The 142,985-nt window shown below is 37.7% G+C and overlaps 3 protein-coding genes across 6 annotated transcripts in view; 1 reads left to right on the top strand and 2 right to left on the bottom strand.

The window, feature by feature from the left end:
* Positions 1 to 22,812, top strand: part of NECAB1 (N-terminal EF-hand calcium binding protein 1) — a 184,409-nt gene extending 161,597 nt beyond the window's left edge. Inside the window, exons 10-14 of one of the 3 annotated variants that reach the window (XM_039240593.1) lie at positions 3,023 to 3,135; positions 17,066 to 17,143; positions 18,601 to 18,692; positions 22,072 to 22,120; positions 22,612 to 22,812. In XM_039240593.1, the coding sequence (XP_039096524.1) occupies positions 3,023 to 3,135; positions 17,066 to 17,143; positions 18,601 to 18,692; positions 22,072 to 22,094 (306 nt within the window). In that variant the 3' untranslated portion in view covers positions 22,095 to 22,120; positions 22,612 to 22,812. Of the gene's footprint in view, positions 1 to 3,022; positions 3,136 to 17,065; positions 17,144 to 18,600; positions 18,693 to 22,071 lie in introns of all 3 variants that reach the window. The other 2 variants (XM_039240592.1, XM_039240591.1) reach the window with 2 other exon arrangements.
* A 2,317-nt stretch (positions 22,813 to 25,129) lies between these two features.
* CUNH8orf88 (chromosome unknown C8orf88 homolog) lies at positions 25,130 to 61,358 on the bottom strand. Of its 2 annotated transcripts, XM_039240562.1 has the most exons (7): positions 61,253 to 61,358; positions 55,615 to 55,707; positions 54,478 to 54,576; positions 52,470 to 52,543; positions 40,471 to 40,546; positions 27,233 to 27,339; positions 25,130 to 25,540 (listed from the first exon to the last, which is right to left on the bottom strand). In XM_039240562.1, exons 3-7 carry the CDS (start codon positions 54,548 to 54,550, stop codon positions 25,517 to 25,519), a joined length of 354 nt encoding a protein of 117 aa, XP_039096493.1. In that variant the 5' UTR covers positions 54,551 to 54,576; positions 55,615 to 55,707; positions 61,253 to 61,358; the 3' UTR covers positions 25,130 to 25,516. The 2 variants fall into 2 exon arrangements, with proteins under 2 accessions (XP_039096493.1, XP_039096492.1); XM_039240561.1 differs by lacking the exon at positions 55,615 to 55,707.
* Positions 61,359 to 72,010: 10,652 nt separating this feature from the next.
* Positions 72,011 to 123,164, bottom strand: PIP4P2 (phosphatidylinositol-4,5-bisphosphate 4-phosphatase 2). The gene is made up of 7 exons (XM_039240581.1): positions 123,033 to 123,164; positions 100,405 to 100,553; positions 96,083 to 96,189; positions 94,556 to 94,679; positions 85,890 to 85,942; positions 73,596 to 73,686; positions 72,011 to 72,774 (listed from the first exon to the last, which is right to left on the bottom strand). The coding sequence occupies exons 1-7, from the start codon at positions 123,136 to 123,138 to the stop codon at positions 72,631 to 72,633; spliced, it is 774 nt and encodes a 257-aa protein (XP_039096512.1). The 5' UTR covers positions 123,139 to 123,164; the 3' UTR covers positions 72,011 to 72,630.
* Between the last annotated feature and the right edge of the window lie 19,821 nt (positions 123,165 to 142,985).

The raw sequence follows: 142,985 nt of genomic DNA, 5'->3' as shown, positions 1-142,985 counted from the left end.
CTAATAGGCAACCGACGGAATGGGAAAAGATAGTTGCAAATGACATATCAGATAAAGGGTTAATATCCAGAATCTTTAAGGAACTCACCAAACTCCACACCTGAAAAACAACCCAGTGAAGAAATGGGCAGAAGATATGAACAGACACTTCTCCAAAATTCACATTTCAAAGGGCATGCATTGCTCATGGTTCTGCTCATGGTTACAATTTAGATCACATAAGAGTTGCTTTCAGACTAAAAGGATTATGGTGGAATAGGTAGATATATTTATATATCTCATTAGAAAAACCCATGAGAGTCATCTGAGTCATTGTTGATCACAAATATGTGATCAAAAAGTTCCTACGGATTTGTGTCAAAAGAACATGCCCACAGTTATTTTGGCAGAGATTAACTTAAACTCTTAGTTATTGATATTAAAAAGGTCCTGAGAGAGTCATGCAGGGGGCTGATTTTTCATTACATAACCTGAGGAAACAGTTCTAGGACTGTATCTACCAATTCTTGATCTCTAACCCTGAAGGGAAACAAAGCTTAGTTAAAATTACTGAACTCATTAAGGTAGCTGGGCTATGAAAACAAATAGACCCAAATGGAGAATGATTCCAATATAATGAAAGTTTTTTCCTTGCCCAATAAACAGCTTCCACAATGAGTCAGGGACACAAACCCCTCCTCTCACATGTGGCTCTGCCATTCCCAAGGCAGGTCGTTCTATCAGCAGAAAAGGGGAAGAGGATGTGGAAGGGGCTCACATCCTTCTGGAATGTCCTGTCCCAAAAGCAATACACAGCACTCTTGCTCATATTCTATTGGTGAAAACTCATCAGTTGGTTATACCTTACTGCAAAGGATGATGGGACATGTGCTCTAACTGTACCTAGAAAGAAGAGGAAATGGATTTTGGTGAATAGCTTGGAGTCTTTGCCACAGTGAGCCTTCTAGTTATTAAATATTCATTCTTTTCACATACATAGAACACATAGACCCCTTCCCAAGGGAGACTACCCAAAGTCTTCTCCAGTTACTGCTTTTGGCTCAAAGTCTAGGATCCCTGCATGATGATCAGTCCTCTGTAAGATCAAGATGTAGTCCCATGCAGTCTGACATACTTATGAATCAAAAAGTAAACTATTTCCCCTTACCACTCCCCAAACACACAGGTAAAATATACAATGATAAAACCAGGCCAGGAGAAATGTCATCAAAAGCACAATTCAGGAAAGGCATGAGAAGGAAGCATACAGCATTCAGTAGTTCATTGCAACAATGAACTCATGCTGGGAAGGTATTTGTCAGTGAAGGAAGTTCTGTGATTGGACACTGGATCTCCATTCTGGGAGGAACGCTGTTGTCCATTGTTGTTTTGAGAGTCTCTTCTTGTTTCTTCATCCTCCCTGACCATGTCAGAAACAGCTCACTGAAGAGTACTGTCCTTTGTAGGAGTTATGTGGTACACAGGATAGCCTGTGTCCTGCTTGTGTGAGTTTGGGTGCCCAAATATTACTTTAAGGCTTACTCAAAGGACTTTGAGACTGGAATCAAGATTCATTTGACAGTACAGTTCTGTCAAAAATTTACTAGACTTCTGGTCAATTTACATGTAGTCAGTTTTATGTGCTAGTATCGATACCTTAAATTATTCCATACACATTGTTTACAAACCTTGTTGATTTCTTTACTAAACCTTATAAAGGCAAGGATTCTATCTTGATTTGTCACTGTATACCCAGAATCCAGCACCCAGCATTTGTCTGTAGGAAAACAAAGTAGGAACAATTATTGAATACATAAAGTACCTAACATAATACCTGTGATATTGGTGTTAGGGTCTTCAACAATGGTAGCGATTAACAATGAAGCAAGAAACTCATTGGATAGGAGACAGCAACCTAGGTGCTTAATTCTGGCTCTGCTGCTATACAGTGCAAGTTATTTTCCTCATATTCTGAATCATCCTTACATTGTTGCTATTGTTTTTTACTTAAATTTTTATTTTATTTTATTTTTATTTTTTAGTGCACAAGTGGGGGAGAGGGGCAGAGGAGAGAATCTTAAGTAGTCTCAATCCTACGACCCTAGGATCATGACTTGAGCCAAAATCAAGAGTTGAATGCTCAACCAACTGAGCCATCCAGGCGCCTCTGATTTGCACTTTTATAATTCACTCCCAATCCTTACTTTTTTTTTTTTTTTTGCACTTCTGTGATTCATTCCCAACTCTTGATGATGGAGGGAAAGCTTTATCTTGAGATCAAATTGCCATGAGAAGCTCATTGGCAGATCTGTAGAAAAGTCTTCAAAACTACAAGTGCTATAAAGGTAATAGAATTTGTTACAAGAAGCAATTGGCATCCAGCCCAGTGTGATCCATTAAACACAGGCTCCACCAGATACCATGAGATTTTGGGCAAGGCCTCTAGTATAGCTTAGGTGGTTAATGTTTGAGAACCCTGTGATGGTTCATGTACCTTTGGAAATGCAACTTTGGATACACTTTTCCTGAAATTGGATTGTTTGTAATGATGTGGCAACATGTCTAATATCACAGAATACTTAAGGTGAAGGTGGACTGTCCAGTGTGTGGTGTGGGACTACTCTTTAAAACTGACTATAGGCCGGAGATCCTAGCCCTGGCTGCACATTACAGTCACCTGGGGAGGTTTTTTATCAATACCAGTACTTGGACACCCCCCCCACTTCCAGAGACCCTGACAGAAGTGCCATTTTAAACCCCCCCCCCCCCCAGTGCTTCTACTTGAGAACCACTGCTTTTAAAAGGGAAGTATGTCATTGGGAAGACATTCTGTTTGCAGCTGCTTCTAGAGGTGAGAAGAGTATCCTGCCTCCATTACAGTTTTTATCCAGTGTTATGTCTCGGATTAGTCAGGATCTTCCTTTTGGTCACCTGCTTAGATGAGAATCATTTGCTTTATGAGGGGGGTGGGACGGGCTGCAGGGGTCAGCATCAGCAAGGCTCCATGACACCAGGACGGTGACACTTACCCCTTCCTCTGCAGCACATCATGCTCGTGCAGCGTCAGATGTCTGTGATCGAGGAGGACCTGGAGGAATTCCAGCTTGCTCTGAAACACTATGTAGAGAGTGCTTCCTCCCAAAGAGGCTGTCTACGGTAAGTGCCCCCGCAGGCGGAAGGGGGGGTGGTGGGAAGACACACGTTTGAGAATACTCTTGTGGTTATGGTGATTATTCCAGCCTCCTGGGTGATGCATTTTGCAGACTTTAACTGGATGTTGCTCTTTTCTTCTTGTACTCTGTGTGGATTTGATCACTGGGGGCACCAAGGGAGATACCATCAAGAGAACAATTTGGAAAGGAGAATTTCACATCGCCTGAAACCTCCTCTTTCACATCCAGGCAGGCCCACACTGATTTAAAATCACCTCTGGTAGATGAGGCCCCAACTCCAGTGCATCTAGCCCTGATTGCTCCCTTGGCATCGTGCCCTATAGCCTGATAATCATTTCAGCCATGATGAAACTGCACAATTTCTGAAGTCTTGATTGCAGACCTTGGTCTTTAAAAAAAAAACAAAAAACAACAAAAAAAGCCTCTTTCCATAGCCACCCCTGCTCAGGCTGCTACTAAAATGTATGAACTATTCCTCATTTTCAGTTTCTCCACTCCAAGGGGTCCAATAAACAGTCACTAGAATTATTTTACAGAAACAGTTATTATAGAATCCCCTTAATCAGGAACTGCAGTAACTCTCTGAGTGCCTTAACCAAGTGCTAGATGCTTCTCTGAGGCTACGTTTATCCGACTCAAGAATCCATAGTGTTGCTACCATTGGTTCTTCCTCACCTGAGCTTCCCCAGCTGCCCATCCCTTTTCAGCATGATCTGTGCCTTTGACCTGGCCACTCTCCTTCCCAGAAGTATAGGGCCAGCTGGTAGGTTTTGGCCAAGCCCATGTTCTGCCTCAAGTTCGAAGTCCAGCCCCAAATTCAACTGCATCTGGAAAACTACCACAACCAAAACCACCCCTGCCTTGGGGGTTTGTTTCAACTTCATAATGCTTTTTAAACATTGCTTTGGTAAAGCTTTTAAATACATGCGTGCATAAGTGAGTATGTACATATGTACACACATACTTTACATCTCTGAGTACTTTGGTGTTACTCCCAGTAATTATATTTTATTCATAGTCCAACAGAATACCTCCCCAGTTCAGAAGTCTGGCTCTGGAGTTACACATGGGATTGTATTAGTTTCGTGCTGTAGGGAAAGATCCTTACTGGCTCTAAGCCTCAGCTCCTCATCAAGAACTTCCTAAGATGATTGCGAGGATTAACTGAGTGCTCAGCACAGTGAGGCCCAGAAATCGTGAGCTGGGATCTCTATCATTTCGTCATCTGGCTGGCTGACCTCTGGCCCACTCTGTAGAGTTTAAGAGGACATGCTCAGTGCTCTTTATGTCAGATGCTCACAATCTTCCAGTCATGCCATTGTGATAGAAACACAGGAAATGCTGTTTGTTTTATTGCTGTTGTTCTACTTCACAGCAAACTCAGAAGGGCTCGTATTGAAACCATTTTCATCCTTTTATTTAGTTCAGTGATGTAGGGATTTGCCAAAGTGAGAGTATATATGGTTTTAAAAGCCTACTCATTTAAAACTGAAGTTTAGGGGCACCTGGATGGCTCAGTCGGTTAAGCGTCCGACTTCGGTTCAGATCATGATCTCGTGGTTCGTGAGTCTAGGCCCTGCATCGGGCTTTGTGCTGACAGCTCAGGGCCTGGAGCCCGTTTCGGATTCTGTGTCTCCCTCTCTCTCTCTCTGTCCCCCCTCCAATCATGCTTTGTCTCTCTCTGTCTCAAAAATAAATCAACTATAAAAATTTTTTTAAAAAACTGAAGTTGAATGTTTGGAAAAAGCAAGAAGGCTGTGAGGTGTGTGTGTGTGTGTGTGTGTGTGTGTGTGTGCATGCATGTCTGCATGTGCACGCACCTGCACACATCCAGTACAGAAAGTAGAGCATGGTACTAGCCAAAGAAATGGAAACATAAAGAAGATAAAGTCTGGTTTGTTTATCACAATCTCCAGGATGGTTTAGCCTTTTTACATTTATAAATATGGCACAAAGTTTGATTATTTTTTTAGGGATCAGAGATCATGCTTTAATGTGTGTCAGGAAAAGGGCCGAAGCCACACCGATGGCCCCAGGATGGGGGGAGCAGCTGTGGGAGAGCAGCTGACTAGGTAGATCTGTGCCGCCTGCCACGATTCTGTTCTCTCAGCAGCAATGGAAAATTGCTCCCTCGGCTCCAGCTGTGATGAACAGGGAGGGGGAGAATCCTCTTCCAGTGAAATAAATTGAGACTCAGCCTCTCCTCTTCCTTTGCACGACTGGTTTGTTTTTTAAGGACTCTTCACTCACTTATTGCTGATTTTTTCAACTGATTTCCTTCTTTTACTGGAAGTCTCAAAAAGTGGACTTCATCAGATGGATGAGCATCAGAGAATCACTCCACATGGGTGCAAACCGTGTGGAATACACGTTATGCTGGCACGCCCTGTCTAAATTCAGTTGTGCCCATTAATCACGTTCAGTGTCCTGTCTGTATCAATTGATGAGCGAATGTCACTGTCACTCACACTGTCAGTTGCATGCTCCAATATGCCCTGCACTGTTGCCTTGTGCTTGGCTGATAAAATAAAACTCTTGAGAATTACCACTTTTGCAGCTTATTCTCCCATAATGTTAGGCTCAGCTTCACCATGGCTAGCTAGGAATTGCTGCTGTAACATAAAGGAGAAATTATGGATTTATTACTAGTTTAGGGAGTTTGTATCCACATCCTTATTTACTCTTCACTGCAGTCATCTGATGTATCACCTCCAGTTAAGGAGGAAATAGGCTCAGATGCATTAACCATCTTGCCCAAATATGTCTGACTCCAAAACCCACATTTATTCCTTCTTGCCAGTATTTGGTCATCCTTGAATTAAAGTTTCTTCAACTTTCTGTGGCTAACCAGGGGTAGAATGGACAGGATCTCTCCTGTTCCAATTACAGGGCCTTACTTTCTTAAATTCAGGCAACTGAATTAGAGAGGCTTTGGCCCTAAAGGTATTTGACTGTGAGACTTCGATGTTTAGGGGCTGACAGAGCCCTTGTCAGAGTAGTGGTCAATTGAGTTTTAAAATGAGTTATTAGTGGAAAAGCCAAGCAAATCAGTCGTGTGACCCATCTATCACACATGTGCACACATGTGCATGTGTGCACTGTTTGATGATCTTTTTGCTTATTTTGCAATCACTAAGGCTTATTAATGCCTGTGGGGGAGGTACCAACTGAATATATGCAATGTACACAGTGTATTCCTAGAACCATGCTTGACACCAGAAAAAGTGAGATTCTGCTTTCAAGGGTCTTAGAATCCAGTTAGGAAAATAGGATACTTACTCATGGCCTAAAATTTCACTGCTGTTAAGTAGTAGAATAAAATGTTTTCTGAAGTCACTGTCAAATGTCAATTCTAGAATTTGTATGTGTTCTAAACTCTATGTCACGAGCCCAGGAAACATGAATGTGGAATTGTATTAGAATTGACCCTGAACTTTACCATGGCCAAAGAATCATCTATAAGAACTAATGACACCCTGTGGCATATTGACCATGAATCATTTTTCAGCATTTTTACGTAGGTGAAGTATATTGGTGCCTGGATCTTGGTATGGAGAAATGGGGACTGTCCCTTCTGTGGGCCTTTTCTCCAGTGGTTAGGTTCTGTGAGTTAACGTAGGACATATGGGGAAAGGAGGAAAGCCAAGAGGAAGAGTCTTCCATGACGATCCAGTTGCCTTGGGTAACTTATGTTCAACCCCAATTGTTCCTGACCACGTCCTTTCCCCTAGAAGCTGTTTCACTGCCATTTTCCAGCTGCTAGGAATATTCAAGGTCTCCTGAAGCTCAGGGCTGAAGCTCTTAGTGACTGTATCCAGGGACAGCTTAGCCAAAGAACTCTTGCTTCAGCCAGTGAGTGGTTAAGTATCACAGGATGTCTGAACACATTGAGGAGCAAGACTGAAACACATAACAGCAGCTCAGAAATATGCTGTGTAATTCTAAGTTTGCAAATAATTGAAAGCTAATCATTCAAGCCCTAAGCTTTTTCAATGGAAATACTGCTGAGAGAAATGTTTCTAAAGATTATTTCATAATGAACCTTTTCTCGGTGGCATTATTGCACATTGCATATGTTATCTGTATTGAACAGTCTCAAGTAGCAATGCCCTTAAACATCATTGCTATGTACTGGTCAGTTTCACTCTTACCTGAAAGCACCCAGTCAGTAGAACAATTTGGATTAGCATTTTCTTTTTTTTTTTTTTTTTTTTTAGCTGAGGCAAATTTTTATTTATATTTTTATTTTTATTTTTTTTTTACAAATAGTTTATTGTCAAATTAGTTTTTACATAACACTCAGTGCTCATCCCCAAAGTGCCCTCCTTCATGCCCATCCCCCCCTCCCCCCCACATCCATCAGTCCTCAGTTTTTGTCAGCATTCAAGAGTCTCTCATGGTTTGCCTCTCTCCCTTTCCCCCACCATTTCCGCCCTTCTTCTCCCCCTTGGTCCTCCGTCAAGTTCCTCCTAATCCTCCTATACGTGCAAACATATGGTATTTGTCCTTCTCTGCCTGACTTATTTCGCTCAGCATAACACCCTCAAGGTCCATCCATGTTGCTACACATGGCCAGATTTCATTGTTTCTCATTGCCATGTAGTATTCCATGGTATAGATAAACCACATCTTCTTGATCCATTCGTCTGTTGATGGACACTTAGGCTCTTTCCATGTTTTGGCTATTGTGGAGAGTGCTGCTTTGAACATTGGGGTACATGAGGATTAGCATTTTCACCCGTGTCCCTTTGAGCCAAAATTTGCACTGGTCTTTTAGCTCTGCCATCTGGCTGTTTACCAGATGACCTGTATTCAGGAAGAAATAGAAGGGTGCAGTACCAACAAGCCTTCCTGCCAGGTCTGATCCTCAGGATGCAAGCATTTCCCAGAAGCCCTTGCTTCCCCAGCATACATTTTTTGCCATCTCATTGGCCCAGCTTAAGTCACATGGGCATTTCTGACTCCTGGGGAAGTGAGGAAACCAGTTATCCAACAGAAAGGAGTGAGATCATGGTAACTGTCTCAGTTTAGTGCTTATTGGCTCATTGGCTATATTGCAAACTCAACAATGGCAAGGTTCTGTTAAGAAAGAGGGGAGTAATAGTTGGGGTAGTAGACAGTCTTTGGTATATCATCCCCAGAGTCACTTCGAAGGTAAAATGACTTAATTCATGTAAAATGCGTAGACCAGGGTCTGGAACAGAGCGATATACATGTTAGCAGTTATCACCATTGCTATTAGTGTGTATAATAATATAATGATTATAATTATTATTATTGGCTTGCTGCTTCTCATTTTCACAAATGTGTCTTTTTCCTGCAGTTTTTTTCCTGGCCTTGTTTTCTCTCCAGTTTCTTTTGCTTTTGTCATACTTCTCAGCTTTAGCTCCACGGCAGATTTAACCTTTGTTACTGCTCTTCCAGTGAAAGTGCTACTTTCTTCTTGGCTATTGAGCTAACAGCTGATACACACAAAATTTGCCAAGGACTGGGCTAAATATTCTACATGCAACACTTTAATCCTCATAGTTCTGTTATTATCACCATTTTACAGATGAGGAAACTGAGGTTAAGTAATAGGCCCAAAGTGATAAAGCTAACAAGTTGTAGAGAAAGGTAGGCCTGCTGGGTTGTACTTCACACCACTACCTCATTACACTGTGATGCTTTCTTCAGTCTTTTAAGAGCTTGAGAATTATGCTAAAAAAGTTTTGAATTCCTTATAGTCTTATGGATGTCTAGAAAAATGGAAAGTCCAAATAGCAGGATTAGTGGCTTTTTAATGTAATAAGTAATATAAATTAATTAGTTTATAGCAGGCAGTTCATGAAGAGACTAAAATGCTAGGCTGAGTATTTTAAACTTTATCCTAAAAAAAAAAAAAAAAAAAAAAAAAGGAATGGGTTGTAATTTGTCCATTACATTGCCAAATTATATTTGGAGATTATAGACTCTTTGAAACCATTATGGAAGCTATGGATTTTCTTCCCAGAAAAAAAATAGACCTGTAAATCAATTTGCAGCTCATTTCTGGAATTTCCAGGAACAGCCCCTTACACCCACCAGGAGCTTATTTATTCAGGAACTCCTAGAATTAGAAAATCTTCAATTTCACATTCCATCCAATTCCTTTGATTCTATTATAAACCATTTTCTAGAAAATTTGGAATTTAGCTAACAACGTTTGCTACATCATACCTTAATTAAGCAAGCTAGATAAACTGCTTTTCAAAAGGACATTATAAACTATTTACCAGCAGAGCTAAAGGAAAATATTAAAATTTCTGTGTGTTGTTACCACCACCTGCTGGTCATACTTAGATAAATCCTAAACTACATTTAGCCTGACTTTTACACTGATACATTCTTTATTATCTTTTAAGTCAATGTCCTTAAAACAATGTGGAGGTTCCTCAGAAAAATAAAAATAGATCTACCCTAAGACCCAGGAATAGCCCTGCTGGGACTTTATCCAAAGGATACAGGAGGGCTGATTCACAGGGGTACGTGTACCCCAGTGTTTATAAGCAGTGCTTACAACAATAGCCAAATTGTGGGAAGAGCCCAAATGTCCATCAACTGATGAATGGATCAAGAAGATGTGGTTTATACATACAATGGAATACTACTTGGCAAGGAGAAAGAATGAAATCATGGCATTTGCAGCAACATGGATGGAACTGGAGGGTTATTATGCTAAGTGAAATAAGTCAGTCAGAGAAGGACAGATCTCATATGTTTTCACTCCTATGTGGAACTTGAGAAACTTAGCAGAAGGCCGTGGGGGGAGGGAAGGGGAAAAATTAGTTACAAACAGAGGGAGGGAGGCAAATCATGAGACTCTTAAATACAGAGAACAAACTGAGGGTTGATGGGGGGGTGGCAGGGGAGAGGGGAAAATGGGCGATGGGCATTAAGGAGGACACTTGTTGGGATGAGCACTAGGTGTTGTATGTACGCGATGAATCATGGCAATCTACTCCCAAAACCAAGCGCACACTGTATACACTATATGTTAGCCAACTTGACAATAAAAAATAATAAATAAATATCCTTGCTGTTGGTCTATACTTTCATTTTGATTTCTAATCTGAATATAATGTAAAACATAAGATTGAACAAGCTGGACTTGTGGAATTTTTTATTTTACTTTACTTTTAAATTCTAGAATAGTTAAAACACAGTGTTACATTAGCTTCAGATGTACAGTATAGTAATTCCACGATTCTATGCATTACTCAGTGTTCAGCATGATAAGTGTGCTCTTAAACCCCGTTGCCTGTTTCACCCATCTCCCCACCCACCTCCCCTCTGATAACCATCAGTCTGTTCTCTGTAGTTAAGAGTTTGTTTCTTTCTTTGTCTTTTTTCCCTTCATTTCTTTTGTTTCGTAAATTCTACATATGAACATAATCGTGGTATTTGTCTTTCTCTGACTTATTTTGCTTAGCATTATATTCACTAGATCCATCCATGTTGTTGCAAATGGAAAGAGTCCATTCTTTTTTATGGCTAAGTAATATCCCGTTGTGTGTGTGTGGATAAGGGTGTGGCGTGTATACACACATACACAAACACACACATATATATGTACACACCACATCTTCTTTATCCATCGTCTCTCGAAGGACTGTTGGGCTGCTTCTATATTTTGGCTATTGTAAATAATGCTGCTATAAACAGAAGGGAGCATATATCATTCTGACTTAGTGTTTTTGTATTCTTTGGGTAAATAGTAGTGGAATTACTGGATCACTTGGTAATTCTATTTTTAATTTCTGGCAGAACCTCCATACTGTTTTCCACAGTGGCTGCACCAGTTTGCATTCCTACCAACAGTGCATGAAGGTTCTTTTTTATCCACATCCTGGCAAACACTGATTTCTTGTGTTTTTGATTTTAGCCATACTCACAGGTGTGAGGTGATACCTCATTGTGGTTTTGATTTGCATTTCCCTGAGGATTAGTGATGTTGACCAACTTTTCATGTGTCTCTTGGCCATCTGGATGTCTTCTTTCGAGAAATGTCTGTTCATGTCTTCTCATTTTTAATTGGATTATGTGTTGGGTTTTTGTGTTGAGTTGTGTAAGTTTTTTATGTATTTTGGATACTAACCTTTTATCAGATATTTCATTTGCAAATATCATCTCCCATTCAGTAAGCTGTCTTTTTGTTGACTGTTTGCTATGCGGAAGCTTTTTATTTTAATGCCTAACATTTGTTTTTGTTTCCCTTGCCTTATGAGACATATCTAGAAAAATGTTGCTACAGGCAATGTCAGACAAGTTACTGCCTGTGTTCTCTTCTAGGATCTTTATGGTTTCAGGTCTCACATTTAGGTCCTTGATCCATTTTGAGTTTATTTTTGTATATGGTGTAAGAAAGTGGTCCAGTTTGATTCCTTTGCTTGTAGCTGTCCAGTTTTCCCAACACCATTTGTTGAAGAGACCGTCTTTTTCCCACTGCATATTTTTTTCCTTCTTTGTAAAAGATTAACTGACAATATAATCATGGTGGGTTTATTTCTGGGTTGTCTTTGCTGTTCCATTGAGCTGAGTTTTTGTGCCAGTATTATCCTGTTTTGATTCCAACAGCTTAGTATCAAAACTTGAAATCTGGAGTTGTGATACTTCCAGCTTGGCCTTGCTTTTCCAAGATTGCTTGGTCTATGCAGTCTTTCATGGTTCTATATAAATTTCAGGATTATTTGTTCTAGTTCTGTGAAAAATGGTGTTGGTATTTTGACAGGAATTGCATTAAATCTGTAGATTGCTTTCGGTAGTATAGCCATTTTAACAATATTAGTTCTCTTATGGATTGGGGTTTTTTAAATGTATTGTTGAATTCAATTTGCTAATATTTTGTTGAGGATTTGAATCTTTGTTCATCAGCGATAGTAGCCTGTACTTCTCTTTTTATGTAGTATCTTCATCTGGTTTTGGTGCCAGGGTAATACTGGCCTTACAGAATGAATCTGGAAGCTTTCCTTGCTCTTGTATTTTTTGGAATAGTTTGAGAAGAGGTATTAACTCTTCTTTAAATGTTTTGTAGAACCCACTTATAAAGCCATCTGGCCCTGGACTTTTGTTTGTGAGGACGGTTTGTTTTTTTGGATTTTTGGGGTTTTTTTTTTACTAATTCAATTTCTTTGCTGGCAATTGGTCTGTTCAAATTTTCTGTTTCTTTCTGCTTCAGTTTTGAGAAGAAAGTTATAGGTTTCTAGGAATTTATCCATTTATCCTAGGTTGTCTAATTTGTTGGCATATAATTGTTCATAATATCGTCTTAATAATTCTTTGTATTTCTGTCATGTTGGTTGTTATTTCTCCTCTTCTGTTTCTCATTTTATTTAGGTCCATCCTCCCCCCACCCCCGATATGTTCTGGCTAAAGGTTTATTAATTTTGTTGATCTTTTCAAAGAAGCAGCTCCTAGTTTCATTGGTATGTTCTATTGCTTTTTTTATGTTTCTATTTTGTTTATTTCTACTTTATTATTTCCTTCTAGTGATTTAGGGTTTTTTAAATTCTTTTTCTTACTCTTTTAGGAGATTTTTCTTTCTTCCTAAGGTAGACCTGTACTGCTATAAACTTCCTTCTTAAATTGCCTTTGCAGCTTCTGAAAGATTTTGGAACTTTGAGTTTTCATTTTTGTTTATCTCAGTGTATTTTTAAATTTCCTCTTTGATTTCATGATTGACCCATTCATTGTTTAGTAGCATGTTATTTAACCTCTCTATATGCTATTTCCAGATTTTTTCTTGATGTTGATTTCTAGTTTCATAGCATGTGGCCAGAAAAGATGCATATGATGTCTTTTTTAATTCCTTGAGGCTTGTTTTGTGGCCTAACATGTGATCCATTCTTGGAGAATGTTTCATGTGTCCTTGAAAACAATGTGTATTCTGCTGTTTTAGGATGGAATGTTCTGAATATATCTGTTAGATCCATCTGGTCCAATGTGTCTTTCAAAGACCCTGTTTCCTTATTGATTTTGTTTGGATGATCTGTCCATTGATGTAAGTAGGATGTTAAAGTACCCTACTATTATTGTATACTCTTGATTACTTTCTGTTTGTCAATAGCTGCTTTATGTATGTGGGTACTTCCATGTTGGCTGTATAAATATTTACAACTATTTATTCCTGTTGGATATTCCCTTTATGATTATCTAGTGTCCTTCTTTTTCTCTTCTATAATATTTGTTTTAAAGTCTCTTGGTTGATGTAAATATTGCTACCTTGGCTTTCTTTTCATGTCCATTTGCATGATAAATATTTTTCCATCCCTTCACTTTCAATCTGCACGTGTCTTTAGGTCTGAAATGAGTCTCTTATAGGCAGCATATCGATGGGTCTTGCTTTTTTTTATCCATTCCACCATTCTGTGTCTTTTGATTGGAATGTTTAGTCCATTTTCATTCAAATTATCGATAGATTTTTGCCATTGTGTTACTTGTTTTATGGTTGATTTTGTTCTTCTCTTACTCCTTTTTCACAATTAGTTGGCTTTCTTTAGTGATATGCTTGGATTCCTTTCCATTTTTTGCATATCTATTATTGGTTTTTGATTTTTGGTTACCATTCAGTTGTATATAACATCATATGCATCTATGCATATGTTTCTATAGAAAAATCAGCTCATAGCCTTATGTGGTTTCCCTTGTATGTAATGCTTTTTTTTTCTTTCTGCTTTTAAATTTTCTATCACTACTTTTTGACATTTTATTTATTATACTTCTTGTGAATTATGTTGATTTCATGAGGGGCTTCCTGTGCTTTTTGGATCTCAATTTCTGTCTCCTTCCTCAGACTTGGGATTTTTTCAGTGTTTTTCAGTTTTTTTCTTCAATTAACTTTTCTGACTCCTTTTTTCTCTTTTCTTCTTATGGGATCCCTATAATGGGAATGTTATTATAGTTGATGATGTCGCTGAGTTCCCTAAATCTATATTCCTTTTGTATTGTTTTCTCTCTACTATTTAGCTTGCTTTCCATTACTCTGTCCTCCAGGTCACTGATGTTTTTCTGCTTCCTCTAGTTTACATCTAGTGTATATTTAGTTTCATTTACTGTTCTTCATCTGACTGGTACTTTTTTATGTTTCTGTCTCATTGTTAAGGGCCTCACTGAGGTCCTCCACTCTTGTCCTGTTCAGTATCTTTATACACATTACATTCTCTGTCAGATGTATTACTTGTTTCAGTTGTCTCTTACTGTCACTTTGTCCTATTCTTTCATTTGGGATATATTTCTCTATCTCTTCATTTTGTCTCTCTGTGTTAGGAAAGTCGTCTCTGTTTTCTGCTCTCGAAAGTAGTGGCCATGAAGAAGAAGTCCTATAGTGCCCTGCAATGCGGTGTCCCGTTTACCAGAAACTGGCACTTCAGGGGTGTCTCCTATGTGTGTTTAATGCACCCTAATGTTTTGAGGGAGCCATTTTTCCCTTCAGTCCAGTCACCTGCAATGGCTCTCTTTGCCTGTTGTCAGCAGTGTTTGGTCCCTGTCCTATTAGTGGGCCAGTCTCATGCTGCCTTGGGCTTGAGTTGGGTCGGAGCATGCATTGCCAGAGATGTAGTAGCACTTTTGCTGTTTTTGCCCTGAAAAGTTTTGTTCGTTGTTGTAATCAGACCAGATATCTGCCCCCCACCCCACTTCTGGGGCTGTAGTTGGACTGTGGTGTATGTGTGGTTATCTTCCCCTCTCCCAGAGGCAGGAGTCACTTTGGAGTGGTGCTGGGCCCCTTGCACACCCCCAAGCTTATGGCTCTGCTTTGGGTGGGCTCTGGCCAAGAGCATATTGGAGGGGGCAGATCCGTTAAAGTGCACAGAGGCAGGATGTGTGATGTCAGCAAGGTTTGTGCTAGTCTGTTGTGCTTGGGGTCCCCAGCTGCCAGAATGGTGGCCAAGTTGGAGAGGGTGGATCTGCAGAAGTGCAGGGATGCACGGGCAGGGAGGGTGGAGGGTGGGCAGGATGTGGAGTATTGGCAAGTTAGGTAGGGATTATCCATGCCTCCCTGGTTCCCACAGGTAGCTTGGGTTTATACTGGGGAGCAGGGGAGAGAAATGGCACCTGCCTGCTCCTTTGTTCCCGGAGAAGTCTGCTAGTGATCCCTGCCTCTCCAGCACATGCCCTGAGATTAGTAAACAGATCTTCCTCTAGTATACCCCATTTTTCAAACTGCTGCTCCTATGCTGGCTCTCAGTGGGGCTGTTTGTTGTGTTCTTTAAGGGTGGGGATTCAGTTTGCTTTGGCCTTTCAGGCACACCCAGAGCCACGCCTGCTGATTTTTAAAGTTCCAGACTTTAAGTCCTGCTGGTTTTAAAAATTCATGAAATTTGGCCCTTCTGGTTTTCAAAGACAGGTGTCATGGGGATTTATCTTCCCTGTGCACGTCTCCCATTGTGAGGGTCTGTTTCTCTCCCCTCTGCACCACCACGGGCCCCTTCCTTCTGTCAACAGTCCAAAGGTCCATTTAGCCCTCAACAGTATTCCTACCTTGAGGAATACATTTAGCTGTAGAGGCTGTGTTGCCAGTCTATGGGTCATTTTCTGAGTTTCCACTGGTGTGGATATCATCTAGTTCTAGCTATGGGAGAAGGTGAACTTAGGGCCCTCCTACTCCACCATCTTCCCCAGAAGGCCCTCGAATTAATTTTTTAAAGGCGTCTTTATATTTGTCTCGTACTCTCCCTTAAATTTATGAATCTGTTCCCACCTTTCTACCTTGATTTGGATCTTTGTCATGAATCACCTAATTAATTTCACCACCTTTCTAGCTTTATTCCTGTTCTGTATTGACTGTTCTCCATCGGGTACCCACCATAGAAAGATCTTTTAAAACCCAGCTCTGGGGTACCTGGGTGGTTCAGTCGATTAAGTGTCTCTCTCACTTCAGCTCAGGTAGTGATCTCAGTCAGGTTCAGTGGTTCAAGCCCTGTGCCTGGCTCTGTGCTGACAGCTCAGAGTTGGAGCCTGCTTCGGTCTGTATCCCACCCTCTCTCTTTCTCTCCTTCTCTCTGTCCCTCCCCCTCATGCTCTGTCTCACTCGGTCTCTCAAAAATAAATGTTAAAAAAATGTTTTAAATAAATAAAACCCAACTCTAATCATGCCACTTCCTTGCTTGATATCCTTCGGTGGCTGTTCATTGCTCCAGGATTAAATCTAGCCTTTACCTCAACATGTCTTTTTAACACATCCCCACCCAACTTCTCCAAAACATACTATATAGGCTTTTAGCCACTCTCTGATTGGTCAAAGAACTTCAAGGAACAAATTTTTCTTGCCTAAATTGGGAAAGCAAACAACAAAAAACTACAATCATGTCTAGTGGCTAGAATGTAGTCTCTCAGAGTTGAACAGAGAAAATTGAGAGATGTGTCTGTGGGAGAGAGGGAGGGGTGGGGAGAGGGGGATGACCACTAGGCCCTAGCAAACCAGAAGCCTTGCTGTATAGCAGGAGCGTGGACTCAAATGGCTAACAGCAGGACCCCAAACAAAAGCCATCAATCCAAGGGAGGGGTAAGGCCAGGAATTTGGAAAGAGCTATAGTGACAGGATGGATTCAAAGAGCTTCACTTTTGAGGGCAAGGGCAGTGGCACACATTTTTCTGAACCCTGACACAAAGATAATCTTATAAAGGAATGAAATTTTACAGAAGTTCTATGTGTGATGTCTATAATATACTGAGTTTTCATGATACTAAACCAGAAAATTAAAAAATTATGTCAAACAAAACAGACATACTGAAAATAATTTTCCACGAAACTTTATTTTTCATGCAGGCACCATGGGTGTTTTCCTGTACGAGTAGATAAGATTGTTTCATACCCCTACAGAGATGACTAGAAAAAGTAGTTTGCTGCTTGTCTTTAATTTCCTGTGGCTACTTATGCCTTTTCTTTTCCCTTTCAGCATTTCCATACAGAAGCTTTCCAATGAATCTCGCTACATGATTTACGAGTTTTGGGAGAACAGTAGTGTGTGGAATAGGTAAGTAATAAACAGGCTTGGGGGAGGGCAGAGTAGGAGGGGGAAATATTCATATTTTAGGACTTGTAGAAAAAACTGCATTTCCTTTCCATACCTTAAAATGTTTCATTTGCTCTTTTTTCTAAATCCAAATTTTTAGGAATTTATTTCATGGATTAGAAAACACTTTCCTCTTGAAACAAATACCTTTGGTAATTATCCTCTTTTAAGTATAACAATTTTACTGATGTTTTCAAGTAAGAGATATGGTTCATGGGTATCTAAAGTGTCAGGGGGGCAGGTGAACAAAGGACACAGAAAAGGATGAGAAAGTAATTTTACTTTCTATTTTTTCATAAATTCTGTGCTGTTTTATAATAAAAATATATAATGGTTAAGATCATCATAGCTTAACTTTTCTAAATGTCTTTAAGCACTGCAAAAAGGTGTGGGGGGATAGAAATTGATTGGAAAAGATTAAAAACAAATCAACTTCTCTGGGTAACCATTCTACAATGTATATGTAGGATATCAAATCATTTTGTAAATGTTGAATGTACGTATTTGTCAATTCCACAAAGTTAAACAAATCTACCTCTTTGTAATTAATTACAAATAAGTAACATAATTAGGAAAAATGGATAAAGAAAATGTTTGCTATTCTGAGATTAAACAATTCTAGTTTTAAATGGCAGTGAATAGAGGACTGATGGATGTGGGGGGGAGGGGGGATGGGCATGGAGGAGGGCACTTGTGGGGATGAGCACTGGGTGTTATGTGGAAACTAATTTGACAGTAAACTATTTGTAAAAAAAAATAAAGGATGAAAGCTACCATAAAAAAAATAAATAAAAATAAATGGCAGTGAATATAGCCCTCCAGTAAGTCCAGATTTAGGGTTTTTAACTATGGTAATGAAAGTAACAGAATACCTGGAAATTTAGTTGATACATATTTTGCCCAAAATTTCATTTTTGAGACTATTTTAAGACTATACTACAGAATGACACCAGAAGAATCTTAAACACCAAAGGGAGCTTTTAAAGGAAACTTATTCAACTCTGTACCTCAGGCCTACACTTTAAGATGATTTTTATTTCTTTTTTCCTAGAGAGAAAAAAACCTATGGTCTCTCTTCTTAGCTATCCTATTTTTTTTAACCATCCTGACAGCCAATATATTCTTCCTTCTGTTTAAACTTCTGAAATTAAAGTCTTTCTCCTTTTTTTATCTTCTATAGGGAATTAGTGGTATTCTGTTTTTAGAAGTCTTTAAAATATTTTTTCTGATGACAGTTGTTAAATTACACAAGTCTTTATTGTTTTAGGGTAATAGATAATGATAAGAAGTCTATATTCAGACACTTAATCCAAATCATCCAAAACCTTGCCATTTTGAATGAATTTGAACTGTTTTGCACTCTGCTTGGCAAGTTTGTAATAAAAATGCATAGCCTTAATCTATAATTGTTTATACAGCCACCTTCAGACAAATTATAGCAAGACATTCCAAAGAAGTAACGTGGATTTCTTGGAAACTCCAGAACTCACATCTACTATGCTAGTTCCTGGTAATTATACTGGTTTCACTGTGCTTCTATGTGTTTTTGTACAGTCTTTTGCTTTTTAAAAGATAGTATGTTCTTCCTCCCAAACACATTCTCAATCAGTGGTGCTGTCTTCATTATTATTTCTCTGTATATCTTAAAATCTGAAAGTGGGAGGAGGAAATAAGAGATCCATATATTCTATTGTCATTAGTCCTTAGTTGATTCTATTTGTATTCCTGGCTATATTAAACCTAGTATTAGTCATTTTCTGGTCACCTTCAATAATTTAGCAAACTTGAAGTACAAGTCAAATCATGACATTTTGAAAAAAATTATTCAAATGCTTTACTGTAATGTATTAATTTGAAATGTGTGGCCCAGAGGCTGCAGGTTAGAATTAAGCTAGAAATATTTTTATTACAATAGTTGTTAAAATATCTATAATTGGGGGAAAGCAGAATTGAAATCTGAAATGAAATGGTCTAAGAAACCTAGCCTAGCCGAGGTTTAAGATAATTGAGAACCAAAATTCATTCATTCATCTGCCCTAACAAACACCAATTAAATATATTTACTCAGTGTTATATGTGCTAGGTACTGGGGTGCTTATTAGTCTGTTTACTAGTCTTGAGTTCCAACTTTGAATAAACATTATGCTAAGAGCTAGAGAGAGTACAAAGTAAAAATGGAGTCTCTTCCCATGAAATGCTATCTGTCCAGTAGGAAAGACCAATACTTGCAGGAAAGAACCAAGCTCAGGGCATAACATAGTAATTACTAATGGTCATAATATGCATCTGGACTTAGAGAAGGGATTGCTTCTTTAACAGTTTTTTTTTTTAAAGAGAGGACTCTGGAGCTGGCGCTTAAAAGGTGAGAGTTGGACAAATAAATTTACCTCTACTTTGGCAGAGGTAAATTGTACACGTGAACAAATCCAAGAAATGTTAAATGGGCTTGGCTAATTGGTACAAATGTAAGACTTTGGCATAAGGCTCTTATTTGATACACGTGGAGAGAGAAGAGAGTATAGGAAATGAGGTTGAAAATATGAGGTGTGTGAACTTAGTAATATGAAGTCATTAAAGGTTTTTGAGAGGGATAATGAATGCTCTCATCAATAGTATCTGGCAGGATGGAGAAAGGTGGCTGCCACGGAGAGAGAGTGGTCAGATAGGCAATAACATAGGCCAGGAAAAAGGTGGCACCTGACCAGTAGCTACCAGGAGTCCCTTTGCCAGTGAGTTTCAGGAGTTAACCATGGCAAGCTATATGAAGCCCAGGTTTGGGGAGAAAGGGTATACTGTAGGAACAAAATACCTGACAGAAGCCTAGGAAAATGCCTTCATTTACAAGGTTGTGAGGGGAAAAGCCTCCTTTATGAAGGAAATTGAGGGGAACCACTGAAAGGTAGGAGAATCAGAGTAGTTGAGTAGCGAGGAAGCCAAAAGAGGAGTAACATGCAAGGCACGGTGCTCCTCAGGGGCCTGCACAGTGAATGGGACTTCAGAGAATGGGACTGAGAACTGCATTGGACAAGAGGTCACTGTTCAAGAGAATAGTTTTGAATTTGGAAGGAATTTAAAACTTAAGGTAGATTTTGATGGATTAAGGAATAATAGAAAGTGCAAAGATAAATTCTGGAATTAAAGGCAAGAGAGACCAGGTGTGACTGCTTTCCAGTCAGCAGACTTACCATCTCAGCCTGAGCTTTAGCTCTTCACTTACTTTGGATCTAAAGAACAGGTCTGTTGGGCTTAGAGATGGTACACTTGTAGAATTTCCCTTACCGTGTATCTCGGATTTAGTCCTCAAATAAGAAAGCCATGAATATGGCTGAAATTTCTCTTACCACTCTTTCTGAGGGCATTTCCTAAGTTAGAGAGAAAGGCTGGCCTCAAACTGGTTCAGTTCTTGTTCTCAGAGCCCAAATTCAATACAATTTAATGCCTTTTTTTGCTACCCTATTTTGCATTAATTTTCTTATCACCTCTAATTTCAACAGTGACTACTGAAATTTGGAAGAAAAGAAAGATTTGATTTCTAACCCATTTTTTAAATCTCCCTCAAACAAGATTTACCCCTATTCTTTAAATCTGTTTGGGGCATCCTATTATTTTATCATTTATTTTACATCAAAAGGATGGATTTTATTATATGTAAATTATAACCAATAAACTTGATTAAAGATTCATAAGAGCAAATAACTTACATTTAGGGCACAATTACATATTATGTATTCTAGGTACTTGGGGAAAATACCAAGGCAGAAATAGTACCCATCTAACTTAGACAATTCTATAAACTCAGTGAAGTAAGAAATTACAAAGGTAATCAGTATTTCTTATTTTTAATAGGAAAAGTTTTATAAATCGCAGTAGTTGACAAACAGCTGTAATTAGCTTATAAATATTTAGCTTTAATGGCCATATGACTTCTTATATTTTTAATAAACATTTATGAATTTTGTCTGTAATATGAAGACTAAAAATAAAAACAATTACACGTTTAGACCTACAAAAAAATCTGAAAAAACAGCTGTTATACAGAGATTAGGTTTGTATTTTTAACTCCCAAATTATGATTTCTGTAAGATTGCTTTTTTATTAGGTTTCTAAGCTGTTTACCTAAGATACATCTTAATAAATCAGCAAAACCAGACTGTACCCAGCTATGAAAATACAAACCAAAATATATTCCTATGAACTCTCAAATATAAAATTAAAATGAGTCATACTAGAGTATGGCTGAATATGTCCACTAGCCATCATAAAACACCCAAAGTGTGAGAATTCAGTCTGTGGAGCAGAATATCCCTTGGCAAAGGAGAAAGGCCTGTGGTTATGAGGAAAGAAGATACACAAGAAAATAAGATCCTGTTGTCAGCTAGCACATCACTTAAACAGCTTTGAAAACAAGTTTTAATCCTTTCCATTTGTTTCTCACCAGCATTCCATAGATTTGTCTTTGGGACATTTATATTCACTGGGGAAAACATTTTCAATCTTACAATAAAGATTTACTAAAAAACACATCCCCTTGCTTATACCCAATCTTTATGAAATTGTTATGTAGAAGTATCATATATCCCCAAACTTCTGCCAGTACTACGTAGATTAAAACATCAACAACATGACTTCATCTTCAGGACATTTATGATATTAGTGCCCCAGATAAGCTCTATTCATTCATAATGACAATGGCGAAATTAGACTATAACCAAGTTCAAAAAAATCTGGTACAAATATTGCACAGAAAGAGTTCAATCTTGGCTTAGTCGGGAAATAGTGACTTGAAAGATAATTATGCAGAATAAAGGTGGGAGAAAATAGTCTTTTTAAGAATGATTACACCCTGGCAATTATTTCCACTGTTTAAAATTTTGCTTTTCTCTTTTCAGCTTCATGGTGGATCCTGAACTAGATGTTCCGTGTTCCTTATGGTTCCAAGTACAAAACAAGTATTCTTATCTAAAATGTGAATTGGAAAATTCTCTGTGGTTACTAATCTACACTATACTTTTAACATATTTAAGATGTGCACTCTTCTAAAATGTCTTCTAGATCTTTCATGTGAATTTTAGCTAAATTTTTGAAGTCTGCTGTTTTGCTACATTGTAACCTAAAACCCTTTAGTGGCAAAATCCTAATATGTGAAACAAGTGTATACACAAAGAAATAAAATTGTGAAAAAGAAATGTTAAAAAGAATTAAAGTGGGAACTTTCAAAGTATTACTTCATAGGATAGCTTCTGTGGACTTCTCATAAAGGTTAAAAAGCTATAAAGGTTAAATCAATGTCTTGTCATTTTTAAGTAACTGATTTTCTGTGAATGAAGCTTATATTCTTCAGTATGGCTCACTGTATTCCCAACTCATGATCTTATGAGTATTTACTGAAAAAGCTAATACATAATCCAAAATGATGTCCTTATATGCAGAGAGAGCAACGGCAGGGATGCATTTACATAGAGAAAAGGCCACAGGAGGACAGTGTAAGAAGGTGCCAACAGCAAACCGAGGAGAGGCCCCAGAAGAAATCAACCCTGCTAGCACCGTGGTCTTGGACTTCCTGTCTCTACAACTGTGAGAAAAATGCCTTTCTGTTGTTTAAGCTTTAAAAAAAAAAAAAGTTAATACATGAGCATACAACAACAGTCTTGGCTATAATGTACAGACTCTATATACTTGTCAGGTTATAAACTGGTTTTTTGCAAGTGAATAATTCTGTGATAGTTAGGGTACCATTTAGTAATATTAACACCATTGTATCATTTATTAGCATCATAGTTCCCTGTATGTTCAACAAATCAAGAAAAGAGGAGAGTCTTAGTTTGAGAAAATCAGGTTCAAATTTTTGGCATATGATTCAGAGGACTAATTTTCTTATAAAAATAACATTTGCACTTTCAAAATATTTAAAAAAATTTTAACCTAGGTGAACAAGGAAAAATCTAAATTAGGGAAGTAATAAAATGGGTAAGATATTGGACAGAAAACATTTCCCAGTTTCAACACAAGAATGACAGTGATTCTAATTTCTCTAGAACAGTTAACCTTGTAGGTAATAATACTCTTCTGTACAAGCTCATATATACATATTTTTAGTAGAATCCATTCTGATAAATGCTGCTGGTGAAAATCCAGTACATATGGGAGTTTGTTGCCACGTTATTCTCTAATCCAAATTCCTTTGAAACCACAGGTCAAGGAAAAAAAATTTTTTTTTTTTTTAATGTTGGAAAACTCGAAGGTTGAACTAAAATTTTATTTTTTAATATAAAATTTGACCTACAACATTTTCTCAAGCTAATTTATGAAACACTAACTCCTATCAGTACCTTTGTGTACCCTCTGTCCTCATTCACTCTAAATAAAATTATTTTTTTCATAGCTTCTACTAGACAAGAGCAGTAAATTTTGACATATAGACACATACACAGACACAAATGTGTGTGCGCGCACGTGTATATATGTGTGTAGATCTCTAGTCATTTCTACAGATGACAAACACTATGAAACCAGACCTGGCTTAACTCTTTTAATTTATATACAAAGCAGAGAACATTAATGGAGATGATGTACAATGATTATTCAAACAAACTATACATATGTACAAAGGCAAACAGATAACAGCACAGTCTTTGCAGTCTCACTCTGATTATATACAGTGACTTCTGACAAACTCTTCTTGAAAAGGTTGGTTATAAATGGTTTCAAAAAATACAAATTATAGCCAATAAAAAGATAGATAGTATTAGATTCAGGAAGTACCTCAGTCTTCTGTCTTCTGAGTATGAGGCAGTTTTCGAAGTACAATGGTGGTATGACTTCAAAAAGGTTTCTGCCCTTGTAACAGTGCTGAGCAGAATGGCTGTTTAGATTCCAAACTAGAATAGGTTCTATCATAGTTTTTTTTAACTAGAGTCAAAAACAACTTTGAGAATAGGTAAATGATAAAGCAAACCAATTTTATTATATGGCAATCTGACCCCAGCTTTTACACAAATTAATTATATATAAATTTTTATGTTTGTGAGAATGTGAATACAGTGTGTGTGTGTGTGTGTGTGTGTGTGTGTGTGTGTATATGAAAAGGGAAAATAGGACAGAAAATAAATGAAAAACCTGGGCCCTAGGTATAAATGTATCACTTTTAATTAAATTTATGGGCTTTTTCCTATTAAAAAATCTTTTTATGGGGAACAAAAGTAATGAACAGTAGTGTACTAAAAGACCAAGACAGGAAGCCTCCCATGGACTAAAAGTTTAGGTAACAAGCCCAAAGACCGGTGAGGAGAAAGGTACTGGTTTTAGGAGTTCAGAATTCAGTTGAAGATAAATTTCTGCCAAATGATGGTCTTGAATGCCTTGCCAGTAGAACTGGGGATCTGAGATTTACACTTACCTTTACATCAGCAATTTTTTTTTGATACTATGCTGGAAGAAACTTCCTTGTCTTTCATCCAGGTGACAAAATGCAGAAATTTATATAAAATTTTAGGAGCTAAAAGTTTAAACCCCCAAATTCTACATCCATATGTGTTTTTGTTATAAGAAATTATAGAATTGAAACTTAATGTACCTCAATTATTTGCAAATGCCTAAATTTTTCCTCTTTTGGAAATAAAAATATCAGTTTTATTTTGGAATTGCCCAACTTCTGTTCATGTAGTCTGATTAGAGAAAACACAGTAGCAGCTATTTTTCAGTTTCACTGTTTCCAAATTGACAATCTCTGGTAATAATTGTGAATCTAAACAATGTTATCAAAAAACTAGAGACCAAAGAACTGCCTGTTACAACATTGTTTCCTGTCACGGATAACTATGCATTGAATATCCTGAATCACTCTTAGCCTCTGGAGAGACTGTAAAGATTCTTTCAAAGTGCTGGTATGAAATCAGTGGCAAAAAGAACAAAAGCAACTTTAAAAGCAACGAAATTATGTACCATATATACATCATAGCAAATACTTTATATTTGAGAATCTTTACAGCTTACATTTCCAGTCCATTATTACAAGAGATGAAAAACAAAACAAAAAAAAAATTGCAAGTAGCATGCAAATTATAAATAGTCTTCCCACTTTACTAACCAAATTCCTACTTTCCAGTGTTACTTCCCAATTTATGCAGGAAACTGCCTGCAAAGTTGAAACTGATTAGAAAATTCTTTATAGTTTAAAATACCTTTCTCATTTTAGGAGAAACCAAATACCCAACCATCAAAATTATACTGAATTGTCACAGTCCATTACAGTTATTGTTACTATATCCACTTCATTTGCAGGTGTCCAAAATATAAAACAAGTAATTATCTTCAAATTCATCTGTTCTTAAAATGCTACTTAAAACTTTGGTGGTTTTCCTGTAACACAGAAGAAAAAGTTAATTTATCAATTAGATTGAATGAATACAGTTTTTACTAGTTTATCAAACCAACTACTGTGACCCTATTAAGTGTTTACAGATCTTAAATGCATGTTGCTATACAAAGTATTCAAGTAACTGGAATTTGTCAAAACAGTTCTGTGTTTAATAAAACATGTAATTCATTTTTAAATTATACTAGATTGTATTTCAAACTTGTTCTGTTTCTCTGGTACCTAGTTTGTTCAAAATAATGTGTATGTCAAACTTTTATTTACAAAATAAAATGTTACGAGATGAAATAAGTCTGCAAATGAAAACCTGACAGTAATTTATATAGCATGGACATTTGGATTTTCTCATACATACTCCTGAGACCTCTGAACAGGACGGAAAATGTTAACATCATTAAGGACATTTTTCATGATAAAACATTCCTGTGTGCAAGGTATGTTGAAATTTATGCCTAAATTTTGAAAAATTGAGAGTTCTATAAGGTAGAGGACTTTAGGAAACACTAAAATACACTAAGTTGTTTTAGTTAAATAACTAAAATAAACTAGTTATCTAAGTTAAAATTTTAAAAATTCTAAGAGGAAAAAAAGGCTTTGGATTCCCATGGCTTAGAAATCCCAAAAATGGAAAGCACAGGAAGTATGTTATGTCTCACATTTGAGCCATTCTCAGCATATCTATATTCTGAGTTAATCTCCATGACATATTTACCCGCATAAAATAGTTGGTGAAAATTCTAAAGTCAACTTCTTCTAGAAATGGAAATAAAGACCATTTACTAAGAGCATAAGTACTACGAGAGCTAAGTACCATACCAAGCTCTTCCATACATTTCATTTAATCCTAACAACTAGAGATTATCAGCCTTATCTACAATCACAAAACAGATGCAGGTCAAATGACTTAAGTTTCAATGATACATTAGTACACAAGGTGAAGCTACAACTTGAACCCAAGTCTGATACCAAACTCATGCCCTTTCCAATCAATATCCTAAAAGATGTGTGTGTATTGTATTCATTCTGATGAAATTTGATGCAGTGACACAGAAATACAAAGCACTAAGAACAGCAAAGACATACTGAAGAAGAAGGATGACTTGTTTTACCGTATAGAAATACTGAGAAGAGTAGAGAGCCCAAAAACAAATCACAGATATATTGCCACAAAGATGGTAGAGGACTATCCTTTCAACAAATATAGCAAGGATGACTGGATATTCATGTAGAAAAACATAAAACTTGACCCCTACCTCACACCATACAGTAAAATCAACTGCAGATGGACTAAAGAATTTAACTGAAAAACAATAGAACTTTTAGAAGATGATATGAGATGTTCTGTATCTTTCAATGAAAAACTATTTCTTAAAAATACAATTCCAGGCTCTGTGCTGACTGCCAGCTCAGAGCCTGGAGCCTGTTTCAGTCTGTGACTCCCTCTCTCTCTGACCCTCCCCTGCTCACGCTCTCTCTCTCTCTCTCTCTCCTAGAAATAAATAAAACATTTAAAAAAAAAAATACAATTCCATTCTATTATTGGAGTAATTGGTTATAATATACATTTATATGTACTTTTCTGAATTGTATTTCATAATAAGATTAAAAATCTAGTGAGAATCTAGTGAAATATTGAAGACAAATATTTTAGAATATAAAATTAGAACACTACTTACTGGTTTTTTAAGCACAATGGGATGATCAGGCAGAAAGTCTGGTTTTTTTCTGCAGATGGAAACACTTGAGAGCTTCAACAGGAAATCTCTGCTGTATTTAATTCTCTCTATAGAAATTAAACATCATACGCAATGTTACAAAATATATAACTTTTCCAGAGCATCTTTTGGTTCATTTCTTTCTGCATATCCCTTAATAATCCATTATTTTATAAAATGATGACTAGTTTCTATGCAGAAGGCAAAAAATTTGGAAACTGCCCCCAATTTTCCTTTTACATGGAAAGGAAGCCAAATAACCAAGGAAATAGAAGGGGGAGAACTATTTCAGAAAATTGGTTAATGCATGGCTTCTTTCCTCTGGTTACTTATAACTAATGAAGGGATCTTGTATTATAAAATATAACAGCAGTCACACCTGTTGGGCAATTCAGACCCTGGCAAAATGGAACCCTAATAAGCCTATCTGGTCTTCATTAACTTACTTAAAATATATGAAAATTCAAGAAAAATTTATTATACATTTGAGTATAAGAGGTGTGCTAGGTAATGGTGAAAAAGAGCTAAGATAGAGTCCCTCTTTCCTTTCTTTTTTTTTTTTTTTTTTTAAAGACTGAGTAAGCAAGCATGAGTACAAATGGGAGAGGGACAGAGGGAATCTCAAGCAGGCTCCACTCACAGTATGGCTCAATCCCATGACCTGGGTTCATGACCTGAGTGGAAATCAACGTTTGGATGCTCAACCGACCGAGTCACCCTATCTTTAAAGGGGAATAAGAACAATGCTTCAAATATCTGCATATTTCTTATCAGAAACTATCACCACAAAAGACCACTTGCTGAGCCAGCAGAGCAATAGATTTAAAGTACTAACACAAAAGAAATGACAACCTCATATACTGGTCTCTGTCCTTGGTTCCTGGCACAAAGCTACTAAAATCCTTGTAATTTCTTAAGTGATAAGAATACTAGAAGCATCTTTTGTTCAAATGATTTGGTTTCTGACATACAGCTTTTAAAATACTTTTGAATTTCCTGGGTGACAGAAATGTCCTTTGTTCTATGGAGGTGACTTTTGGTGGACCTCTGGACAGGGGGTGGTCAACAGGAAGACCAAGCCATGATCAGAAGCTTGAAACTTTCAGCCCAACCTCCACTCCTCCTAGGAGGGGAGGGACTAGAGACTGAATTAACAACTGATCGTGTTGCATGATGATGCCTTCATAAAAATCCCAAAAGTATGGGGTTTGGAGATCTTCTGGGTTGGTGAACACATCTATCACATCTATGTACCAGGAGGGTGGCCCACCCCAACTCCACAGGGACAGAAGTTCCCACATTTGAGATCCTTCTAGACCTTGCCCCATGTATCATTTCACTTGGCTCTTTATCTGTATCCTTTATTATATCTTTTATTATATAATAAACTGAGATAAATGTTCGTTTACCCTAAGTTCTGTGAGCAGTTCTAGCAAATGATCAAGTCCAAAAAGGGAGATTTTGGAATCTCCAATTTGTAGCCAACTTGGATAGAAGTTATGGGTAATTCAGGGTCCTACCATTTGCAACTGCCATATGAAGTAGAGGGTAGTCTTGTGAGCCTGAGCCCTTAATCTGTGGGGTCTGCACTAATTCCAGTTAGTGAAAATAGAATTAAATTGTAGGATAACCCAGCTGGTGTTGCAGAGAATTGCTTGATTTGTGGAAAAACCACACATCTAATGTCAGAGGTGAAGTGTTATGAATATACACAGTACTGAGAGCAGAGGAAAAACGGTGTTTTTTTTTTTCCCTTACACCTCACCAGTGGAAATATCCTGGAATACTTGTGAAGTTAAAAGACATTTCCAGAAAAGAGAAAAAATTAGAAGAATTTGTCATTATTGGAGTTGATCTATAAGAAATGTACAGGAAGCTTCTCAGGTTGAAGGGAAATGATACTAGACAGAAACTTTACTATTCATAAATGAAGAATAAAAGAAAAAGGGTAAGTAGCTGGACAAATATAATGGCCTCCTTTTTTTCCCCTCTGAGTTTTATGAGTATGACTGTTAAAAGCAAAACTTATGACACTGTCTGGTTGAGAATATGATGCATACAACTGCAACAAAAAGTTCAGTGCAATGGTGTAAAGGAAGGAACACAGGGTTGCAAGGTTCTACCATCACCATTTTGCATGAAGTAGTATATCAACAAGTACACTAAGTTAGATGTTGTAATCCCTAGACCAACAACCTAAAAATACAAGAAAATATAGCTAAAAACCCAACAGATATAATCAAATACCAACAAAAATTAAAAAATATCCAAAAGGAGGCAGAAAAAGGAAAAAAAATGGGACAAAGAATAATTGGCCTAAATCCAACCACATCACCTTAAATATTAATGGTCTAAGTCAGGAATCAACAAACTTTTTCTCTAAAATACATAATAGTAAATATTTGGGACTTTCGGAACACACAGTCTCTGTCACAACTACTCAGTCCAATAATGCAAAAGCAGCCACAGAAAAATAGTATGTGGCTGTGTTCCAATTAATTTTAATTTCCTAAACAAGGATTTGAACTGAGGGACCCAGTTTGCTAACTCAGGTTAAACACTACAATTAAAGGCCATAAACTGACAAAATGGATTTAAAAAAGAAAACCCTATTATTATATGCTGCCTGCAAGACATATACAGATAGGTTGAAAATAAAGGGATATAAAAAGATATATCATGCAAAAAGTAGGAGTAAGGAGGATGGAGTGTCTATCTTAATATCAACTAAAGAGAGAATTACTGATGTACGGTGTCTAATGACAAAGTTTCAAAATACAGGAGAGGAAAAAATGACAGAAATAAAAAATAGTTTCACAAAAATATAAGGTAATATTAAACTTCATCAGTTTATAGAACGAGACAAAAAATTAGAAAATATAGATCTGCAACAATATCAACATTTTGATTTAACACTTATAGAAACTACATCAACAACTGAAAAATTCAAATTATTTTCAAGTAGACCATGTGCTGGACTATAAAACAAGTTTCAATAAAGTTAAGGGGCTTGAAAAAAGAGGATTCAAAAATCACAAATAATAAGGAGACATTATAAAAATACCAGACATATAAAAAATCATATACAGAGACTTCTATTAACAATTATCCATCAAACAAATTTGACAACCTCTAAGAAATGGATAATTCCTAGAAATATGTAAGCTATCAAAACAATCATGAAGAAAAAATCTGAACAAATTATTAGCAAGGAGACTGTTATCAATAATTAAAAACCTCCCAACAAATAAAAATCTTAAGACCAGATGACTTCACTGATGAATTCTAGCAAACACTCAAGGAAGAATTCATGTCAGGGGCACCTGGGTGGCTCAATCAGTTGGACGTGCGACTTGAGCTCAGGTCATGATATCACAGCTTGTGGGTTCGAGCCCTGCGTTGGGCTATGTGCTGACAGCTAGCTCAGAGCCTGGAGCCTGCTTTGGATTCTGTGTCTCCCTCTCTCTCTCTCTGATCCTCCCCTGCTTACGCTGTCTCTGTCTCTCATAAATAAACATTAAAAGAAGAAGAAGAAGAAGAAGAATTCATGTCAATCCTTCTGAACTCTTCTAAGAAACAAGAGGGAATTCTTCTAAGCTCATGTGACTAGCACTACCCTGATACAAAATGAGAAAATGATGTCAAAGCAAAACTCAAGCCTTAATAGATGCAAAAATTCTCAACAACATATTATTGAACAAAATTCAACAATACATTAGATCATAGTGGTGGGTACAGACGAAAAATACTTCAACATAATAAAACCCATGTAGGACAAACCCACAGGTAAAATCATGTTCGATGGTTAAAGTTGAACGCTTTTTGTCTAAGATCAGGAACAAGACAAGGATGTCCACTCCTGTAAGTTTTATTCAATATAGTACTGGAAGTCTTAGCCACAGCAATCACACGAGAAAGTCAGGCATCCAAATTGCAAGAAAGAAGTTAAAACTGGCACTATTTGCAGATGACATGATACTACGTATGAAGAACATTAAAGATTTCATGAAAAACCTATTAGAGTAAGTGATATCAGTAAGGCACAGGATACAAAATTAAAATGCAGAAATCTATTACATTTCTATACGCTAATTACAAATTATCAGAAAGAGAAATTAAGAAAAATTCCATTTACAACTACATCAGAAAAATAAAATACCTAGGAATAAATTCAGTCAAGGAGGTGAAAAACCTACCCTCTAAAAACTGTAAGGCATTCATAAAAGAAACTGGAGATGACACAAGTAAGTGGAAAGATATCCCATCCTCATGGGCTGGAAGATCTGATATTGCTAAAATGTTCATACTACCCAAAGCAATTTACAGATTTAATGCAATCCCTATTAAAATACTAATGGCATTTTTTTACAGAACTAGAACAACAACAAAAAAATTCTTAAACCATGTATGGAACCAAAAAAGACCACGAGCAGCCACATCTATCCTGAGAAAGAACAAAGCTGGAGGTATCACACTCCCATTTCAAACTATACTACAAAGTTATAGCAATCAAAACATTATGGTACTGGCATAAAAGAAATATAGATCAATGAAACAGAACTGGGAGCCCAGAAATAAAACTACCCGTATATGGTCAATTAATCTATGATAAAGAAGAAAGAATACATAAAGGGGAAAACACAGTCTCTTCAATAAATGATGCTGGGAAAACTGGACAACAATATACAAAAGAATGAAACTGGACCATTTTTTTGCACAACACACAAAAATAAAATAGATTAAAGAGCTAGAAGTAAGGGGCGCCTGGGTGGTTTAGTCGGTTAAGCATCCGACTTTCACTTAGGTCATGATCTCGCGGTTTGTGGGTTCGAGCCCCGCGTCGGGCTCTGTGCTGACTGCCAGCTCAGACGCCTGGAGCCTGTTTCAGTCTGTGACTCCCTCTCTCTGGCCCTCCCCTGCTCGCGCGCTCTTTCTCTCTCCTAGAAATAAAAAAACATTTAAGAAAAAAAAAAAAACAGCTAGGTAAGACTTAAAACTATAACACTCCTAAAATAAAATATAAAATATAAGGCAGTAATTTCCTGGACTTCAGTCTCAGGGATGTTTTTCTTGCTCTGTCTCTGAGGGGACACAAAAGGAAAAATAAATAAATTAAAAAGCTTCCGCAAGGCAAAAGAAACCATCAACAAAATGAAAAGGCAACCTATGAATGGGAGAAGGTAAGTGCAAATGATACATCTGGTAAGAGGTTAACATCTAAAATGTATAAAGAACTCAACACCAAAACATCCAATTAAAAATGGGCAGAGAAGCTGAATAAACATCTTTCCAAAAAAAACAAAAACAAAAAAAAAACAAAAACAAAAACAAAGATATGGATGATGGGCACATGAAAATATACTGAACATTTAAATATCAGAGAAATGCAATTCAAAACGACAATTAGCTATCACTTTATACCAAAATTGCTAGCATCAAAAAGATAAGAAATAACAAACACAAATATATGGAGAAAAGGGAACTCATGCACTATTGGTGGGAATGTAAATTGGTATAGCTACATATGTGCACACAAAAACTTCTGTAAGAATGTTCACAGGAGCATCAGTTATGCTTTCCAAAACCGAAAACAAAAATCTCCATCAACTGGTAACCAGATCAATAAAATGTACAGCCATTCAATGAAACACACTTATTCAACAATAAAAAGGAACTAGTGACAAATGTTACAACATACATAGTCCTAAAAAGAAGTTAAGCGAAAGAAGCTACCTGCAAAAGATTATATATTGTATGATTCCATTTATATGAAATGTCTAGAAAAGGCAAATCAATAGAGACAGATAATGATTACTGTTAGTTGCCTGGGGCTGGTTAGTATGGAAATGGGTGTTAACTGGAAACATGGAAAAGATTCTTTTTGTGGTGATAAGTATCTTCTAAAACTGAATTGTGTTAATGGTTGCACAGCTCTGCAAATTTACTAAAAAGACAATAAAGTGTATATTTAAAATGTTGTATTTTAAAGTATGTAAATTATACCTCAATAAAGATCTTTGAAAAAAATGGGAATTGGGGGCTAAGGATTCTGAATTTAGAGAATAAGAAAGGGGATGCCTGGCTGGCTCAGTTAGAGCATGAGACTCTTGACCTCAGGGTTGTGAGTCTGAGTCCACAGTAGAGATGAAATAAACTTAAAAAGAGAGAGAATGAAAAAGGGAGGACTGAGACAGACTGGGCAGCTGTTGCTGCTGTAGAGCCACAGGGAAAAACTGAGTAAGAATTTTCCAGCGATGGGAGTTTCCTGTGGCTTTTAAAAAAGAACTAGGGGCACCTGGGTGGCTTAGTCGGTTAAGCGTCCGACTTTCGCTTAGGTCATGATCTCACAGTTCGTGGGTTCGAGCCCCACGTTGGGCTCTGTGCTGACTGCCAGCTCAGAGCCTAGAGCCTGTTTCAGTCTGTGACTCCCTTTCTCTCTGACCCTCCCCTGCTCATACTGTCTCTCTCTCTCTCTTGCTCTCTCCTAGAAATAAATAAAACAAAACAAAACAAAACAAAAAATAAAAAAATAAATAAATAAATAAAAAAGAACTAATGGCTAATACTCAATTCCAAGTTGTTCTCTGGACTGTGCTGACAGATAAAGAAACTGGGGAAAGCCATTAGGAAATAAAACCAAAAGATGAGATGAAGGAAAATAAGAAAGGATATAAAAAAATTAGAGTCAATCCAAGTAGACTAATATCACTAATATCTGACTATAATCAGCATTTCAAGAAAATAGAAATAATGGAGATGAGAAAAATTATCAAAGAATTATCCACAAAATTCCACATCAGAAGACCCATAGTTTACCAACTACTCAGAAAAAAAAAAAAAAGGTTTTAACCCTCAGTTAAATCCACATTGAGAAGTAAACACTAGAAACCTAACTACATTGGTAAGTTAAAAACTTTTATCAATGAATTTGTGGCTGTAACTCTCCTTTATTCCTATATGATTTGAAAGAGAAAGACACAAAAATTCAGAATTATAACTAGATTGATTACAGAACACATAAAGATGGAATTTGTGACAATGGCAATGTTAAAGGTGGAATAAAACTACAGGAGCAAAATTTTATAGAATAATGAAACTAAATATTAATTCAAACTAGACTGTTGTAAATTAAATTATTCCCCAGTGCAACCATTAGGAAAATAATCTCAAAATATACAGTAAGGGATGGGGTGTTTGCATGGCTCAGTCAGTTGAGCTTCTGACTCTTGATTTCACCTTAGGTATGATCTCACAGTTATGGGTTCAACCCCCGCAAAGGGCTCCACACTGACAGTGCAGAGCCTAATTAGGATTCTCTCTCTTCTCTCACTCCTCTTCTTCTATTTGCCCCTCCCCCACTCAGGCATGTGTGTATCTTTCTCTCTCAAAATAAATAAACTTAAAAAAATATATGGTGAGGGAAATGAAAAGGAAATAAAAATGATACAGTAGAATCTCTTAAACACTAAGGAGAACATTAATGGAAGAAATGAACACAAAAAGGATATAAAACTTATAGAAGACAAATGGCAAAATAAATGTAGTCCTTCCTTACTAGTAATTATAATTAACTGTCAGTAATAAACACTCCAATTAAAAGGCATGGATTGGTTTTCATCATACAGATCTCTTGTACCCTTGGTTAGGTTTACTCCTAGGTACTTTATGGTTTTTTGTGCAATTGTGAATGGGATCAGCTTCTTGATTTCTCTTTCCGTTGCTTCATTGTTGGTGTATAAAAATGCAATGGATTTCTGTATGTTGATTTTGTACCCTGCAACTTTGTTGAATTCTTGGATCAGTTCTAGTAGGCTTCTGGTGGAGTCTGTCGGGTTTTCGATGTAGAGTATCATGTCATCTGCGAAGAGTGAAAGTTTGACTTCTTCTTTGCCCATTCTGATGCCTTTGATTTCCTTTTGTTGTCTGATGGCTGATGCTAGGACTTCCAGAACTATGTTAAACAACAGTGGTGAGGGTGGACATCCCTGCCGTGTTCCTGATCTCAGGAGGAAAGCTCTCCGTTTTTCCCCGTTAAGGATGATGTTAGCAGAAGGCTTCTCATAGATGGCTTTTGTGATGTTTAAGTAGATTCCTTCTATCCCGACTTTCTCTAGTCTTTGTTAAGAAGGGATGCTGTATTTTGTCAAATGCTTATGAAGGAAATTGAAGACGAAACAAAGAAATGGAAAAACATTCCAGGCTCATGGATCGGAAGACTAAATATAGTTAAAATGTCATTACTACCCAAAGCAATCTACACATTCAATGCAATTCCAATCCAAATTGCACCAGCATACTTCTCAAAACTAGAACAAACTATCCTAAAATTTGTATGGAACCACAAAAGACCCTGAATAGCCAAAGTAATACTGAAGAATAAAACTAAAATGGGAGGTATCACCATCCCAGACTTTAGCCTCTACTACAAAGCTGTCATCATCAAGACAGTATGGTATTGGCACAAAAACAGACACATAGACCAATGGAATAGAATTGAGAACTCAGAGCTGGACCCAAAGGTATACAGCCAACTAATCTTTGATGAAGCAGTAAAGAATATCCAGTGGAAAAAAGACAGCCTCTTTAACAGATGGTGTTGGGAAAACTGGACAACATGCAGAAGAATGAAACTAGATCAATTTCTCACACCATACACAAAAATAAACTCAAAATGGATAAAGGACCTGAACGTGAGACAGGAAACAATCAAAATCCTAGAGGAGAAAGCAGGAAACAACCTCCTTGGCCTCCACCTCAGCAACTTCTTACTTGACACATCCCCAAAAGCAAGGGAATCAAGAGCAAAAATAAACGACTGGTACCTCATCAAGATTGAAAGCTTCTGTGCAGCCAAGGAAACAATCCACAAATCTAATAGGCAACCAACGGAATGGGAAAAGATATTTGCAAATGACATATCAGACAAAGGGTTAATATCCAAAATCTATAAGGAACTCACCAAACTCAATACCCGAAAAACAAACAACCCAGTAAAGAAATGGGCAGAAGATAGGAATAGACACTTCTCCAAAGAGGACAACCAGATGGCCAACAGACACATGAAATGATGCTCAGCATCCCTCCTCATCAGGGAAATACAAATCAAAACCACACTGAGATACCACCTCACACCAGTCAGAGTGGCTACAATGAGCAAATCAGAGAACACTAGATGCTGGCGAGGATGTGGAGATACGGGCACCCTCCTACACTGTTGGTGGGAATGTAACCTGGTACAGCCCCTCTGGAAAACAGTGTGGAGTCTCCTCAAAAAATTAACAATAGAACTCCCCTATGACCCAGCAATAGCACTGCTAGGAATTGACCCAAGGGATATAGGAATGCTGATGCATAGGAGCACATGTACCCCAATGTTCATAGCAGCACTCTCCACAATAGCCAAAACATGGAAAGAGCCTAAGTGTCCATCAACAGATGGATGGATCAAGAAGATGTGGCTTATCTATACCATGGAATACTACATGGCAATGAGAAAGAATGAAATCTGGCCATGTGTAGCAAAATGGATGGACCCTGAGGGTGTTATGCTGAGCGAAATAAGTCAGGCAGAGAAGGACAAATACCATATGTTTGCACATATAGGAGGATTAGGAGGAACTTAACGGAGGACCATGGTGGAGAAGAAGGGGGGAAATGGTGGGGGAGAGGGAGAGAGGCAAACCATGAGAGACTCTTGAATGATGAGAACAAACTGAGGACTGATGGGTGTGGGGGGGGAGGGAGGGGAGAGATGGGCATGGAGGAGGGCACTTGTGGGGATGAGCACTGGGTGCTATATGGAAACCAAGTTGACAATAAACTATTTGTAAAAAAAAAAATATATATATATATATATATATATGCAACAAGCTGTAAAAAAAAAGGCATGAATTGGCAAAATGGATTAAAAATATGATCAAATCATATGCTATCTAAAGATTTTTTTTAATTTTTGTTTTTAAGAAAGAGAGAAAAAGACCGCATGAGCAGGGGAGGGATAGAGAGAGAAGGAGACACAGAATCTGAAGACAGGCTCCAGGCTGAGCTAGCTGTCAGCACAGAGCCTGATGTGAGGCTCAAACCCACAAACTGGGAGATGGTGACCTAAGGTGAAGTCAGACGCTTAACCAACTGAGCCACCCAGGTGCCCCATAAAGATACTCACTTTAGATGCAATCACAAAAATAAGCTGAAAATGAATGAATGAAAAAGATATCTGATGCAGACAATAACCAAGAGAGCTGGAGTTGGTATATTAATAACAAATGAAAACAGATAAAAATTGTTATAATACATAAACAGATAATATCATATATATATCATGTTAAAATAGTCAATTCATTACAGTGATAATTATAAATATATAGTACCTAACAACAGAAGAGAAAAACTGACCAAGCTGGAGGAGCACAGAGAGTTTAATAATAACTGGACACTCCAAAACCCCACTTTCAAAAATGAACAGAAAACTAGACAAAAGATCAACAAGGAAATAAATGGAGGATATGAACAACACTGTAAGCCAACTAAACCTAACAAGCATATACAGAATACTTCACTCAAAAACACAGAATGTACATTCTTCTGAAGTACCACATGAAACTTTCTCCAGGATGAACCACATTAGGCTACAGAATAAGTCTTAATAAATTTAAAAAATGGTATCATAAAAATATCCTCTCTCTGACCATAATGCAATGAAATTAGAAATCAGTAACAAGTAAAACTGGAAAATGAACAAAGACACTCAATACCATTAGTCATTAGAAAAAAGCAAATCAAATTACAATGAGATAACTTCACACCCACTGCAATGATTACAGTAATAATAATTAAAAAAAAAAAAAAGATCCTAACAAGGAAGTCAGGAAACTAAAACCCTCACACATTGTTAGGGGGAAAATAAAATGGTGTAGCCACTGTGGAGAATATTTTGAGAGTTCCTCAGAGAAGTTAGACATAGAATTACCATATGACCTGGCAAGTCCACTCCCATGTATATATCCAAGAGAAATGAAAACAGGTGTTCAAATACTTGTACAAAAATATTAATAGATATCCATCATAGCCAAAAAGTTTACAATCCAAATGCCCATCAACTAAGAGATAAATAAAATGTGGTATATCCATACAAGAGAATGTCATTCAGCCATAAACAGGAAGAATGAAGTACTGATACATGCTACATATGGATGACCCTTGAAAACCTTACAGTAAGTGAAAGAAACCAGACACTAAAAGTCACGTATAAGATAATTCCATTAAATGAGACACCCAGAATAAGTATATACATTAAGACCAAAAGTAGATTAGGGTTTATGAATGTCTGGGCAGAGGGGAGAATGGAAAATGACTACTTAAGGGATTTGAGGTTCCTTCTGGGATGATAAACACGTTCTGGAAATAGACAGTGGTAATGATTGTACAATGTTGTACTAAAACTACCAAATTATACATTTTAAAATGGTTTAAACTGTGAACTATACTTCAATTAAAAAAAAAGAAAGAAACCAAAGAATTGCAAAGGGGTATTCCAAAATATTAGTAAAAGTACATTCCAGGACAATAGTACTGAAGAGTAAATAGTCCATACTGGAACAAGATAGTTTAGGATTCTGAAAAAAGTTTCCCAGGAGGAAAATACCAACTGATACATTTGTGTATCAGAAAAATATTACAGGTAAGTGTAACAACATTGTTGGAGCACTTAAGGGGAAAAGTTAACAAGAGTCACACAGAAAAACAATGCAAACATTAGCTCCAAGAAAAAACAATGGATTGTATGCTAACTGGCTAAGCAACTGTATTTAATCTAAAGAGTGATAGCGCTTTCACTAAAACTTGTGAAATAATTATATGGTGGGAAGGGGAGAAAGAAGGATGAAGAAGTGAGGGAAGTTTCATGGAAGACGTAAGTTCTTATTTTCCAAAACAGGCTGCCAATACAGACTATCAAAAAATTTAAAAGTTGGAAACAACTTAGCATTTTTATTTAGAAATAATGGAGTTAAATACCAGAGAAAAAAGGTAATAGACTATTTTCATAACTTTTTTTTTAATATTTTTATTTATTTCCAAGGGGGAGAGAGAGAGAGAGAGAGACAGCATGAGCAGGGGAGGGTCAGAGAGAGAGGGAGTCACAGACTGAAATAGGCTCCAGGCTCTGAGGTGGCAGTCAGCACAGAGCCCGAAGCGTGGCTCGAACCCACGAACCGCGAGATCATGACCTAAGCGAAAGTCGGACGTTTAAACCAACTAAGCCACCCAGGCACCCCTATTTTCATAACTTTTAAATTAAACAAAAGATTTACAAAAATTTGGAAACTAAATTAATAATTTTTATTTCATTAAAAAGTAGCTGGTGGGGGAGATTATTGGTTATCCCCAAGAACAGTTCTTTCCTTCTGCTTTCTTTAGTAACAGAATTAGCAGGCTACACAGCTAAAGATTACATTTTCCAGTCTGCTTTGTACAGCATGACTCAGTACTGGTCAATGATACACTAAGTGAAAGCGATATATGCTACTTTATGGGTCATACTTTTAAGAACTACATCTCCCCTTCCTTCCTGATGGTTAGATAGGGAACATGATGGCTGGAGCAAAGACACTCCTCTTGGGCAATGAGACAGAAGCCACACATTAATGATGGCAAAGCAAGGAGACTGAGTCAAGAAATACTTTACCAGAGCTGAATGAATACACCAGCTCAATTATGAGCTGATACAGAAGATACAGAAATAGGGGCACCTGGGTGACTCAGTCAGTTAAGGGTCGGACTTTAGCTCAAGCCAAATCTCATGGCTCTTGAGTTCTAGCCCCACAATGGGCTCTGTGCTGACAGCTCAGAGCCTGAAGCCTGCTTCAGATTCTGTCTCTCTCTCTCTCTGCCCCTCCCCTGTTCACACACACACACACTCTCTCTCTCTCAAATATAAACAAACATTTTTAAAAAATTTAAATAACAAAAATACTTTAAAAAAAGAAGATACAGAAGTAAACTTCTATCTTGGTTAAGCCTTGTTATTATGGTCTCTCCTCTAAAGCAGTCACACCTATAGCATGGTTAATATAGACAGAAATCAACCAAAAAAATATAAAAACTTCCTGTGCACATAAGGTTTGCAGCTAGGCAAATATTAACTTACCATGATCACTAAGACTCCCTTATGAAATTTAGGAATTACGGTAAAAATTTACCTTTTTTAACTGGAGACTGATGTTGCTGTTGTTCATTATGACCTTGAGAAAAGGCTTGCATTCCATTCGTCTTACACTATTGAAAGAAAAGAAAATATACCTTTTAACTACAGCCTAAAAATTTAATATAACCTTTTTTTTTTAACATCCAAAATGATTTTCCTAAACAACCAAATTGTTAGTCAAGATATGTTTCTGGCCTTAAAGAATAAGCAACCTTGTTAAAAAAGCAAAAAAAAAAAAAATCTTTCAAAATATATTCACATATCTCTTTATTTGTCATGATTTTTAACTAACTCCTCTTCTGATTCCATGCTCACCAAGCAGTACCCCGATTATAATGTAGCTTCCCATAAATCTCCCTAGTGCATATAATACACCAGTGGAAACAATAAGAATGTCAGAGCACAAGACAGTAAGATTTCTCATGATAAAATAATGGGTTTTAGGATTTTATAAATCAGTTTCACAAACTTGGGTCAATATAATCTATCCTTAAGATAGATCATCTCTTGGGGCACCTGGGTGGCTCAGTCAGCTGAGCATCCGACTTTGGCTCAGGTTATAATCTCACAGTTCATGAGTCTAAGCCCTACATCAGGCTCAATGCTCTCAGGACAGAGCCTGCTTTGGATCCTCTGTCTCTGCCCCTTCCCAGCTCATTCTCTCTCTCTCTCTCTCTCTCTCTCTCAAAAATGAACATTAAAAAAATCATCCCTTATGCTGACAAAAATCAGTTTGCAAACAGGAGGCGATACTCTGAACCATGATAATTCATTAAAGTAGGTCTCTCTGAAGACATCTATCCTGAAAAATGAACTTCTCTGCTCTACCAATCCCTGTAGTAGCAAGTTGTAGCCCATTCCTTAAATATTTGCAAATTCTACCAAAGTAACTCAATGAAGTAAGAAAGTTATCTAACACTATGACACAATGAAAAGTAATGAGATAATTCTATGGTACTGAGTCGCCAAAATAAGTTTTCAGAAAAAAAATCAAATTTTAGCAAAATTTTTATTTTTAAGTAGAGGTAGAAAACATATAAAAATGCCAAAGGCTTTCATTCTCCAAAGTTTTTCTTCCTGTTAGACTTAATAAACTATCATATGAATTTTATGGTCCTTTCTAAAAATTAGTTTTTTAAGTTTCAAAATTTCAGCAGAGGGACACTTCACTGACACTAAAATGCAAGCCTAAAATCAAACTGAAAAGTAAATTTTAATCTGAAAAAAAATTTTAAAAACATTTTATAAATAGGGGCGCCTGGGTGGCTTAGTCGGTTAAGCGTCCGACTTTCACTTAGGTCATGATCTCGCGGTTCGTGGGTTCGAGCCCCGCGTCGGGCTCTGTGCTGACTGCCAGCTCAGAGNTGCTAGCATTTCCCTGTCCAGTTAAATTGGACAACTGAGAAAGCATAGTTAGTGGGACAAATATGGAGGACCTGCCCAAATTTTGACCAAGACTCTCCCCTCTACTCTAATCTACTGTGGAGGCAGACAGGTAATTCACATCAGTAAATGCTTTGGGAAGTTAGAAAGGGTTTGCTTAAGAAGGTTCATAAAGTGGGGCGCCTGGGTGGCTTAGTCAGTTGAGCGTCCGACTTTCACTTAGGTCATGATCTCGCTGTTCGTGGGTTCGAGCCCCGCGTCGGGCTCTGTGCTGACTGCCAGCTCAGAGCCTGGAGCCTGTTTCAGAGTCTGTGACTCCCTCTCTCTCTGACCCTCCCCTGCTCACGCTGTCTCTCTCTCTGCTAGAAATAAGAAAAAAAAAAAAAAACATTAAAAAAAATTTTATAAATACTATCTAAAAGAATAAAATATTTAGAAATAAATTTAGCCAAGGTGGTAAAATATTTGTATGTGGAAAACTATAAGGCATTAAAGAAATTAAAGATGACACAAATAAATGGAAAGATATCCTGTGTTCATGGATTGAAAGAATACTGTTAAAAAGTCCTTTCTACCTAAAGTGATCTACAGATTCAGTAAAATCCCTTTCAAAATTCTAGTAACACTCTTTACAGAAGTAGGAAACAGTCTTAAAATTCATATGGAACCACAAAAGACCCTGAGTAGCCAAAGTAATCTTTTTTCATGTTTTGTATGTGTGTTTTTTTTTTTTTTTAAATTTCTGAGAGAGAGAGAGACAGCATGAACAGGGGAGGGTCAGAGACAGAGGGAGATACAGAATCTGAAACAGGCTCCAGGCTCTGAGCTGGCTGTCAGCACAGAGCCTGACACGGGGCTCGAACCCACGAACCATGAGATTATGACCTGAACTGAAGTCAGACGCTTAACCGACTGATCCACCCAGGTGCCACCAAAGTAATCTTGAGTAAAAAGAACAAAGCTGAAGGCATCACACCTCCATACTATATTACAAAGCTATAATAATCAAAACATTACAATAGTGACATAAAAAGACACATAATGGGGTGCCTGGGTAGCTCAGTCAGTAGAACATGCAACTCTTGATCTTGGGGTTATGAGTCCCTTGATGTAGAGATTAAAAATCTTAAAAAATAGATACATAAATCTGTGGAAGAGAATAGACAACTCAAATAAATTCATGCAAATATTCAACTAATCTTTGACAGGGAGCTAGGAATGTGCAAAAAATGAAATTGGACCCTTACACTACACACAAAAAGGAACTCAAAATGGATCAGAAACAAATAAAAGACCTGAAACCATAAAACTCATAGAAGAAAACATCAAAAAAGCTCCTTGACACTGGGCTTGGCAATCATTTTTTGGGTCTGACATCAAAAGCACAAGCAACAAAAGCAAAATTAAGTAAGTGGGACTACATCAAACTAAAAAGCTTCTGTACAACAAAAGGAGCAATCAACGAAATGAAACAGCAACCAACAGAATGGGAGAAAATATCTGCCAACCATATTAGCGATAAGGGATTAATATCCAAAATATATAAAGATCTCACACAACACAGTAGCAAAATAATAATAATAATGATCTGATTTAAAAATATGCCAAAGACCTGAGTAAACATTTTTCCAAAGAGAAAACACAAATGACCACGAAGCACATGAAGAGATGCTCAACACTGCTAAATCGTCAGTGTAATGCAAATCAAAACTAGACTGAGATACCACCTCACACCTGATAGGAAAGCTCTTATCAAGAAGACAAGAAAAAAGTGCTGGCAAGAAAGAGGGGAAAAAGGAATCCTTGTACAATGTTGATGGAAACGTAAGTTGGTTCAGATTTCTTGGAAAACATTTTGAGGAAGTTCCTCAAAAAATTAAATGTAAAACTGCCATATGAACCAGCAACCCCATTTCTGGGTATACATCCGAAGGAAATAAAAATCACTGTCTTGAAGACCACACATTCCCATGTTCATTCACTGCACCATTATTCACAAGTCCATCAACAGATGAATAGGTAAGGAAAATGTGAGAGAGAGATATGAAAAATACATAAGTAGGATACTATTCAGCCATAAAAAGAGAAGAAAATCCTGCCATATGTGACAACATGGATGAAGCTGGAGGACATTATACTAAGTGAAATAAGCCAGACACTGAAAGACAAATACCGTATGATCTCACTTATATGTGAAATTTTAAAAAGTAAAACTCATAGTATTAGAGAATAGAATGGTAGTTGCCAGAAGTGGAGGACAGGGGAAATGGAGTTGCTGGTCAAAGAATACACATTTTCAATTGTAAGATAAATCAGTTCTAGAGATCTAATATACAGCATGGTGATTATCATGATTAATATTGTTTTATATATTTAAAACTTGCTAAGTGTTCCGACCACACAAAAAATTGGTAACTATGTGAGGTGATGAATGTATTAATTAACTTGTTATAATCATACCAAGATGTATACATTCATTAAATCATGTACACCTTTATAAAAAATCATGTTGTATAACCTAAATATATTCAATTTTTGTCAATCATACATCAAAAAAATCTGGAAAAAGATGTACTTTATCGTTTATGCATATATTAACAACTAAAAATAGTGATTATTTCAAATCTTTCATTGCATGTAAGAATGTAGATCTACTAAAATTTTGTTAGCTTATCTCAATTATCATATTACAATAAGGTATACATCTTACAAATTTTATAATCTTACATAACCAAATAAGATTTGAGAATTCTATAATGAAGATATGCAGAAAGTTTGATGGAAGGAATGAGTAGGAGAAAAACCTTTTCTTAAAAATGTCAGCAAAGGTTTTACATAGGGGGTGATGCTCAAACAACACTTGGAGGATTAGGCTGGCTTGATAGTGAAAAGTGAATGTTTATGGAAGAAAAGACCCATATGCTAGAAAATACAAAGAGTGGAAAGATATTCCAACATTGGTAAGTTGTTAATTCTTCCCAAGTTAATCTTTAGACTCAATCAAATTCCAATAGACTTTCTGTAGAAATTGGCAAGCTCACTTAAAACTTATATGAAAATGCAAAAGACCCAGACAGCTGAGACAAATGCAGAAAGAATAAAGTTAGTGAATTTTCACTATCTGAAATGCAGGCTTATCATAAAGTTACAGCAGTCTGTAAAGTGTGATGTTGACAAAAAGATGAACATATAGGAGACCCATGTACAGTGTGTAACTATAGTTAACAATACTGTATTGTATAACTGAAAGCTGCTAAAAGAAATCTTAAATGTTCTCACCATAACAGCACAAAATGATAATTATGTGAAATGAAGGCTGTATTAACTAAATTCATTTTGGTAAACATTCTATAACACAATACATGTGTCAAATGATCATCACACTGTACACCTTAAACTTATACAATGTTATATGTCAATTATACCTCAATAAAGTTGGGGGAAAAAGACATATAAATCAATAAATAATAGGGGCGCCTGGGTGGCTCAGTCAGTTAAGCATCTGACTTCGACTCAGGTCATGATCTCATGAATAGTGGGTTCAAGCCCCACATCGGGCTCTGTGCTGACAGCCAGCTCAGAGCCTGGAGCCTGTTTCAGATTCTGTGTCTCCCTCTCTCTCTGACCCTCCCCTGCTCATGCTGTCTCTCTCTGTGTGTCTCAGAAATGAATAAAACATTAAAAAATATGTATTTTTTTAAATCAGTAAATAATAAGAGTTTAGAAATAAATACACATGTACGATATACTAATTTTCAACACTTTTAAAATTCAATGATAAAGACAACCCAAATGTTAAAAATATGGAAAGTATTTGAACAGATACTTTACCAAAAGGAAAAAAAGAAAAATACAAATGGCAAATAAGCTCATGATAAGATGCTCAATCTCATTAATTATTCAGAAAATGCAAATTTAAAATATAATTAGAGGATGCAAAAATCCTTAACAAGATACTAGCCCACTGGATCCAACATTACATTAAAAGAATTATTCACCATGACCAAGAAGGATTTATATCTGGGATGCAGGGCTGATTCAATATCTGCAAAACAATCAATATGACACATCACATCAATAAAGGACAAGAACCACATGATCCTCTCAATAGATGCAGAGAAAGCATTTAACAAAATACAACATCTTTTGTCGATAAAAACCCTCAAGAAAGTAGGGATAAAAGGATCATACCTCAAGATCATAAAAGCCATATATGAAATACCCACTGCTAATATTATCCTCAATGGGGAAAAAACTGAGAGCTTTCCCCCTAAGGTCAGGGAGTCCACTCTCGCCACTGTTATTCAACACAGTATTGGAAGTCCTAGCCTCAGTATTTAGACAATGCAAAGGAATAAAAGGCATCCAAATTGGAAGGAGGAAGTCAAACTTTCACTCTTCACAGATGACATGATACTCTATAGAAAACCCAAAATATTCCACCAAAAAACTGCTAGAACTGATCCAGGAATTCAACAAAGTGGCAGGATATAAAATCAATGCACAGAAATCGGCTGCATTTCTATACACCAACAATGAAGCAACAGAAAGAGAAATCAAGGAATCAATCCCATTTACAATTGAACCAAAAACCGTAAAATGCCTAGGAATAAATCTAGCCAAAGAGATGAAAAATCTATACACTGAAAACTATAGAAAACTTACGAAAGAAATTGACAAAGACACAAAAAATGGAAAACTATTCCATGTTCCTGGATTGGAAGAACAAATATTTTTAAAATGTCGATACTACCCAAAGAAATCTATATATTTGATGCAATCCCTATCAAAATGACACTAGTATCCTTCACAGAGCTAAAATAAACAATCCCAGAATTTGTATGGAACCAGAAAAAATCCCAAAGAGCTAAAGCAGTCTTGAAAAAGAAAACCAAAGCTGAAGGCATAACAATCCTGGACTTTAAGATGTATTATAAAGCTGTAATCATCAAGACAGTATGATATTGGCACAAAAATAGACCCTTATTAGATCAACAGAACAAAAGAGAGAACCCAGAAATGGACCCACAAACATGTGACCAACTAATCTTTGACAAAGCAGGAAAGAATATCCAATGGAATAAAGATAGTCTCTTCAGCAAGTGGTGCTGGGAAAACTGGACAGCAACATGCAGGGAAAAAAAGGAACCTGTACCACTTTCTTATACCATACACAAAAATAAATTCAAAATGAAAGACCTAAACAGGAAGCCATCAAAATCTTAGAGGAGAAATCAGGCAAAAACCTCTTTGACCTCAGTCACACCAACTTTTTACTTAACATGTCTCCGGAGGCAAGGGAAACAAAAGCAAAAAAATGAACTATTGGGACCTCACTATTGGGACCTCATCAAGATAAAAAGCTTCTGCACAGCAAAGGAAACAATCAGCAAAACTAAAAGGCAACCAATGAAACAGGAAAAGATATTTGCAAATGACATATCAGGTAAAGGGTTAGTATCCAAAATCAATGAAGACCTTATGAAACTCAACACCCAGAAAACAAATAATCCAGTGAAGAAATGGGTAAAAGACATGAATCGACACTTTTCCAAAGAAGACATCCAGAAGTCTAACAGACACAGGAAAAGATGCTCAACATCACTCATCATCAGAGAAATACGAATTAAAATGACAATGAGACACCACCTCACACCAGTGTTGGCGAGGATGTGGAGAAAGAGGGTCTCTTTTGCACGGCTGGTGGGAAGGAAACTGGTGCAGCCACTCTGGAAAACAGTATGGAGGTTCCTCAAAAAAGTTAAAAATACCCTACAGCCCAGCAATTGCACTACTAGGTATATATTCAAGGGATACAGGTGTGCTGTTTTGAAGGGGCACAAGCACCCCAATGTTTATAGCAGCACTACTGACAATAGCCAAAGTATGGAAAGGGACCAAATGTCTATAGACATATGAATGGATAAAGAAGATGTGTACATATATACACAATGGAGTATTACTCGGCAATCAAAAGAATGAAATCTTGCCATTTGCAACAATGTGGACGGAACTAGAGGGTATTGTGCTAAGTGAAATAAGTCAGAGAAAAATATCTTAAGACTTCATTCATATGTGGAATTAAGATACAAAACAGGTGAACATAAGAAAAGGGAAGCAAAAATAATATAAAAACAGGAAGGGGACAAAACCTAAGAATCTCTTAAATACAGAGAATAAACTGAGGGTTGCTGGAGAAGCTATGGGTGGGGAGATGGCCTAAATAGGTGGGGCATTAAGGGAAGACACTTGGGATGAGCACTGGGTGTCATACATAGCGGATGAATCACTGGAATCTACTCCTGAAATCATTATTGCATTATATGCTAACTAACTTGCATGTAAATTAAAAATAAATAAATAAATGAAACATAATTAGACACTAACGCTCACATACTAAAATGGCTAAAAAGTGATGGGTTCTGAAGCAACTGGAGCTGGCACATGCTACTGGTGGGAATGTAAGATAATACAACCACTTCAGAAAACATACTGCCAGTTTCTTAGAAAGCTAAACAAACTTGTCATACAACTCATCAACTCTACCCTTGTGTATTGTATGTATGTCCATACACAGACTTGAACACAATCATCCATAGCACCTTTATTCACATTATCTAAAAGTTGATATAATTCGATGTCCACCAACTGATGAATAAACAAATCGTCTAATATTCATAGAGCAGAATACTATTCAACATTAAAAAGAAATCAACTATAGATCAGTCAGTTAAGCATCTGACTCTTGGTTTCAGCTGAGGTTATGGTCTCACAGTCCATGGGTTTGAGCCCTGCATCTGGCTGCACGCTGTCAATGTGGAGCCTGCTTGGGATTCTCTCTCTCCCTCTTTCTATGCCCTTCATCTGCTCTTTCTCTCAGAAAAGAAAAAAAAAGGGAAAAGAAAAGCCAACTATTGATATATCAACAACATGAAAGAATCTCAACACTATTATGCTGAGCAAAAAAAATTCAAGCACCAAAGGATATATACTTATGATTCCATTTACATGACATTCTAGAATAGTCAAAACTAATTTGCAGTTGAAAGAAGCCAGGTCAGTGGATGCCTGGAGGAGGAGGGAGTGCTAGGGGTTAGGGGAACCAGGGATGGTAAACAACTGCAAAAGGACATAAGGGCACTTTGTGGGGGAAGATAAAAATGTCCTAGATCTTCACTGTGAGGTTGATCACACAGGCTATATATCTGTCAACCCACTGGTTCAATGAGTTTGCTTCACGGGAAATTAAACCTTAATAAAGTTGGTTTAAAAAATACACAAGAGTGTGTGAGTGGCTCAGTTGGTTAAGGGTCTGACTCTTGAATTCGGCTCAGGTCATCATCTCAGTTTGTGAGTTTGAACACCACAACAGGCTCTGTGCTGACAGTGCAGAGCCTGCTTGAGATTCTTCTTCTCTCTCTGCCCCTACCCAGCTTGCACTTTCTCTCTCTCAAAATAATTTTTTTTAAAAATACACAGTAAAAAGTGTCCATCATATATGTGGCATCTCTTACATTGGTTACAATGGCTTTTGCATGATAACTGAAGCAGCAGACAAAGTTTAGGAGTAAATTTAATTACATAATTTGATTTTGCTCTATAAAATTTGCAATAATATATTCCTTTTTACACATGAAGTTTTCTTAAATATTTGTTTTTGAGAGAGAGAGAAAGCACATGAGAGTCAGGGGTGGGCAGAGAGACAGAGGGACAGAAGATGCAAAGTGGGTTCTGCGCTGACAGCAGCGAGTCCGATGTGGGGCTCAAACTCACCAACCATGAGATCATGACCTGAGCCGAAGTCAGACACTTAACCAACTGAGCCATCTAGGTGCCCCGCACATAAAAGTTCCTGGAAGAAGGCCAATAGTTCTGAAAAGAGTTATAAACCTTATTATTGTATTAAGGACATGCCAGCTGCTAGAATAAAATATTACAATAACTTAAAAAAATATAAAGCAAGAGTAAGATATCATAGTACTGATACAAAGACATGCAAATAGATCAATGGAACAGAATAAAGAGCCCAGAAAAAGATCCAATGTATATGAAAACTCTGTACAATAAAGATTTTATAAGTCTATATGGAAATAATAAATATTCAATGAATTATACTTCACAATTGGTTATCTACATGAAAAAATTTTGATTTCTATCTAATACAAAAAAATCAATTTCAGGTAGACTATACCTAAAATACGAAAACAAAAATTTTAAGTTATGGAAGAATATGTAGGAAATATCTTTTGATGTTCGAGTTGGGAAGACTTCACGATGACACAAAAAGTGAAATCATGAAGAAAATACTAATAATATGACTACATTAAGATTTAAAACTTCTGAACAAAAACACCACAAAAAAGAAACAATTCTCTTCTAGACCATATGCCCGGGAAAGAAAATATTTGCTCTGCATAGAAGAAAAACAATAATTAAAATCCAAAACATATTTTAAAGAAATATAATCCAAAAAGAAAAAGACCAATAAAAATGAGCAAATCATATGAACTGGCAATTCAGAAAAGAGAAAATCCTAATGGGCAAAGTAAACATATTAAAAGATGCTCCACCACTTTACAAGTAATAGGAAATTAAAAATGAAAACCAACAAAAAGAAATGATTTCTCATCCATTAAGCAAGACAAAATGTTGAAGTCTAAAGGTAACAAGGTAAGGATGTAGAAAAATCATACTCCTCATGCACTCCTCATACAAATCACTTTGTAGAGTAATTTAGCAGTAAATAAAAACGCTAACCATAGGATTAGCTGCTACCATACTGCTTCTACATCAGTTTTACAATGCAGAGAACCTCTCAAACATGTATAAAATATATGGATGGATGTTCACTGTAGTATTATAAAAGAGAAACAACTGCCAAGCCTTCCAAGAGAAAATGGAACAAAAAATGCAGTATTCATATATATAGATTTTTATGTCAGCACATATAGAAGTGCTTCATTTTAAAAGTTGCCTAATATTCTATTTATTATGATTATACTTATGCATGCATTACTTATTTCTAGAAGTGTCTAGGTAAGAAACTAATAGAATGGTTACTTTTGATCAGAGGAAATCAGTGAGTAGGGGACAGAGATTGCAGGAAAATTCTCCATTAAATGCCATTTTGTATGTTTTCAATTTTGATTATTTTACTTAGTTGAAAAGTTAGATATTTTAAAACATAAGCCTAAAAAAGAATGGCAAAAACACATGTGGGTACGGCACTATTTACATAAAATTACAAAAGAGTTAAAACAATTCTATTTGTTGTAACAAAAGTATGAACACATTCATGGAAATAAGAACAAATTGAGAATAACCTGGAAGAAGGTGAGGAGGAGGAGAAGACAATGGGATGGTGGAAGGGGGCGCGGTCGGCAGACACAGCCGGGAGAACTGATGCACATACGGAGCGAGCGATCACTGCATGCCAGACACAGTGCTCAGACCTTTGGGAGCATTAGCTCACTGCTGCCTCCTCCTTACACCCACCTATTAGCCCCATTTTTAGGTGAGGAAACTGAGGCTCTGAGAAGTGAAAGAAATCATTCATGCAAGGTCATCAAGAAGTGACAGGGCTGGGGCTCAAGCTCATCTTTCTAATGGAACCCTCACATGTGGCTGTTGTGTCCCTCTGGCCAGGCACCCCCTCTCTGGGCCCATCTTCAGAACAAGACCTAATGCACACACTTACTGCAATGCTTGGGGAAGGCAGGAAATAGGATTCCATTGCACAATAACTATTCTCATATACCCACACATGGAGTAAGAAGAGGGTTGTGAAGAAAATAAAATAGTGGGATTCTACTCCTGAAGCCAAGACTACACTCTATGTTAACTAATTTGAGAATAAATTAAAATTAAAATTTTTTTAATTTAAAAATTAAAAAAAGAGGGGCGCCTGGGTGGTTCAGTTGGTTAAATGTCCGACTTCAGCTCAAGTCATGATCTCACAGTTAGTGGGTTCGAGTCCTGCATCAGGTTCTGTGCTGAATGCCTGTTCAGAGCCTAGAGCCTCCTTCGCATTCTGTGTCTCCTTCTCTCTGCCCCTCCCCCACTCATGCTCTGTCTCACTCTCTCAAAAATAAACTTAAAAATAATTTTTTTAATAAAGAAAGAAAGAAAATGGGATATATAGGGTTTGAACATTATTTTATTTAGGTGTTTTCTTTAGCATTTTTCTAAAAACAAATATAGCAAAATGCTTAGATTTGATGCTGGGCAACAGGTATAATTTTCTTTAATATAATTTCAAAAAGTATATAAAGCATGGGGCACCTGTGTGGCTCAGTTGGTTAAGCATCCAACACTTGATTCTGGCTCAGGTATGCTCTCACAATTTGTGAGTTCAACCCCTGCATCAGGCTCCACATTGGCAGTGCAGAGCCTGCTTGGGGCTTTTACCCATCTCTCTCTGCCCCGCCCCACCTCTCTCTCTCTCTCTCTCTCAAAATAAATATATAAACTTAAAAAAATTTTTCAAAAGGAATTCCAAAAAAAAAAAAGTATATAAAGCCCCTAACACAGTACCTGGCACAGAATACCCATCTAACAAATATTACTTTCCAGTCTGCAGTGCTTCATTTTATTATAACTTCTAGAACTTACTCTGCTAACTCCACTTTGTAAGCACTGAGTGTTGCACGGATATTCGTTCTGAAAGTTGAAAGGGAATACTACTCCTGTTAGAAGAGAAAAAAAAACTACATTAAATACCCATTACCACAACCTAAAAACCTTAAGTATCTAACATATTCTAATCATTGTTTTGAAATATTTTCTGATGGTTCATCTACTCAACATAAATTCATTCAACACTACGAAACACTGTGAAATGTCACCCACTATGTTAGGGGATGGGTAAGTAAGTGTGAAAAGAGTTCAGAGATAAAAGAGTTCATGGACTATTTTAAAAAACAAGCTCGTAAACAATTACTACGATTAAAAAAATATTATCTGAGAGGTACAGAGAAGATACAAGGGCTTTGTGATACAGAAGAAAGCTCTGCAAAAGGAAGTAATTCTATGTGGGTCTTAAAGAATTCTGGGGGGATGTGAGCTAGTTAGGGAGTACAGAAGTATATTGAAAAAGACCAAAATTAATTTCTGATTTATTAAACTTTTCTACGCAATAAGCCTACTCCTTTCTGGAAAAGAATATAATTAAATGAGAGATGAGCCCACTACCTTTTACCCTACAACAGCCCTGGAGGGAAAAGATCAACAAAAAACTAAATCTGTACAAATGAGGGAGAGTAAGAGGTGCTGTAAAAAGGCTAGTCACAGAAGGAGCTGCTACCAATGGCTTTCTACCCTTCCCTCTATGAGAAAATCTGAGACTTGATCCTGAACAATAGCTTCTTCAGCACATCAGAAAGAAGGAGATGCACTGGGGCACCTAGGTAGGTAGGTGGGTCCAATTTTTGATTTTGGCTCAGGTCATGATCTCATGAGGTCACGATCTCATGGTCCATGAGATTAAGCCCCATGCCAGGCTCTGTGCTGACAGCGTGGAGACTGCTTGGGATTCTGTCTCCCCCTCTCTCTGCCCCTCCCGTGCTCATGCTCTCTTTCAAAAATAAATAAATATTAAAAAGAAAAGAGAGAGGAGATGGCATAAATACTGCTAAAGCTATGGTCCAGAAGATTCATTAATTTCATTTGTCTGTCTTAAGTCACACAGCTATCTTCAGAAGAAACATGACCAAAGTAGAACAATTTTCCTTGTAAGAATCAAGGATGAGAGAATAAATAGAAGACTGAGGAACTGGTGCCATTTCTATCTTTTCTGCTTTATCTTTGCACCCAATAAAAGGGCTATTTTTTTCCTTTTTCTAAATATCCAGTAACTCAGTTGAACACATGGACTAAAGAGTATTTTAATAGGATGGTGAGATAATCTATATATATTTATGTATTTATTAGTATTTAATTTAATAATTGATTAAAATGCATATATTATTTACACACACATATACACATTCCTAAGTTAGAATTCAGAAGCCATTGAGGTAACAATGAAAAACTAAAAGGTTAATATTCCAATTTAGCAAAATGTATTTCAAGAATTTTTCCAAAATACCAGTTATATGAGCAAAAGGGAAATTTTTAATTTTAGAAATTTTTGTTTAGCTTTTCTGAAAATAAGACTAAATGTTCCAGCTCAAGTATAGCCGTAACCTATAACTGTTCTTCTGCTTGTATTAATGAATTAATTCATCCATTCATTCATTTATATGCAGTTAGGAATTTTTTTTTTAAGGCTAATTCTCTCTCCCTCATGCTGTTCTACAGTGACTATAATCAGAGGGCTCAATTTGTATTGAGAATATCATTCTAAGCAGAAGCCAGTTAACCATGAAAATGAGAAATGAAAAAAAAATCCATAAAGGTTTTCTCAGGCAAGACTCATTCTTCCCACCTTTGTTGGTCTGGTAGGCTATGCAAGAGTCTTTTTCTTTGCTAATACTTTTAAACCCTTCAAACAAAGGAGATCATTAGTTTTCATTCTTCTTTATCCACCATAAACAATTACCTTATATATCAGTAAGCCTTTCAAATACTATCTAGCCATTATCCAAATTATATTTAAAGATGTATACCCGAGCTTACTTACCAGGGGAAGAAGTCAGATGACGAACAGGTCTTGCTGGTTGAAGCGGTTTACCAATCAATTTTTTGGTTTCCATTATCACAAAGACCTTGAGGTTCCATACTTGAAGAGGGAAAAATACATCTTATCTTTTCAACAAGATAATGAAAATGCCTTACCATATACATATAAATAACCACAACATTCATTTGAAGATACCTACTTTATAAGTTAAAGAGTTAACGTGGAAAACAATATCACAAGCCTTTAAAATAGTATGTGACAATCTTTATAGCATCTGTCACAATGGAACAGTCCCTCTTTTAAAACATTTTACTCCTTTAACTTTTGACTTTTCTTTTGGCTTGTTTTCTATTTCTCTGACTACCCTCTTCTAACTTCATTAGCTTATTCCTCTTCCTCTCTCCAATGTAATTTAGGAATTCTTCCAAATTTGGCTTTGATCCTCTTCACTGACCTAATCTACGCTCATGATTTCAACTACCTATCTACATGATAAATATGCCCTAATTTATACATCTAGCATCTAACTCTCTTTTAAATTCCAGTTCTATTTTTCTAAATATCTATAACATTTCTAAACATTTATATCTTATCACTGACACCTCAAATTCAACATATCCAAAATCAAATTCAATACTTCAACTCCAAAGATGTTTCTCCTGCTGTAGTCCATCACCAACTCCCTCAGACCAACTTTGGTCAAATAAGATCTAAATAAGAGCCTCCATACCATTAGTCTCTAATTCCTGTCCATTTTACTTCCAAAACAATTCTCAAATCAATTTTCTTCATTCTCACAACTCCTCTTTTAGTGCCACAATAACTCTGAATTCATCTCCCTGATCACTCAGTCTGATTTAAACACTCCCTTGTCTCCCTATGTTCCTGGGACACAATGAATATGCCCACATCATGGCATTAGAGAACAACATTGTACTCTACTATAATAGACTGAGTTATCTTCTATACTTGAGCAAAACTGAGGAGCAGATTCTAGAAGTGAGGAATAATATTTTCATTCACCCTCTTTCTCTAGCAGCTAACACAGTACCTGGACTGGATGCAAAGTAGGTGCTAAACAAATGGATGAATATAACCTCTTTGTCTCCAAACTATGATCCCTTTACATATACCCACCTGTTTAGGAAACTTCAGTTCCTCATCACCTCCTGGATTATTCATAATAGAAAGAGGCCAACATCCATGTGTCGTGTAGAATAAACCATTTACCTAAGTTATATCATTTAAGAATCAGAACAACTCTATCAATTAGGCACAATTACAAGTTAAAGTCCAGATCTCAGGTCAGCCTACCTGTTGTATTATGGCTCCAGCACCTAGTTATATAAACATGGAAAACACTAGTCACTACCTCCTAGGTTTGATGTGAAGACTAAGTAAGATACATGTAAAAAGTATTAGCACAAACTGTGGCACACAGTAAGAGCTCAATAAATGTTAGCTTTACTATTTTTTGATAATGTTAATTTTACAGATAAGGCTTAGAGAAATTAGGTATCTTGCCAAGGTCCGAGTCTAAGAAGTGATGGTGTGCCCTGCTCATGCTTCAGCCAACAAGAATGAAGAGGCCCAGCCTTTCTCCACCCCATACCTAGGCACAAATGAACAGGTTCTGGGTACGTGTCCCTGCGTGCTCACAAGACACCCCTGGATCTACCCTCTTCCCATGTGGTACTTACTGCACTAGTCACAATTACCTTTTACCTGACCATTAAATTACAGTTCTACCACGCAGGTCTATCTCCAGTGTCTAGTACAGTGTCTAGAACACTGTGAATGTTTAAAAGATTGTTGAATTCATAAATGGTATTTCGTTTTACCATATACTTATACATTCTGGAGTTCCTTCACTCTCCCTGCTGCTATTCTCCCAAAGTGCTATTCATTTTTCAAGACCAAGGTCAAGTTCTTACTTGCTTGGAAAATATCTTCGTGCCTCAACAGTAATGCTAAATAAAATAATTCACATGAGGCTTTCCAGTTCCTAATAGTTGGCTATAAAATAATAAATAACAAAAATAATTTATTTTTCTTCTTCCACTGACCCTTACATTTATTATTATAAAATGCACCACAGTAAATCTATTTCATGCCTGTTTGAGTAGACTGAGTTATCAGACACTAAAAAAACCAGATCTTATTTATCTTTGTATCCTAGTGCTTGCAACACAATTGGTTTTACCTACTAAATAAATCTATAAATGTAAATACCTCCTAAATATAACTAAAACCTTCTGATACCTGAATTGGATATAGCTTTCCAAATCATGATGTCTATTAAGACAAAACCAAAAGGAAAATTCCACCTGACTTTACATCTGCTTATCCAGAGACAAAGTAACCATATGATTTTAAGCAGATTGTTACCCTAAATGACTGTTTCCCTAAATATGTAAGAGGGTTAATAACTCCCTGTTAGCTCCAGGGACCTACTTTTACCTATTTAAAAATGCCTCTGGACATTTTATGCTAAGCAAAATAAGTCAGTCAAAGAAAGACAAATATATGATTTCACTCATATGTGGAATTTTAGAAACAAAACTGATGAACAAAGGGTAAGGGAAGCAAAAAACAGAGAGGGAGACCAACTATAAGAGACTCTTAAATACAGAGAACAAACTGAGGGCTGCTGGAGACGTGCTGGGTAGGGAAATGGGCTAACAGGGTGATGGGCATTAAGGAGGGCATTTGCTGGGATGAGCACTGGGTATTATATGTAAGTGATGAATCATTAAATTCTGTTCCTGAAATGATTTACACTGTATGTTAGCTAAGTTGGATTTCAATTAAACAAATAAGTTAGAAAAATGCCTCTAGACATAACTCAAATGTTAATATCATAAATTTATAAATAAGTGCAAAAATAGTTTTTCCTTAAGTTTGTAGATAAGCCAGCTAGTATTCCAAACTAATACCTAAAGAGCTTTTGCTGTGTATCTCTTAACTGGTATTTCAACATGGCTTTTATCAGTCTTCTAAACAAAACTAATGCTGTCCTTACTTTCCTGGCAATATAATTTTGATATAAGAAGAAACAAAATTTATAAGCATATGTAGCAAAAAACTATTTCAGACAAATAAGTATTTATTGAACATTTTCTATATGGAAGGAAAATTTTAAATAAGGGTCAAAAAGCAATCTAATGCTGTGTTATTTGACGTTTATCCTAGACATTTTAATTAGGACCCTAATACTAGTAACTTTCCATCCTGTTTCCCCCTATGAAACTAATGAATCAGAATACAATAGAGTACTTTGGCACACACGTTCTTGTTTTTCATTGCTCAGCTGAAACTGAGTTGATAGGTTGTAAAGTCTTTTCTAGTTGCTGAGCAATGAAAATCCACAGTATTCAAACTAGGGATTTTCAAGAGTTGGAGAGTTACAGAACTATTATATGATTTTGCAACACAAGTACATAAACAAAAAATAAAAGATCTTTTAGTATCGTCCACCCTTCCAATTTATGGTAGGAAAAATACAGCAAAGGTTCCAGACACATAAATTCACATGAGTTAAGGAAGTGAGAAATGATGATGCCATACAGTACTCTCTTTAATTTTTTAAGTACGCTATGTCTGCATAGAGACACTGACATTATAGGGAGTAAATCTGGAATGCACAGTATACAAGAGCACCATGTATTACACAGTGTTATTAATGGAAAAGACAAGTATTTACAGTAGGTAGTTATTATTGTAAAACTGAATCACAGGATTGTAATCCATGAAGGACAGGACTCCACAAACCAAAGCCTAACTCTCAGTTTAGATTAAAAATAATAAAGATTTAACTATAAAATCATTATATAAAATAACTTCAGTCTTAAACTCTAATGCCTGCTTCACTCAAACAGTATAGAGCTCCAAAAGTTTCCTTTCAAGCTACTAATAAATATTACGTAGGGGAGGCATTTACAGTATCGACTATTACAAAGGACACTTGCAAAAGAAAAAAAAAAATCCTACTGAAAACACTAGATAACAAGAAGTGGGTCAATCATGGAGTTGTCTTCTAAAACTATGAATAATATACAGCTTTGTGATATATTTTTTAAAAAACATTTTGATCCAATGTCTCAAAATTTTCATTCTATTAATACATGCTGAGAACTAGCTACTGAATAGGTTTGGTTTTGTTTTGTTTTTTCAAGCTTACACATAGTTAAATTATCTCAAAGAGCCAACTGCTATGAATACTGGCCTGCATGTCAGGAAGCTTTAGCTGCTATTCTACATCTAGCAATACTACACTATATCTTAGGTTCCTTTCCTGATCAAAAAAAAAAAAAAAAAAAAATCAAACTAAATATAAATCCTAAGGACTCACCAATTCTGAAATTATAAATTAATCTAAAAATACAATATAGTGAGTTAACAGCAGACCAGCAGACCAAGTGGGACATAATCTTACTATGCAATGTATGCTATTCTTTATTTTATTAAAACTCCCATTTTTGAGGTCCTATTACATGCTAAACGCTTTACATATATTATTTCATTTCATTATGAGCCAATCATTAACTGCTGTAGAAAATCACTATTAGTCACCTTACAGATGTAAAACCTTGATGCTCAGAAAAATAAGATTCTCAAGAACACCTAGTATATATTTGGCAAAAATGAGGATTTAACTATAAAGTTCATGCCCATGCATGTTTGGTGAGTAAAAGAAAGACACGTATGACTCTCTAGTATTCCATATGGACACTGCTTATATGGATTTTTTAAATGAATTATGACAAGCGACATTTATATATAAAGACTTGCTGAATAAATTGGCATATATGAATAATTTCCATTTCCTCAATTTATAATTTTTCTTAGAACACTAAATAAATTATAGGATTACTATGCTTTCCTCATTCTGTAGACATGGAACAGTGCCATGCTTATCATGGGTCACAACAGAAGAAACACACTATGTACTGTGTGGTAATAATATCCAACTTAAATTCTAGATCTCTTTAGAAAGTGCTAATGGTTCTGCTGCAATTAATAAGATCAAAGAGATGCCAGGTAAAGAATATGTGATTACATATATATATATATATATATATATATACACAATATATATACAAACACTTGTATATACACATATACACACAATGGAATATTATTCAGCCATAAAAAAGAATGAACTCCCCCCAACTTGCAACAACATGGATGGATCTAGAGTATAATGTTAAGCAAAATATGCCAGTCAGAACAACACAAATACCAAATGATTTCACTCTTGTGGAATTTAAGAAACAAAATAAATGAAGAAAAAGAAAAAAAGAGATACACACATAAAAAAAAAAAGAAAGAAAGAAAAAAGCTCGACCCTTAACTACAGAGAACAAACAAATGGTTCCCAGAGGGGAGGTGAAGGTGGGGCATGAGGGAAATAGGTGAAGGGGATTAAGAGTACACTTGAGTACACTTATCTTGATGAGCACTGAGTAATATATGCAATTGCTAAATCACTGTTATACACCTGAACCTAATATAACACTGTATGTTAACCACACTGGAATTAAAATAAAAAGAAATACAATCATATAAAATTAAATAAATAATCTGAGAAGTGTGAAGACCACGTTTTCATCTACCTCATGTATATTTCCCATATGACAGGATTTAATCTCAATCTTCAACTTCAAAATATTATTTATGCAAAGTTAGGATTCCTTGAAACCAAATGCTCTCTGCAAGTAAACAGCACATACTGATTAACTGATAGCTGAAAATAATATAAAGGAAATGGAAATTAAGAGATAAATCAATTATGATTTAGGTGATAAAAAATATTTTATATTCCACAAATCAGGCTGCCACATGCCAGAAAAATTTAAACTATCAAAAAGTTTTAAGAGGAGAGTGCATTCCATAATATTTTCCATTTCATTCCTTCTCTTTACAACTATAGACTTTTTTTGCGTTGAAGTATCTTTCAATACAAACAAAATTTAACACTTAGGATAAAACTGTCCAGATAGTATGTGCTTGCGGTTATCATAACTGATGTAATTGTCCTTTTCTTTAACTTCGCTTAAAATAGCAGTAATTAAAACCTCTTGATAACACTGAATCATTACGTCGTAAACCTGAAACTGTTAGATGTCAATCATACCTCAGGTTTTTTTAATGGCGTATCTTTACATACAACTTATGTGAACTACCTTCATATACTTTCACGCACCATTTGATTCTGCGAATTAACCGTATGTATGTTTCTTGGCTCTGTTTTTCCTACTGGGTTTTCTTTTTTATGGACTACAGTTTAATCTAATTAATTGTTAACTTACTGTTTACGTTATTAATAAAAAAAACAACTATAATAATTTTCAAAAAGACCTCTGCCTCAAATTAGTAGTGATGGTGCCAGGGTATGGGGGACGAGGAGTCTTCAGACCATCCCGCCACCAAGGACCGGGGCCTGGGACAGAGGGCGCTCCGTACTTAACTTTCTCCTGGCGTTTTTGTTTCTCGTTTTAATTTTGCCCTCAGGGGTTAACGCTCCCTCGCCCCCCGCCAGGTGTTCCCACACCAGTCGCCACCCTGTCCTCGCGACGGGCTCGCCCCCTTAGCACTCTACGACCCACCCAGGGGACCCTGTGGGGGCCTTGCCTGATTTGTCCAGCCCGACCCCCGGGACCTCCTCCCTCACAACTTTCCCGGCGGCCGAGCTCGGAGAGGGCGCCCACCGTCTCCTCACACCCCGGGCCCGACTTCTGCCCCCTAGTTCGGCTCATCCTCTCCAGCCACCTACCGCCTCAAGATCGGGGAGGATTTCGGGGCAGCAGCGTCGCCGCGCTCAACCCAAACGCGGCGGCCCAGCGCCCCGCTGCCCGTCGGGGAACGGCTCCCGCCGCGCGTCCGCTCGAGGCCGGGGGCGGCGGCAGCGGAGGCGGGGCCGACGGCGGCTCCGAGGGGCGCGAGGCGGACGCGGGAGGAGAGCGGGGCGGGGCCTCAGGTGCCGGGTCTGGCGCTCGGCCGCGCGGGGCCAGAACCGTTAAGCCGGCAGCGCGCGCGCTCCCCTCGGCGCGCTGGGCGTGCGGGGAGGGCGCGGGGCTTCGGGCTCCCGCGGCGTGCGGAGGGGGGCGGGGCTCTCCGAGGTGCTGGCAGGCTCGCCCTGGGCTGGGCGCGCGCGCGCGCGCAGCCGCCGGGACCCCGGTCGACGGCCCTGCTTGCCGGAGACCGCGAGACGCGAGGCGAGCCGCCTGCTCCCGGCGGGCGGGCGGGCTCCAGGCAGCGACTGTGAGCGAGGCCGCCTCTGTGAGCGAGGCCGCCCGCGCGCTGACGACTGGACGCCTCCCGCGTCAGAGCTGCCGGCCGGCCCCGACGGCGCGGGCCGCTCTCCCCGCCGCCGCCGCCGCTGCCGCCGCGTCCGGCTAGCATTCGAGCTGTCGGAAACGGTTACTTTAATCTCAGACTGCCGTCCCCAGAGACCAAGATTGGTTGAAGCCCCTCCGTCCGAATCCTTTATTTTCAGTCTTCACCTTTATTTATTTTTTTTTCTTTCGTTCACCCTCCCCTCCCCCGGGGGCATGGGGACGCTACCCGGGGGGACGGGGTAGTTCGGCCGTCGCGGGGCTCCCAGCCCGCCGGCACTTGGGTGGGCCGTGCTAAGTCCAGTGCCGGAGGAACGGAGTTCGGCTGGGGGCGCAGTGCCCGCCTCTTAGGGTTTTCAGAGCAGTGTCCCTGGTGCGTTGTTGCACTTGGGCCGAGGAAAGAAGGCGGGAAAGGAGAGGAGAAAGCGCAGAAGAAGGGTCTAGTGTGGGCTAGCTGGAGTTGGGGAACGGATACTGGGGAAATGAAACGGGGGAAGCGGACCTGAATTAGGTCTTAAATCTTTCATAGTTTGCCCTTTTGAATATTTTGAAAGCTCATTCCGACAGCGTTCTGGAGGAGGGCAGAGCTTGAGGGCAAGGGCATACAGCAAATTTAAATCGGTCACGAGAAGGCTTCGTTGGAAGCATTTGCAACAACTCCAGGAAGAAAGTATGTCACAGAGGTAGCGGAGACCTGAGAGAGGTTGCTGAAGTGAAATCAATGTTTAGTGACAGATTGGATGGAAGGGTAAATAAGGGAATCTAGGTGACCTGAGTGTCTGACTTGGGCAAACAAGTGAATAGGTGGTGGTAACGTAAGGTGGGGAATGGAAGAGGCTGAACAGGTTTGGGGAAGGAAATGATCAAATCAGAGTGGGACTCATAAATATCATAACGGGATATTTAAGTTGAGGTATCCAAACAGCTATTTTATAAATATGGAAAATATATCTCCATGCATACGTATGCCTATATACACACACACCTACGTGTCATAGGGATTTAAGGGACAAAAGGGAACATTAGGAAAGTGATGCGGATTGAAAAACTATGCATACTGGAAGAAGTATTTAGACAACTCAAAAGACAAGTAACATCCAAAGGAGGTTGCGTAAAGGCAAAAGAAAGCTTGTCTAGAATAGGGTAATGCCTCTTGAAAAGGGATCATCGATGTACACATTAAAGCTGATGCAGAACAGGAAAAAAAAAAAGTGTCTAGGTAAGCAGAATTTAGATATTAGTGCCCTGGGGCAAGAAAAACAAAATTTGGCAAAATCCAGAAGCTGATATGAAATCAGTATGGCTGGACAAGAGAAAAAGCAAGAAGAGAATATTGAGGATGAGTTTGGAGAGACGGGAAAAGCCAAAATAATACAAGGTTAGGCTCTGGTAGGGCGGTTTAATTTTATAAGAGCAACGGGAAACACTGAAGGGATCCGGTGGGGCAATAATGTGATAGGATTTACCATTTTAAAAGGTGTGGTTTCAGAAGCACTTTCATGCAAAGTTAAATTTTTGCTATTTAAATGTTTTGTTTTTAGAGAGAGAGAATGAGAGAGCTCTAGCAGGAGAAGGTAGAGAAAGGGGGACAGAAGATCCAAAGCAGGTTCTACACTGACATGCTGACAGCAGGGAGCCTGGTTTGTGGCCTAAACCCACAAACTGTGAGATCGTGACCTGAGCAAAGTCTGATGCTCAACTGACTGAGCCACCCAGGCGCCCCGCATAACCCAAGTTATGGCTATTTAGATGTAGAAATAGCTTCCAGGAACACTCCTACCCCCACTGAGACAACTCACCTGGCATCAGGGCCTAAAAAGAGCAGGGACAGTGACCCAAAGCATCAGTAATCTGTGGACCATGGAGTCAAATCTTTCCAAGCCTCAGATGTAGAAAATTATAAGTGTAGGATTCAATTCTCATAATAGTCAAAATAGAAGTTTTCTTCTTCAAGCATATATTTAACAATATAACATAAATTTATATTATACATCATACACTACAATTAGTTTGTATATATTACTCTATGAAATCAGTAGAAATTATTGTGACCAAGAAGTGAACCAGGAAAAAAAAAAAAAAGTTTAGATCAAACCAAAACCAGTAATCCACTGAGAAGAAGAGATACTTTTGTTTTTGTTTTTGTTTTTTTAGAGACAGTGTGGGAGAGGGAGAGAGGGGCAAAGGGAGAGAGGAATTCCAAGCAGACTCCACACTAAGTGCAGGGCTCAATCCCATGACCCTGGGATCATGACCTGAGCTGAAATCAAGAGACAGACACTCAACGCACTAAGTAACAGAAGTAATTTTAAATAGAAGTAACAGACTCCAAATTTTTTTAGTAACTGAAGGAGAATGATTTATCCAAATACACTGAAACTTTAAAAATTTCTTGGTGATTTGCCAAGAGATACCGGCATTTACAAGGATAATCTAGAATGGATAATACCCTTCTACAACAATAGCTTGGCAACAGGTTAATGAGTAATTTCAGGAAGATTTAAGGTTAATCACACTGGTCAAGAAAAACTTGAAATGCTCTAAAATCGTTGAGCTCACATAAGGAACTTGACAGATTTCCCCAAAATTAGCACTACTAAAAACTGACATTTTGTTACTAAATAAGTTATGACTGAAATCAACTTCTCTGAATTTTTAATAATAAAAAAATAAATTTTGATCAACTATGCAGAAGAAATGACCAAACTATTTACTTTCACGAAGAAAATGTGTTACAAAATTGTTGTCAAATAAAGAGGCAATCAAAATACATAAAAGTGGGGCACCTGGGTGGTTCAGTCCATTGAGCATCCAGATCTTGATTAGGTCTGATCTTACTATCCATGGGATCAAGCCCGGCGTTGGGCCTGCTTAAGATTCTCTCTCTACTTCTTTCTTTGCCCCTCACTGCTCGCTCGCGCTCTCTCTCTCCCCTTCTCCCTCTCCCTCCCTTCCTTCCTCTCTCTCTCTCCCCTTCTCCTTCTCCCTCCCTTCCTTCCTTCCTCTCTCTCTCTCTCTCTCTCAAAATAAATAAACTTTTAAAAAATACATAGAAGTTAAAAATATAGGTTAAATATAGGGTTGGTTCAGGCAGTTAACTAAAATATTTTTAAGGATTTTTTTAACGCCTGGTATTGGTCAGTCAGCTTTCTAAAATTTGTAACTGGTTGTCATTGCATTGTTTCTCTCATTTTAAGTAAACATTTACTTTGGTTCTTTAAAAAAGGTTTGGAGAATGGATTGAGGAAAAGCACGAGTGGAAATAAGAATCTCAACTAGAAAGATAATAATTCACAATTAAATGCCTTTTATTAATTGTAAGTAGAGGTTTTTATTACCATTATATTTTATATCTTCTTTGACTTTACCTTCACAGTACTTCTGTTTAGTTAGTAAAATCCTATAGGAGCACAATACACACCCAAACTGCTTACCTGCTCTCATGAAATGTACTGTCCAGTGAGGTCGCAGATTCACAAACACAATTCCAATTCAGTAAGCTAATTGTTAAGACGAAGGCACCCCCAGCGCGTGTGTGTGCCTCGGTGGTGCCTGGGGTGCCTAGCGAGTTGGGGAAAACTGAATGGGGCAGCAATCATCGCGTGTTTATGGTCTCACTAGCCCCCTGCCAGTAGTCTGCCTCTCTTTCACTTATTCCACATACATTTACGAAGCATTTTATGGATACATATACACTTAGAGACGCACACACACATAATCATTACAGCAATACATTAAAAACCGTAGAGACTTGGTTCTATTCAGCTCAGCTCAGGAAAAAAAAAAAGTTTTGAAGACCTATGTCTTTTAGGTGCCAGGCACTGAGGATACAAAGTGAACTAAGACTTAGTATGACTGAAGAACGATAAGCAAGAAGAGAATTGTAGTTTTAAGAGTACCTATAAACTAATAAGTAAGATATAGAGGGTGGTATATGTAGTAGTTAGAGGTATATGTTTAGAACAGAAATAGTACAAGGAAAGAAATAATTCTATCTGGGGATGACGGGAAGAAGAGGGACCATGGAAGAGTTCCCAGAGGAGGTAATGCTTGAGCAGGATTTCCAAGGATAAAAGGAAGTTTACCAACTTAGGGATATTCCTTGCAGGCAGAAGGACATGTCGAAAGGCATACAGAAATGAAACAACGGTGAATACAAAAAATACTAGTAATTCAGTACTGCAGAAACACAAAATATGAGGTATGAGTTCAGTACTAGGCTACAGAAGTTTGGTCTTTTCTCTCGTAAGTGTACAGAGAGACATTGAAGGACTTTAGATATGGTAAGATTGAAAGTGTGTTCAGAAAAGAATCACCTAGGTAACCGTTGAAAACGTATCAAGGAGAGAAACAGGTAGCAGGCAAAGCAAGAACAGCAGCAAAGTGATCAGTTCATAGACTTTTATGGTCCCCCAGGCAATGTTGATGACAGCCACAAGTAAGGTAGGTAGGAGCACCAAGAAAGAGAAGTGCATGTACTTGAGAGAACGAGGGAGACCTGATGGACTGTAAAGGGTGTGAGAATGAGAAATGAAAACGGTGATCCCAGTTATTCTGCGGGCAGCTAGACGGATAGAAATAATGAAGATATTGTGAGTTCCCTGAGGCGGAAAGGGAATGGGATGGATCTAGAGGGTAGGTGGAGGGCGGGGACAAAGGAAAGAACAGGTGAAATAAGTCATCTGCTAGGAGAGGAAAGGGGTCGACTGTGGAAAATATGAGGAGTTTGAAGGACTTTGAAGTTTTCAAATAGTATCTGTGGGAAATTTACAGAGACAGCCGGAGACCGGTACACAATGCTGCAGAGTAGCTGAAGGTGAAAACTAAACATCTGTAGTGGTATTAATCTGTGTGGCTATGGGATTCACTGGTAAATACAGAGGACATGATAAGAGTGGAAGAAAAATTAAGAAACTGGAGGTGCTGAAAGTGGTATGTACGAAGAGTGGCACAAAGAGAGTGAGAATTTTATAAGAATAGAAGTAGTATATGTCCAGAGAGTGGACATCTGAGTGTAAGACTTCAGAGATGGAGTGGTTCTAAGTATGAGCACACCGTACAGCTGGAGGTGAATAGCACAAGTGGAATAGAGAGGTAAAGGTCATTAGACTTGAGGGAATCAGAACTGAGTCCAGACCAGAGCATTAGTCCATTCACATTGACACTTAAATCAAGGGCATATGGTAAGAATGTAAACGAAGTCCACATTGATTATGGGGGAGTGAAAGGAGATTTGTAGATGGCAGATGGTAGGTAGAGAGGAGCTTTTAAAGGAAGGAGCAAGGCAGGTGTCCAGGGAAAAATAAAGTATTGTCTAAGCTAAGGAATTCTCTACACATATCCCAAGCTTACTCTTCCAAAAAGCTTAAAAAGCAATAAAAATGTAATACATTTCCTCCACAATTATTTAAATGTCCAATATCTTAAGCCAAGGGTATATCTGATATAGAAATATCAGGCACCGTGGCAAGGTTTTTCAGAAAAATTTATTTGATCATTGGGAACTTTCAGTGACTCTATAGCCAACCATTAGTACCGTTGCATATGCATAAGCCACTCGGGGTAGGTATTTAAAAAATCTGTTGAGAGAAATGTGAGTGATCACTTCCTATACTTAGCAGGTTACCTCAGATAAACTTAGTTACACAGTCAAAATTGAAAAGACTACCTCTGTGGTAGATAAAATATTCTCACCTGTCAAATAACAAACCATACTCCTGAGATCTGTAGCCTCATCTGATACCTTAGTCTGTGGGCCAGTCTCAAAAGAACAAAGGCTTTTTATTTTTCTGCTTTTCACATAGCATTCCATCTCAAGTCAAATATATGTATATTTGTCAAAATATAAAGAACCTTAGTATTTATATTTGTAACAAAGTATGTAAATGGATTTTAAAAATTAAAAACCTTTACAAATCCTTTTTTAGCATCGTGTGCTATTTAATAATCATTTTAATATTGCTATCAATATTAAAGGGAGTTATGTTAAAATTCATTGTATGTCAATTTCCTCCTATTTAGTAAGTAATATTCCTAGCTAGTTTTTCTTATGATTTTATATTATAAATAAAGAAAATAAATACATGTAATAATATTTTGTTACATAAAATGCTCTTAAATAAAGCTGGATATAATATCAAATTCATAAAAATATTTTTAAACAAAGGTATTCTATTCTTTGTGAAGTAAATTCTGACGGCAAATATTTTTCAACTTTCTTTCCACAAATGAGTTACAGACAATGAACAGCAGGGGGCACAAAATTCAAAAGTTATTCTCTACAAAGCAAAGCACAATAAAATCTCATGCTGTAGTGGAAAGCAGATACATTTTGGAGGCAGACAGACTGATTCCAGCAGGTGCCATCACATCTAAGCTGAGTGACCTTTAATTACTTAGCCATTCTGAACTTCTTCAGTGGTAGAGTCAAGACAACTATGACATAGAGGTTTAATATTAACATAGATGTAAGTCAGATCAATAAACACTTGGGGTTTTTCTTCAGTGCTTATTTTATATATCACTATAGATTTATGTGTACGTGTGTACCAAACATATCAAATAAGTACAAACTTATATTTTACAGCAATTTGTGAGACTATGCACATGGGAATGGTTATAGTTTCATAATATACAAGCACAAGTGTAGCTAAATCAAAACTAAAAACAAAAGCTAAACAAAGGAAATGGCATTATTTACTCAAATACAATCAAAGCTTTTTCTATACAAGAAAATGTGAATGCCCAAGAAGGTGGATGCAAATGTGTGTGTGTGTGTGTGTGTGTGTGTGTGTGTGTGTGTGTGTGTGTGTGGTATAGAGCAGTGTTTCTCAAGAGTAGGAGCCAGAAAAACCTACATCAGAATCACCCAGGAGTGCTTGTTTTGAATGCAGATGCCTGTCCTACTTAAAAAGCTCTTGTTTTCAAATCTATGAGAGAGTAACACTTCAATTTCTTCTGGTGAAACAGAAACGAGAATATGTGGTTCCCAGGCTTCCTGTGGCTGTTAAACTGCATGTGCTGTGAGGCCAGCCCTGTACCTGACACACATTATTAGGATCTTCTAAATGACATATGCTCACTCACATATGACTTACTCAAGACTAATTGACTGTGGTTCCATTTATTCCCTCTTTTCTAAGAAGAATTAAGGCATCTTTTACTCCTTTGGATAGCTGGGGACAAAAAAAAAAAATCCTTATCTGATTAGTGACTATGTTATATTCTTTCAAATAACATTTTCCTGGCACTTTCTGTGTTTTGCCATCTGTACCAGGCATTGGAAGGAATGCTCTATGAATAAAACTTGGTATAAAGTCTCATAAATATGCTTTAATTAAACATTTATGTTAATTCAGATAGGACTAAGCTTAAATATGTAATTTGGTAACCTCAAGATTTTATCAATGAAATGCATTGGTTTGGATTTTAATAAACTAATTTTAAAACTTCAAGAGCCTAAATGAAAATGTAACAAATATTGATGTGATCAATCACATAGTATTCTTATCTATTCATCAAGAGCAAAACTTAAACCTTCCAACCAATTAATCTAGTGCAGAAACTTTTAAAAAGTTAGATTCTCTTCCATCACCCAGGAATAACCCCTCTTAATGTTTTAGTGTTAATTTTCCTTAGTTTTTTGAACACATACACCTAAAATCATTTTCTTCAAGAAGTGAATTATATTGCACATATTGATTTGTAATCTGATTTTGTCATACAATATTTTATGAGCCATTGCCGATTGAATTAGACAAGAAATTTCATCATTTTGTTAATTTCATCATTTAGTACTTATTTCATACTATGAGTGTACTATAATTTATTTCACCTATCCCTTATTGCTGAATTGAAGGACGTCTTGCTTTTAATCCCTATTATGAGCAAAATGTGATAAATATCATTGTACAAATACATGTGTTCTTTTATCCAGAGCACCTTTAGGATAACCTCCCAGAGACAGAATCACTACGTCAAAGACTGTGTGGTGTGTGTGCGTGCGGCTCCTCATATCCTTAACATTACAGGGATTAATCACTCATTCTTTGTTAATATGCTAGGTGAAAAATAGTTATCTCATGTTTTAAATTAAACTCTTTGATTATTAGTAAATTGAAAAGAAGCTCATGTGTTATTACTGATTGTATTTCTTCTTTCATAAATTGCTTTTTCATGCCTTTTGTCCCTTCCCGTATTAAAAAGATTAACTTCTTACTATTTCAAAAATATAGTTTATCTTTTCCTTTCCTTATGATTATTTTCACATAAAAGTTTTTTCTTTTAAATCATACAATCTATCAATCCTTTTGTAGGATTTCTGCTTTGGGGTTTTACTAAGAAAGTTTTTCCTTAACACAAGATTATATCAATATTCACCTATATATTCTGTAACAAATATAAAGTCCACACCAAAGGGATAAGAATTTAATGCACCAATTTATTCAATCACTTATTTATCCATACAACAAATCTATTGAACACAAATATACTACGCACTATTCTAAAGGCTGGAGATAAAGCAGTGAGCAAGGCCACCAAAGTTCCTGCTCTCATGGAATTATATCCCAAAAGGAAAAAGAGCATGCAGCATATAATTTAACGTGGGATTTCAAATTAATGGGAAAGGAATGGGTTATTCAATACACAATGCTGATACGATTAGTTAACCATTAAGGAAAGAAATAAATTAGATTCTTATTTCATTCCTTATATCAAGCACATTATAAATAGATTTTAAATCTATATTTTTAAAATGAAACCATGAAAATACTAGAAAAAACACAAGTGAATAATATATGAAGAAACCTTATAGATGTTCTTCCTTTTTTTTATTATTTTAGAAAAAGAGCGCACACACCTGAGCAGGGAAGAGAGGCAGAGGAGAGAGAGAGAATTTTACACAGGCTCCCCATTCAGGGTGGAGCCAGATGCAGGGCTCGCATCCCATGGCCCTGGGATCATGACCTGAGCTGAAATCAAGAGTAGGTCGCTCAACCTACTGAGCCACGCAGGCACCCCCACATTATATATGTTCTTAAACATGAAAACTCCTTTAGAGTAAAAACTCAAATCTATTTTGGAAATACCATCTAATTTTTATTCTTTTAATTTTTAAAAGTGTTTTAAAATGTTTACTTCTTTATTTTGAAAGAGAGAGAGAAAGGAAAAGAAAGTATATGAGTGACTAGAGGAGGGGCAAAGAGAGAGGGGGAGAGAGAATTCTAAATAGGGTCCACGCTGTCAGCACAGAGCCCAACACAGGGCTCGAACTCACGATCATGAGATCATGACGAGCTGAGGTCAGGAGTCGGACGCTTAACTGAGTGAGTCACCCAACCACCCCACACCATCTTATTTTTTTAAAAATCGAATATAACAAGACAATATTTGAACAATAATCTTTATTATTGTATTTTCCAGGGTACATATAATCCTGAGCTACTGCATTTAGACATTTATCAATTACTCTTTTAAGTTTACATGTATTTTGCTCCAAATTCTCTGATGAGTACATTTTTATACTAGTCAGGAACATAAATAATTTAAACTATTATTCTTATCTCTGGAATAGCCAATTAATTTACTCATATCATTTCATCATCTTACTTCTACTACATTAAAGGCTTTAGAACATTACTTCTCAATTAAGCAATTTCTTTTTCAAAACTGCAAAGATAGGCAGTGCGAGAGCTGATTCCTTAAATCCTAGTGAATTCTTAGAAAACTATGTTGCTTTTTGTCTTTGATCTACGTTCTTGAATAAATTGGGTAACTATCTGACCAGCTGTATTTGAAAAGAATGAAAAGAGTAACTACCTCTAATCTCAACATTTTAGCTACTGTAAAATGTCATAGGCTCTCTTCTCATATAAGCAGTCCATAATTAGCCCAATAGGAAAACTTTACCATGATTTAATGAAAAAGAGGGCAACCCAGTGTAAATATATCTTTGTTTAAATGGTTAATTTTATAAAATATGTCATGTGAAATACTTCCTCCAAGATCTATAAAGGAATACACACAGCTGATTAACATTAAATTTCATAAATCTAGACCAGAACTTTTATAATTAGTAAACAAAAAAGCAGACAAAAATGAAAGACAAAACTCCTGTGATCTTTGAGGGAAAAAACATTTATCCAACATTATCTCCAACTGTGGAGAAATAAATATTTTCATTCTTGTATTTTAAATTACTACCAAAATATTGTATCTTTCTACAAACAACAAAAAACAAGCATACAGTATCTAGAAATGGTTTTTATCTGACAAGAATGTCAAGTCTTTGAAGGTACACTCAATTGTTTTTCCTGAATAAGGTCACTATGATCTTAGGTTAAAGTTACAGTAAGCAGTTCAAGCAAAATGCATATTGCTTAGATATTAAAGCAAGCAATTTTGATACTGTTTAATTAAAATGTGAGTATAAATGTGAAGCTATTGTAGAAACATTTATAAACACTCCTTGGGAATACTCACAGATGAGCAAGTAATGGAATAACTGACTTAAAAATAATGGAAGGGTGATGTTATACGTAATGTTTGGTGACAAATCCAAAAATATCTTTTAAGAGATGTAAAAGAACATGAAGACACAGTTTTATTATTCAGAGCTTGAAAATCTAGCAGCAAACAAACTATTTGCATATAATGTAGTGCAATGGGCATTTGTTCATAAAATACTCGCAAAGTCTTGAAACTTTATACATAAACTAGAATGGAATCCATTAGGATAAATGATTTAAAGATGTCCAGAGTAGTTTATCAAGAACTGCTAGATGCTCTCCCCTGCATCACTGAATCAGAAGCAAGCTTAGGCAAAATTATGTTCTGGATAACTCACTCTTATGGCTCCCCAGTAACAAGCTCGGATAAGACAGATCAAACCTAAGAGATAAGCAATTGCCCAAGAAACATAGGTTGCATGAAATCGCCTTGCAAAATCTTGGGTGCCAACCTAAAATAAAAAGCAAATAGAAGAACAAAAGATTAAAAACTTTAGGCAAATAATTGCTTAGATAACGTGAGTAGGCTTACATGAGATTTTTACGAAGTATATCACCAAGGCCACAAAATCCCTATGAAATAGGAGTTGTCAAATTTGTTGACTATCATTGACAGAGTAAAATTTAATAAGACAATACTGCTGCTTATGTTAAATTTCATGAAATAAACAGAAAAGCCCACTTGAACACATTATTTCTTTAAGCATTTGAATCTGTAATCTGAACTCTTCAGTGTTGTATGACACAAGAGTGTTTTAATAACATAGGACAAGAGGAGACAAAGGAGCACGGGAAGTAAATGGTAACAAAAAAGATCAGTAACTCCTTCTCCTGGGAGAGACTAATCCCCATGCCAACCATGTAATTTCAGTCTCCTCTAAAAATAAGCCATCCCCATAATGACAATAAATCCGTGCTTAATTGGAACAAAGAGAATGGTTTTTCAGAACTCCATAGCTGATTGAGTATTGCCTCTGCTTTGGCTATGGCACTAAATAAAACCAGTGGGCTTTTGTTAAATGAGTGGTAAAGTCCCCAGTGTCAACGAACTTTAGAGGAGCCCCAAAACACTATTTCACAAGATGGGCAAGCTCCATTAAGAACAGTTCTATGGACTGGGGCTTCAGATCGCCCACTGGCCTTCAGAACCTTCCAGGCCTACTATGCCACGGAGGCAAGTTCTATGGGGATCACTGAAGGTTCAGGCCTCATCAATTTACTACTGATAAAGTTGAGAAGAAAGAATTCTAGCAGTGAGTAGAGTAATACTCACAGTTAATCCAACTCCAATGAAAATACATATCATCCCAATGGTAATATATGCACAGCAGCGTCTTCGTGGAAGCGCACTACCCACTGAGGAACTGAAAATCACGACCGCAAAAGAGAGCATTATTCACATGCAGATTCTCCATTTCATATCTGTGAGTTCATGTCTATGGCTTTAGTGACATGTGCTTCCATTTGAGAGACAAGAACATGCATGAAAATGTCATTTTAATAAGTTAATATAAAATCATATATGGTAAATTATATTTATTATATAACAACTTATATTATTGTGGCTTTAAATAAAGTTCAAGTCTTGGTTATTGACAGTATCCACAAAAGGACAACTGATTTCAAAAATTGTATTCTAAGATGGAAAATCCATACTATCTTACAAATAGCACTCGACTTTTTGCAGTTATAACAGTTAATATATGTTTACTGTAGGAGACTTGGAAAATAAAGAATACAAAGGATAAAGAAAATTACCTCTATCCCACTACTTTAGTCACCTAGTATTTTGGCATATTTTCCTCTTCCAGCCTTTTTTTTTTTTTTTTTTTTTGCAATTTACCAACCTAAGTATTCTTCTGTCATTAAATATCTTCAAATTGGAATTCTGATGGATGAATATAACATAATTTAAACAATTCTCTACTACTGGATATTTAGAATTTTCATTACTATAAATAATGCCAGGTAAACATCATTTAAAAGTATTTTCCTTGGGAAGGCTAGATGGCTCAGTCGGTTAAGCATCCAACTTTGGCTCAAGTCATGATCTTGAGGTTTGTGAGTTCAAGCCCCATGTCGGGCTCTGTGCTGACAGCTCAGAACCTGGAGCCTGCTTCGGATTCTGTGTCTCCATCTCTCTCTGCCCCTCCCCCACTCATGTTCTGTTTCTTTCTCTCTCTCTCCAAAATAAATAAACATCAAACTATTTTTTAAAAAAAATATACTCTTTGGTTTTGTTTTCTCAAGATAAATATTTAGAATTAGGATTACAAGAATAAAGAGATTTAAGTTTTCAAAATCTTTTAATGCATACTGCAAGAAGCCTATGGGAAATTCATAAAAGCATATACTATCATCACACTTCTCAATTGAAATTTCAAATCTAAAAGTCTTTAGTTATTTATACTTCTAATTTTTGTAATTTTCAAAATGATGTAAGCATAGCAGAGGTCATGTCACCAAATCAGCACTTTCTATTTTTCCTAAGCATATCACATATGAGCTACTATGTTAATGACCGAAATAATGAAGTATCTGATTTGCTTTTGTATGGCCAGTGTCAACACCATGCCTAGCATATAGTAAATGCTCAAGAAATGTATGCTGAGTAAATGAAATACAGAGATGCATTACTTACTAGGCATACTTTAAAAATGTGCTATTACATACAGGTTAATTTTGCATAACAGAAAAGTGGTTTCCTTTAAGTTCCAAATCTTTTTTTAAAAAATTATGAATATTGTTGCAAACATACATCATAAATATTCCTGAATTCTCCAACTGAAACATATACACCTGGATAACCTGGCGTCATCATCAACATAGTATATCTTGCTATCTAGAGTTACCAGGGCATATAAGATCCATCGCCTTTATTTTATAGTCTTAGACCACTTTTAGTTTTAATTCTTATACAATCATTTGGTGGTTTTCCCTGCTTTTATACCTCACAGCTGGCTATCATTTCTCATCTACCTGTGTGTCTGCTTCTGGCAGTCTAATCCGCCATGAATTACAAGCCAACTCAGTTTATTAGAGTTATATATTAAATAATAAAAAAGAATTATATATTAAATAAATCAAAAGGTTCTAAGCGAATATTGGAGCAGCTTTTCTGTGAGCGTTAGTACATTAATTTCAGTGCGTGAATTCTCCTTTGAAAATCCATGCTCATTTTTTCATCACCCAATTTATAGCCACTACCTCAGAGAAGTCTCCCCAGAAAATAAATAACCTACCGCTACTCGACAACTGCAGTGCCATGTTATCACAGGGATAAAGCGATGACTGAGCACCCATTGCATAGACTGAAAAAGCTCATATAAACTTATTACACAGGTGGAATCTGTATGCAATATGTAACATTTTGCATGTATTAAAGCTTTGTATTGTATACATGCTAAAGTATACTTTTGTAGCTCGTCCTTTTGCTTAATACTCTACATGAGACTCCTCCATACTCATGTGTGGATATGTGAAGATCTAGTTCATTCACTTTCAGAGAAGTGCAAGTTTACTCATTCTCCCTATTGATGGGCAGTCAGGTTTTTTTTCCCCTTAATTTTTTACTGTAATGACAATGCTGCTTTGTATTTCCTATCTACGTTTGCAGGAATTTCTCAAACATATTCCTGGGAACAGAATTGCTGGGTTGTATTGGAGACATATCTTCAACTTTAATAAATGCTAAATTTATATCCCTACCCTCTTTCCATGAGAGCTTCCAATGTTCCACCCACATTAACACTTTAACACTTGGTATTGTTTCCATGCTTGACAGTTTCATGGATGTGAATGGTATTTCACTGTGGTTTTAACATGTATATCCTTGATTTCTAGCAAGATAGAACATCTTTTCAAACATTAGCTGACTACTGGTTTTCTTTTTCTATTACCTGCTTGTTCATATTATCATCTCTTTGTTTTGGGCTGTCTTCAGCTTACTGCTTCACAGATGATATTTACATAATTTGCATACTATTCCAGGCAGCTATATATACGGTTTATATCTTCTTTTAGCCTGTTTTTTAATCAGCAAGATTAATCTTTACTTAAAAAACAAATAAAACCCGGGGTACCTGGGTAGCTCAGTCAGTTAAGCATCTGACTCATGATCTCAGCTCAGGTCACAATTTCATGGTTTGTGGAATATAGCCCACATGTAGGGCTCTTTTCTGAAAGCATGGAGCCTGCTTGGGATTCTCACTCTCCCTCCCTCTCTGCAACACCCCCACTCGCACTCTCTCTCTCTCTCAAAATAAATAAAAGTAAACGTTAAAAAATATTAAATAATTTTAAAATATTATGAAAACCCGTGAAAAGAAGATTCAACATGGGTTCTAAACCCAATTAAAACACACTTCAGAAAGATTATTAACTAAACTTCTGCCAAACAATGACCTTAAAGTGCCAAACGCAAAAGACATTGTTAGGACCATTTTTCATATAGATAATTTGTCCCTGGGTTGGCCATCTCTAACTATACACAAAGTTCTGCTAAAAGTACACATTTTAGTTGATTTTAGAATTACAATGTAAACTGAACAGGTTCTTGATACTGACAGTATGTTACCAAGGTTTATTTCATTTCTGGTCACAGAGGTCAAGTATTAGCAAGGTTCCTTTGTGGGTTCTCAATCATGTCTGACTCATCCATCCTTCAAGTACATGCAAGGCTCAATAGTTTTCAAGAGGCAGAAGCCTGAGGCCATTTAAGACACAGATGAAATAGGATTGTGAGGTGAACCCATCTGAATAAGGCTTGATACCACCACTGGAGAGGAGCATGTAAGTGTATCACAGTCCAGCAGGGGGTGCTAGTGACATCCTGGTGACAGTGTCCTGCTCCCAGACCCTTTACAAAGCTTATGCATATACATATTTTCATAAGCTCATATGCTGTCTCAAAGCCATGATTCACAGACTGTGCCAATAACTGAATGAAGTCTTGGCTACTAAAAATTTTTTAACTACATACTCCAGGGATCTTGCAAACTGCAATGAGGTGAAATCTGTGATGGTAGTTGCGGTTGCAACTGGGTACAGTTGTTGAGGATTCTAGGTTTCTAAAATTCATTTTTAATACCATCTATTGATAATGAGTTTTTATTCACGAAACCACTGTAATATAAGGTAACTTTAATATAGTAAAAATTATCAATATTTTCATTTCAGGTTTGTGCTTTTTGTTTCCTGTGTAGGAAATTCTTTCCTATCATAAAAATATTTTTAAAATCTTCTAAAAGTATGAGAGTTTGCCTTTTCATATTTATGCCTGGGTCTACAGGAGCAGTCCTTATAATTATCAATTTTTATTTTACATATTTGGAAGATGTATTATGTGGTGCACACAAATTCAGAAGTTATGTTTTTGATGAAGTGACTATAATAATTCTTTTTACCCTAAGGCATATGAGATATTAAGTACCTGCTAGAATCCTATAATAGACACATTCAGAATACAATAGTTTAAAAAAGTTTATTTCTCTTGCAAAAAAAAGAATTCAAAAGTAAATGTACAGCTTAGGGTTGGCAGACAGCTCTGTTCCATGATTAACTGTCATTGCCAGACACGACAGGTGACAAGTCTCCTGCTGCAGATGCCTTTTCCAGCCACATGGAAGAGGGGAGAAAAAATTAAGACAAATAGTTTTGCCTTTCAGGAGAGTATCAGGAAGCTGCATTCATCACTTATGTTATATTCCACTGGCCTTAACTTAAAAACATGGCTACAAACTTCTGCAAGAGGAGGCTAGGAAATATTGTTAGCTGGGTGTTCAGTCAGACTTTGAAAGTTCTGCTAAAAGGAAGAGAATTAATATTACTATTTTAATGTTGGTTAGTGTTTTCCTGGTATATCTTTCCTTTGCTGCAGGTTTCATGATTTGATCTCTTTCCCTTTTTAACTTCCATCCTATGCTCCTGTATTTCATGTGTTTCTTCTTCAGATTGCACATAGATGGACTTTAGTCTAGCCTGATAATATCTGGCAAGTCTTATTGACACATTTAGTCCAATTACATATATTCTGCTTATTCTGCTATTCTATTTTGCTTTCTATGGTTTCTGTATTTTCTTATATGCTTTTCCACCCTCTTTTCTGGATTTCTTGTGAATTGACTTTGATTCTTTTGTTTCATTTTCCACCTACATTTAGAAAGTTTTACAATTTATTTCTACTAATTTACCAGTTGCTTATAAAATTTTAACATACCTAATATTTAAAAACTAAAATCATTTAGTAAATCTATCTTCCCAATAAATACAAGAATCTTAGAAAGTTTTAACTTCAAATATTCTGTTCCCAGCTTATATGTTCTTGTTTTCCAATATTTTAGTTCTGTTATGGAGCCCCTGGGTAGCTCAGCCAACTAAGTGTCCAAACTTTGGCTCAGGTCACAAGCTCAAGGTTTGTGAGTTCAAGCCCTGTGTTGGGCTCTGTGCTGACAGCTCAGAGCCTAGAGCCTGCTTCTGATTCTGTGTCTCCCTCTCTGTCCCTCCCCTGCTCACACACTGTCTCTAAAAGAAAAAAAAAATTTAGTTCTATTGTACACTTATTTCTCCAAATTCATTAGCATTAATATTTCCTGTTATTTTTGCTATTTTTATACAATGTTCTTTATGGCTGTGTACAATGTCTTGGTTTACCTTTTTTTCTTGCCTTGTAGAAATAACTTCTAGGATATTTTCCATTTTCCCTAAATTACTTTTTAATAGTTTCTTTAGTGAGGATACCAAAATAGTAAGTGTTCTGGGCTTTTTGTTGTTGATTGTTGGTTCACTGGTTCTGCATTTGGAAATACTTTTATTTTGTTTTCATTTATTCTATTATGGTTTAGATAGGTCCATAATATCAGTTTGATAGTTAATCTCTGTTAACAATTTCAAGTATTTTTAAATTTACTTTTTGGCTTCCATTGTTGCTGTTGAGCTGTTTATGGACAGAACTGTTGTTATCCTTTTTATAGTAAAAGTCTATCTGGGGCACCTGACTGGCTCAGTCAGTAGAACATGGAACCCTTGATGTTAGGGTTGTGAGTTCAAGCCCCACATTGGGTATGAAAATTAATTTAAAAAAAATAAAATCTTAAAAAAAACTCCTTTCTCTCTTTGCTTTTAATATTTTCTATTGATCTTAGGTTTTTTCACTATAATGCCTTTTGCTCCCTTTGAATATATCTGAAGTCCTTGGGAGTCTAATTATAGTGCTTGTTATTGATGCTGATTCTACATACAGGACCTTGTTTCCTCACGTGGTTCATAAATGTTGAAAATTTAGTTTGGTCATCTTCATATAAGAAATCCATAAGAATGGTTTAGGGGTGGCTTCATCCATAGAGAAGTTTCACTTGCTTTTCTTAGGCTTCCTAGAAAGGGACAAACCCTAACCCACTTTAAATTGATTTCTGGGACTGGGTTTTCTTAGGCCATATAAAAGAGGTTAAATATAAGGCTCAAAGTCACTGTTCTTATAAAATTTCTACTTTGTAATATTCCTTTTCTGGTAGATTTTTTTTTTCCCTAACCTACTCTTTTCATGGAGCATGAAGGACTTTCTCTGGGGCGAAGGATGGTATTCCAGCTCTACACCTTCCACAGGGCCAAGGCCCTTCTCTTGTTCTTCATCTGAACACAGAAACCCAAGGCCCTGGGCCCCTCGTATTGGCAAATACTCTCAGGATATTCTAAATGACAAACTTGATTGTCATTTCCTCTTTACTGCTGGCCCCCAGGTATTTTCTTAACTTTCATATGAACTGAGCTATACATTTAAAAGGATGTTTGTTATCATCATTAACTAGTCTTTCATATTACTGAATGTGAAAGTCAAGAGCCTCTAATAATATGCAAAATATGGACACTGAATCTCCCAAAAGGAAAAGATCATGCAATACTTCCCAAACACGTAACTATTCACTCTTCAAATTATTAACCTTCCCTTTCACAATATTCCCCTGTGGACCATGAGCTGTATAAAGGACACATAGAAAATGAAGACAGTGCCAAGCAGTGTTATTTACAGCACAATTTTCAGATGAGGTCACCAGGGAAGGTTTTACTAGGTGAGGCTCAAGGACAGGATAAGATGTGAATAGATGAGAAAGTAAGTCATCTTAGCAGATAACAGCAGCATTGTTCAGGTATGAACAAAGTAAGAATTTTGTTCAAGAAAAAAGCAGTAGAATAGCCTTTCTTTCGGAGAAGGTTTCTGGAGGTGAGAAGGAGAGTAGTGGAAGCAAGGGCTGTATGAGCTAATGTGCAAAGTTAGGTAAGGATTTTCCAGATATATAGTAATGAGAACAGGACTAGCCAGGTCATCCCAGGTCTAGCAGGATACGATTAGGGACAGAAGCAAGAAACTGTATTGTACATTTATGGAAGTGGAAGAATTTGTTGACGCTGGAACATAGTGAGTTGTATATAAAAGTGCATAAAAAAGATAACACTAGGGAGGTTAGGCAAATACCTAAACCTAGAGGGTTGTATATACCTTGCTAAGAAGATTGGAGTTGGATTTCGGATTTTAGGCAATGGGCCTATAATAATCCATATGGTGCATTTATGTCAATTAGTAGAAGATGTTCTTCCTCAGGATACTTTATATGCTACATACATAGACAAACCTAGGATAACAATTAAAACAGCACCTTGTTATGAAGTATACAACTTGCACAACTCTATGGCATGAACATGAATTTTGGAGCTATGAAAACATTTGAAGCCAAAGAGATACAAATTATATTTGTATCTGCGGCTGTTCTCTAATAGATGGATAGAGAACAGTGAGGCTGAAGGCCAAGAGATAAATTAGAAAGCTGTGACTACAGTCCTGGAGAGGGATCCTAAATGCATGAACTCAGGTAGAAATAGTGACAATAAGAGATCAGAACTGAAATGTCAAGAGACAGAAGTGACAGGTCTTGTTTCCATTTGGGTATGGAGAACAGAGATACAGTCAGATTGCTGGCGTGGTCAGCTGGGCGGATAGGATAACATCCATTAGTATAATATACTCATTAACACACAAGGAGACTTAGTAGAGTGGGGTAAGGAAGTTGGATATGATCATTTGAGATGCCCAAGGACACCCAGGTTGAAATAACTATAGGGAAAATAGCGAATATAGATGGTATATTTATATACGCAGCTCCAAAGAGAGATCTGGGGTGATTCAGTGACATTTTGGTTGTGATTTAATGGTACATAAATGGCAGCGGAAACTATGAGAAAACCAAGATACAGCGTAGTCAAGTTGCAACCCGGGAGAGTAGCAATATTTAACAACTTGGAAGAGAAAGGGAAGTCAACAAAAGAGACAGCAAAGAAATGTTTTTGGAAATGGGACAAAACCAGGAGAAAGTGGTACCTGGACACCAAGCAAAGAACAAATTGTAAGGAAAAAAAGAGGATGATCAACAGGAACCAAACGCTCACTACAGAGAAAGCAAACAGGGATGAGGACTGAACAGATCTATTAGAATCTGCAGCCGGGATGTAAACTTTATCAGAGCAAATTCAGTGGCCTAGTGGGGAGGATGGCTAATTGCACTTCACTCCAGAGCAAATGGATGCTGTGATTAAAGGAAGGGCTAAGTACTGAAAGGAAGAGCCCAGCCTCCCTCTGAGAAGAGGAAATGAAGTGCACCTAGATATAGATAGTGTGTAGGCAGGCAGTGTGAAGACGAAGGACTTCACAGATAGGTTCAATCATACCAGGGCAGAAGGCAACTTATCTGCTGAGGCTGAGTCAGTAGTGGTATGGGGGATGGGAGTGTAAGAGGAAGAGTAAATCTCTGGAGATAATTGTTCTGGAGAATGGAAGAGGGAGTTACTCAGGAACACTTTAAACCAGAGTATTAAGCCAGGGTTTCGCTGAAGTATAAAGCTATACTTTTGTAAAAAGATAACCAATACAGAATTTTTTCAGCTGTCATTTAGCTTGGTAAAGGAAAGGAGAAGCCATGGCCATACTGATCCGAGATTGGTAACTTGAAAAGTGGATGGATCTGATGGAAGTGGAAGTTCAAGGGATGAAGACTTAGCTAATCTAGCAAACCTAGAGCATCTTTATATCTAATATGTTCAAAATGAATTCAGCATCTTTCTTCCAGACATAGCTCTTCTAGATGATAAATTCCCTATCTTAGTGAACAGTTCTACGGCCTCTCAGATATAAAGTCATCCTTTACCCCAATCTCTCTCTTACCTTCACATTCAGTCCTATCTATTCCATTTCCTTAATACCATGTCTATATTCTGACTCCACTGTACCTCAGCACAGGTAGCTCCTTCTACAAGGAAGCACCCTACACTGTTTTTCACATCATTCCCACTCATCTTGAATAACTTACTTCATACACCCCCCTCTTGGAAGTCTCCTCTTACATTTCCTTTCCCTCCAATCTGGGTTAGGGGTTCCTGAGAACAGAAAAGGCAGGGTGTATCTCTTTTAAAGCATTAAAAAACTTTATTGTAGTTGCCTATTCTCTTCCCTATACCCACAAGAATAAGTTCCCTGAAGGCAAGTTTCCATCTTTTATTTCAAGCACCCAGTACCTGGCACAGGACTCTTTGCTGAATTCATGGATAATTATAAAAGAAAGCACTAAACAGCAGCATAAAAGAGAGTAAGAGTCCACTACTGTTTAAAATGTCAGGAGGTGATCCACAAAGGAGTATATCAGTGATCCAGAGAAATGATATTTGGTAATAATCACCATGGATTAAACTGCCATCTCTACCAGTCTTTGGTCTGTTATGATAATAGAGTGTCAGTACTACTTCCAGAACACTAGGACTACAGCTCCCATCCTGCAGTGGCCACAAGCATCTACCTGAAAGGGCAACCTCACCTTCGGCTACCCTGTGACTCTGTGAGTAGCAAACAGTGACGTGAAAAACCCCTTCTTGGTCACTGGAGGCCCCTGGGGGAGTCTTTCCTGCCCATGTTCTGCCATGGTTTCCTAGTGATGATTTAGGTCCTAGAACTTAAAAATAGTTGTAGGATATTTTATATTTGTGTTTAAAGAAATAAAATTCCTTTAGAATCTTATCACAACAGATGTCTCATCGTTTTGTTATGAAGAAAAATATTCAGAGAGAAAAGAAATGTAGACACAAGCCATGAGTGTTCATGTGATAGCAGTATCTTTACTCAAATAAGTAACGGATGCCCTGAGTCCTCCCATGGTTAGCATGTGACTCCAATTCCATAAATGTTCCTTTAAGAATGATATTTAAGCAGACTTATTCCATGTGAATGTCTATGCAACAGACAAGCTGTTCCTTAAGTAACTGACATAAATTCTTCTTAACACTAATACACTGTCTTGTGATATTTTAACCGATCATAGACTATCTAGACATTCAATACTTCTTTATTATCAGCAAAATATTGCCACTGTTCTAAAATAATTACCCAAGTCATTTGAGCAAAATCCTTAACCTCTCTAACAGTTCCTCATCTGTTAAATGAGAATAATAATTTTGGCATTCCAGGATTGCTGAACGGATTACAGCTCCTGTATCTCTGTATATAAAGTAACCATCCCTGTGCTTAGCATACAATGTGCTAATCACAAGAAGTTCCTGCTTTTTATTTTCCATAGAATTTTTAATGATCTTGGTGGAGATACTTTGCAATTTAATATTTTCATTTTTGTGGAAACAGAGATAACACACAGAAATCTGGATCACTGAGGGGCACCCGGGTGGCTCAGTCAGTTAAGTGGCCGGCTTCAGCTCAGGTCAGGTCATAATCTCGCAGTTCGTAGGTTTGAGCCCCATGTCCAGCTCTGTGCTGACAGCTCAGAGCCTGGAGTCTGCTTCATATTCTGTGTCTCCCTCTCTCTCTGCCCCTCCCTGACTCACATTCTGTCTCTGTCTCTCTCAAAAATAAATAAGCATTAAAAATTTAAAAAAAATAAATCTGGATCATTCACATACATGTGGGAGGAATGTCTCTCAAGTATATATTCTTCTGTGTACTTATTTGGGGTTATCCACTTCGCTTCTCCATGTACAGACTTCTACTGGATTCAACAGAGTTAAGAATTCAGTTGATTAATTTCACAAATATATAAAAAAGGAAGTATCTGTTCCTTTGAAGCTAGAAATATGCTGTAAAGAAGTTATTCTTATGGGGCTATACTGAATTGGAATTAGATCTAGTGGAGATAAATGGAGATATTTTATTACATATATTCTATTCAGACACTTTTCAATTCTTTTCTCCTAGAAATCATTCTTTGGATTTCCTCAAAATAGATAAGGTTTGTATATCAAACTAGGGATCACATCAATTAAACTATGAACCCATGTTTTCAATGTTAAAAGTTGACCTGTCAAAACACTGCAGTTTAATTTCCTTAGCTTAAGTTAAATTCACACACATAAGCGGACATCAATAATTTTCAGATTAAAATTTTGTTATCAAAATAAATACTGTGCAGAAAGAATTAATGTTTAGCAGGCTGAAATAACTCTCCATAGGAAGGTCTGCTTTCAAGACTGACCCTTGGCTAGCATCTGTGAGCCTAAATTTCTAAAATGTTCCCACGATTCTCTAACCAATAAGAGTGGTTTACCATGACTAAATTGTTTGTGCAAACAATATGGTTTTTGCTGAATACTGAATGCTTTCCTTCTGAGAATTTGGAAATTCAGTATGTGGCATGTAATAGGTGCCTATGGGAGGAGCTCCAATAAAAACCTTGGACACTGAATCTCTAATGAGATTCTCTGGTATATAGTATTTGACCTGTGTTGTAATGATTCCCTGCTGGGGGAATAAAGCCCATTCTGTGTAATCCACTAAGAGAGGACTCTTGGAAACTTACATGTAGTTTCCTTCAGAGGTCGTCCCTTGTGCCTTTTCTTTTACTGATTTTGCTTTGTATAATAAATCATAGCTATGAGTACAAATACACACTAACTCTTATTAGTACTCCTAGAAAATCAGAGAATTTGGGGGTGATTTGGGGACCCCCAACACAGCTACCATAAAATGTCTTTGATCAAAATATCTTCTATTTTTTTCCCATTTTTTTATATTGCCTTTTGTTAATTTCCCTAGGCACACTATTTAGGAATAGAGAAAATAGACTGAATAGTTACAACAGATAATTATTTGCTATCAGAGAATAATCTCACTAGTTAGGAAATGAAAAAAAGTTCACAGCTACTTAATTATAAACCCCTAAACATTTGGTGTTTCTCCTGGATTACAGCCCATGTTTTTAAATACAAATTTTAGATTATTTGCAATAGATTTGGACATTTGCAAATCCTCACCAGGTTACTGATAATTTTAGTAATTTCTTTCTTAGAAATTGATTTCCCTTTGGAGGGTGATAATCAAGCCCAATCATTCTCATTTCAAAATAGAGTATATTAATCCACTTAAAGATGTCTTTTTTTTAGTTTTGAAAAGCATGCATATATTAAACATGCATTTATCCCATGGCATGTCTTCAAATCAAAATCTACCAAAGTGAGAATTCTGAACTCTTTAACCTGCTCTCCAGTACCTCCCAGTAGCATTTCCAATAGTAGAGAAACTTACATTTTTTTGCAGTGTGGGCATTTTGCCAGAGTGTTGAACCTCAGTTCCATCCACTGTAAATAAAAAGAAAAGATTGAAAAGAAAAACAACTGAAAACTATCCAATCTGATAAGATGTTTCTTTTAGTTCAAAGGTTACCAGGGAGCGCAGCAGAAGCAAGCCCCTTCTCAGGGGTTTAGGAGCTTTTCCCCTGCAACACTTCTTCCCCTCCCTTAAAATAAAGTTTGGGATTCTCCTCTGCTACAGTTCCCATGACTTGCCCAAGGCTCTGACGCAATCTAGGTTGGTTTTGCAATGAAAACCGAATATAATGCTGTAATTAAGGTCATTTCTTTCAGCCTTATATCTCAGTTCACTCCCAAGGAATAAAAACACATTTTAGGGACCTTCAAAGATGTTTTGTCTTTAAATCTTGAAGACTGGCTTTTGAAATATATGGATATTTAAATTCATTACTACAGTGCAGCTATTTACAATTTATTTATGTGAGAAACTTACAAAGTAAATAAACGACTGAGACAGAGGGAGAACTCAAGTCAGGCAGCTGCTCTGAGTTCTGTCCATGCTTATTCTATGTAACAAAAACATAGCCTTTCTACAGATCAATTTTCTTTCCTATAAATGTACGTAATAGAATAGGCTATCTTCCTTGTTCCAGAGATCCTTGAAATGGTTTACTGGTAGTGGGTTAAAGTCTTTGAAAGAATGTGCAGTATAAGTTTAAAGTAAATCTTAACTACAAAAATGTATATTTAAAAATGCCCTGGGGCGCCTGGATGGCTCAGTTGGTTAAGCATCCAACTTCGACTCAGGTCATGGTCTGACGGTATGCTGACGGCTGGCTTGAGCCTGGAGCCTGCTTCAGGTTTTGGGTCTCCCTCTCTCTGCCCTTACTCTCTGTAAGTTATACAGCCAGCAACTTAACACATCGGGGTTTTGTCTTCTCCAAGTACTCACTTAAATGCAGCAAACTAAGAACAGAAAAGCATCTATTATTAGAAGTAATTGTGTCATAACCTACTCAAGTGAATGCAAATACTTGTGCTTTTGAAAGGAAGTTGACTTACTACTGTTCTTTTATCTCAAAAGAAGCTTCTGCACTCTTAATTGTATTGCCAGAACTTCAGTAGGGAAAAAATCAAAATTATCTTTCTTCTATCAGAAAGATTAAAGGCAACTTCTCTAAAACTCTAAATCATTTTCAGTGAAGGTCTTCCAATATTTGACTTATTTCTAACAATTCTACATAAAAGGTAAACTTAATTTCCTCAAGATATATTTTTAATCAACCTTAGAAGGCTCATAAGAAAGTTATACTGTTTGACAGTACCTTACTGGATTTTATTTTCTAATAGATACAACAGGCAATTGGTGTCATTACCTTGAAGTACACAAATTAAAACTATTGTTACTCTCTGCTATAGTACTAAACCATAAAGAAAATCTTACCCTGATTGAAGGCACTATAGGCTCCTGTCAGAGTGAAGTCGAACCATCATTTATGATCCAGGCATATACTGTAGTCTGTATTAGTTTTTATAGAGGCATGCCAGCCCCACAGATATTGGTTGACACAGCATCTAGACCTACCTTTCATCAGCAACAGAGAACATCTGCTCCATAGAAATGCAAAACTAAACTCCACTGTTCAGTGTCTTAAGAAACTTCTTTTATTTTCATGCAGGACTAGCTAAAGGCTATGTATTCCCTTTATTCTTCTGGAAAATTGTTTTCGAAGAAATGTCCCTCAAAGGAGTATTCTGACTAGATGATGCCCTCAAAATGATTTAGAGATTTAAAAAAAGTTTATAAATACTACATTAAAACTCCTTCCTGGATATTAACACTGACGCATGTTAAAAATGCTAACGAATACAACTGTAGGGGCGACTGGGTGGTTCAGTCGGTTAAGCAACCATCTGACTCTGATTTCAGCTCAGATGGTAATCTCATGGTTCCTGAGTTTGAGCCCCACCTCCAGCTCAAGGCTGACAGTGCAGAGCCTACTTGGGCTTCTCTTTCTCTCTCTCCCTGTCTCCCTCTCTCCCTCCTTCCCTCCCTTTGCCCCCCCCCAAATAAATAAATAAACTTAAAAAAATGTACCTATAAAAATTTTTTTGTTCAGTTTTTTGTTTATCCCAGCAATTCCTAATGACCATGGAATGGTCATGTAGTCATAAAGCGCCTACTTTTATCCTGCAAAATGACTGTTCTATTGAATATACTTTTTTTTTTTCCAATGTTTTATTTATTTCTGAGAGAGAGAAAGAGACAGCGTGAGGAGGGGAGGGTCAGAGAGAGAGAGAGAGAGATACAGAATCAGAAGCAGGCTCCAGGCTCTGAGCTAGCCATCAGCATAGAGCCCGATGCGGGGCTTGAATCCACAAACTGTGTGATCATGACCTGAGCCTAAGTCAGACGCTTAACCGACTGAACCACCCGGGCGCCCCTTGAATATACTTTTGAAAACACAAATCTAGCTTTCCTAAACATCATCCACGGTTCCAGCCAGGCTGTGAAATAAATAGTGTGAATAGTGTGGATTTGTAGTAAATTTAACTTTAGGATTGTAACACTGATATATTAAAAGATGTTATTATACACAGAAGGTTGTTGAGGACAACAACCATTATATCGTTCTTTTATCTTATCCATGGAAATAATTCTTTTAGGTCACAGTATTCCAATAAACCTTCTATGTGATCTTTTTAAAAAACATCATGAGTATCTTGTAATGGAGCATGTTTTCCTCTTTTTATTGACTCTAGAGGTCTCACAGCTAAAATTCAGACCGATTTTAACAACTGTACAGAATTAAATATTGTGCAGATTTATATTCTCTTATGTATAATTTATCATAATTTTCCTGCCCTTTTTTTCATTGTCCCTAACTTTTTCATATTTCCTTTTCAATGCTATTGAACTTTGTAACTTACTCGATTGTTTCTAAGCCTTGTAAGCCAAGCTGAAACATGGTAGAGAAAAAGTAAATGAATCCTAATAGCTAAAAGCTTGAAGGACAAAGAACATATAACAAAGGATATAAGACTATCTGTGATCAGCATAATAATAAGGGTAAGGCAAAGTTCTTGAGACAGCACTAAGATATTTGCAGTCTATATTTTATAACACTGAGTATCTCTCATTAATCTGAAACTCAAAAGTAACAGCCACACCATAGGTATGTACTATGTACTCTAATCACCAAAAACTTGCTTTCTAGGAATTTTTAAATCATCTTTAAATATCATATATTAATCCAAAACACCCTTTTCTGCTAAATTAAAGTTTTTAATCATATTTATTGTGTTAATATGCTAATATGATTCACTTGCCTATACTAAGTATTAAAAAGAGCTAGTTTTAGAAGTTTGTCTCTGAATTGTACTTTAGCAATTTCTTTTAGTGTGAAAAATGTCTAAATGCATAAAGTACTTTGTAAAGTAATAAAAATCATGTCACAGACATATCTTTTAACCTCTCAGTTTGGATCAGTCTCTAGGATTCATGCCAGATGATTTCAAAAAATTAAATATGAACTTTCTAAGAGTTGGCTTTGATTTCCTTTTTTCCTCATTCCCTTATCTACTCTATTATCAGTATGTTGATTCTCTCTCAAAATCTTTATGCTATTCCCAACCAGCATCATCACTTTTTTTGAGTAATAAAAGCCAAACATTTTGTCTTGTTCCTCTTCAGGCTTGCCTCCATGCAATTTATAACCCATTCTATACGTAACATCCCTGCATGCAGAATTAACTATGAACTCTACTAAAGCTTTCCATTACTCTGAGCATAAAGTCACTCACTCCCTCTAGGCTAGGTACCTCTGCAGGTGTACTAAGAACACTCTCTTATTTTCCACTCTAGCCTAACCCATTTCACATTATTCTTGTTTTCATGATCTTTCTTCTCCAATTAGATTAGAAAACTCCAAGAGGGCAGGGAACGTGCCTTCCTTATGCAGTCCAGGGCCGGGCACGCACTCAGTAATTAGATTTGAACAAAGGAAATCAGCTCACTTATAATGGGGCTATAAGGACTGTCCATGGTAAGGATTTAGAAAATAAAATATAAAATAAATATAAATAATAATTATAAATAAACTGAGCAAAATGCAAATGTAAGGTAATTACGGAGTGACATGACTAATAAGTTGAAAAGAAATTTGTTGGGAAAATCTTTCAAAATATAAATTGTTCACATATAAGAAAGAAATAATAAATATATGTAACATATATTTAACTTAGTCAAATCACTTGATATCTATCAATACCTACAAGAGTATATTTTCCTATATTAAAACACGATATAGTAATTTTCAAAAAGAAATTTGATAACTACTCCCACCAGCTATATCCTCTAATTTATGTACTCAGTCACTGATTTAATGAATAAAATATAACTGTAAGGAAGAAGATTTATCTTCTTCTACAAGATCAGAAATATCCTAGCGATTCTGATTAAATGAAGTAAATCAGATAGATGCATGCATTTCCTACTTCTTTTCCCAAACTTGACTAAAACAGTGGTAAATGAATTTTAAAAAGTGTAATACCATGAGGATAAAGAGGAGAGATGGCCTCAAATCTCTGAACAATGAACGCTGATGGAGCCTGGAGCTGACTTAGGGCAAGGAGTGCTGAAACTTGCCTGTCTGCAGAGATTTGTCAAAGAAAGCTGGTTCAGGTATTGGGGCTACCACGTCCTTTCTGAGGTGGGGGTCCTAGCAGTGATGCAAACATCAGTATCCCCTGTAAACTCTTCCCTCCCCTCCACCAAACTGGAAACCACTCTCTCCCCAGTACATGCAAGAAAAGAGTGATTTATTCTGAAAAGAAACTGGAATAGAGAGCTCGTGAACTTAGAAACACCTGGCATAGCAGAAGGCAAGAATAAAACAAAAGAAAGGAATTAAGTTAAAGTCTATGGTTTGAACAGTGGCTGAGACCTTCACCTCATTACCTTTAACTCCTAAATGTTGTCTCCCAGGCATATCATTCATAAGAAACTGCAGGATTTTTCCCCAGAGAAACTTGCCCTCCAAGCAGACTTCTTGATACTAAGAGTTGACAGTTCTTCAAAAAAAATGGTAAAAGGAAAAAGGAAAAGAAGAGAAAGAGGCAGAAGAAGGAGGAAGGAGAGAAGGAAGGAAGGAAAGGAGAAAGACTTTTTTTTTAAATTTTTTAAATTAATTTAATTAATTTAATTTAATTTAAAAAAATTTAATTTTTTTAATTTTTAAATGTTTATTTATTTTGGAGAGAGAGACAGAGACAGAGCATGAGCAAGGGAGGGACATAGAGAGACGGAGACACAGAATTGAAGCAAGCTCCAGGATCCGAACTGTCAGCACAGAGCAGGAAGCGGGGCTCCAACTCAGGAACTGCTAGGTCATGACCAGAGCCAAAGTTGGATGCTTAACTGACTGAGCCACCCGGGCCTCCCCACCTCCTTTGTTTTTTAAATTTTTTTTAAAGGAGAAAGATCTTAACTCCCACTGCATGAATGGAAGTTCCAATCAGTGACTGACCAGCAAATATAAATGAACTTTTCAGTAAAATCTCTATCACAAAAAAAGAGAAAGTGGGGAGGACACAGAGGCATAAAGAAAACAATACTTCACAAAAAAATAGAACTAATAGTTCAGAAAGATGCCATAGAGAAGAGAATGCTCTTTAGAAAAAGGGAAAATTAACCAGCGAATACAGGGAAAGTCTTTGAAATTAAAAATTAAGTTAGAATCTTTGAAATTAAAATTTTGAATTAAGTTTGAAAGATATAATCAGGGAAGTTTCCCAGTAAGTAAAAGAAAAAGCCAAAACTTGTAAGAATATGTAAAAGAAAGAAAGAAAGAAAGAAAGAAAGAAAGAAAGAAAGAAAGAAAAAGAAAGAAATAGAGCCAACAATTCAGGTGATCTAAAGGGTTCTAGAAAGGGAACAAAGAAAATAGTATAGACTTTGAGAGGGCCCATTGAGTACCCAGACGATGAATTCAAACATATCCTCCCTAAGACACATTCTTTTTCCAAAAACATTTTTTAACTTGAGTACAGTTGACACACAGTGTTATGTGTTTTGAGTGAACAACACAGTGATTCAATTAGTCTATATATTAGGCTAAGCTCACCACAGGTGTAACTACCATCTGTCATCATACCACACTATTAACTACCATTGGCTATATTCTCTCTGCTGTGCCTTTTATTCCATGACATACTCATTCCATTACAGAAGCCTATACACTTCCCACTATCCTTCACCTATTCACACCCTTATGCTGGCAACCATCAGTACGCTCTCTATATTTATGTGTCTGTTTCCACTTTTTATTTGTTTTGTTTTTCAGATTCCACATAAGTGAAATTATATGGTATTTGTCTTTCTAAGTCTGACTTATTTCACTTAGCATAGTACCCTCTAGGTCCATTCATCTTGTCACAAATGGTAAGATCTCATCCTTTCTAAAGGCTGCGTAACATTCCAGCATGTGTGTATGTGTGTGTGTATGTATGTATGTGTACCACATCTTCTTTTTCCATCCTAAGACATATTCTAATGCAATTTCAGAGCACCGGAGAAAATGAAAGAAGAAAGAGGAAAATAAAGAGGAAAAATAGATAGAAAGGACATGGAATTAGGGCAGCAGTTGAACTTCTCATCAACAGTGGAGCAAAGCCTTTTAAATTTTTGAAAGGAAATAATTAGCAACCTATAATTCTAATCTGGACAAACTATAAAGTAAATGTGAGATTAGATTTAAAACTGTTTAAGAAGTAAAAGGTCTCATATTTATTTTCTTACATGTTTACTCAGAAAGTTAAGAGAGGATGTACTTCACCAAAATGAAGGGATAAGCCAAGAGCTGTGAGGAAGCCATGGGATCCAATACAGGAAAAAAAAAAAAAAAAGGAATTCCTAGGATTATATGAAGGAAAATCCCACAATGGCAGCTGTAGAGCAAGAAGCCTCAATAATAGATATCCTGATGTGTCTGACTATATTGATAGGAATTTTATAGTTCTAAAAATCAATATGGGAATAACTAATGATTTGTAATAGAAAATTAAATTCAAAAGGAGAGACGATTATTCTTTTTTTTTTTTTTTAAAGGAATCTCTATCCCCAGTGTGGGGCTCAAACTCATGACCCTGAGATCAAGACTCAGATGCTCTACCGACTGAGCCAGCCAGGTGCCCCAAAAGGAGGACAGACAATTATTAGCAAATACAAAAATATCTGAAAAGTCTTACAGCACCAAAATATAATATATTACTTGGCTCAGCTGTGGACATAATTTACTTCATCATAAAAAATGTAAACACTAAGTATTAATTTAATAAACTATTAAAATTCTACTGGGAACACAGAATCGAGAAAACGACTATGAGTGGGGGAAGGGGTGTTATGAGTGCTAAATCCTCAACCTGCATTGTACAGGTAATAGGTAATATCTAAAATTGCTTAATCAAAAAGCAAAAAGGATAAACAATTTAAACACATGTAGGTAATACCAGCACAGCAGCTGGTAGAGTTGAAAGTATTTGGAGGATGGGTATTTGGACGATCACTTTATAATCCTATTTGACACTGAAATTATATACATGACTAACTCTACTAAAAATAAAAATTAGAAGGAAAAAATGCAAATCACCTACACTTTCTTAAACCTGTTCATCCCTTAGATTATCCCAAGATAGCAGGCTCTGCACTGGAAGACCACTGTGACCTCAGCCCTGCCCAGGCTTATACTCTGGAAGTTTTCATTGATACTTAGGTTCTGAGGAAAATGTTTTGTCTCCTATAAGTGCTGAAAAACAAAAGAAAACCTTCCCGACAGGGCAAGTCATTATGAACTTAACTTTTAAAAATCAAACTTAGGGGTGCCTGGGTGGTTCAGACGGTTCAGCATCATGGTCTTTGGCTCAGGTCATGATCTCACAGTTCTTTGGGTTTGATCCCCACGTTGGGTTCTGTGCTGACAACTCAGAGCCTGGCACCTGCTTCAGATTCTGTGTCTTCTTCTCTCTCTGCCCCCACCCCCCCACTCACACACAGTCTCTCCCTCACTCAAAAATAAATAAATGTTAAAAAAAATTCATTAAAAAAAATCAAATTTGGTGTTAGAGTTAAAAGTTAGTAAAACAAGAACTCTCATAACTACTTACATCTTAGGAACACCAGAGTTAATTCCCTTTACTCCAAGTTTAATTTTTAAAAATCAGAAAAAATTTGATAAATTATAATAAGAATTTTTCTTGAATCTAGAAACCATAAAGCAGGGCCACTGTGTGAAATTGTACACTTTTTGTTCTACTGAGGAGGTGAGGTAAAGGCTAAAATTCAGCCACATGCCAAGACAACCATGTTGCTAAGCCTGGTAAAAAAAAAAAAAAAAAGGGCGCTGTTTCTGGTTAGCCTACCCAGAGGGGCACCTTTTTACCAACAAACCTATCAGAGGATACACCTTCTATCTAATTCATAAAAGATGTAGTATATCCTAGCTATACCTCTGATTAACTGTCCTTCTTAAAAAGGTTTTGTTTTATCTTCTGATTTTTTGCACTTGGATAAAATTAAAAGACCATGAGCCACTGCTCAAATCTATGTGATCAAGACCTACACTGACAGACTGATGTCACTGTGACAAATGTCCAGTTACTTACCAGGAACGTGTTTCCACAATGCCCACACACGACCCTTGTACCTTCTGGTTGGACTGGCAATGCAGGTTGAGCTGGTTGTTCTTCAGAAATAAGCATTACTGGGCCAAGGTTAATTATGCGTCTACTGTGGGGAGAGAAAGGAAACAACTTTATTATCCCACAAATGGACTGAAGCCAAAACCTGTAAATATATGGCCAAAAACATCGAATATAGCATTGAAAATAGATTAAATTTGTTTTATAAATTGTCTGGATTGGAAGCCAAATTCACAGAAAGTAGCAATCATCAATATCTCAAAAGCAAAAAAAAAAAAAAAGAAAAGAAAAATGACGCTTTTTAATATTTTTGATTGAAACCATATATCATGGTGTTGGTTCCTAATCAATGACCTTGGGAACCATTTAACTGCCTTTTTCAAGTTCTTATAAGTTCAAATCAGAAAACAGTTTTTATCATTCTCTAGGAACACAAATTGAGTTTTGTAGAAAACTATAAAAGTTAAAATATTCTACTTCAACAGATATGTGGCGTGCCATGAAGGTATCAAAGTACTGAGTCACAACCAAATTTCTCTGAGTAGGTTGGTATTCCTTGATGTCTATTTAATCACAGTTGGACAAAAAGGAAAATAAGAAGGCTCTTTCAATTCTCTCTTTCAAGGCCATCAGATGGGGTTGCAAATGATTCATATAAAGATCAAAAGCCAGAAATCACAGAAAAAACACAGTTAAGTCTTGATATGTGCCAGTCCTATCTGGGCACATCTATAATGGCATTTGGTATGGGCAAATAGCTCCAGAATTTACTGCATAGAGTATATTCAGCAAAGACTAGCATAGCACATAGTAAGGTACACAATGATAACTAAAATGCTTCCAGATTAAGATGAATTACACCAAAGGTAAACTAGGTGGTTACTTTTATTTTTTCCCCTTTGGAACATCTTTATTTAAGCTGATCCTAATCACTTCATATATACATTAAAGTTGGGTGTCACCTCCCTTCACTGATGTAACAGAGGTCTGAAGTGGCTTGCAAATAGCGTTCTTAGAAACACCTTTATTACAACTATTTAAACATTGGACTACACGCATTACAGAATGGGTTTATTCCGTTCACTCATATACCACCAGTCTCAACACAGGTTGCAACTAGAGATCTCATAAACATCCTTATTAAAAGTGTTCCTAATAACGTCACTATATACATAACAATGGAGATAAGTGGTTATTTTTAAATAAGTTTAACGAGTTGCTAGTTTATTACACTGCATTAAGTACTGACATAACATCAAGAAAACTTTCATTGCTCATTCAAGAATATTATAACTTACAAATATTTGTGACCATGAATTTCAAACTAATCATATCATTCCTTTAACAAAGGAAAAGTAAAAATCTAGCTCCTGTAATTACTTTGAGGACAAAGACTCTATTTAGAAGAAAGCTGGGCACATAATGAGCCTTTAATAAATATTTGTTGAATGAACAAATGAATGAATAAATGAATGAATCTTTATCTCTTACCAGTTAGGTCTCGGACATCCTATTCGCCGAGATGTGTCCTTACAAATGAGGAGACAATTACAAGGGCATCTAACATATTTCTTCCCTGTTGGGGGGTTTTTGATTGGCTAGATAAGGGAAGAAAATGCAAACACAGCAAATTAACCAAAGGACAGATTGCCAAAGCTTGTTTATGTATAAAAAGGAAATGATTCCTTAAAAACTTAGGCTCCCCATAGTGCTACCAAAGTACAGGTTAAGGAAAAGTACATCATAAGTAGTTTTAATCAGCTCAGATATTGGCAAGCACTCTGTGAAGTTTGGGGGCTGCAGAGATTCAGTTGTGAAGGGCATATTTCAAAGTTAGCTTGCACTGCCCTTTCAATATGAGAAGAAAATTTAAGTGCACAGCAAGCAATGTTTTCCCTTAAAAGTTTTAGGACAAGACAAAGTCATCTAGCTGTCCCTCCAGGTGCAAACATTCACTAAAGTTTCTTGCATCTGGTTGGAAAAAGCAAGCTCATTAAGAATAGTGGGCAAAGAGGAGTATATGATAACTTTGAGCTTCACTGCCTAGAATATAAGAAGTGACTAATTTTATTACCTTTTAACTTAAGAACAAAAAAACTTGCAATAACTCTTAATGCTAACATCTTTTTAACATCACAGTAAATTTAAAAGCAAGAATAAACACCAAAGACTCCTTTCAACACGAGGAATCAGGCCTGTTAAAGTAAATAACCTATGAAGCAATGAAAGGACTAGAACATCACTCTCCTGGGCATGCCTGTCAAAAATGTACAACCTGAATCTAGTCATGAGGGAATACCAGACAAACCCAAGCTGAGGAACATTCTACAAAACACATTGCCTGTGCTTTTTGAAAATGTCAAGGCAATACAAGACAAAGAAAGACTACATTTCAGACTAAGAGAAATTAAAGAGACATGACATCAAAACAACATGTAATTCTGGATTCACTCCTGGACCATTTTTTTTTTTTTCCCTACTGGAACCACTGAGCAAATATGAGTTAGGTCAAAAGATCAGACAACAGCATTGCACTGATGTTAATTTTCTGCATTTGATAACTGTACTATGACCGTATAAGTGAATGTCCTTTTTTGTTTTTTAAAGAAATGCACACTAAAATGTGTAGGGGTCTGCAAACCTGTAGCGCCATGTCTGCAATTACCTTAAAAGGTTCTAAAACAAGATGATTATTTGTTTATTTAAAGAGAGAAAGCAAATGTGACAAAATAGTAAAATATTTGGGGAATGTGGTTACAGGATGTGTGGAAATTCTCTGTGCATAATATGTACTGTTATTTTTGTAACTTTTCTATAGATCTGTAACATATTTCAGAAAAAGATTTAAAAATTTAAGGAAACAAAATTTGTTTGTTAGAAATATATAGAAGTTAGCAATAAGTCATCAACAATATCTTAAACTATATTACAGATAAAATCTGAATATCTAAAATTTATAAACATCCAGAATGTGTTACTATCCAATCTAAAACATCAAGAAAACCAGAACTTGCGTTAATTTATGTGCATCCAAATTTTACCATTAAATAAATGTGTACTTAGCAAAAGACAAGCTTTTTAAATTAATTTTTTTAGTGCTTCTTTATTTTTTGAGAGAGACAGAGCATGAGCAGTGGAGGCGCAGAGAGAGAGGGAGACAGAATCTGGAGCAGCTCCAGGCTCTTAGCGGTCATGACAGCACAGAACCCAATGTGGGACTTGAACTCAAGGACTTCAAGATCATGCCCTGAGCTGAATTCAGCCACTTAACTGACTGAGCCACCCAGGCTCCCCAACAAGCTTGTTAATTTTTTTCCCCACCTTACTTCTAGACCTCAGGTCCCTCATTTACAAAACAAGGTGACTGAACTGGACAATTTTAAGCACTGATCCTTAGTGCCAGCTCATGGCTTGTCATGTCTAACCTGCAGGGAAATGGGGGTGCAAATGGCACTGTCTTGATGCCTAAGTTTTAATATTCTTACTTAGCAAAATGAACTTGTGTGTGCCAGGTGCAGTCCTGGGCACTTTGCCCCTGTAAACCCAAGAGCAGCCCTATTAGGTAGGTATTATTATTATACTACTCTACATGAGGAAACCACAGTATGGAGAAGATAAATCCCAAGGATAGATATCTGTCAAGTGGCAGAGCTAGGATTCAAACCCCAGTCCCTCCAGTCCTCCAGATCTCAGACTCCTTCCTAATCAATCACACAGCCAATTAGCTCCACTCTTCCTCCAGGACTTCTCAACTTTTCCATTAACTTGCCCTAGTAACTGCTTCTTTCTTAACCTTAAATTACGTATTCTCTAAGTCTTGTTAAAATGTGTCCATATTTTCTCTCCTCTCAGTCTCTACCTCCTTTCCCAATTCTAGCTACTGAAATGAGGACTTCGTTAGCCTTGTTTTTTTTCCTGTATTGTTTTGTTATTTCATTTTTTGAATCTCCTCAGGAATATCAGGTTCCTATCAGAGGCGGATGCCCAGGAGAACGGACACACTGATACCCTGTTTTAGGTGACATGAGGAGAATGCACCACAGTGAAACTGAGCAGGGAATGGTGACAGTGAATAGAGGGAGTGGCTCTGTTGGACCCTGGTCCATTTATCTGTTCTTTCCAACCTAGAATTTCTCCAGAGTTGCTGGTTGCCTAATACCTCTCCATTCATAAATTTAAGATCAAATTACATTGCAAACATTGGCAAGTCATCTCTTAAAGCACTCCTTACACACATTTTCCCCCTTCTTTTCTTCCCCTGTAATATTGCTGACTCCACACAAGGCAATCTAATTAGATACTATTCATTTTCTCTAGGATACTGACAGTTATTTACATTTCTTTACTTAACAGGAGTAATAATGATATAAAAATGTCAGCACAATTTTCTTTATGTCCAGAAGTAGTTTATTTGTACCCAAATCCTACTGTTCTGGTATAATGAACTCATCACTTCTAAGTAGCCAGATTGAGGCCTTTGACTAAATCCATAGTCTGCTCTGTTTACTTCCTAGGGTAAATATAAAGCTTTAAAACTTTTTTTCTACTCATTAAAAGAACAAAAGTTTGTGTGGGTGGTGGAATAAGAGAAAAACTCAACAGCAACATCAAATCCAAAGAAACCTTTAAGTTACTGATATTTTTTTAATTGCCACCTATGTCTAACTCTTATTCGGTTGCTAACTCTAACATGAGCACTCATGAGGTTAATGCTAAGTTTGCTAGTGACTGTTCAACTTGAAAAGGAAACAGCTGGGTTTTTTAGGTATCACCTCTATTTACACAATAAAGTTCATCTCCAAATGATGTCCCTTATAAAAATATAAATTTACAATGAAACATATTGCTTCAAGACTCAAGGTTTTATTTAATGACGTTTCCATAAAACATGTAATGCTCAGTATGCATGTTTTATGGTTCTTAGAGACACAATAAGGCCTGGCTGACTTTTTTTTAGACTTTTCTAAAAAGGAAAAATATGTAAATACCAACAATTAAATTAATATTTAATTGAAGACCTCGAGAGAGGTTGAAATTTTATTTTTTAGGATAATTTATTGTTAAACTGGCTTACATACAACACCCAGTGCGCATCCCAACAAAGATTGAAATTTTAAAAATAAAGCATAACTATGAAAGTAGGAATATATTTAATCTAACCAGTATACACTTTACCAGTTCATTACTTGAAATCGTAAAAATTTTACTTAAAATTTAGTTGCTTTTCTGAAGGTTCATTTAAAACAGAAGCAATATACCCTTCAAGTTTTTTGAACATATCACTAAATTACTAACCAGCAAATAGAATAAAATATCAAGCTATTTATAAATACTTTGGCACAGATATCAATAATACATGCATAATCTTAAGTTCAGAAAAACCATATAGGCATCCTATAGACATAGAGCAAATTTAAACAATTTTTCACATAGTAAGTACAAAGTCCACATTTGAAGTGAACTTTGGTATGTCCTCATTTTTGTGAACATCAAAATGGATTCAGTTGTGATGTTGATAGACACTGAGGATAATGATAAGTAACTGTGTAGGGTTAGTCTCATGTTAGAAAGTAAGGAGCCAAATGGCATTATGCTTAAATTCACCATGAAATCTTCATAAAGGAATTAACTTTAAATACCTGGAGACATCCTTGTATGATAAAGGAGGAGTAGAGAGAAGAAAGAAAGGATGAGAAAATATAGCCATATCTGTATCCAGCCCACATCTACCTTTAAGTAACATTAGTAGAGTACTTCCTTTAGAGAGATGTCAGACAACAATTTATGCTTTATTAATGGAAATCCCCACTTACCGTAGCTTCATTGCAAACCGTGCACTTAACCACATGCTGGTGAAGCTTGCCATCCAAGTTGATGAGAGACTGGCACACACGGCAGTTAATTACTGGAATACCAGTGGCATCAGGACTGGCAATGGCTGTATATGGAGGGGGGAGTTCCGCTGGAAAGAGTATCAGGCACTGAATCAGAGCCAGTGGTATTATGGAGGGTTTGAGTATATAAGCAATGGAAGTAAAGCATAAACTATCAAAAAGGTTCTTATTTTTATATTTACGTTTTTAAAGCTAGCCAACTTATCCTGGTTTCTGAGCACAAACACACATGGGCCTATACTGTGAAGAAGAATAATTCTTAACTCCAATAAAATCCAAATCATGCTTGCCTCAGCCTATCCAAATGATCCAGTTTTCTCTTACTAACCTATACTCAACAATACCCACTCTGTTCCCACATAAACTCATAGAGCTTATAATAGGAAAGTGATGATTCATGCCTAAAGTAAGAATCTTACAACTAACGATCTGATTACCAAGAAAGAGAAATAGTCAATGTGAGCAAAGTTTTAAAATCACTGATACAGGGGCGCCTGGCTGGCTTAGTTGGTTAAGCGTCCGACTTTCGCTTAGGTCATGATCTCGCGGTTCATGGGTTCGAGCCCCGCGTCGGGCTCTGTGCTGACTGCCAGCTCAGAGCCTGGAGCCTGTTTCAGAGTCTGTGATTCCCTCTCTCTCTGTCCCTCCCCTGCTCACGTTGTCTTTGTCTCTCTCTCTCTCTCTCCTAGAAATAAAACAAAACATTAAAAAAATAAAAAATAAAATCACTGATACATACACATAAATTGCAGTTGCCATGCGGTGTTTATAAAGGGACCACTATACAACTGCCGGCCGTGACAAGAACAAAATAGTTTTGGTGGCGGTTAAGGAGACACGAAAGTGAACCTAGGAAAACTGAACTTACCAACATGGAACAAAGACAGTTGGAATGGAACAAGGCTAATTTCATATATAAAACAAAAATACACTTAACATTTTTTATCTCAAATTTTTAACATTAAAAATCTAGGAAATGTGCTTAAGGATTTATGGGTAAAAAAATATGTCTGGAACTTAGTTTAAATGCCCTAAGAAAAAAAATGGATTAATAGATGAAACAAGATTAGCAAAATGTTGATAATGAGTAAAAATATAATAACATAGAAGGTCATTTTGTTCTATATTTGTGTGTGTTTGAAATTTCCCAGAATACGTGCACAAGCATGCACACGCGCGCACACACACACACACACACACACACACACACACACTCATACAGTTTTTTAAGAGTCCTAAGTTTGCCTGATTGGACAAAGGGTAGGGCCCTAATTTCAGAACCATGCTCATCTACCAGAAGTATATATTTGTTGTAGAAGTTTAAGAAAAAGAATCTAGACATAACTACTCTCAAATGGGATTTCTAAAGGGGACTGCCTAACCCCACTCTGTAGCTACCTCAATTATAGGCATAGGAGGCCCTTTTAAGGAAAGATATTGTCTTAGGAAATCTAGAAAGAGCTGTACCTCAACCCATAATTCATATTTGAAGCCCCACTAAAGAGAACTGATATTTCAAGAGGCTTCTGTGATACATAAAATACAAATGCAGGGGCGCCTGGGTGGCTTAGTCGGTTAAGCGTCCGACTTTCGCTCAGGTCATGATCTCGCGGTTCGTGGGTTCGAGCCCCGCGTTGGGCTCTGTGCTGACTGCCAACTCAGAGCCTGGAGTCTGTTTCAGTCTGTGACTCCCTCTCTCTCTGACCCTCCCCAGCTCACGCTGTCTCTCTCTCTCTCTCCTAGAAATAAAAAAAATAAAATAAAATAATAAAATAAATAAAATAAAATACAAATGCAATAGCTAATCATGAAAAGAGCCATTTTTGAAAGAGATTTTCTATCCACTGAATCAGATTCTAAACTCTGTGGTATTTTTTAAAGCATAGAACACTATGGTATGTTTAAAATCCACACATTACCACCTGGCATCCTTGAGGCGTATCATATAGATGTTTTTAAACTAGCAGATGATTAGCAGTAAATGTTATTCATTTAAAGGATTCATAATAAGCTGAGTTTCTGCAGCAGTCAAGGCTCTCAAAAGGGCTACTTTGAAATGACAATACATTTCTGGGAGGCTTATGCCAGAACACTGCCAATTACTGAACTCAAAAAGAAGCTATAGATGTCTTAAATTATATAAAAAAAAAAAAAAAAACTAAATCCTTGAAAGAATTTGAGGTTGATCCAGAGTGACTTGCAAGGCATTAATCAAGAAAAAACAGGTTAAAGGAACAATGAGTCAACCATATACATTGGGGCCCTTGCGACTTGCAGATTGTTTTATCAGATCTCAACAGAGAAGACATTGGCCTGGGAAAATGAACACATACCTCACTAGAAATTCTAGACTTACTGCCTGATGCTTAATAATATTGTTTTTAATAATTATTGGCACTATTAATAAAAGCAATTTCCTCTCTTGCCTTTTTTTTTTTTTTTTTTTTTTTTTGTTAGAAAGTTCTCCCACGATTCCAGGTCTCCATCTTATGCAGTAAGACAGAACAAATTCAGGGGCGCCTGGGTGGCTTAGTCGGTTAAGCGTCCGACTTTCGCTTAGGTCATGATCTTGCGGTTCGTGGGTTCGAGCCCCGCGTCGGGGTCTGTGCTGACTGCTGGCTCAGAACCTGGAGCCTATTTCAGAGTCTGTATCTCCCTCTCTCTCTGACCCTCCCCTGCTCACGCTGTCTCTCTCTCTCTCCTAGAAATAAATAAAAAAATATATATATTTAAAAAAAAAGAAAAGAAATTCAAAGACAAGAAAATTTCCCTTGTGTACTGAGGGAGAGGGAGGTGGTTACACATGAAAAGCTAGAGAAGCCCATCTACTCCAATAGAGTAAGGGCTTTGCTCAAAGGAATCTAAAAATCCCAATGAGGAACCTTAAAAAAGCATCTAAAGTGCATCACAGTCAACAAAACCCTATGACTGGTTTCTCTAAGATTTGTACTACCTAATTTTTTTTTTTAATATTTTTATTTATTCCTAGGAGAGAGAGAGACAGCGTGAGCAGGGGAGGGTCAGAGAGAGAGGGAGATACAGACTCTGAAATAGGCTCCAGGTTCTGAGCTGGCAGTCAGCACAGAGCCCGACGCGGGGCTCGAACCCATGAACCGCAAGATCATGACCTAAGCGAAAGTCGGACGCTTAACCGACTAAGCCATCCAGGCGCCCCGTACTACGTAATTTTTAACTTGTTAGAAAAAGAAAGCTTCCAGTTATGACACAAAGACATTTGAATCTTTTGGAGGCTTGAGAAGTGGCGAGAGGGGAAAAGAAGAACAAGCAAGAAATCAGAAATTTCAAATGGGAGAGGCAGTAAGCTCTGTGAGGACAGAGGCATTCTGGCTTGTTCGGGACTGATTCACCAGCACTTGCATAGTGTCTGGTCTAGGACGGATGCTCACTGAATATTCACTGGATGGATAGATGGATGGATGGATGGATGGAAGGAAGGGTGAGTGAATCACTGAAATTTATCAGACACATCTATTTCTCTTGGGAAAATGACACTAAGTATATTACTGCTCTCCTTGAAGAGGAGCTGGAGTGCTAACACATGAATAAGCTTCACTAAAAAAAAAAGGGTCTCTCCTATATAGAATACCCTCCATATACTGACAGAGGTGAAGTAGTCCGGGGACACTGGCCTGGCCCACCAGATAGATGGAATCAATCTAAGAGAGCAACAGAGTGACAGATGCTGCAGCCTAATTGCTCCGCGGAACAGAGCTTCCAGGTCTATCGTCTCGATCTTCTGTCCATTACTTCAGCTCTAAGCGGATACAGAGATATGTCCTGTACTTTAGCCCCAAGAAAACCTTCACCTATAACTCCATCTCCTTTTGTAAGGGACTTTTTAAGTCCAGTTAAAAGTTAATAAACCTGCAGTAACTGGCAATTTAGTTTTCATCGTGGAAGAGTCTTGTTATTCATTTATTTATTTTTAAGTTTATTTATTTTTGAGAGAGACAGAGAGAACACAAGCAGTGGGGGAGAAGAGAGAGAGAAAGGGAGACACAGAATTCGAAGCAGGCTCCAGGCTCTGACCTGTCATCACAGAGTCCGATGTGGGCTCGAACTCATGAACCATGAGGTCATGACTTAAGCTGAAGTCAGACACTCAACTGACTGAGCCACCCAGGTGTCCCTGAAGTCTTGTTATTTAAACAATGATCATTTTCTCTATGGGAGTTGCCTCAGTGAAAAACGTTTGTTTTTTTTTTTAACTCCATGTGAGCAGTATTTGTTAGACCAGTACTCCCCAACCCTGAAACACTTGAAAATTCCAGAATTGTACCATGTTAGAAATTCAAGCAATATTAGGAATTACACTGTCTAATTTCTTCAGCTTATGGGAGAGAAAACCGCAGCCTAGAGATTCTAACTTTTGAGTAGATTTTTATACAGCTTTCAGAAAAGTCAGGAGCTGACTTCTCTCCCAGAGGTTTCTCCAAGATAACAGTTGTCTCTTTTGCTCAATAATTTCATATAAGCAGAGAACGTAAGGACTACTGAGGATTCTGTAGAAACATCTAGATAAGAATCAGATCTGAACTAAAGGGAAGGTAGAGAAGGAGAGGGAAGACAGGGAAAGTAAAAACTAGAACAGAGTATAAAAAGGAATCCATTCATAATAAAAACTTCATAGAAAAACTGAGACTCGTAAAAGAGACGGTATCAAAGAATATGGATCACAAGGCATATGTAATAGTCCTCTTGAAACACTCCAAAGGAACCATTATTATTCTGTAAACCCACAGGTGATCAAGTTACATTTTCCCATCATACACACAGACCTAATTTATCTATTTTATGCCAAACAAACCCTCCGTCCTGCTAATTTATCTTAGTGTATTCATCCACACTTCATTTTTTTTTTTTTTACCAGATATATCCTCCAGCATTTTAAAAGTTGAAATTGTTTTGCTGGATTACTCTGACCTTTTATAGTTCAGTTATTCCTTTTATAAGCCTCTTCAATGGCAATATTTTCTGGCTTAATTCACTTACTTCACTAATGCACTCTTTATATTCAGCCCTTCGGGCCCTTAAACAAAGATGTGGTATCAAAATTGAAAAATGACATCCAATTAAAATGGGAGATATTTTAGGACACTGTGATTACAGGATGAGCAAGAAAAATATAAAGGATCAAGCCTGCCTGGCTCTTTCTCCTCCTTGGAATCTTTGTGGAGCATATGGGTTAGGGACAGAGTGAGCCTGGCTGGTACTGGGTTATCTCTACTTCTAGGGTAAAACCTCTCCGGTCCAGTTCAGAACTCAGAAAGGGAAGACCAGCTTGTGCTCCTCCCCTCTATGAAACCAAAGAAATAAAACTATTCTGGGAGACTCTTAGGTTCTTGTAGAGCCATGGATCCATTTGGCTGAAGTCAGAAAAGAAGGTAAATGTGCTACTTATTAGGTTACTGACTCCTTGCTCCAAATCTATCCTTCTCTGCTTTGTCATGCTGGCGCTGGAACTCTGCAAACCACATCGTGGCTTTGCCAGCTGGCTGCAGGCTGTTTTCTGTTAACAGGAGGCGATAAAGGCAGACTGAGTGGTTGGAGGAAGAAGGGACTTGCAGCCCTTTCCTCAGGGGTAAGAAGTCTTTCTCCAAAGCTCAGAGGCATCAGCACCAGCTGGCGGTGTCTCTCAGAAGTCCTGTTTCATTTCTGCAGGACCCGTCTCTAACTTATTACATCTTAATTCCAATCCCTTCCCTCTGTTTTCTGAGTACTAGACTCTGTGGTAGGTATTTCTTGCATTTGATACCTACCTGATACCTCAGAACAGTGTTTTCACCTTTTAGTTACCTGGTCAACAACTTCATACTCCGTTAACAGTTAAAAATCCATAACTAATTGTATTCTATTTTGTGGTTTCTATCTTCAGGTCCTGTTATAAAGATTTGTGCCAAGATGGGGTGCCTGGGTGGCTCAGTCAGTCAAGCGCCCAACTTCGGCTCAGGTCATGATCTCACGGTTCATGGGTCCAAACCTGGCATCGCGCTCTGTGTTGACAGCTACCTCAGAGCCTGGAGCCTGCTTCGGATTCTGTCTCTCTCTCTTTCTCTCTCTCTCTCTGACCCTTTTTCTAAATGTTAAAAAACATTTTTAAAAAATTATGCCAAGAATAATCCCAGGAAATTGACCCTCAAAAATAGGATTGAAGAAATGGTTTAGTTGGGGTGCCTGGGTGTCACAGTCGGTTGAGTGTCCAGCTTCGGCTCAGGTCATGATCTTGTGGTTCGTGAGTTCAAGCTCCACAACAGGCTCTGTGCTGACAGCTCAAAGAAATGGTTTGGTCACACCTGGGGCTCAAAGGCAGTGCTGTGCTCCTTCACCAGTGGGACACGGTATGATAGTAGTTGGTGGCTTACAGTGGCATCCTGATGAATCACAGTAGCCCCTGTAGATGACTGTGATGTTTGTGACTCCTTCATTCGACCATTATGGTTGTAATAACTACTGTATGGATTGTGACATGGGATGGATTCCCATGAACACATTGGAATATTTACAGAAAGAAAATGAGCAGCTCAAGTCTTTAAACTCTCAGCTCAAGTCATGGTCAAAGAACTTCTATTACAATAGAAGTCTACAGCCTCGAAAGTATCACTTATTTCTAACTGACATGGCGATTAGAAATCCTGCTTTCCAGGATTTGATTTCCATCAAATACAAATTTAATTGTGTAGGTCACAAAATTAGAATACCAGGTGAATCCATAGCCTTACCAAGCTGTCGTGTAAAAGCTGGGGCATTGACTGCAAAGGAGTGGACCTCTGAAACACAGAATAGGGCTATCTGGTTGGAGCCAAACAGAGCCAAGAATATTAATCCCTGAGTCACTGGGAGCCTCCCTGGTGAGCGGAAAGCAACTCTTCCTCTAGTGTCTGAAGAGATGAGCCTTCCCTGACAGGCACACTGCATTAGCCTCACGGGAGGTAGCTGTCTCACCAGTGGACAGCCATTCTCCTTAAGACTCACCCTCATCTGTTCTTGCCTCAAGACACATAACTAAGCTCAGATCTCAACATGTTCCAGGAGCGCAAGTAGAAAGCGTGATTCAGGAAGAAGCAGCTTATACATCCAGAGACTTGCAAGGTTTTGAAAATATATATTGTCAGGGACTTGGAGAATGTGTGTGGGGGTAGATTCTAAGGGTGTTAAACCAAAGAGGCTGGAATACATAACACTGCGCTGGGCCGAATTTAATCATATGGGTGTGCTTGCCAGATGTTCTGGGTTCCATGTTTGTTTTAAGGCTAGAAGTAGCTCTCTATCAGTTTACTTGTCTGTTGGTGAGACTGGCCTTACCCTTAATGACACTGTGATACCAGAACATCCCTAGCATGGTGCAGAAGAAAAATCAAAAGCTTAGTGGGTTAGAAAGCTGGGGTGAATTTATCATATGAAAAGTGCGAGCCTACACCTACTACATCAATTTGCTTACTTAAGTCAAACTGCTGCTCCAGGGAAATTCTAGTTTTGTGACTGAGAACGTGTGACAGAAAGCCCCACTGTAAGTTCTGATGCCAAATTAAGAGCCCTTCAAGCTGTATCCAGGAGAAAAGTAACAGCCAACCAGCCAGGAACAATGGGTTCCCAGGAGTTAGTGAGCAGTCAGTGGGTCACAAGCATCTATTACATACCAGGCACAGTGCTAGATGCCCATCAAGGACACCATGAGGAATGAGAGAGGCTCCAGGGGTCAAGAAGCTCACGTTCTTAACATGGAAAAAGGCAGTGAAACTGAAGTACAACTTGGTGTGGTAACTGCTCTGATAAGGATGTGCATGGGGGCTTTGAGCACAGAAGAAGGCATCTAAATCTGACTAAGGCAGAGTGTGTGTCAAGGGTGTACAGTGGGGAGAGGGGAGAGGAGGGTGGTGGCGGACTCACTCTGGCACAATTTAGCTTCCCTCCAGTACTACAACCTATACTGTTGTATAGGTTGTATATACAACTTTCTCTAGCCTGTATATACAACAACTTTCTCTATACTGTTACCATGAACTCCTCTCTCCACAGCAGGTCTAGGAGAACAGCCATATGTTATTGAGTGTGGTTGTTAATATCAGCTTGGAACCAATATCCATCCGCATCCTAAAGCCTCCAGCGTTGCTTGCAAGAGTTTATGTGTGCCCCCGGCAGGCCCCAGACAACAAGACGCCAGCGTTCGTATACAGCAGGTGATCATGTGGCCTGAATTCCACTACGAGCTATTAATCCGTCATTTTCCTCTCCCTTAGTGGTCTCAGGCATTTGGGCTGTATCAGAACCCTGCCCCAAGCCTGGAGGTGCTGGCAAGAAGTGCCCAATGACCTGCCAATGACCACTTCCTGGATGACAAAAGCTTTTGCTCTGATTTCTCTGTTTCTCTTAAGGCAGCATTCTTGCCTCATTCTATTAATGCATTTCATCTGTGGCACGAGTGCTCTCTTCGAGTATCGACAGTGAATAAGCTATATATTCTTCTTTCACTTGATCAACTACGGTGTTTGTGTTGACTTCTCTTTCAAAAAAATGCAATTTTTTTCTGACCTGACTTATGTGCAATCATACTGTTTACAAGCATGGCTACAGTCATAATTTGTTGTTTGCAATATTGCTTCCATGAATGCATGTATTCCAAGAAAAAGAAAGAGACACTTACTTTCAGTACAGAAAAACAAAGTGTTTGTTCCCAGGGCCAAAAAGGGTACTTGCCTAGAAACTAAAAAACTCTTCCTGTAGCCTAAGGAGGTAAAGAATTCCTATTCTGTCACTCTTCCTAGACAGTTCATTTCCACTAAGTATCTACATTTCCATAGACTGTGCATTTCTAAAAGAAATTAAGACACTCCTTTACATATCACTAGGTACACGTACTAAATGATAACTTACATGTTGTAAGTATTCGTGAATCATTGATAGAATATACTCTACTATAATTGAACCCAAAATCTGTTATATGACATTTTAGATAAGTGACAATATGAGGAGGAAAAACAGTGAAGGGAAAACAGTTGAACTGGATCTGTACTTCTATTTGCTTAGGTGTAAGAAACAGCATGGCACAATGCTAAGGGCTGACATAATTAGGGGTACCTGGCTGGCTCAGCCAGCAGAGTGTGTGACTCTTGATCTCAGGGTTGTGAGTTCAAACCCCACAGTGGGCAAAGAGATTACTTAAAAAAACAAAACGAAACAAAAAACCCCAGGTCCAACATAAGTAAATGGTAAGATATATGAATGATTATATTATACTCAGTATTTTTCTATCTTGGAATACTTCACCCAATTAAAAAAAATAATCTAGAGATTAAATGATTCTAGATGAAAAGTCAACCGTTTAGTAATTTTGGAATCTGGCACATATTCACACTAAATTAGAATTCACATTCTAAATTAAAATCGGACACATATTTGGAGTGAAATGAACCTCCTAAAACCAATATTTGTTTTTTAAGCATGCAATAAGTATATAAAGATATTTAGTGAGTAAGTCCCTTAAATTCTAGTGTTTAGATATCTTCACCCACGGGTTAACTAAATTTCCTTTCAAAATACAGAGATTGCTATAGAAAACCAAAGTTAATCTAAGAGAGTAAATTCCTCATTATAGCCAACAGAGGGTAAAGCCACTGTATATCCCAGTGATCTTTCCGCAAAGGTAGAGAGTCTCCTCATCTCTTTCCCAGCTGCGTGGTCTTTCAGTCTGTGGCTCTACCACGCTTGTTTCTGTGGTGGTGTTAGAAGAGGCCTGCAAATTTCTGACACTCCTCCCATTGAGAGGTGAGGTCTGTGTTTCTTCATCTTAACTCCAGGTGGTTTCCAACTGCTTTCACCAATACAGCAGGACAGAGGTGACACTATATTTGACTTCTGAGACTAGGTCATAAAAGACCATATGACTTCCACTTAGGTCATCTTGTATTCAGGCATGTCTGATAGTTTTAATAATAATCTATATCTTCATTTAGGACTGGTAGCAAATACAAATACTCTTTTGTTGAGCACAGCAAGTATTCTATACCGTGGCCCAAGAGAACAAGATCCTGGAATTCTGTAAAGTTGACAATAGTTTTTTTAGAAATTTTTGAAATAGTATTAATTGGTAGAATTCACACAGCTCAGTAGGTATCAGTGCTTTTTAGGGAAACATCCGATGGTCTAAGATTAATAACAATTCAGGTGTTATGCAAGTTTTCTCACCTTAAATCTACTCACTATTCTTGCCCTGTGTTTCTTTTCTTCTGGATCGTGAATCTTAGCACGTTAATCTCTAACAGTATAAGATTTCATCATGTAACATACCTTCCCCCAAATTCTCCCTCGGTAGAAATCACACATTTACATGTCGAACAATTAAAAGCTTTCTTGTTTTTAAATCTCTATTGTGAATCTACCAAGCTTAAGTATTTCAACTTGGAAGAAGGATTTTGCCATTACCTTTAGAAATAGATGCTTTGATAGAATGCCCTAATCAGTCATGTGGCACATACAAATATATTGTACAGAATAATATATTGCATGTTAGTTGGACTGCCAATGCTTTAAAGAGCCATGTAATACTCTTTAATATACTATCTTTACAATTTTCAGAGGGTAACAGAATAGGAATTTAAGTGAAAGGAGGACATTGGAAGTAAAAGAGTGAGATACGATAACCATCCATATTTCAAAGTTATAGACCTATTCTCCTAGGTGTATCCAGATTGCTTACCAAGAACAACTATGTCATAGAATATAAAAGCAAAAGGAAACCTACTAAACCATGCCTTCTCATGTTGGAAACTGAGGCACAGAGATGTCAAATAACTATTCGCAGGTCAACAGCTAGCCATGGCAAAGAGAACTCAAGTATCAAATCCCACAGGCTAAACCGTACCTGGTGGTGAGATCATCTCTAAGATTATAAAGGGATTTAGATATCCAATGCTTGAGAAACTGACCAGAAGGCTGGGAAGGGGGGGCCATGCTTTCCATTTCTTTTTCACATTGTTTTTATTCTTACAGAAAAAATATTCACTTTACAACAGCAATCAGGAAAAGAATGTAGAAAAGTGCCAAAGCAACACAAACTCCAATACATTCCCCCGACCCCCAAAATTTGAGAAGTCCTCTCAAAAGACCGAAAAACAGCAGGAAGAACATATTCCCTTTTAAGAGCTATTAGAGGGATATCCCTCCCAGTGTATGCAACATCTCCTCATCCTTACAAAACTGAAACACAAAACAGCTGAGCACAAAACTGTATCCAATGTTGCCTGCTTTTCCCCATTTGGATCACTTCCCAGATAGTTGCTTATTGCCCTCAAAGATAGTTATGAACACCCATCTGGCTAAGTCTCCTCTCTAACATCTGTATTCATCTGGCGAACATCTGTATCCATCTGCCAATCTTTCAAGACTTTAACAGAATGTTATACCCTAACGTTTAACATTCCTGAAACCATTATGCAGTCCTTGGAAATAAATGGGAAATTGAGGGCATCAGCTCTCACCACAGTGAAGTGTTACCACACATGTGATAAATAATTTTTGAATGAAATTTACTCTAGCCCTGACATGTCCTTATACTCCGGACTTGTGCATCCAACTGCCTACTTGATACCTCCAACTGAGTGAGGACTGAAGGTATTTCAAACTCAATGCTTCTAAAGTAGAATATTGAGGGGCACCTGGGTGGCTCAGTCAGTTGAGCATCGAACTCCTCATTTTGGCTCTGGTCGTGATCTCATGGTTATGGAATCGAGCCCTGTGTCAGGCTCTGCAATAGGGCTCACACTGAAAGCTTGGCACCTGCTTGGGATTCTCTCTTCCTCTCGCTCTCTGCCCCTCCCCCACTTGCGTGTGTGAACTTGCTCTCTCACTCTCTCAAATTTAACATTTTTAAAATATAAAATAAAACAGAATATTGATTTCCACTGTCCTCCCCCCTCCCCCCACGTACCCAACTCTTTCTCCTGTTTGTCTATCTTAGTTTCCTAATTGCTTGGGTCATTTTTGGAGATTTGTGATTCCTTTCTTTCCACTGACTCCGTCCGTTGGCAAGTCCTGCAGCTCTGTGCTTAAATATGCCCTGAATCCAGCCACATCTCACTGCTTCCATCACTGCACCCTGATTCAGTCCTCTTACCTACTCACATTAACAGCCTCGTGATTAGTCTCATGTCTTATTCAGTGTCTTCTTATCTCCCCCTCAATAATCCACTCCCCACATCCCAACCAGGATGATTTTCTTTCTTTTCTTAATGTTTATTTTTGAGACAGAGTGTGAGCAGAGGAGGGGCAGAGAGTGATGGGGACAGAGAATCCAAAGCGGGCTCCTTGTTGACAGCAGCGAGCCTGACATGGGGCTTGAACTCACGAAATGCAAGATCATGAGCTGAAGTTGGATGCTCAACTGACAGCCACCCAGGTGCCCTGATTTTCTTAAAAAGTAAAGCATTTCATGTGTCTCCTTTGCTCCAACCCGTCCACAGTCCGCCATTACTCTCGGACTAAAACCACATCTCTGACGGTGACCTACAAACTCTCTTTGTCTTCCCTGGTCCGGTCCCCCAATCCCTTCTGCCACACTTCCCCTTAGACACCACTCCCTAACCCACCACCCTCCTTGCTTTGAAACAGCAGGTTTCACACTTGCACACCTCTCCCCTGTCTTCCAATGGTTGATTTCAACTAATTTTTCAGGTCTCTGAGCAACTGTCATCTCTAAGATATCTTTCCTGAAGCAATCGAAACACTCCCCACACAGCCAGTTACTCTCCATCTCATGCCCTGCTTTATTTTCTTCACTCTCTGAAATTATAGTGTTCACTGTATGCATATGTTCTCTCTGGAACATAAGCTCCCAGGCATCTGGAACAGTACAATAGGCACTCAGATATTTGAAAGGATGACTGACTAAAGGAAACATGTCTTGATTAATGTATTAAAGATGCTGGGTAGAGCCAGGAGGAAATGTGGGCATTAGAAAATAGAATAAAAGAATCATGGAGACAGATGCCTGCCAAATAACGGGAAAGGATAATAATAAGAAATGGGCTTGCCACAATACTGGAAAATTGGAAGCAGATACACTTCACCAACGTTTGGGCCCTATTTTCCCTTCATAAGGATGTGGCCTCAGTGAAGCCAATTGTGATGCAAGAACCAATCTGAAAAAGTTCTCCTGTATGTGGCACTGGTTTTTGCCTATCACAAAATCAAGCTGCAGCAAGAGCCGACGTGCTCCGTCCGTATCACAGCTGGCGCGCACCCCCATGGAGGCCTTCAAGGGGTGTGTGGTAGCTGCTAACCTTACAGCGGGCCAGGCATGTGGGGGTGGGGCGGGTATCCGGCTCTGCATCTTCTTCTCCCGCCAACCCACAGCCAGCCCCAAACTCTGCAAGGGTGCAAGGAGGTTCAGAAAGTTACAATATACTCAAGAACTCTAATTCAGTGCAACGGACTGAATGTTTATGTCTCCTCAAACCTTGGGTTGAACCTCTAATCCCCAATGTGATGGTATTAGGAGGTGGGGCCTTTGGGAGGTCATTAGGTCATGACAGTGAAGCCCTCATGCATGAGGTTAGTGCTGTTATGAAAGGAAGCAGAGAGTGAGCTCTCGTGCTCTCTTTCCATCATGTGAGGAGAATAGAAGAAGTCAGCACTCTGCAACCTGAAGACAGCTCTCACCAGACACTAAATCTATTGGCGCTTTGATCTTGGACCTCCCAACCTCCAGAACTGTGAGAAATAAATATGGTGTTTCAGACATCCAGTGTATGGTATTCTGCGATAGCAGCCTGAAATAAGACACTCAAGAAAACTGTAGTCTGGTACAGAACATAGTTCTAAGTGAAATTAGACCGCCCCACTTTAATCTCAGGCACCGTTTCTAACTTTAGATTTCTCCAGGTAGAGCACAGAAGAGGATCACTAAAAATACACCTTATTTACTCTACAATTTCTAAGTGAGAAATACAGGGGTTACATAGTAAATAACTTATCTCTTCAACCAGACGTGAATTTATTTTCTAGTCGCTGAAAATATTTCCTCAAGCAATTTCAAATGTGCACATTTTTAAAAAGTGAAACAAAGGTGAAAAGAAAATGACAATGTCTACTTACGTTTCACATGAAATCTAAGTGTGTTTCAGAATAAAGAATTGGCCTCTTCCTTGAAGTTAAGTCGCTTTGAAGGGATCTTACAATTAAAATAAATGTACATTGGAATGTTAGAAATAAGTAATTCTTCAAGAAGAATTTGAATATGAACATATATAAACAGTTATCACTGAGGTTACTAATGATCTCCGTGGCACTAAGTTCAAAAGACATTTGTTAGTCCTTATCTATTTGTTCTTTCTTGCAGCTTTTGACATGTTTGTTTACTCCTTTCTTGAAGTGTTCTCTTCTCCTTGATTTTGTGATAGAGTCCTTTAGTCTTCCTCCTCTCTGCCTGGAAGCTACTTATCAGTCTTCTCAAGAGGTTCATCTTCCTCTAACTAGTCATGGAATGTTGGAGTTTTTCAAAAAGTTTTATCCTAAGCTCTCCCTTCTTTTTGCTTTGTTTTTTTCTCCTCCTTAAATGGTCTCGTATATAGCTTCCCAAACATTTTTGCATTTTGGTATGCAGAGAACATAACAATATTTTTATAGATACTCAGAGCTGGAGGCCTCTGGCCTAAAGGCTTCTGATGTTCCAAGAACTGACCATAACCAATATCTTAACTGGGATTGTATGTTCAATCCCAGTACGTTGCATGGCACACTGGTGGCATTTTGGGAAATTCTGAATCAATATCCATGTATTTAGCTGTCACCAATATGCAAATAACACAATTTTGTATTTTTTAACCCAGGCCTCTTTTATCAGCTCTACGCCTTTAGAGCTAATTGCCTATCTGACATCTCTTCTTGGATATTTGAAAACATCTTAAATGCATCATGTCTAAAACTAAGCTCATGCTCTGTGTTTCCCAAAACCTGAGGCTCTTCTGGTGTTCTCTCAGTGTAGGCAATCACACCATCAGGCTGTGGACACCAGAACTCTGGAAGATATCCTTGCTGCCTCCTTTTCACTCTCTCAGCCAATCTACCATCAAGCTATCTTTAATTTACTTCCTTAACATCACCTTGTCTTCACTTCCACCACCACCACCTGAGCCCCAGCTATCATCACAGTATAACTGATCTGCCTGAATCATTTCAGTAGCCATTCAAGTCACTGGTTGTCATTGACTCTTGCTCTGCTATCACTCACTCTCTACTCTAGAAATAGAGTAATTTAAAAATATTAAAAACAGAATATATATTTCTCCAAAGAAGACATACAGATGGCCAACCGAACCATGAAGAGCTGCTCAACATCACTAGGCATTAGGGAAATGCAAATCAAAACTGCAATCAGAAATCACTTCACACCTGTCAGAATGACTAAAATCAATAACACAAGAAACAACAGTGTTGGCGAGGATGTCAAGAAAAAAGAACCCTTGTACACTGTTGGTGAGAAGGTAAATTGATGCAACCACTGTAGAAAACAGTATGAAGGTTTCTCAAAAAATTAAAAATAGAAATAGCATATGATCCAGTATTTCACTACTGGGTATTTACCCAAAGAAAATAAAAACACTAATTCAAAAAGATAGATCCACCCCTATATATATTGTAGCATTATTTATGATGGCTAAGATATGGAAGCAACTTAAGAGTCCATCAACACAGGAATGGATAAAGAAAATGCAATGTGCGCACACACACACACACACACACATACACACAATGGAATATTATTCAGCCATAAAAAAGAACAAGATGTTGCATTTATGGGACTCAGTCAGTTGGGCTTCAGACTTCGGCTTAGGTCATGATCTCACTGTCCGTGAGTTCAAGCCCTGTGTTGGGCTCTGTACTGGCAGCTCAGAGCCTGGAGCCTGCTTCAGATTCTATGTCTCCTTCTCTCTCTCTCTCTCTCTGTCTACCCCTCCCCTACTCATGCTCAGTCTCTGTCTCTCAAAAAAGAATAAATGTTAAAAAAAAAATTTTTTTTAAAGACGTTCCCATTTATGACAACATGAATACACCAAAGAGGTATTATGCTAAGTAAAATAAGACAAAGACAGGGCACCTGGATGGCTCATTTGATTAAGCATCCAACTCTTGATCTCAACTCAGGTCTTTATCACAGGGTTGTGAGTGTGAGTTTGAGCCGCACATTGGGCTCTGCACTGGGTATGAAGCCTACTTAAAAATAAAAAGACAAGGGCACCTGATTGGCTCAGTCAGTTAAGCATCTGACTCTTGATTTCAGCTCAGGTCATGATCTCACAGTTAGTGGGATTGAGCTCCATGTAGGGCTCTATGCTGACAGTATGGAGCCTGCTTGGGATTCTCTTTCTTCCTCTCTCTCTGCCCCTCCCCAGTTCTCTCTCTCTCTAAATAGATTTTTAAAAACTTTAAAAACCTCCCATATATATGGAATCTAAAAAACAAAACAAACAAATAGCAAAAAACAGATCCATAGATACAGAGAACACTCTGATGATGGCCAGAGGAAGAGGATAGAAGGGGGTGAGGTGGGGTTGGAGGTTGGGCAAATTGGAGAATGTGGAGTGGAAGATATAGGCTTCCAAATATAGAAGGAGTAAGTCACATGGATAAAAGGCACAGCACAGGTAATATGGTCAATGGTACTGTAATAGAGTTGTATACTGACAGATGGTAGCTATACTTGTGGTGAGCACAGCATAACAAACATCTTAGTCACTGCGTTCTACACCTAAAAAGAATGTAACATTGTGTGTCAATTATATTTCCATTTAAATAATGATGAAGATGATGATAAATATGTAATAATAATAACAATAAAGACATGACCAGATCATCTCTTTGTTGAGGGCAAAATTTCTCAACATGACCAATAGTACCCTGCATGGATGGAGCAATACTTATCGTTCTGGTCATCTGCTGCTGCAGAAAAAATCACCCCAAAACTTAGTGGCTCAAAACAGTTTAGGGGCGCCTGGGTGGCTTAGTCGGTTGAGCGTCCGACTTTCGCTTAGGTCATGATCTCGCGGTTCGTGGGTTCGAGCCCCGCGTCGGGCTCTGTGCTGACTGCCAGCTCAGAGCCTGGAGCCTATTTCAGAGTCTGTATCTCCCTCTCTCTCTGACCCTCCCCTGCTCACACTGTCTCTCTCTCTCTCCTAGAAGTAAATAAAAATATTAAAAAAAAAAGTTTAATACTACCTTTCATTATTCTGTAAATTATTCAGCCTGAACTGGATGGTAATCATCTAGAATCTGTCATGCAGCTACATGAGAATGTGGCTTTAGTTGGAGTCAACTGAAGGCTCAACTGGGTTAGGCATCCAAGAAGGCTTCTTCACTCACATGTCTGAGGACTGGTCAGGCATCCCTCTCTCCATGTAGTCTCCCTGTGTCTATTTAGGGGTTCCTTAAAACATGGCAGTCTTGGGGTATTCAAATTCTTACAAGACAAGTTACTTTCTTCAAGGTACGTTTTATAAGAGACCAAGGCAAAAACTGCAAGACCTCTTGTGACCTAGTCTCCGAAATCATTCAGTTCTCTTTGACTCTATTCTATAATTCAAAATTGAACCACAGGCTCAGCCCAGATTCAAGGAGGAAAGGAACTACCCAAGGACCTGAATATTAAAAAGCATAGTTCTTTGGAGTAAGAGGAAGGTCTTTGGAGAATATCAACCATATCCACGTCTCCAATCCCATTTTCCAGTATATTCCCTATTGGTGCTTCCACTTTAGCCACCCTGGCCTTCTTCTAACTCCTTGTATTCACCATACTCCATCCTCCTGAAGACTTCTGTATACACAGTTTTCTTAGTCTAGAATGTTTTTCCAATACCCTTTTTGCCAAGTTCAACTTTGAGACCAAAGAAAGTCTCAATCAAGTCTCAGGAAAGCCTTTCCTGTCTTCCTAACCACGTTAAATCATTTTATTATATAATTTCGTGGCACCGGATAAATTTCAGGCACTGTCCTTACCCCCACTGCACTTTGAATTTGTTCAAATGATTATGTAATTTATGTCTCTATATCCCCCACTAGACTGGAAAGGGGCCATATCCGTTTTTCCCATCCTATCACAGAGCTTAGCTAGTACGCCAACATTTATTTGCTGAATGAATGGCAGAAATAAACTAAGTAAATAAAAAGTCTCTGTATAACAATTCCTTTAGAATTACAGTGAAGTAGATAATCACATTCCCTATTAAATACATGGATAATTAGACAACCGCAAATATAAACCATTTTTCACAGAGTAAGTCTCATCTATAATATAAGGGTCATATTCTCTTGCTATATCCTACTTATAAAAATAGCAGATGTATAAAGAAATCAATTAAATATAGCCAAATTATGTAAGTTTTGCAATATTTCTTCTAATCTCTTTTCAATGTTTTATTTATATCTGAGAGAGAGCGAGAGAGAGAAAGAGAGAGAGAGAGAGAGAGAGAGAAAGAGCATGATCAGGGGAGGGTCAGAGAGAGAGAGAGAGATACAGAATCTGAAGCAGGCTCCAGGCTCTGAGCTAACTATCAGCACAGAGCCCGACGCGGGACTCGAACCCACGAACCGTGAGATCATGACCTGAGCTGAAGTCAGACGCTTAACTGACTGAGCCACCCAGTTGCCTCTTTCGAATCTTTTTTCAAATGAGCCTAAATCTGTCTTTGATTTTAATCTCTATGCTTTAACAAAAGCTGACACATATACCAAATGGAGTATTCTAATCACAGCAGAGGTGGTCTACTCTGTGCAGGAATCCAATACTGACAGTAAAAGACCACTAGAAGCATTCCATTTAGAAACCCAAGTGGATTGTTACACAGACCAGACATGATTCTCACTGTGCTAAAACCAGATGTAGAATACTGCTTCCCACCACATTATCAATAACTTGTCTATGAATAAACACTTCACCAACTTTCAACTTAAAATGGAATATTTCATCTTGGAGTGAGAGCTAACATTCCTATTCTTAGATGGTAACACAAGCAGCAAAGGATTTGATTAGAGATAATCGCAAATTATGGCTCTTAACTAGAAAAAAAAAGTCTGCATAATTATGAATGGTATCATAAAACAAAGTTCATTATCAAAAAGTACACTCTTTTCTGGTCTTTTGAAGCCCAACCTTCAACTCTAATTCTTTTCAACTACTAAACAGATCTGGCCTAGCAACAGAGTGTTTCCTACAATACAAATAATTAGCCATTGTGTTTATTTATTATGTCTTCCCACTTCAACATGGGCTCCAAGAAGGGACAGGTTTGGTCAGTCTTGTTGACCTGGAGTTGTCTCTGGCACATCATGCTGCCCGATGAAGCACTGAATGAGTAAAAGCACTGGTGTTCTAGAATTAGATCTTGTGTATTCCTTAAAATATATATGAAGATGCTTATTTGTTATTTAAGAAAAGATATTCTGGGGCGCCTGCGTGGCTTAGTCGGTTAAGCGTCCGACTTTCGCTTAGGTCATGATCTTGCGGTTCGTGGGTTCGAGCCCCGCGTCAGGCTCTGTGCTGATTGCCAGCTCAGAGCCTGGAGCCTGTTTCAGAGTCTGTGACTCCCTCTCTCTCTGACCCTCCCCTGCTCACGCTGTCTCTCTCTCTCTCTCTCTCTCTCCTAGAAATAAACAAAACATTAAAAAAATTAAAAAAAAAAAAAAGAAAAGATATTCTGACAAAAATTCCAATACATAAAATGTTTTCACTTCTTGCTTCCTAGGTATTATGTCCATGAAATTAGTGTTTCAGGGACACCTGGGTGGCTCAGTCAGTTAAGTGCCCAACTTCGGCTCAGGTCATGATCTCACAGTTTGTGGGTTCGGGCCGCATATTGGGATCTGTGCTGACAGCTCAGAGCCTGGAGCCTGCTTCAGATTCTGTGTCTCCCTCCCTTTCTGCTCCTCCCCCACTCACACTCTGTCTCTCTCTTCCTCTCAAAAATAAATAAACATTAAAGATTTTAAAAAAAGAAATTAGTGTTTCTAATTACCTAACCTGTCTTATCCATAAGTTACAAAAAGAAATTATATTCTACCATAAGGCAAAAAGAAAGCTTTTAGCTAAATCAATTGTTAAAAACAAGACAAAAGTACCAAAATGGAGCCACTTAAGCTAAGCTCCAATCACCAAAGTGAGACTTAATTACACTTTTGGCCATTTCCAGAAATGGAATCTTAAAGTGAATCAGGAACTGCCCAATCAGCACTAGTGAGGTCATCTGCCTGATAGACCCCTGCCATCCCATAAAGGAAAGTGGTCCTCCCACAACCAATCCACTTTTTGCCAGTATAACTTCCTTGTTCCCTCTCCCTTCTGCCTATAGAAGTCTTTCATTTTGTACAGCTTTTTGAAGCCCCTTTCTATCTGCTAGGTGGGATGCTGCTCGAGTCATGAATCATTAAAATAAAGCCAATAAGATCTTCAATTTTTTTAATGTTTGTTTATTTTTGAGAGCGAGAAAGAAAGTATGAGCAGGGTAGGGGCAGAGAGAGAGAGAGAGAGAGAGAGAGAGAGAGGAAGACACAGAATCTGAAGCAGGCTCCAGGCTCCCCGCTGTCAGCACAGAGCCCCATGTGGGCTTCATGACCTGAGCCTGAGTCAGATGCTTAACTGACTGAGCCACCCAGATGCCCCAAGCCAATAAGATCTTTAAAATGTACTCAGTTGAATTTTGTTCTTTAATACATTGAATTTCTTCGGTTATTAAGTTATCTGGAATGAAACTTCTTTTTCTCAGTGGCTGAACTGGAAGTTGCACCTTATTGTGTATTATGAGGGGCTTTATCAGATTAAACAAATACATGGCAAATGATACAGAAGTCTACAAGCAGGTCCATGAGTATGACTATTTTTGTGGAATAATTTAGCCACTATGATTAAAAATACAAGAACAAAGATGTAAGACAGAGGGCATGAAACTCTGTCATAGGACAGTTGCTTAACTCCAAAGTTTGTCTTTTAATAAACTACAAATATTTTGCTTTAAAGGGTGACTTGATGAAGTTGAAACATTCATTTATAAGTGGTTAAACTTATTCTAGGCCATTCAATTTAGATAACAGGCATCACATGTTAATATCAAATTTGTGCATTAAAGGAAATCCCCCCAACTGGTCCCCCTGACACAAGTTTAATAGGGACCTACAAACATGACTTGCGGCTTTTCTGTAGGTGAGTCTCTGCTCCATTTTGCACCTTACTGCTCAACTCATTGATCACACTGAATTATTCACAGCTGAACATCTTTTTCCTTTATCCTGTTTCTTGTTGAGTGCGGATTAAGATCTAGATTGTTCCTTTTCAAGTTGTAATGCGTTAAGTGGAAATTTTAAACACTAAACAAGTTGAACCTGCTCCACAACAGCTCCAATTCCAGACTTGAACTTAGAAAAAGTTGTGTTACAAGAAACATGATCTGCTCATATTTTCAAAAGCATTAACATTTGTCTCCTTGGGTTTTTAAACTTGTCTCATATTCAGCCAAAAAGAGAGATGCACTTAAGCTAGTTTTCAAGTGCCATATTTGACCATTCATTACCCTAAGTGGTTTTTTAAAGTCTTGCCTTCCATTTTCTGTAAGTCCCGACTCCACCTTCTTTCTACTATAGAAATTGACTACAAGGCTTAGAACAAAGATCTTTGAATAGTTTGCTAAACAACCCCCCCTTACCCACACACACTTCTTTAGTCAGATCCTGCCACTGTCAAATTGTTTTTGATTCCATCTTGAGCAGTAAAATAATAAACAGAATTACATGCGGGATTAACTTGGGTTACTTTTAGAAGTACGTTCATTTCAATCTCACCTAAACATAAAAAATATTATATCTTCCTTTCTATTTTTCACCATTCACCATTGACATGAACACAGACTCCTTACTAAGAGGAGTAACAAGGAAGGGTAGGAATTTCAGACATATTAGGAATATTGATTAATTCTATTCCTTTTGGGGAGACAATTCCCTGATTGAACAGAGCTCTGGTGGAGGAAAAGTAGGAGATGCATATTTTTCAAGCTAAGCCCTTTCAAGGACAGATCCCAAGGTGAGCAGTACTAAGGGTTTCTCAGCAACCTGAAAGGATTTGTGAATGATTGTGAAAGATGTGCACCCCCTCCTGCTGCACTTCGGGCTGTTCTAAAACAGTAAAGCCCAGCCTGGGAAATTCATGTCACATCCTGCTCCCCTGGGCAAGAGGTGGTGAAATACACACACACACACACACACACACACACACACACACAGCGGGTAAGAAGGGGTGAAATACACGCGCGCGCGCACACACACACACACACACACACACCCTCACGCTCATACCCCACCCCACCCCACCCCACCCCACCAAAAGCCCTGCGGGGAAGCTCTCAGCCAAGCAGGCTGTGGCTTGGGAAGGCACAGTCAGCATCCCTCTCTCCCAGCCCAAGTGAGAGGCTCGCCTCCGCCTCGGAGCTAGAGCTCCCGGTCTTCAACATTCTAGGCTTTTCCTTACAAAGTAGAAAGGTCTGTGCTGGCCTTACCTCTGGGGCTGCTTTCCTGCAAGTACGGCGGGGCCGTGGGAGTGACATTTCCCGAATGGGATGCTGACAGCAGAGGCGAGCGTTCGTCCACCCCATCAGCAGCCATGACTGCAGCGGCGGCGGGGCCGGGGGGAGGCTAGGCCGGCGGCTGCGGCTCCCGCGGAGGTGGTGGCTACTGCCGCTGCCGCTGCTGCCGCTGCTGCCGCCTCCGGGAGGACCCGGGATGTGTCACAAGGCAGGAGGCGGGGGGAGGGGAGGGTGCGGGACCGAGAGGCGGGGGAAGGGAAGCGCGCCGGGAAGCCTGTCGGGGGGAGGGGAGGGGAGAGAGAAAGAAGGTGCCGGGAGAGGGGAGGAGTGGAGGAGGGAGGAGCGGGAGCCGGGGAACACAGTAGGGCTGCCCGCGAAAGGCGGGGAAGGGAAGGTGCGGAGCCTCCGAAAGGGGGGCGGGGGAGGAGAGAGAAAGGGGCTGCAACTCTTTCTCTCTTTGTACTTTACATTTCCTTAACTAAGGAGAAGAGGAAGAAGGGTCAAGAGCAACCTGAAAAGGGGAAGAGAACCGGCCTTGACTCGACTGCAGAAAAACTACAGCAAACACGGATCTCAAGTTTAGCTCCAAGAAGCGGGGGAGGAGGAGGGCTTCTGTGCTGTCCAACTTTGCAGCAGTTATGGGAAGAAAGCTTATTCCTAGGGTTGTCAGTTCCTTCTTGAGGGATGCTGCTGCTTTTGTTCGAAAATCACTTTTCAGTATCTAGGACGAAGTAAATTCCTGCAAGGTGCCATTCCTTGCTTGTGCTTGTTTTTTGGTATCTGCTTGGCACTCTCCTAACAGTATCTTACTGAAATGATGCATCGTGTGTTGGCTTTCACAAGTTTAATTTGACAAAATACGTTGCCCTCTTAGTTTTGTTTTTGAATTATATCGTCCCCCACACCTTATACAGTAATAAATATGATGAATAATGTAAAACAATTAAAAACTATTTTCCTTGAGCTAGTGCTTTCAAATAATCTTTCATATGTAAAAGTAAAAAAACAAAGCTACACATAGTTACAGGCATGCTTTTGTGGGGGGGTTTCTTCTCTTATTTTGGTGGTTTGCTAAAGTGGTTTAAAAATCAACGTTTTGAGTATGCCAGACAGAAATGCAATAGGAAAACAGTGGAAGTCTCAAAAGATAATTTTTCTGCTGTAATTCTTTGAGTCATTCAACAAACATGTATTATATGCTTACTGGGTCTACAAAGATGAATACATGAAGCCACGGCCTTTATCCTCCAATGTCTTGTTGGGTAGCACAGTCAAAAACAAACACAAAATGAGGCTCGTAGTCTCATCTGTAGATTTAAAGCTTCAGGAGGAAAAGCTGGCTTTAGTCATTTGAAACTACTTCTCATATTACATTAAGAAGGGTCTTCATCTTGCTCTCTGAAGATACTCTTTCTTCTTAAAAAAAATCCATTTAGGCATCAGCTGGAAACCCTTAGGGAAAATCACAGAATACGGTTTTCTATTAGGCAGCAGCTTTTACAGGCCAGTAGTATCAGGACACGACACAATATAAGGATCCCCATATGATATAATCCAAGGGCATTTATAGTTCTTCAGATATCTGAAAAGTGAGAAGTCAAGATGTAGCGCTCCCTGCAAATTTTAACAATTTACAAAACTGAATGGCAGGGTTTTTGGTTTGTTTTTGTTTTATAGTTGCAGTTAAAGAAGCTATGGAGTTAAAGAAACTTTTAAGAAGAATCAACAAAACCCTATTACTATAGTGTCCTTTCTTGTGGCCAATCACACTCCATTTTACACTGTATTTACATTTACATTTCCATTACCCACCTACCCCTTATTCCCAATGACTTTATGAGTCAGAAAAAAAACTGACTCATTAACTCTTGTATCTCCAGTATCCTACACAATGCCTGGTTCATTAAGAAGCACTAGAGGGGCGCCTGGGTGGCTCAGTAGGTTAAGTGTCCCACATCGGCTCAGGTCATAATCTTACAGTTGGTGGGTTCGAGCCTCACATCTGGCTCTGTGGACAGATCAGAACCTGGAGCTTGCATCAGATTCTGTATTTCCTTCTCTCTCTGACCCTCCCCTGCTCACGCTTAAATATTTGCCAAATAAATAAGCAAATGAGTATATGAGTAAATCCTACACAGTACTACTAAAGCAAATTGTTAGGAAAAACATGGAGCATTTCTTGATTTTTTTTTTGATGAAGATGACAGTTTTGCCATCTGACCACTGTCTTTACTGTTCCATTATATCTCTACAACTAGGGTTTCTTTATTGTCCACGTAAAAAGGCTTTTTCCTTTCTTTCTTTCTTTCTTTCTTTCTTTCTTTCTTTCTTTCTTTCTTTCTTTCTTTTTCTTTCTTTCTTTCTTTGTTTCTTTCTTTCTTTCTTTCTTTCCTTCCTTCCTTCCTTCATTATATGGCTTCTCTATCCATTTCAGAACTCATTAGAAGGTGACACAGCTAATGGAAATTACTCTCCTCACACTATACAAGATAGAGAGTAGACTGATAGTATATGTGCAGCAATGTGATGTTTTATAAAAAGTAAAAAAGAACTTTTATTAAGTGAGTGTCACTTAATTCTAGTTTAAAAATAATACTATAGTCTAGGGTTGCTCAATAAACATTCAATAATACTCATCAATCCAAGGTATTGTATGATGATAATACCTTTCTGTCTCTACTCAGGAGATGAGGTAATGTGTCTTTTGGGATGAGAGTACAATATAAACATAATGTGTGAGCTGGTAAAAGCTGTATCTTACTACTTACTTAAGCTACAATTCTAGTTACCTATTGCTGAGCAACCAACCATCCCCAAACCCGGTGGCTTAAAACAACATGGTTTGTTATTTTTCATGACTCTATAGATTAGGTGTATGGTTATTCTATTGGTCTTGCCTGGGCTTATATTCAGGCAGCTGCGTCCATCTGGCAGATTGGCTAGGAGCTAGCTCAGCTGAGACAGCTAGGATGTGGTGGAGAGGAGGTTGTCTCTCTTCAGCTCTTCAAAAAGTCTTTCGTTCTAGGCTTCTTCACACACCTAGTAGTCTCAGAGCAGTATTTGAGGGGGGAGAGGGTGATTGTGGAAGCTATGGTATCTTTTCAGGTCTAAGCTTTGGGTCTCAAATAATGTCACTTCTGCCATATTCTCGGATCTCCCTGAGCCTGCTTCCTGCTTCTTGCCCAAAGAAAGTTAGAAGCTCAGAGGCCTCTTTTCATGGTCAACCCCTATTGCGACCATCAGTCATTGGAAAGATTAAACGACTTCCTCATTTCCACTTTCTAAGCTATCCTATGACATCATGCCTCTGAGCTACATCTCAGTGTTGGAGTTGAAGACCCAGTTTGTGAACTATTCTTTTGTGCACAATAAACTCTAGCTAAATACTATATTACTCATCTGGTTTTAATTTTTACTGTCTCTGGATTTTGACAACTATAAAATAATACATGTGTGCTGTTTGAGCTGTTGAGTTTATTGTAATTTTTTATAGCAGCAATAGAAAATGCCACCTCCCATCAAAGACAGCTAAAAGAAGCTAATTGTTACTTTCTGTGTTCTACATGGAAATAACGTTAGTGAGATCAACAAGTTCATTAGGTATGTTTACTACCTTCCAAGGTACCATAGACAGTAATTAGTTGGTCCACCTCTGGTCTCCAGGAGCAATCTCCTCCCTGCTTTTCTAGCTTTCACTGACAGTCTCGTCTCAGCCCCTTCCAGCATTTACCTGCTGTCTGGCCTGAAGACTGCCATGTGATTTGGGTTTTATTAGAGCAATACTAATTTCTCCTACATTTATCTATTGCTTTGTACTTTAAATACCCACTTACGTTGAATTAACCTATTACTTTGTACTTCTGGTCCATCCCATTTTGGTTAATCTATTGCTTTGGAAGAACCCAGCATCCTAAAACTTAGAGACTGAAATGACAGTGTATTAATTTTCAGAAAGGTGCATTCAGCCAGTACTTCAGCTGCTGACTCAAGTCAGCTGAGAAAGCTGGGTTGGCTAATCCTCTCTCTCCAAACTCACTTTCATCCTGGGCATCTTCATTGAACTCAGTCTCAGAATAGTGCTCCCACAGGGCAGAGGCAGATGCTGCCAAGGCCTCGTGAGTCCCAAGTTTTGGAACAGGTACAAGGTTGTTTCTACCACTTTCTATTGATCAGAGCAAGTCATAAGGCCAGCCCACATTCAAGTAAGCAGACGGATAAATTGAGTCTCTTGATGGGAAGTGTGGCGTGTCACGTACAGAGGGGCATGAATGCAGGGGGGTCACTATATTATGACGCATCACGCTAAAACAATATTTGATGTAAGAAAAGCATTGAGAAAGACAAAGGAGAGTTCTTCAAGAAACACGATGCTTTGGGCAAGAAGTTTAATTTGAAATGTTAAAGTCCATGTAAGAAGTCTATTTTATGAATATCTATGCAATGTAAAGTATATTAATATTAAATATGTTATTGTAAGGGGTATAACTTCTTTCCTTGGTGCATAACAAAATAGTACCTCCACCTGGTCACCTTGATGCCTCCGTCTTTCTCCTCTGTGCTGGGGGAGCCCAGGCTTGGAGATCAATTACATCTGAATATGATTCTATATAATTTGAATTCAGTATCTCTAAATGGTGATCTTAGTTCAGTTAATTTAACTTCTCTATATCGCTTTTGTTTAATTAGTTTGTAAAACAAAAAAATAATACCAACTCATAGGATATTTATGATAATTAAATAAGAAAATGTATGGAATATAACTATCAGTGCCTGGCACATAGATATGCTATAAATATAAGCTTTTTTTTTTTTTTTTTTTTTTTTTACTATTCTCACTTTTTAACTCTATTGGAAGGGAAACCAAGGGATAAGCATCACTGAACTTATATGCTAGGAGTACAATATATATACATTTAAACACGACCCTGGAATGGGGAAGGCCCCTAAAGAACTCATATTTGTGCCTCCTCTGAAAATCCACAAATATATATATGTATATATATTAAGTAACCTCTAGGCCCAACATGGGGCTTGAACTCATTACCCAAGATCAAGAGTTGCAGGCTTTACTGACTGAGACAGCAGGTGCCCCTGAGTATGTTTATATGTATGTATATATATATATATATATATACATACATATATTCTGTTTGTTTGTTTGTTTGTTTTAAGCAGGCATCAGGCCCAATGTGGGACTTGAACTAATGACCCTGAAATCAAGAGTTCTACCATGTTCTACCAGCTAAGCCTGCCTGGCACCCCTGTTTATATTTTTAACTCACTAATTCATTTATACTTACCATACAATTATATGGGTAGCATCTCAGTGTGTAGCCTGCATGCTTGATGCAGGAGCTCTGGAGCATCTCAGCAGGCCTGAAGGAGTTTTACTTAAGCATGTAGGTTCCCAGGTCCTTTGGAAATTCCTATTAATGAAACGTTGAGGAACACTGTCAGGGCCAAGGGAACAGAATGAAATATGAATGCCCCTTCATTATTGTGGGCCTTAGGAAGGCAGGAAACTGGCTTTTGGGTGAGGGAACCTTGAAGGATGGGTACTCTACTGCACCCAGGGTGAAGAGCTTTTCCCTCAGCTCCAAGGGTTTTTGTTCACTTCTCCAGCAAACAAAGTTGTGAGAGAACAAGACCGCATTCTGGAGTTGAAAAACATGCAACATTTTGCAGAAACAGTTGAGGAGGGGTGCAGGCCTGACTGCGGTCACAGTAGAGTTTTCAATTAATTTGTCCTGGATTGACTGTCACTATCTCAGTTCATCAGCAAAATGGGGGATAGCTATCCTGCATCTCATAAGGTGCTAATACGCGTAAAACGAGACACAAGTTCTATAAGCACCCTCCAAAAGAGAAGAGTGCAATGCCAAGTTCTACACAGGATATGGCACCTGAGCTTGTATAGAACCTTCCTTGTTGACCCAAAACTGATAGCCAGGGTCCAAAGCTGAGGAAAAAGAAGCAGTAAGTATTTGCACGTACTAAATCACAGAACTGGCCCCTCAATAACCACAATTACCCCAAACCATATAAGCCAGAGAAGGAGGAGACAAATGGGAATTATTGGAGTCATAAATTGTTGGCTTAACGAAGTTCTGCCATGGCTTTCCCCTACCCTTTTCCAAAAGGCCAAGTGAGAAGGGCTCTAAGAGAATTACTTGCAAAGTCTGGGGGTGCCTGCATAAAAGGAAAACCAGCACCTTGTTTTTTAGTTGTGCATCAAATTAAGACACAGGCTAGTTGATCTTCCTACAGGCTATGTGAACAGGAAAACAGGAATTGGTGAATGATAGTAAGAGAGACAGAAACGTTTATGGTATAGCCCAGCTATCACTTCTGGGCTGAGGAGGATGTGAGTTTATGGTAGACCAAGTGTGCACACAATGCTGGGCTTGTGCCATCATGTTGGCACCAACACACAAAAAAACTAACTACCAGGCAAAAAAGTCCCCCAGCAACAAAAACAAAGGTTCAGGAGTATAACATTAAGTGCAAGAGCTGAAGAGAGTTGGAAAAATTTAAACAAGACCCTGTGGACTGGGAATGCCCCTAAAGAACTCACATCTGTGTCTCCTCTGGAAATCCAGTATCTGAATACCTGCTATGGAGAGATCATTGTCAATGGCAGGGTAGTGTTGGTCCATCAGTTAGTGTCAAACAGCCCGAGGAAGATGACAATGATGGCCCCTTGAATCCACCTGACTCCTCCCCATGTCCACTCTATGGAGGAGCTAGGAACTAGAAAAGAAAGGAAGGTCCTGTAGCCCAGAAGTAAACTACACTCTTCTCCAAAAAAGTAGAAAATGGGAAAGAGGTAAAGAGAAGGCCATGCCCCTTCTTAATTTCCGGTCTTTCAAATCACCATGCTAGCAGATGACAGAGAAAGGAAATCTTTTATTTGGATATGAAATTGGAGTTATGGACTGAATGGATTTCTAATCCCTGAAATTGACCAAGAAGTTCCAGACCCTACAGATGTGATACGATATTTGTTACAGGAGGCAAGGCAGGGATTTAAAATGGCTGTTTTAAGGGCAGTATTTGGAGGAAACTGTTTTCATTTCTTATTTGTACCTCGCTGAGTTACATTTGTTTAATAAGTTTGATAGTTGGATAGATAGATAGATAGATAGATAGATAGATAGAGAAATATATATTACTGCTGCCCCAAATTCGAGCTTTCCTTGACTAAAACATTTTTGACTAATAAATACAAGTATCTAGTACTAAATGCTGCAGCTACAAAGATGAGATAGTGCATTTAAGAGGTAACTGAGGTTAAATGAGGTGGTAACAGCAAGGCCGTAATCCAATGGGTTTGAAGTCTGATACCAGAGAGCTTGTGTTCACGCACATGTGCTTGCTCGTTCTGTCTCTGCCTCTCTCTTTCGATGAATCTGCACTGAGGAAACAACAGCTGAGGACATAGTGAGAAGACAGGCATCCACAAGCCAGAAAGAGTGTCTTTGTCACAAATCAAGGCCTGTTGGACCTTGATCTTGAACTTCCATTTTTCAGAACTGTGGGGAAATAAATTTCTGCTCTTTATATAAGCAGTCTGCAGGCGTATTCTTATGGCCACTCCAGAAGACTAATGCAATCTGTAAAGAATAAAATTCCTTTTTAAAAATCCTCCTTGCCCTTGGAAACACCCATTTTCACAGAGAAACCTATTTGAGACCAGAGGAGCAGTTAATAAATGTAAAAACAGATTTTATGATGAGAAACTTCCTTTTCCTTTGGTTTCAGAAACCAGTTGGGTAAGAAAAATAACTGGTACCTCTTTAGAAATTGGTATTCCCAGAATTTACTTCTATGAGATACAAAAGCACATTCTAGTTTTATCTTCTGCATGTCTAGGCTTTTGATTCTGTCTTAGCTGACCATCTGACCCTCAAGTACACCATCCCAGTTTATTTAACCAGTCTCCTACTTTTTAATGTTTCAGGAATTTTGCAGTATTTTATTCACCCATTCAACAAATATTTACTGAACACCTTCGATGTGCCAGGCACTGTTCTAGGAGTTACAAAACCCCAGACCTCATTGCAACATAAGATTGGTAACACTCAGTTGAACAAGAATAGGTAATATATCAGGTGGTGATCACTGTGATGGGGAGAGACCAAGCAGTGTAAGGGGAAATAGGAGAGAGAATGGAGGGGGCACATTGCTTTTTTGCATGGAGGAACTTGGTGGGCTTCACTGATATCTGAGCAGAGATATGGACAGTGAATGGCAAGGTCCTGAGGAGGCAATGCACTTGACACACGCAGGAATGACAAGGAAGCCTGTGTAGCCTGAGCAAAGTGAGCTGGAGAGTAGGGGTGGGGTGGGGGGGTAAAAGATGAGATCAGAGAAGTTTGCCATTGGCCTGGGTGCCGCAGATCATATGCAGCTGGTTTGGCTTTTCCTCTGAGATGAGGGAAGTTTGGAGCTCTTGGAGGCTTTTGGGATAGGGGAATGACATAGGTTTTAAAAGAATCGTGATGGGCTACTTGTGTTAAAATTGGACTGTAAGTAAGAAAGACAAGAAGTAAATGTGGAAAAAAAAGGAGTCAGATTTTGGGTATATTGTGAAGGTAGATCTAACATGATTTCCTGATGGATGTCAGGTAGTGTATGAAAAACAGAAGTCAAGGATGACTTTGGTCAATCTTTGAACACTTTTCTGAGATTTACTTCTGATAAATTTTTTTGAATGGGAAGGCTAGATCAGAGACCATGCACATGTAAAAATACCTGGGTGTATATTGTCAATTGCCCTCTAGAACTTGAGAACCATTTTATACCCTCACTTGTAGTAATGGAGACTCTCCATCTCTCAGTACTTATGAAAATAACATGGACTATTATTTTTAATATTGGCAGTTTAATATGAAAAGTAGATTTTTTGTGGCTTATTTAGCTTTATCCTTAATGATTCTTAATATTCTTGAATATTTTTACTAATCCTTGGTATTGGTCATCTTTCCACTGGGAAGTTCACTTTTTTATTATCACTTAAAAATTTTACTTCTAAGTTTAATTTAAAATTTTATTGATTGATAAAACCTGTTCCTCTTTCCTTCTAAAACCGCAGCTATACCATATTTCCCAGCCATACTTACACTTAACAATAGTTATACGTCCAAATTCTGGTCAATGGAAGATTACAGAGTACTTTTAGCCTGGCCCATAAAAGCATTCCTTTCATGATCCTCCAACTCTCTTTCTTCCTCTGAGATAGATGGCAGGGAATGATGCCCAAGGAGACCATGGGAGTCACATGTTGAAAATGGTACAAGAAAGAAGGATCTTGAGACAGTAAATCACTATGTACAGGAGAGCTGCCCACCAAGAACAACAGATTTGAAGTGTTTTGTGAGAAGTGTGCTTTATTATGTTAAGCCACTGAAATTTCAGTTTCTTTGTTACAGCAGGAGGTGTTTTCCCTAACCCAGAAATACGTAGAGTTATAAAGAATTTCTTTATCTTCAGATAGGCAAATATACTTGTCTTTTGCTTGTGCAGAGAAATGTAAAATTTTCTTCTCTGAATGTACTCTGACCCTGGTGCTCCCTGGTACTGAGAGACTAATCCATCCCTCTAAATTCCTTCTTTGAGTTAACAGCTCCAAGAACAGGATGTAATGGACTATAACAGGCCCAATCTCTCTCCTTACCTCTACCCCCCCTCAACTTTTTTCTCTCTGTCTCTCCCTATGTCTCTCTCCCTATGTCTCTCTCTCTCTCTCTCTCTCTCACACACACACACACACAAACACACACACACATGTGTTTTCTAAAAGATATTGGCACCTGCCTATAAATTTGGTTACTAAATTTATAATTGGGACTCTGCCAATTTGTCTTTTGCTATATAATATTCCTCTTGTTTCTCATTTTCCAGGAAACACTGCCTTTGCCTTTGGATATTCTTGCTATTGTAACAGCCTGAACAAAATACCTATGTTTTTCTTAGGTTATTGTCCTTCTGTTTTTTCTGTGAAAATATTTTTAATGGCTGTCTAATTTTTCAGTATATGCTGTTTCTGTATATGATCTTTCTTTATATGCTCTGTAATTTATAGCCTATGAAATAGCAAACTGTCTTCTTTTGCTGATTGAACCTCTATCCACATTCTTCATCATTTTGTGTTAAACCTAGAAGACATGCTACATGAGTCAGCAGAGTATCATCTCCTGCCTTGTCCTTCTCATGTCTTATTGGGCATTTACTTTCAAGGCTATTCTCTGTTTAGGTCATCTGTCTCTTAAGGATATGTCTCAGGTCACTCAGCCTTTCTAAGGCATCCTGTTTTCTCTGCCTGAGTCAGTTTGTCAACTGGCCTTATGTGTTATGCATTTTCACTGGTCACCAATCACCCTGGCCACTAATGAGCACTAACTGGTCAGACTAGCCAGACTGATCATGTGCAGCTGTCTCTGGCCTGCATGATGGAGGGGCTTTTCATTTACCAATAATATCATGTATGTAGAATAATACAAGGGAAGTGTATCAGTTTGTTTGCTGCTATAACAAATTACCACAAATTTAGTGGCTTAAAACAATGCAAACAGGGCAGTGTAGGATTTTGATCATTAGTGCAAGTGCAGAAGTTCTATTTTTATGGATGGTGGGTAATATATTCTTTTAAAAAAATTTTTTTTAATGTTTATTTATTTTTGAGACAGAGAGAGAGAGAGAGTCCACAAGCGAAGGAGGAGCAGAGAGAGAGGGAGAAACAGAATCCAAAGCAGGCCCTGATGCAGGGCTTGAGCCCATGAACTGTGAGATCATGACCTGAGCTGAAGTCCAATGCTGAGCCAACTGAGCCACCCAGGTGCTTCACATATTGTTTTCAAATTATAAAACATACAAAACTATTATCTTACAGTTCTGGAGCTCAAAAGTCGAAGATGGTTCTCTCTAGGCTAAAATTGAGCTGCCAGAAATGCAGCACTCCTCAATGGAGGCTCCAGAAAAGAATCTGTGTTCTCACCTTTTCTAGCTTCAAGAGACTACCCGCATGCCTCCCCTCAGGTTTCCCCTTCCTCCATCTGCAGAATCGGCAATGAAGCCCCCTTCACATCTCTGACTCTGCCTGTCCTGCCTTTTTTCACATAGAAAGACCTTGTGATTATTCACATGGAAATTCTTTCCATGTCAATACTCTTAACTTAATCACCTCTGCAGAGTCCTATTTTACATGTAAGGTAACAGGTTCACAGGGGCTTAAGATATGGTGGGCCACTGCTCTACCTTCCACAGAAGGATTTCCTCACACTGTAACACAAAGGCAAGTCCTCTTAATGGTCTCACGTTGACTCTTAAATTGTGTCTAATGGACCACTTTGTGCAGACAAAAATCTCAATTCTTAAGTAGATTCCTAACTACTTTGTGTTGATGAACACAAAGTAAAAAATAACTAGAAGAAAGTAAAATATATAAAAATAGAAGTGATGCTCTTTATCGTGTAAGAAATATGTAATCCCTTGGTAGAAATACTCGGAGTAATAATCAGAGATAAAAAGGTAACTTTTAGCGGGGCTGATACAAAAAAGATCTACATTTATACATGACTTACTTTTTGTTTCTAAAAGTTGAAAATATCTCTTGAAGATAAGAATATGAATTTCCATTTAGGCAATATTGATTAAAATAAAACATATAAGCCCTAAACAAATATTTCTACCCTTAAGTTTTCTCCAATTTTTTTAATGTTTATTTTTGAGAGGGAGAGAGACAGAGACAGAGTGTAAACAAGGAAGAAGCAAAGAGAGATGGGGACCCAGAAACCAAAGCAGGCTCCAGACTCTGAGCTGACAGCACAGAGCCCAATGTGGAGCTAGAACTCATGAACCATATGATCATGACCTGAGCTGAAGTCGAATGCTTAACTGACTAAGCCACCCAAATGCCCCAAGTTTTCTCCTATTTGAAATGAACCAGAGGATTAAAAACATAAATCAATATAAAATGCTTCCCAGGATTAATCAGTAAGATAACATAAAATTTTTAAATATTTGAAATTGAAATGGCTATTCTTATCATCTGCCCTTTTCCTCAATCTAAAAATCATTTATTGATTGCTTCCTTTGTACCAATCACTATCCTAAGTGTGAGGACATAAAAATAAATAAAGTGTAGTTTCTAATTTTGGAATTTGCAGTCCAGTGTGACAAAACTTAGAAAATCAAACCATTTCTGCACTAATGGATATACGAAGAAACTGCCATGAAAACACAGGTAAGAGAGCATCTAATTCTTGTTTATTTTTGAATATTTATTTATTTTTGACAGAGACAGAGTTGGGGGACGGGAAGAGAGAGAGGGAGATAGAGGATCTGAAGCGAGCTCTGTGCACAGTGGAGCCATGAGATCATGACCTGAACTGAAGTTGAATGCCTAACAAACTGAACCACCCAGGAACCCCAGGAGCATCTAATTTTTAGATGCTTAATTCTTAAACAATCACACCTTAGAAAATAACGTACTTAGGGGCACCTATGTGGCTCAGTTGGTTAAGTGTCTGACTTCAGCTCAGGTCATGATCTCATGGTTTGTAGGTTCAAGCCCCATGTCGGGCTCTATGCTGACAGCTCAGAGCCTGGACCCTGCTTCAGATTCTGTGTCTCCCTCTCTGCTCCTCCCCCACTCATGCTCTGTCTCTCAAAAATGAATAAACGTTAAAAAATTTAAAAAAAGAAAATAATGTACTTAGTGTAAGCTAAAAATACTAGTACTAATAAGGTAAAAGAACAGTGAACAGAATGACAAGATGTACTAACAAGTAATGTAATAAAGGAATATTTAGGAATCAAGATGATTTATGAGCACAGATTGCAGTAAAATTATTGTTATAGATACCAATATTTTGATTACAAATCTTATCTCTCTTGGGGAAATAGAATGGCTTCTTTGAGCAACAGATTTCTTTTCCAAATGGTTTTTACTAACACCAATCTGGATGAGTAGAGGAATTCATCTTCCAGGACTGAATTTAACTTCTCTGCTTAATTTCAGCAAATATGAACTACTTACTGGGAAGAGAATTTCTTAGTGCAGGTAGTTGCATGGTTACCTGTTACAAATTTGAATTGCTAAGCTAAATGTGCCTTTTAATGCATCATTACTCAAAAGCATATAAGAGCGACCTTGAATTTAAACAAATACAGCATGAAGCAGTTTATACTTGGAGATGTAAGGAACTATAATAATGATACTCTTATTATTGGAAAAATGATATGTACCAACATACCTAGTCATTCAACAAGACTGGCAGCAGTCATTTCTAATCATAAGAACTATTATTAACTAAATAAAACAGAACAAACTTGTTTAGAAAGTTCCACTGAGGAAAGTAAAGACAGATGATGGATAGATAAGCAGGTAGATAGATAGATAGATGATAGATAGATAGATAGATAGATAGATACATAGACAGATGGAGTTATATAAAGATAGAAACCAACCATGAGGGAAAAAAGGAAGGGGGAAACTTCCCGTCCTCAAAAACTGAGCTCACTCGTCACCCACAAATTTTTCAAAAAATGTATTATTAATTTTTTTAAATTAATGTTTATTTATTTTTGAGAAAGAGAGAGAGACAGAGTGCATGCAGGGGAGAGGAAGAGAGAGAGATACAGAATCTGAAGCAAGCTCCAGGCTCTGATTTGTCAGCACAGAACTGTACATGGGGCTTGAACTCAAAAGCAGTGAGATCATGACCTGAGCTAAAGTCTATTTGACTGACTGAGCTACCCAGGTACCCCCCAAAATGTATTATTTTAATAACATTTTCTACTTTCTCTACTATTATAGAAGAATCGGTTTTCATAGTTTAACATTTGGAAAATGGACAGAGGACAGGAAAGACAATAGAAACCCCCTTAATCTCATTACCCAGTGATGTCCACTTGAAAATTTACCTGCATTTCCTTCATTATTTGTCTATGCAAGTGTATCTTACCCATAAGCAAGATTAAAATCCTTGTGTAAGCTTTGTTTTGTAAATTTCTTTTTCGTTTAAAATGAGTTATTATATTTCCCATATCATTAATAGATTTTTAAAATGTACCTTTAATAACTAGTTTATATCTTTTTCGGATATTCCATGATTTATTTACTTAATTTCTTAATATTAAGAACACCGGTATTATTTCCAATTTTTTTGCTATTAAAAATGTAGCAATAAGTAAATTGCCATAATTATACAAAATTTGTTTCTTCAGTATAAAATGTCTATTATAAAAGTGGAATTGTTGGGTCAAAATACCTGGAGTCTTTCAAAAGTGTCTAAAAACGTGTCAGTTCATTTACTCTACTCTTCCCCACAGTGAATGTAATACATAAGAACTGGTCTATCTTTTTTATTTGCATAACTTGAATAATTCTGTATGCATTTTTCTGTATCCTGTTTTTACCTAATCATTTATTCTGGAGATCTTTCCATATCAACACATAAAGATCAATTTCACTCTTTTGAGATTAGCATTTATTTTCACTGTATGAACTGTATGAATATTTCCACTGTATGAATTCCGAAGCCTTGACTTGTCCCATCCCATCAAGAGAGAGTACTTTTGGAAGGCACAGAAGCTCATCATCGGGTAGAAGATGGGAGCTAGTGTGAAACCCAGTGTCAGAGAGGTACTGACGTCCCAGAGAGAAATAAGAGCCTATTGGATGAAAAAGTATAAGGAAAATGGGAGTGGGGAAGGAATATAAATTAAGAAAAAAAGAGGAGGGGTGCCTGGGTGGCTCAGTCAGTTAACTATCTGACTCCTGATTTTGGCTTAGGTCATGATCTAACAGTTTGTGGGATTTAGCTCCACATTGGGCCCCAGGCTGGCAGTGTGGAGCCTGCTTGGGATTCTCTCTCTCCCTCTTCCTATCTCTGCCCCTCCCCTACTTGCTCTCTCTCCCAAAATATATATAAAAACTTGAAGAAAAAAAAAAAAGAGGAAAAGGGAATAAAAAAAGTGAGAGAGAAGACATACAGTGAAGTAGCTAGCCCTGTCAAGGAAACAAAGACAGGGCCAGAGGGGAAACTGAAGGGAGAACTGACAACAAAAGAGAAAACTGTCCATTATCATTATACTGTTATGATTTATAGTTTAAAATATGCTTTATGTACAGACTCTAATTCCACAGTAAACCCATGCAACAAATAAGTAGGATAGTTAATACTGTTGAGTCATATGATATCAAACCCCCATTTCTTATCTTATGAAATATGTCCATGTTTTGTGTCTTTTTTAAGTTTATTTATTTTTAGTAATCTCTACACCCAACATGGGGCTCAACTCACGATCTTGAGATCAAGAGCCACATGGTCTTCCAGCTGGGCCAGCCAGGCACCCACCCATGTTTGTATACCACAACTCAGATTGGCTTGGCTTTGAGGCATCCTGGGAAACACTAATTAGTTGGAAAGGGAAAGGTGAGGTGTCAGAAGCAAGAATAAGTAAAATTGAGAGGAACATGGGGTAGGCTGTACGAGCAGGTTTGCACTGTCCAAATAGTCAGGGAAAATGAAGCATGTTCCAGATCAAATCAATATTCAAAGACTTCTGATTTAGCTGCTGAGGTATAGTAGCAAGGGAATCTAGGAGGAACTGAAAATCAACACTAGGAGAGCAGTCATCCAGCTGATGAAGAGTTAGGAGACGACAATCAGAGGCACAGGTCTAACCTCTGTGGAAAGGGGCTAGCTTAGGCTCTCTACAGGCCATTGGGTATCAATGAAATAGGCTGCCGTGATTTCTGAGCAGCAGAAATTGGAAGCTGGGGGCACTTGGGGCATCACCCATTCATAGGGATGAACAAATATAGGGAAAGCTGCAGCTTGGAGGACACAGGTTTACAAACTCAGAGTTCAAAAGCAGAGACCAGATGACATCCTATCCATGCCCTGGTGGATATGGGGATTTTGATCATTTTCTTGTCCTGACCAGGAATGGCAGAGATACAAAACCGAGCCCACTGAGGAAGCCAGGGTTTGGCATACTTTATTTCTACCTCAAGTGACATTTCTTAACAATAAGGTGGGTTATCTTTGATAGTAATAGTAGCTAATATTGTTAAATGAGAGCTTACTACGTTATGTGAATTGTCCCGACTTATCCTCAAAGCAAGCCTTGAAGCAGGTACTACCATTTTATACATTTTACTGAGGCAGACGCTGAGACCCTAAGAGATCAAATTGCTCAGTTATCCTATTACTAGCCTTAAGCGTTAGAACTGGAACCTCAATGCAAGTCATCTAATCCCACACTCTTTGCTTTTAAATATAACTGACTTCCTTATAGAGAGATTGCATATGTTGGGAAATATGAAGCCATATACAGATGGAAGTATCTATTACAATCCTTTAACCTAATTATTTTTAGCCAGTCTGCCAAAGTCTCTCTTTTTCAATTTTATTAGGATGATCTGTTCTTGAATCTGAACATTAAGTGTTTCATTTGACCACCTACCTCAATTTTATACCAATCTTCCTCCACTCTCCCCCACCCTCAAGTTTATTTGCATCTAGTCATTTATCTTAGGTGCCTTCCCTTTCTTTATCCTCTTCTCCCAAAGGTTTTCTTAGCTGTTATTTGAATCATTTATTCCAGTCTCACCTATGGAGCATTAACATGATATTCTTATCATCACTAAAAACACAGCTTTTGAAAACAGCTCTAATAACTAAATTGCATTATGTTTAATACAATTAACTTTTTTTTTCCCTCTAGGGTTAATTACAGATTTTTAAAAATATATCTTAGAAGTGTGGATTATTACAACCTCTTACTATTTTTTAGCAATGCAGAATTTCACCGCTGAATTTCAAATTTTAAAAGTAGGATAATCATTCAGTTATGAGAATTTCATGTACCACTATAATAGTTGCTGCTCCATCTCCTGCTGCCTTATAGTAGCCTTTTCATTTTTTTTTTTTTTTTATTTCTAGGAGACAGAGAGAGACAGCGTGAGCAGGGGAGGGTCAGAGAGAGAGGGAGTGACAGACTCTGAAACAGGCTCCAGGCTCTGAGCTGGCAGGCAGCACAGAGCCCGACGTGGGGCTCGAACCCACGAACCGCGAGATCATGACCTAAGCGAAAGTCGGACGCTTAACCGACTAAGCCACCCAGGCACCCCAGTAGCCTTTTCATTTTAATGATGTTGCATGTTTTTCTATAATTGCTAAAATCTCTGCTCCAATAACTGTATATTTTCTGGTATAGTTTTCCAGACAAAACTATTTTCTTAAAAATTTTTCAAAATGAAGAGAGAATTTCTGACAGGCAGAAATCAGTCTGGGATTTACTGTGATGAGCCTGCTAATTAATGGTGAGTGAGGCTTTACGGGAATGCTATTTGGAGGTGGAAGGCATCAGAAGAAATCAGAAAATTGCTCTTCATGAATAAAGGAAGACAATTTTTTCCCTCTGACAAGGAGATGGGAAAAGAACAAAAATAAAAAATAACTAACAGTTGAAGGGATAGAAGCCAAAAAAGAGAAAGGAGCTAGAAAGACCAGTAATTTTGTGTGATTCGGAAATAACAAGATGGGAAACAACAGAAAAACATACTTTTATGTTATCAGTGAAGCAAAAAGTATACAGAAATTAATCTCACAAAGCAGTACCTAAAGCCCAAGACCCTTACTAACAAAATATTAAAACTATAGTAAAGAGGGTGCCGGGATGGCTAAGTCAGCGGAGTGTGAGGCTCTTCATCTCAGAGATGTAGCTTTGAGCCCACACTGGGTGTAGAGATTACTTAATATAGTCTAAAAACAAAACCGTTAAAGAGCATTTAAAAGGTCCAAAACAGGGGCACCTGGGTGGATCAACCCATTGAGTGTCAGACTTCGGCTCAGGTCATGATCTCTTGGTTTGTGAGTTCGAGCCCCACATAGGATTCGCTGCTGTCAGCACAGAGTCTGCTTCAGATCCTCTGTTCCCCTCTCTACCCTTCCCCGCTTTCAAAAATAAACATTTAAAATATAAACAAATAAAAGGGCGAAAACAAGTGTGTAGAAAAAGAAATACAACATGTTCAAGGAGGAGAAGTTTGGACGGAACTAGGGTCAGGGTCACTGTGTGACTGGGAAGGAGCAGTACAAGGGACTTTTCCGAAGTGCTGGGACAGTTTGGTGCCGTGACTGTGGTGATGGTCACATGAACCTATACGTGGAGTAAATTTCATAGAATTGTACCACAAACACACAAAAAAAGTACTTGTAAAACTGGTGAAATACATTTTAGATCTATGATTAGTGGTATTTTATCAATGACACTTTCCTGTTTTTGATAAAATACTATGAAGTGGCTGAAGAGTTCACAAGAACTCTTATTTTTGCAACTTCTAAGTGAGTCTAAACTTAAGTTAAAATATAAAGGTTTTTAAAAGTCACATTCCAAGAGATTCATGAATCAAAAATCTCAAAGTAGAAATTAGAAAGTAGTTTGAATTGAAAAAATAAGATCAGGGGCATCTGGGTGGCTCAGTCAGTTGAGCGTCTGACTTCGGTTCTGGTCATGATCTCACTGTTCATGAGTTTGAGCTCCGCATTGGATTCTGTCTCCCTCTCTCTCTCTGCCCCTTCCCCGCTGGTATTATCTCAAAAATAAATAAACATTTTTTAAAATATGTAGTTTTTCCTTGTTTTTTCTACTTGATAATTTATAGCTTTTGTTTAAAAGGTAAATTATTACAATTTGTAGTTGTCTACAAAATAAAATTAATTTTTCTTTAAAATCTAAGAGAGTAAAGTGTTGGAAATCTTTGATGTGTTTTCGTTTTTCCTTTCCCATAGCTTTTCATTCTTACTTCTATTTACCATGCTACTCCAAACAGGCACCACTGATTACTTAATTTCAGTATAAACAAAATGCTAGAAACAAAGTACTTTAATCACAAATCTTAAGACTTCCTTGATATAAACATCACAATGACAATATCTGATTTTTCCCCTACCATGATGGATAATGCTGATTTAAGTTAAAATCTAATTTTTTAAACAAAATTAAGGGCATTACATGAATTCCTTCATTGACAATAAGAGTCCTGCCAAGAAAATTACATTGCCCAGAGCACTATCCTAGCCATTATAATTGGCTAGGGGGAGTGGGTAACTACCACAACAAACAATGGAGTTGATTTTCAACAGCCATTCCCTCTCTGTTTCTTTTCTGAACTCTTGCTATTTTTTGTGTTGAAAATGTTGTATTATCTTCTGATGCATTCTGCCTTATTACTTACATTCCCAAACTCTCAAGTTCCTCTAAGATCTAACTTCTTTTTCACCTCCTTTTTCATGTTTATTCTCTGTAAACATACTAAGTACTTTGACAGTAGCAACCCAATGAAGAGTCTCCGATAACAAATCCTGGTATACTGGTGGGAAACAATTTAAAAAATAGAAGAGACTTCAGGAGAAAATCCTGCATTTAGAAAAATGAAGCCAAATCTACTTTATAAAGGAGATAAGTAAAGAAGCAGATTTTTAAAATATTTTTTAAAAATGTTTATTTATATTTGAAAAAGAGAGAGAGAGAGAGAAACTGTATGTGAGTGGGGGACGGGCAGAGAGAGACATAGAATCTGAAGCAGGCTTCAGGCTCTGAGCTGTCAACACAGAGCCCAATACAGGGCTCTAACTCATGAGCCAGGAGATCATTACCTGAGTAGAAGTCGATGCTTAACCAAAGGAGCCACCTGGTCCTCTAATAAGCAAATCTTGAGATCCAGCAGATAACATTTTCAGTTGACCCAAAGTATACTTAACCCAAAATAGGCTATTAGAATTTTTTTACATTGATTATCAGACTTTCAAAAGTGATCACTGTCAATATTCTTACCTCTATTCTAGAATAGTCAAAATAACATGTAGGTGGAGAAGTATCAGAAGCCACTCTAATGTATCATTTGCCTTA

This window comes from Hyaena hyaena, unplaced genomic scaffold (genome assembly GCF_003009895.1).
Source record: "Hyaena hyaena isolate Hyena2069 unplaced genomic scaffold, ASM300989v1 scaffold_177, whole genome shotgun sequence".
NCBI classification, from domain to species: Eukaryota; Metazoa; Chordata; class Mammalia; order Carnivora; family Hyaenidae; genus Hyaena; species Hyaena hyaena.
The sequence above is the reverse complement of the archived record's forward strand: the minus strand, read 5'-3'. Positions and strand labels throughout refer to the sequence as shown.

Excerpts from the sequence above, each read along its gene's own strand:
- CUNH8orf88 (XM_039240562.1), bottom strand. The coding sequence starts at position 54,550 with ATGGAAACCAAAAAATTGATTGGTAAACCGCTTCAACCAGCAAGACCT. Across the intron at positions 40,547-52,469 it reads TACAAAGTGGAGTTAGCAGA|TGTAAGACGAATGGAATGCA; the intron begins GTAAGTTCTAGA and ends TTCTTTCAATAG. Across the intron at positions 25,541-27,232 it reads CCATTGTGCTTAAAAAACCA|GAAAACCACCAAAGTTTTAA; the intron begins GTAAGTAGTGTT and ends TCTGTGTTACAG.
- PIP4P2 (XM_039240581.1), bottom strand. The coding sequence starts at position 123,138 with ATGGCTGCTGATGGGGTGGACGAACGCTCGCCTCTGCTGTCAGCATCC. Across the intron at positions 94,680-96,082 it reads GGATGTCCGAGACCTAACTG|TAGACGCATAATTAACCTTG; the intron begins GTAAGAGATAAA and ends CTCTCCCCACAG. Across the intron at positions 73,687-85,889 it reads TGCCCACACTGCAAAAAAAT|TTCCTCAGTGGGTAGTGCGC; the intron begins GTAAGTTTCTCT and ends CGTGATTTTCAG.